The sequence below is a fragment of the Polypterus senegalus genome, chromosome 1, assembly GCF_016835505.1.
Source record: "Polypterus senegalus isolate Bchr_013 chromosome 1, ASM1683550v1, whole genome shotgun sequence".
NCBI lineage: Eukaryota > Metazoa > Chordata > Cladistia > Polypteriformes > Polypteridae > Polypterus > Polypterus senegalus.
The window spans coordinates 197723478-197867656 of NC_053154.1; the positions used below are offsets into that span (position 1 = coordinate 197723478).

A 144179-nucleotide genomic window follows, 5' to 3' on the forward strand; every position below is an offset into this window, starting at 1 on the left:
GATGGTTGTCACAATAGAAGTAGGTGGTGAAATTCTGATTTTTTTCTTGAACATCACTAGAGAGTTTCTGGGTTTTGTTTTGCTTAACAGTATTACTGTCTAAATTCTAACTTTTTATATTTTATATTAAAAATAGTAAAATATTATGAAGAGAATTAAGCAGTACATGCTCAAATATTTGAGGCCAACTGACAATCGCCACTATATGAGTTTGTTGAATGTCCCATTCCAAACCCACGTACAGTACATTAATATTAGGCTGGCCCCTGTTTTGTGGCTGTAACAGTCTCCACTGTTCTGGCAAGATGTTCCACAAGAGTTCAGAGTCTATCTATGGAAATTTGTGCTCATTTACCTAAAAAAATAATTTGTGAGGTCAGGAACTGATGCAAGATAAGACAACCTGGCTGGTAATCACTGTTCCAATTCATCTCAAAAGTGATCAATGGGATTAAGGTTGGGGTTCCATGCAGGACATTTAAGTTCTTTCACATCAAATTTTTCAAACCATGTCTTTATGGAACATGCTTTGTCATGCTGGTACAGAAAAGGAGCTTCCCCAAGCTGTTACCACAAAGTTGGAGGTGCACACAGTTATCTAAATCTGGACCTAAGGGGCCTAGACCAAACCCTGAAAAACAGACCTAGACTATTATTTCTCCCCCACCAAAATGTACAGTAGGCACCTGGCATCTGCCTATCCCAGGATCATTCATCAGGCAGCCAGAAATATTGGAATATGATTCATCACTCCAGAGAACAAGTTTCCACTCCTCTAGAGTCCAATGGCAGAATGGTTACACTACTTCAGTGAACATTTGGCATTGTACATAGATATCTCAGGCTTGTGTGAAGCCTCTAAGCCATGGAAACACATTTTATGAAAGGCCTGACACATAGCTCTTGTGCTGATGTTGCTTCCAAACATTTGGAAATCTGTTGTGAGTTATGCAACATAGGATTGGTGGTGTTTACTAGTTATGTACTTCAACACCTGGTGACCCCACTCTGTAAAATTGTTTGGTCCAGTACTCACGGCTGAGCTGTTGTTGCTCCTAGACACTTACATGTGACCAGGGCAGATCTAGCAAAGTTGAAAGTACGTTCTGACCTTGTTGCAAAGGTGGCATCCTATGACTTTGCTATGTTCAAAGTCAGAGCTCTTCAGTACGACCTATTCTACTGTCAATGTTTGTCATGTGGGAGTACATGGCTACTGCTTGATTTAAAGCACCTGGTAACAGTAAGTGCGCCTGAAAGACCTGAATTCAATCATTTTGTATAGAGTGTATTGTGCATGAAGAATTCACTTGGTTGTTTTTTTCATTCATTTGTAGTTCGTCTGATGAATTATTAATTCTGTACCATTTACAACCAGCTCCAAATAATTTAAGAATGTAAACAGTCTTTAATTTTTCAGTAATGTACTTTTAAGGTTCAACTCACTGTCTGGCTACACTTATTTATGCTTTTACTGCCAAGCATGTCCCTTTGTGTGTACATACCGACACATGTTGAGACTCTCAGTGGCACTTTGGATGAAAGACAATTGAAATAGTGTGGCCAGTAAGAGGAGCTGTGCAGCAGATCCCAAGACCCAAGAATATACAATAAAGTCAAATTACAGTATGAAAATATTAATTTATTATAAAAATAAATAACCAAAAGAAAATTTATTTAGGAGATATAATGATAAATGATAAAACAGCAAATGAATGAACTCTCATATAGCTTGAAACCTAATGTGTTGTGGGGTTCCCAGAATTTGCATTCAGCTAACTCCTTACACCTACATCTTATTCTTCTTCTGCTTCTCTTCTGCCCAGCAGCTGAAACTTTGTCACCCACCCGACTCCAATTTCTGTACTGTTGGTTTGAAGGAGTTTTTAAGATCCAACCTGGAACTACTTCAAGGGCAGGCCCATAAACATGTTCTGGGAGCAAGAATGGCTTAGCAATTCCTTAGGCTTGCCTGCTAAAGCTCCCTCCTATCAGCTCCAGGTATCCCCACAACCCTAGAACCCAACCTTCTCTGAAATACACAAACTATACTGTACATGCATATCCACAATGGGGATAAGCGAGCCACTTACTGGCTTAGGAGACTGTTGGTCTATATGCTGTGGTACCCACTGTAAATACCCACTTATGTGTTAGGATTGGTTAATGCCTGGACTTTTCTATTAAATTGGGGCACAGCCCCCTTATCAGTGATCATATATCAATGACACCAACTACCAGGGCCATTAATGGCCTGATTACTGCCCTGTGGTTTAGTGGTACCATTATAATTACAGTTTCTGCTGGGCCCCGTTTTACCAAAGCAGCAATAGATTCCTTGATGAAAAGTTCCTTCTAGACTTCTTTTTCCACAGGTTTCTGTTCTAATACCATACAATGCACATTTTGTTGCTTTGGTCTTTTGGTTAAACAGTGTGAAACAGTGCCATGTACCAAACCAACAAAGAAAAGATAAATAAATGCATAAAAGTAATTCACAACAAAATCTGGCTTCCCAAACATTTTACTGTCTTTATTAAAATATTTTCTGATAATGTCATATAAAAACTCAGTTAAAAAATAAGAACAAAATAGCACTGAATCGACTCAACATAATTTCATTAACACTGATAAAGGAATTCTAATCTGCAACACATAAAATTGCACTTGCACTGTCTCTTTCCAAACCAAAGCCTTAATTCAGACAAGTAAATTATTATTTAGAAACAGATGTCATAAAACAGCGACTCATGCTGAAGACTTTCATGATTTATAAAATAGCAACAATCAAAAAGGATTATTAAAAAATAATTAAAAATTCATAACCACGGGGGCATGAACATGACATTAATTAAGCAACTAAAACCACAAAAATGTTACATGAGAAGTAACGTAAACATCTCATTTTAGTTGATCCCTGCTTGTGGTGCGCTCTGCGTGGAGCCTGCACACTTTCCCCATATTTTACGAGTGCATGATCACTAGGGCCTCTGGCTACCTCCCACACCCCAACCACATGCACTTAGATTACTTGACACCTCAAAGAAAGCTCTGCAATGGCACCCTGCCTAGTTTTTGCATCTGCCAAAAGATGATTTGGGCTCTCTGCATCTCAGAGTTTGATTAAAAATTAATTGGATGTTTTAACACTGAACATGTTTTTCTTCATATTCGAAATCAGTTGAAACTGTAATTTTCATAGATTTTTACTGTATCTTGATCCTTTCTCAGTCTCATATGAGCAACAGCAACATCTTGACTCAAGTCTGCAAAGATAAAATGAGAAGAAATTCACTTTCCTCTCCTTAGCCATGAATAACTCACAAATCACTGTCTCACTACTGTGTGATACTCTGTTTCATCTCAGAATTCCAATTCTGCATGGTCACTCATTTCATGGAGTGATGAATTATGAGATTTCAACATTCATCACCATAATGGGTGGATACTGCTCACGTAAGCATGAGACCACCATCGCTTTACTTTTCTAGTGTCTGAGTCTTCATAAACCCTGCTGGTTTCTGTACCAGAGTTCATGATCAATTTTCACGATTAAAAGGCATTGTGGGCATTGGACATGGGAGCAGGTACTCCTTCAATAATTTCTGTCCTTGGGACAAATTCCTCAGTATACAACACAGAATACAATTCATGGGTACAAGTGAATGGTCTGTTTAAAACAAAATCCAGTTGTATAATTATATCAGCCCCCAGGCGACTTTGTCAATGACAGAAAAAAGGCAGGTGATGGGTATCTGCCCAGAAGAGACCATGTTAGCACATCTATGAAATAAGCATTCATTTTGCAGCAGAACAGAGCAAGTAAGAGGTACCTATTACTTTAGTCCAGCAGTCAGTAGAAGGTTAAAAAATACAATGCGTAAATTTGTCTGCAGACAAACAGAAATAAAACTGCACCACTCAAAGCATATTTTAGTTTCAAGAAAAATAAGAAATGTTAAATTAAAAACACAATGAAAAAACACTGAGAAGAATGGTGCAGGTTTGCAGCAGTTCCCACCTGTAACTCGGAGACACTCCTTTTTGTGCAGGTTAGTCCAGGCCTTGAACTTACAGGACTTGCTGCAGTAGAAGACCTCTCGGCAGCGGGTGCAGGGCAGTAGGTACACACCCACTGAACGACCACACTGGTAACAATATTTAAAAAGAGGCTTCCTGTAGAGAGACCACATCATGCAATCAGACAGCAAAACCACTGTAACTTTTAGCCAAATTGACCTACAGTATGCCAACTTGGGATTGGCTTCAGGTCCAAGCAATTTAAACCTGTAAAGCTGTAGGCATGAAAGGCAACTTCGATTAACTCTTAAAAGCATGTGAGGTACATAGACTGAAAATGATTTTTTAAAAAGGACATGTCAAATAGCACATACTCATCAGCAATTTTCCACTTTAAAGCTTAGGCACAATTGTAGCTTAAAACAAAACTAAACAGAAACATGAGATGAGACCATCCATGAGTAAAGGATAAAATGCAGAGCCTACACAGCAGAACACAGCATATGCTGGGATATAAACAAGAATGAAAGCCCAAGTCCTGTTTATTACAGAAAAATAAGTGAGAATTCTACCTCAAAAGTGGCTTCCATATAATGAGGGATGAAGGCTAGAGAAATAGCATTGGGAGGAGGGAGAGGCCCTGATGTTGTGCTAATCCTCTTGATATTTTCATCTGTTTTTGCATATATTTTTATAACAAAAATCAGCAAACTCAAAATCCCCAAAGGGTTCCATCACCTACCCAATGCTTTCCACAACATGAGATGTATGTTAGGAAATCGAAACCACACTCTTCTATATATCTATAAAAACACCTGACACCCTTTCAAGAAGAGTACAAAAGCAGTCTTTCTTCTTCTATCTATCACTGTCTAGCTTCTGTAATGATATCACAATTCCAATTGAAAACCTGGCAGCTAAGACACAAAAAGAAAAAAAAAGCATCAAGCAGTAAGTACAGTGATTATCTAACTGTTACATAGTTACCAAATGAACTAGCTTCCTAGGATTTTACTTTACCTGTAAGAGAAAGTGTAGCAATGGGCAGCAAGACTGGAAACGGACAAAATCCGCTGTATAATACGACACATTTGAAGTTGCAGTTAGATGGTAGGAGCTCACTAGCTCATTTAAGCAAAAAGGAGTTTCCTTATAGCTCGGCTGGGTAAAATGATGCTTTCTGACTGCAAGGCTCTACGTTTATGACCAGCTTCTCTGTGTTGAAATGGAGAGAGCCAAGGACCCTGACAAAATTCTAGCCAGCTACAGGATGCAAGGCTTTCTCACCTAATGTGGTGGCACATGACTTGGCAGTTTAAGGGCAAACTGTCTACCAATGTGGATAAACTGAATCAATGGGTGAGAGAATATTTTGGGGGTGATAAGACATGTTGAAGTAAAGGTACCTGTGAACAAAATTCTCTGAAAGCAACATAATGGGCGAGGAATCAAGAAGGACTGAGTATGGATAATGCCAACCAGTAACCCAAAAAACAAAAAGATTAAGTAACCCTATGGCTAGAAAAGGTATCAACAATCTTGTTTTTCCAGGGTCCAGTAGGCTTCTCTTTGGGCTTAAAGCTGAGGAGTGTCCTAAGACGTTATGACTGTGAAAATTACACCTAGGTGGGATTTACAAGGGTGTGCCTTGCTAAACCAGCCTAGGACACCTTAGAGCTAAGATTAACTTGCAACTAAGAAAGGAAGCCAAAGGGCATTAGAGAGACTGTTTTAGAAGTACTGACAATGTGGGACAGTGACAGAGCCATCTCAACTGAGTGATTGGCTAACATGTTTAGTCAGGCCCAATGGGTCTATTTGTTCTTTGTGTATTTTGATAGATTCAAATCCATTTTAAGATCATGGGCTGCCAAACCCTATACCAGAAGAATCAGGCAGTGCACCTGAACTAACTATTGAAGGGACACCAGTCCACCACAGGGGCCCATTCACATCAATTCACACACACACTCTCAAACTGGGACAATTTACGTAACACACACCTCTTTAGGAGGAGGATGGGGAATAAACTTACCTTATAACAACACGCGGTTTACTAGGAGTTTTACTTTCACCACCTTTGAGGCTTATAGACCCAGCATCTTTCACACTCTGCGCATCACTGAGTTTCTCTGACAGCACACTTTTTAAAAGAGAAGAGAATTTATTTTGGGGTTGCTAATCAGCAGGAACAAAGCACATTCTCCCCCCGATTCCTCGCTAATCCACTGAAGCTGCAAATACACAAACTACATAATTAGAATTGCTGCACAACCTGACAGTTTACCAGCAACCATAACATACAGGACTCTTAATTATAAAATAATAAAAATGATTTAAAATTCTTAAGTAAAATAGCAACAAAGATGCCAATATGAAACATAGTAAAATTACAGGTTAATTAAAACCAATCCAAAAATCTTATTCAAGTAAATGGCTATTCAGGGGATTTTTTTCTAGGATTAAGCACTGCGTTGAAAAGAATGGCAACAGATCTTAAGGCAAACTTCTACATAAGATTCCAATAAAGTAAAAAAGTTTGTGCCACTTTTCCACTACAGTTCAGTTCTTGTTTTATTTACATTACTTTTTTAATGAAGGTAACAGAAGACAGCTCACCTAGTTAATAGTTATAATAGGGAACCTATGTTGACCTGAGTACCTATCCAGTGAGGCTACTGTATATTAACTGCACAGACACAGACTGCTTTCAACAGTAAATGACAGAGCAGAAGTTAGAAGCACTATTGCTCTTATCACTGTTCTTAAATGCTGCCTCTGAATTGGCTTTGTTTTATGCTATGTTCTGTGCAAAACTGTGCTACTGTACTATAGTTTAGGCTGACGATGGTGTTCAACACAACTTGGAAAATTCAGTCCACATCAAGAAAGTATTGGGAATGAAAGAAGAAGTCAGGAGAATCTGGCATAAAGCATAAAACATTGCAAAGAAAAGCTGAAATCCAGCAAAAAAAAATTTTCATTCCTGCAATGTTCTGCACATATTCAGTGTGGGCAAATATAGGAATATCCTTCACTTAATACTGACACTTTTATTCCGCAAATAACACTTGCCTTTAATGCTGTTACAGCGCCTTGATGTAATTGACAGTCGATTATTTACATTTGTTGGGGGGTGCAGCATATGTCGACGCATCGCATTTTTACCATCTTTCAAGAAATCAACATGGCAGGGCCTCGTTCAATTGGAGGTCCTTCTTGTAAAAGACCGCAGACTTCTAAAGTACTTTAAGTTAAATCCAATTAATACTGTGTTCTGTACATACTGTAAATGTGAAATGGTGTATTATTGTAGCACAACAGGTATGCAGGAGCATCTGGGAAGGAAGCATTCCAGAGTTTTCTATGAAGACACCGCCAAGACAGTTTCATAAGTTCTAATTACTTTTGTTAGTTCTGATAGGTAAATTGCTACATTTGACTGTATAGTCCAGGGGTCTTCAATCACAGTCCTGGAGGGGCGCAGTGGCTGCAGGTTTTTGTTCTAACCCGGTTGCTTAATTAGAAAGCAATCCTTGCCAATAATTTAATTGCATGGCTTGTTAGTGCTTTAACTCTGTAAAGTCAGGTAATTCTCATATCCTAGGTTTTTTTCCTCTTACTAATTATATCATCCAAATGATTTGAAGGCTGAAATGGAGGAGTAATTCTCAGTCCTTCACTTTTTTCTCTTCATTTTCCTTCCAAGTATTTAATTAAACCCAATAGTAAATGATAAATACACACAGGTGTAAATGGTAACAAGCTAAATGGAGAACTGCTGGTCTCTTTTGTGATTTGCTTGTTATTGCTAATTAGGCACAATTACAACTAAGAATACAGCTGCTTAAGACTAAAATAAGCAATAAGGGTTCAAAATCTTAACGAGCGAGACAACTAAAGTGAAGCAGAAGTGTTACTTGAGCAATAAGTGCTTCTTATTAAGCAAATGGGTTGGAGCAAAAACCTGCAGCCACTGCGGCCTTCCAGGACCGTAATTGAGGACCCCTGGTATAGTCGATTATTTTCCTGAGCGCTACCTCTGAGTAACAAGACTCTTTTTTCAGAGGAAGCTTATAATTAGTGAAAAAAAAGATATGATTTAAAAGTAATGTACGGTGCGACAGAAATAGCATATAATAAGCAAGATAACATTTTGTTAGCCAGTGATTATTGTGAGGTTTATGATACATTACTTTACTTCCACTTTATGTTAGATATTTTTTTGCCCAAGTTTTTGTTACATAATCAGAAGTGTTACTTGAAATGATAAGTTTTGTTCAACTGTTACTTAAACTGATCTTTGTACTAATGTTGAACTGCTAAACAGATTATATGTTTATGTGTAATTGAAATCTGATTCAAACAAACTCCACTACTTGATCTTGCGGTTTTGCATTTATGTTGTACTGCTAAGCAGAAATATCTGATTCAAACTGCACTACTTTTGTTATCAAACATTTATTTGTAATCTTAAATTATTTTGAATTTGAGAGATTTTGAGTTTGCATTCCCTTTTGCACTTTATTACACAATACACTGTTGATATTCTAATGATAAAAGTTTTTCATGTTTACATTTTGCCACTTGTTAGATTTTTAACATGGTCATCCAAAATTATTATTGTTGACTGACAACTTTGTTATATGTTCTGCCCCTTTATTCTTAAAAGGACACATATTTGCATAATGGTTACAGTTCCTGTTGTGAACATAACACACAAAAGTGGCCCAAGGCATACATTTTACAAGAATTCATTGGTTCCTAAAGACGCAGTGAGAAAATGCAGAAACAGACAAATAATGGTATGATTAGAAACTTTCTTTAACTACAAAGATTATGGGTCAGCTAGTATCGACATACATATTGTAAAGGATGGCCGGCCATTTATCCCGGCCAATACCCCCAAGCCGCCAGGTGGAGCCCTCCTTGCAGCGTGGAGGTCCCCAGAAGACCTGGATGCCGTGGGGGCCACAGGAGGGAGCTGCAGGGAGGACCGAGGGCTTCTTCGTGCCCTGTGACCCGGAGGTTCGTCACAGGAAGAGCGACGGACTTCCGGGTTGAAGAAAAGGACTATTTACCCTGACCCGGAAGGAATAAGGACTTGTAGACTGTTGGGCAGAAACACTTCCGGGTCAGGAGATATAAAAGGACTGTGGGAGCTCCCAGACGGTGAGTTGAGCTGGGTGGAAGGGTGGCAACGCGTCTGGGAGCTGGAGGATTGGTTTATTGTATTATTGTGATTTATTATATGAGTATTGTGGTAGAGAGTTTGCTTTGTGCACTGTGGAAGAGAAATAAAGTCAACATTTGGACTTTTACCTGGTGTCTGGAGTCGTGGACAGGGGTTCAAGGGAGCGAGAGCGCCCCCTATCGTTCACAATATATTGAATGTGTTGCTGATCTTCATCTACTTTCTGATCCACAGGACAACCCAGACTGTACTGGTGTGAAAAACCACACATCTGTTTGCTTTTGTTTCATGGCACGAGTTGTAATATTAGAAGATTAAAACTTATTAAGCCCAGTTTCTTACATGTACGTTTTGCTGTATGTTATTGTTGTGGAGGTTAAGAGGCTGAGCTCTTTCCTCAAGAGGTAACTGAGAGTGAAAAATCCCAACAGAGAAGCTACAGTAAATACAGTCATACCTGGTTGAAGTCTAAAAGTACTAGACTATAGTCCTGTGCACAAGTGCATTGCAACTGTGATCTGTGTATCCCCTAAAGGTTTCTAAGAGCAATAATAGGCAGCGACATAGGTGTAACAAATAACTGTAGTCAAAAGGAAAAGAATTTGTGCATTAAATAAAAGGGAATTAATGTTTTAAGAAAAGATATCTCAATAAGACTTTCCACAATAATACAGGTAGCCTAATAATCAGTCTAGGTTACTAATTTCTCACTCTGTTCAACCATATTTCATCACTTCCACATCAGATAATATAGTGTTGTCCAAACTTAATTCAGCTGCATAATTTATTCCTCAATTTAATCTTGCTTCAGGGTTTGCTGCCACAATTTTCCTACCTGTTGATAACCTCATTTTGCTTGTCATCAACATCTATTTTGCTTGTGGATTCTTCTTCTCCTTCAGCCTTAGTACTCATACTTTTAGATATTAAATCTTTTAAGACAGTTCCTGTTTTTGTATAAACAAAATGAGCAGATGGATTCAAATCTGCAGGCAACAAAAAATGGGTGTTTAAATATATGGAAGAACCAGTGTAAATAAGTATGATATCATACAGCATATTTCAAGAGCAAACAGACAGTTGTGAAAGATTTAACACACTTGACTTGACAATCATCTGAAAACCTGCTCTTACACAAAACCTCTAACATGACTTTTTTCAGCCCACATAAAACTAGGATTTGGTGTTTAACTTCATACCTTTTTATACTAAATCAGAATGACACTTTTGATAAAAGATGAGACATTATTGCACTCCAAATGACTCATAACATGCTTCAAAAAATACATGGAAGCTACAAATGTAGATGAAATATTAGACTTAAAAATAAGCACTTACTAACTAATTATCCTCATAAAGGTACCACCAGAAATTGATGCTTGAGTCAATGGAAAATAATCTAGACAATAACTGAAAATAAAAGTCCACTTGTGTCTCTCAGTCACATGATCTCTTGCGTGTGCACACATACTGCCTTTTATATCATTATTTTTGGTCAACCAACATCACTAAGCAGGTTGAATTCAGGGTTATCACTACCCTTCTTCACAGATATCAATCTTTTTGTATATATCAAGGGTGTGTATCTATTCAAGCATACCAAGATCACAGAAAGGGGTTCTGGAAAAGACCAGAGAGGTCACATACTGTGTTCATTTGCTTCTTTTACAATTCTAATGACCCTGACATGGAAGAAGCATGACCGCATATGTCTCTGCCATTCCCCTCTGATCACTGCTATTCCCACAGCGGGCTTCCTTTAAAAGGATCTTTGGAGCTGTTTAATGACCAGAAAAAAAAGACAACCCCTTGGCACCCCATCCTAGGGCTAAAGTTAACACTAACATGACCTTGCTTACCTATTGTTTCTCAGTTCATCACACTACCATCATCTTGGGGCTTCAACCATTCTCAACATCTCCATTGTTATAACATACCGAATTTAACATCAATAAAGACAAAGAAAGGACTGACTTTAACCCTTTAGTAGTGGTTACAGGCAAGACAGCATTTATTAAATTGATGTAGTCCCTGAAGTAGTCACAGCTCTAGCAGGGTATTTATGCTGATGCCATGCCATATCAACGATGACCCAAAACAAATCTTAGTCCAGCTCCTTTATGCTCCACTCTCACCACATATTTTGTCTGCTTTGATAACATTTATGTCACTATTGAAGTAGAAACATACACCTCAGTTTTATACTCATCAGAAGTTATTAGCATAAAAGACTTTTAATTGAAAAGGAATTGTTGGAGGGCAGATGCTCAAAGGACAAACTTCAAACACACAGTTCACAAAAGTTGCAAAAACATGGTAAGCTTAAAACATTAATAATCCTTGAAACATTTTATTTACAACTAAATAACCAACAGAAAAGATTGAACAGACAGCACCCAGAAGAGATTGCTTATCTGAAGACTTACAGTGAATGCCTTGTTCAAAGTCTCTCACTATCCTCTCCTTCTCCTTCTGTATTACAGCATCCCGTAAAAGATCAGCCATCAGTTGAAGCTGCTCTTTGCGGGAATTGAACAATTCTCGCTCAGCTGGGTTCAAAGCATGGTATGACGTTTGAGCAATCCTGGCATCCTATGGGGTGGAGAAAGGAAGTAATAGTTTATGTAAGGCAAAAAACAAAAATGATCTTTTTCACCTATGCCATTTTTTAGGAGTTGCAAAATAATAATAATACTATTAAAATAATGTGGCATTAGTTTTGTATTTATGTCCCAAATGTGTTTTTTAAGGGAACCCATTTGGGCCAATCTTAGATTAACTTTAATATGCTAAGCAAGTAAAAAAAATGTTAAACAGTCTATGATAAAGCTTTGATTCTTTCACAGCATCTTAGGTATTGACAAGCTACAAATGGCAGTACCAGCCATTTAACAAGGCATACTGTATGCTGGAACTAATACAACAACTGGCACTGTCATAACTCAGACACAAATGGGTTGCCAGACCACTATGAAAACAAGGGTTTATTTTATAGAGAAAAATAGCTTGCTTATATCCCTAAATCAGCTATCGATTTCTCTTAAATATATCTTTCTTTCTTTCTTTCTTTCTTTCTACACCTGTTTGTTCACAAAGGGAAATAGTTCATCTATCTTGCTCATATAATTTTGCATTTTTCCATGCCAATACTGACATATTCTTTAAAATTAAAATTTCATCTAAAAGATTTTTTGTTGTTTCTTTTATTCCTTGCATAGGAAGAAAAAAATACCTGGAAAAATGAGTAGAATCCATAATCCACTGCTGTTCCTATCATTGGTGGCACTCTGTCACCTAAGGTGATAGGCATCAGTATGTTCGCACCAGCCTCTATCAGCCTTTTTAACTTTAAAATAATAATAATAATTAGCAGTAAGCTAGGGATATATTTTTCATTTACTGAACCAGTGTAACAAGAACAGTTAGTAACATTTATACTTAATTCCCATTTGTCATATGAACAAAACAACTAAATAATGCTGTGGGAAGATCCAGTTGTCACAACACAATAACCCTTGTGTCACTCCAACGTGAAACTCTGTTCTCATGTTACTGTACATACACATGAGTATAATATAACAAAGTAGAACAGTGCATAATACTGCTAATACCATTACTTATGACAATCAGAGAGTAACTGGCTCGGTCTAAATTCAAATGCAAAATCTGCATTCATGCTTTTTTATAAAGAAAAAAACGGTTTACTAAAGAATATCTCTGTCACAGGATTATAAAGAATTTCTGTAAAAATAATAACAAAACAATATATGTCAAATTACCATAACAATAATGGCAAAGTCGTATTCTGTTAACAGAAAAAAATGTTTATTTACCAATGTCATTTTTTCTTGTGGCTTCCGATTATTTCCATAGTTGATGTTGCAGACAGCACACAGTGAGCTTCCTACTCGATCACCCAAGGGAAGGTTGGGATCTGCTCCTGCAGACAATAACTCCTCTACTGCCTGCAGAGGACATAAAATCACTTTTTACCACGGGCATTTCCACATTAAAATGAATTTCTTTTGTTGATATTATGTTATTAGTCTTATAAAAGATCAATTGTATAGACTGCATACCAAGTACAGTATGTATGATGGTAAAACAGGCACTGAGTTTGGATTCCATTTAACATTAGGAGGAACTTGGGGGACAAAAAACACATTATTGGGCAATTTCTGTAAACAGGCTTTAAGGTTAGGAACTTAACAAGCGTCTTAATAAGGAACTTGGGATGGGTCAGGATTTTCTGATCCTTCTGAGACTGACAGCAGTTGTTAGCATAAAAAAGAGGGGAGTGCATGCTCCCTGGAAATGTGTTCTTATAGATGTGATACCAGAACCAATATATCCCTCTGCAGCAACCATTAAGAATGGTAAAATCTAAGAAATGTGGTAAACATTTAGAAGAAACAATCAAAGCATGTGAACATTCAGAGAATTCTTAATTTAATTTCAAATTACATCAGCTCAAAATTTGCATGTTTATTTTCATCATATGTTTGTGTACACCTGTGGCCAAAAGTTTTGAGAATGACACAAATATTCATTTTCACAAAAGTTGGCTGCTTCAGTGTTTTTAGATCTTCTTGTCAGATGTTTCTATGGTATACTGAAGTATAACTATAAGCATTTCATAAGTTTCAAAGGCTTTTATTGACAATTACATTACATCTATGCAAAGAGTCAATATCTGTTTTACATATATATATATACATATATATACATATATATATACATATATATATATATATATATATATATATATATATATATACATACATATATATATATATATATACATATATATATATATATTGTGAACGCTGGCCCCGCACAGACAGACGGACGACATATTTTTCACCACACACTGTTTATTATACACTATATACAAGTTATGAAGTCACGTGCACTCACGAATCCCCAGTGCCTTCAGCACCGAATCCCCCAAAAGTCCAGGGCCCACAGTCACTGTGCCTTTCCTCTGGCCGCCTCCTGTCCTCTCTCCAGCTCCGTCTTCTGCCTCCCGACTTCCACCATTAACTGGAGGGAGGCGGCCCCTTAAATAATGCCCCGGATGAGCCCCAGGTGTTTCCGGCCTCTTCTCCTTAGCCACGCCCCAGCATGGCGGAAGTCGGCTGCTTTCCTGGCGGCTCTCCGGGCGCCACACAAAGTCTTCCCCGGCACTTCCTGGTGTGGCGGAAGTGCCGGGCTCCCGGGATAATTAGGCACCGGGGCGCCGCCTGGCGGTGGCCACGGGTCCCTACAGGGCTGGGCTTCCAAGCCCTGTACCCGAGGCCCCTGCCTAACCAGGACGGACGCCCACTCAGTCTGGAGGAGGTACACGCCCTCCTCCGGTCTTCAAGCGCCCCGGCCGGGCTCCATCCCGCCAAAGACCACACAGGGAAACTGGCATCGGGCGCCGCCTGGCAGTGACCACGGGTCCCTACAGGGCTGGGCTTCCAAGCCCTGTACCCGTGGTCCCCGATATAACCAGGACGGACGCCCCCTCGCGGTCTGGAGGAGGCACAAGCCCTCCTCTCCTCCTCCTGGGCGTCCCAGCCGGGTTCCAGCCCCGGCCGGGGACCACAATATATATATATAGACATATATATATATATACATACATATATATATATATATATACTGTATATATATATTGACCCTTCAAGAACTCTTCAGGCATAAATAAAGAATGGTACCAAAACATCCTACGAAAACAATTTTCCCAAACAACAGTTTGGTGACGAACAATGCCTTTTCTAGCATGATGGAGCATCGTGCCATAAGGCAAAAGTGATAACTAAGTGGCTCGAGGAACAAAATATTAAAATTTTGGGTCCATGGCCAGGAAACTCCCCAGACCTTAATCCTATTGAGAACTTGTGGTCAATCCTCAACAGGTGGGTGGACAAACAAAAACCCACAAGAAGGGGCTGCCATCAGTCAGAATTTGGCCCAGTTGTTGATTGACAGCATGCCAGGGCGAATTGCAGAGGTCTTGAAAAAGAAGGGCCAACACTTCAAATATTGACTCTTTGCATAAACTTAATGTAATTGTCAATAAATGCCTTTGAAACTTAGGAAATGCTTGTAATTATACTTCAGTATACCATAGAAACATCTGACGAAAAGATCTAAAAACACTGACGTAGCAAACTTTTGTGAAAATGAATATTTGTGTCATTCTCAAAACCTTTGGCCACAACTGTATTATACTTCAGCAATGAAAAGCTCTGTAAGTTACTTCATGTTTCAGGCTTATGTAGCTGATTGATGTTTATACATGGTGGGGTCTCAATGTGCAACATGCATTCTTCTGTTTGTTATTAGGATGTCTTTGTCTTTTTTCCCCCATTCTTGCCCTCACTTGTTCAGTGGCAGAAGGCAGCAGCACAGAAAGCACTAAGGAGCAGATTCTGCTGCTTTCTATTTGTTAAAAAATGAATAAAGTAAAAAAGAATCTAAATGATGATTTAGGGTAACCTTTATTTAACTAGGTAGAACCTATTTACACAACACAGAGTACACCAGTTTTTAGTTTACAAACATGGGCGCTCATTTTCCATTACAACAAATGCTAAGAAATATTTGACCTGTGTATGAGTGAGCTATACTTAAATATTTATCATTCTATGGCTAATCCATAAGGTGACAAAAATCTTTAAATGCAAGATCTACATATTTATAACAAAAATGAAAACATTTTGCATAAAAAGTAATTAAACAGCAAGAAAAGTACTCATAGACTCCTATAGTCTATTCCAGAAAGCAGGATTAGTGTGAAATCCAGTTAAAGCAACTCAATATTCACAGAAATTGGGCTAATTACATTCCAGAAAACCTGGATTTAGTCAAATCTGCATTTCACAAACAGATTAAGCCAGAATTATGTGACTGCTGTAGTTAAACCCCTACTCAAAAATAATCTCGACCCCTCATCTTTTGAAAATGTTTGACCCATTTCTAACCTGCCTTTCTTAAGTAAAATTTTAGAGAAGGCAGTCATTATGCAGTTAAATGTCCACCTCAATAAACATGCTATTCTTGATAAATTTCAGTCGGGTTTTAGAACAAATCACAGCACAGAAACTGCACTCGTTAAAGTAGTAAATGACTTGCGGGTAAATTCAGTCAGAGGCCATTTATCTGTTCTCATCCTCTTAGATCTGAGTGCCGCATTTGACACCATTGATCACAATAGTCTTAGAAATCGCCTTAGTCAATGGATGGGCCTCTCTGGCAGTGTCTTAAATTGGTTTGAATCCTACCTGGCAGGTAGAAAATTCTTTGTTAGTTGTGGTAATTATAACTCAAAGACACTCTATATGGTGTTCCACAAGGCTCTATCCTGGGTCCGCTGCTCTTCTCAATCTACATGCTTCCGTTAGGTCAGATTATCTCGGGGCACAACGTGAGCTACCACAGCTATGCTGATGACACACAGCTGTATTTATCAATTGCATCTGATGACCCAAACTCTTGTTATTTCACTAACACAATGTCTTACTTGTGATTCTAATTGGATGAATAGTAATTTTCTCAAGCTAAATAAGGAGAAAACAGAAATTTTAGTGATTGGCAATAATGGAGACAATGGGATTATTAGAAATAAACTTGCATTAGGATTAAAAGTCAAGACGGAGGTAAAGAATTTAGGGGTAACTGTTGACTGTAACCTGAATTTTAAATCACATATTAATCAGATCACTAGGACAGCATTTTTTCACTTAAGAAACATAGCAAAAGTGAGACCTCTTATATCATTTAAAGATGCTGAGAAATTAGTTCACGCTTTTGTTTTCAGTCGACTAGATTACTGTAACGCACTCCTCTCAGGACTACCCAAAAAAGACATAAATCATTTGCAACGAGTGCAAAATGCAGCTGCTAGAATCCTAACTAGGAAAAGAAAATCCGAGCACATTTCTCCAGTTTTAATGTCACTACACTGGTCACCTGTGTCATTCAGAATTGATTTTAAAATACTGCTTATGGTTTACAAAGCCTTAAATAATCTCGCTCCATCTTATATATTGGAGTGTCTGACACCTTATATTCCAAATCGTAACCTTAGATCCTCAAATGAGTGTCTCCTTAGAATTCCAAGAGCAAAACTTAAAAGAAGCAGTGAGGCAGCCTTCTGCTGTTATGCATCTCAAATCTGGAATACCCTGCCAATAGGAATTTGCCAGGCTAATACAGTGGAGGACTTTAAAAAACTGCTAAAACACATTACTTTAACAATGCTTTCTGATAACTTCACCTTCATTTAATCTTGATACTCTGTATATTCAATTCATTATAATAACTAATCATGATGGCTCTAAAATCCATACTAACCCCTACTCTCTCTTCTGTTTCTTTTCCCGGTTTTCTGTGGTGGCAATCAAAGCACCGTGATGTTCCTACATTGATGGACTAAAAGCCAGAAGTCTACATGATCATCATCATCATCAAGTCCTTCCATAAGAACCCTAAATACAAAGAGGACTGTTTCATTTATGTTAGGTAGAATGCCTAGAGGGGGCCGGGTGGTCTCATGGTCTGGAACCTCTGCCATCTGGAGTTTTTTTTTTGTTTTTTCTGTCCTCCCTGGACATTGGACCTTACTCTTATTCTATGTTAATTAGTGTTGTCTTATTCTAATTCTTACTTTGTCTTTTATTTCTCTTTTCTTCATCATGTAAAGCACTTTGAGCTACATTATTTGTATGAAGACGTGCTATATAAATAAATGTTGCTGTTGTTGTTGTTAGCTGTGAGGCCAAAGATGTAGATAACTCATTAATCGACTCTGTCAAATCTTTCTTTCTGGAACAGAAAGTACAAATTCAGTTACTGGAGCAACCAATGCCTTGAAAACTATTATGAAGGATTAACAATTTGCAGTCTCAAAAATTAAGGAGCTGATACCACCTATACTTATTTAAGAACCAAAAAAAGCTGACGCAATGTTGAAAAAGTTGTTCTGCTTTCTGAATGAACAATCAACACAGAAGTACAACTCTTTCGCCAAATTTTGCTCAAACAAATGTATTTAGATCCTGATGAAACAGAGAAGCGTTTGCATGTTTGTTACTCTTTCACATGTTAAGACTTTTTATATTTTTTTTGCAAACGGTACCTTTCCTCACAACATTGAAGATGCCACATGTACCAGCAAAGCAATCACAAAACTGTACCTAACTCTGAAGGAGTGAATGCACACCACACTGACTGAAATAAATACCTACCATCAAAGAGCAATTCTACAGAATCAAAGAAAGGGCAAATTGATTTAAACAATGGCAACATTTTATGAGCAATAATAACTGGTAGACACGCTGGTGGAACAAACTGCACTCCTTCACCCCTTCTCGTATTCCACAAATACCTATATGCTTATTAAAACAGGTTTGATTTGGGTTACTGTAAAAGAATAAGGCATTGATATGACTTGTGTACCATACTGTAGTTCATTTGGCTGATGGCTTTTACTTATGTAGGTACCTTGTTGTGTGACAACCTGACAAATCATTACTCTACTAGATTTCATCCCTTGAAAATTGTTTTGGATAAAAGCCTCTGCTAAACAAATAACTATACAGTATTACAGGATCTCACAATGCAGTTGGCTGTGTGGATAGAATACACAACTTTATCAAAGCATTCAGAGTGAATGAAGGAGACAACTGTGTTGTTCTATTTTAAAGAGTACAAATAACAGAATCAGGGTAAAACTGTCAATGAGGTCTTTATTTATTGCATGTTTATTTTATGCATTGACATTATCATTTTTAATTTACAAGCTCTATATAAAAATCACTACTGCAACCTACACCAAACACACATTAACTGACTAACTAGGTTACCCATGTAACTCAGTTGCTATACACACTTTGCTGCTTGGCTGTTTGAAGACTAAATATTCTGATATCATTACTTCAGTATGATCAGGACATCTTTACACAGCATCAAAGTGTATGTACAAACAGAAGCACAAGCATGTATATTATATACTGTATACAAATATCAATGTATGCTCTTCTCCATTTTTAAGTTAATATGAGATGCCATGCACATAATTAGAAATGCTGAGGCCAAATATGTAGGGTGTCAAGTTTGAGCATGGTTAGCCACCATTCAAAAAGTGGGTGCTGTTCCAAGTCTTCCTTTGCCAGTCAGTCATTTTCCAACCTGCTATATCCTAACACATGGTCATGGGGGTCTGCTGGAGCCAATCCCAGCCAACACAGGGCGCAAGGCAGGAAACAAACCCCAGGCAGGGCGCCAGCCCACCACAAGGTGCACACACATACACCAAGCACACACTAGGAACAATTTAGGATAGCCAATGCACCCAACATGCATGTCTTTGGACTGTGAGAGGAAACACCCGGAGAAAACCCACGCAGACACGGGGAGAACATGCAAACTCCATGCAGGGAGGACCCGGGAAGCAAACTGCAAGGCAGCAGCGCTACCCACTGCGCCACCGTGCCACATGTGTTTACTCAACAATACAAAATCTTTCTCAGAGTTTTTATTTTATGAAACCACTCACAAAGAAATTTTTTGCTTACCAAATGATTGCCAGTGGAAATAGCCAGCGAGAGTGCGGAATGTCCACTCCACAGCAAACTGTGATCAGCCTTATATTTTAGCAGCACACGAACTACATCTCTAGTATTCTGAAATAAATGAAGAACATTGTATACCATCTCAAAGTAGATAATGCTAGGGCCTATTATGACTGCAAAAACACAGATGTGACACTTGTGAACTACAAATATGAATATAGGCAAAAACTAAAATGCATATAGCAAGGGTTGTGTAAATGCTACAGAAGCTATATATATATATATATATATATATATATATATATATATATATATATATATATATATATATATATATATATATATTCATACATACATACACACAAACAAACATTTACACATATCCACGTTTAATGTCTATTGTTTCCTGCATAAAGTACATCTACCTGTCAAATTGATCAAAAATGGAACGACAGCAAAATAAGATAAATGGTAGTCTACAGCTGCTTATTTCTGAAAAAGTACAAGTTTTACTTACTCTGTAATTAATGGCTTGTTGACAAACAACATGTAGAGGTGTCCGGCCCCCTTCCACTGGTTTTTTATCAGGCAGGCTATAGAATTCTTGGGGTGGTCCTAATGAGCTACGGGGCTTTGTGCTGAATCCTGAAGGTGGTTCTTTGCTGAAGTTCTGATAGGGCATAAAATGATGGATTTAAACATGACATGTGGATAGTCATTGTACAAGTTATATGTACCAGTCAGATTGTGTATATTCTTTTTGTGTTTCAGTAAATTTCAAGTAAAAGCAGGGCCTGGTTTTGAAAATCTATGCATTCAGTTAGTTATAAAATATATTATCATGCCCTGAAAGCTTAAATAATATTTGAAATTCAAAGTAAAGTGAATTAATTTAGGTAAATCAAAAAGAATGAAGAAGCCGGTTTGAACTGTAATGAGGGTGAGTGTGTGCAAATCATGCCTTATTAAAAGAAAAAGTTTGGCCATCCATCTATCCACTTTCAATCTCACTTTCAATTAATTCAAGGAAAGGGGGGACCAGAGTCCATCCTGAAAATATCTAGTACATGTCAAGAAACTACACTGAATGGTACTGTATGAAGCAATACTGGTAAGTCTTAATGAAGACTCAACAATAAATAAAACATTTCAAAGAATCTTCCTTTCAATGATATTAGGGAATGGTGGCAGAGGGACTTTTTAATTAGCATCTCAGAAATGGAATGGGATTCAGCCATCCATAGAATATACTGTAGTTCTATATGTGATAGTCACTCCATAATTCAACTAGAAATCAATCACATTCGTCAAATTTAAAATTGTCTAAAATGTATCCATAGCAAGACCTAACTTGTGAGCATTGTCATATAGCTTCAGCATTACTAGGCCATATGTTTTGTGAAGGCAGTAAATTATCATAATTGTGGACAACATACTTCACAGAAAGCCTTGGTGTCACAAACATTCATAATCCACAAATGGTGATATTTGGTGTACTTGCAGAATGGAATTAAAATACAATGGAATAAATCAATTGTAAAATCCTATTCCACAATACTAACACATAGATGTATTTTGCCAAACTTGAAGGATCCTAACCCACCTTCAATAACTCAGTGGGTAAGCAATGTTCTGTATTATCTCAAATTAAAAAAAAAATCAAATTTATTTTAACAGGATATGTTCAAAACTTTACAAAAATGGAATGAATGTGTTATTTATGATTTAATAAGCATTCTATGCTGATAATGGACTCTCCTGTGGTATTAATTGCTCTATTAAATTTTTAAAATTAGATTTTTTTTTTTGCTCATGTCTTACTTGAGCTTTTTCTCTTTAGAGGGGGTGGAATATCACCTTGCAGGCTCCCATCAACCACCTTGCGAAGCTGCAAATAAAATGTCTCCCTCACTCACCATGGTTGGAGCATACACTGAGACAACAGACAAGGCACCTAGAAAGTGCCTTGATCTGAGTCTCATAATACGCTCGTTGAAAGGAGTCACATCGGACACATTTGAAAGGAGCCGATCCACCACGGCAACATCTACTCCATGAGTTTAGCAGCCGTCAGAGCGACCAGACCAATAAAAGGTGTACCCACCAACAGAGATCTGGAAAGTCCCTGGTCTGTGCTTCTCAGAGAGTGCCACCACTGAAAAGCGGAGTTTGCACAACTCTTCCGACAGCAGAGGAAGATTATCATCATGCCGGAGAGACAAGACGTACCACGTGCCTACCCAGATGGGCCAAATCAAATTGGTACCCGAGCTTTGCAGTGCAGCAGGCAACACCAAAGCAGCACACCAGTTCCAATTCCCAACAGGCCCAACCCATTTGGCTCTACGGCAGCTTTGACTCTTCCATAATGTGTCTGTCTATGGAGAGAGTGTCAACCTTTTTGAGAGGTTTACTTACCTCAGCCACGACATTCATGTCTCTGGTGACTCTTACTATGAGGTCAGCAGACGAACTGGGAGAGCATGAAGTCGCTGGAAAGAAGTGTGTGGTGTTCCTTATATCTTTTCAAAAGGACAAAGGTCCAAGTCTTTACAGTCCTGGTGCTTCCTCTTTTGCTATATGTTTTTGATACATGGATGCTATCCAGTGTCCTGAGACGAAGACTGGACTCCTTTGGTACTGTGTCTCATTACAGAATACTTGGGTACTGCTGATTTGACTTTGTGTTCATTGAGCAGTTGAGTCCTGAATGAGGCACATTACCTGCATTGTGAGGGAGCATCAGTTACGGCACTACGGCCATGTGGCGTGATTCCCCGAGGGTGATCCGGCTCACAGGATCCTTATTGTTGAGGACCTGAGTGGCTGGACCAGGCCAAGGAAACCAGCGTAACACCTGGCTGCCGCAGATGGATGGTCATTTCCAGAGGGTGGGGCTGGAACGTGTGTCTGCCTGGGGGATTGCCAACCAGGATCCTGAGTTGTTTCATAGTGTGGTGGATGCAGTAACACGCTGTGCCAGTGCATGCTCCCCTACCTGACCTGACCTGGAGGTTGAATCTTGTTGTTTTTCGTTTGTATTTTTATTTTTCATTGTTTTCTCTGGATTAATTATGAAGTGAATTGTTATATTTGTTATGTTATTATTATTTGATGGAGAAGTAGGCTGTTATAGTTTTCCTCTCCTCTAAATAAATAAAGAAAGAAAGAAAAATAGTGCTTATACTGCAGTCACATGTTATGGGATAAATGGAGAAATAATAGTTTACTAATAGGAAGCTTCATGTTATTGTCTTTTCAACTAGTAGCTCCCAGTGGCATAATTCAGTGATGATTTTATTACTCAAATAAGCTGAGTTGTGTTGCAAGACTGTTTATCTCATTCAAAGATACAAACATGAAAACAATAATGATCATTTCAGTCAGAAAAATCAATTGTGTGGAGCAAAATGATGCATTCAAAATACAATTAGTTTATTTTCATGAATAAATGCAGCTAATCTTTAATTGCTATTATTCTTGAAGAAAATTTGATTGGAAAACTCCACTTTTGTTGAGGAATCTTGAATACAGAGCATGTATGAATTTTTAACATTTTAAAATTTCGCTTTAAAAAGAATTGGTAAAGAAGAAATAAATTATGTAAGCATCTCTCTAGAAGCATACAATGAACAAATAAAGTACTCAGTATTTACAGAACATTACACTAAAAACTTCACAGCTGCATCATGTACATCTTATATGATTCCGAATTTATCTAGATCTACCATCTGTCACGGTCCTGAGCGATCAAAAAAAAGATTTTAACTATAATTAATCATAAACCAACACCTGACAAAAATCAGTATTATTTTTACACAATTGAATAAAAGCTACTGAGGCACCACTTACTTATTTAGGCTACTTTTTTAACTCCATGATTTTGTAAAGTGCTGTTAAAAAGTATATAGTTAATGTAGTATACTAACAAGTAATTGCATTTCATAATATATGTTATTTTCTGTTACAAAGCTATTTAATAAACAAAAATGTGATATTGTAATTGACTCTTTGAAGTAACTACTATAATGCTCCAGCTATTAAATAAGTCAAATAAGCAGCTGAATGAAAAGTTTATCTCTGAATGAGTTTGCCCTATGATGGGCTGGCTCCTGCTCTGTGCCCAATGTTAGCGAGATAGAACCCATGAAATCATGTAAGTGAATAAATGGATTTGAAAAAAGAATAAAGAATCATTTTGTTCAGGGGAAGATTTGCATACTTTCCCCTGGTAATAAACATACCAAAATCAGATTCTACTGGGGAATTATATGTTTGTTAGTTTTAAAGGGGCAATCTGAGAGAACGGTGATAATATTTTTTTCACCTATATTGAGCATCTACTATTACAAAAAAGATCATAGTGACCAAGTAAAGCCTAACTGCTAAATCTTTTTGAAATTTTACCAATAAAATATTTTCACCAAAACAGTCATTTTACATTTTAATATATTTGAATTTCCCAGGATGCCCACCTCAGGATTTAATAGAAAATAGAACATAAACTAATCTTCCAATGCATAGTTAGATTGTGTAACAAGATGAACATATATCACAACATAATATTCTCAAGCACACTTAGTCCAGCTCATGATCCTGAGAACACTGAGGCTATCACAACACAAGGCAGAACTAGCCCTGGATGGGACACCATCACATGACCCACTCACATACAGCCAACTTACTGTTGCCAGTTCGTCTTGTGATTTCTAAATCCAGGGTTTGCTTAAAAGTTAACAAAGCAAAAGGGTCATCTGCCAGACAAAATTCAAGCAACATGATCGTAGGTCTGATACTGAGGAATTCCAAAGGTTTCTGACCTCATCAGGCTCATGTAAGTCTTCTGAATCCAGTGCCATTACATCTGGATCGGCAGCAGCTTGCAGCAGCAGCTCTGTGATCTCAACTGCCTCCGTCCCTGGTAATGATGCCGCAATATGTAGAGAATTCAGGCCTTTAAGCTGCAAAACATGCAGGAAAAAAAGTGAAATAAAATGAAGCTATCCTACATCGTGTACTGTAACTATCAGGTTGCTGTTCCTCATGACTGAAATGTGCTAACAGACTCAAGTTGGGTGCTAGTCCAAAGCTAGAAAGGCAAATGACAGGAGCAGCATTGTTGTGGAGATTAACATTTAATATTTTGATAATTATTAGTAGCATCCTTCTTTAAGTAGGTCCCTGTGATTTCCTTCCCCAAAAACTTTAAAATATTAGTTTTTAATGATGGAATTACTGGCCACCAGTGACAGACAGGGCTAGTTTTATTACTTAATGACTTGCATTTCCTTTCTTTCTGTGTTTGAAAAATGCTGACAAGAAACAAAATTGGACTTGGAGGCAATATGTTAGTTATTTATAATAAACTAGCCATGTGCGCCCAACTACGTTGCAAGTGTTAAAGTTGTCTGTGAAGGGCTCCCTATTTAAACGCGGCTGCCAGTTGTGAACTGGGCCCTTCATCGCACAGCATTATGATTTTTTATAAGGGAAACAAAATTACAAAAGAAAACCCTTGGACATTGATTCGATAGGAACGGCCTACTCAGAATCACTGTCCGAATAGTAATTATGTGGTGGTGTAGGAGCATTTCTGTAGGAGCTTTTGTCCGTTCACAGTCCCTCTCGTTTTTAGGACACTGTCGTTTCCTCTCACAATATCTTCTCAACTTTTCTCCAATCTTGCAGGTTTCTTTGTGGCAATCCAAAAAGTAAGGCAATATACATGGAGCAATGGTTATTAAAGGGGGACACATAGGTATCCAGGCTCTTTAAAGCATAAATAGGGATCACTTCACTGACATGTGAGCAAGCCACGGTACAACTGTGAGACACGCAGCACTCGCCGGCTACAACGTAACAATAATAATTTCCGGAACGTGCTGTTATGTTGTCATTCATTTTACCCACTGTCTTTCTTTCATTCATATGTTACGTAGGCACGCACCTTTTATCTTCGGCAATCTCATTCTCTAACCAGGCCTCAGGAGCTAACCAGCGTAACACTGTCTACCACCCCTTTCGTTATTCCGGCACATTGTTGACATCTGTGAGTAACAACAACGTACTAAACTGGAAGGTGGTCTACGCATGCATGGAATTTGTGGACAAACAAAGATCAAGATCTAAATGAAGATCTCTTTAGTTAATTTAAAGCACAACAATTTGTTTAGTTTGAATGTCTGTGTTTTAAGGTGTGACTGGAGTACTACAGTCTTCAGTAGTATAAGCCTGGAGGAGATTCTTAATGTAATGCCTATGTTTTAGCTGTCTCTCTACTGCCATCTAGTGCTTCTTCTTCTAAATCATTCGCGGACAAACAAAGATCAAGATCCAAATGAAGATTATATATAGAGATGCCGTGGAAGAAATCATTCTGGGGGCACATCAGCAGCATCATGTCCTTAAGTTTTCTACTCCTTTTTGTTAATCTCTTCCTCATATATATATATATATATATATATATATATATATAAGCATTCAATTCATTCTAGGTTTGGGGACAGTTCAAGAGTGCTACCTAACTTCCACAAGTCTGTTTTAAATAAAATTAATGATCTCAAAGTAAAACTAATCTACACATTGAATCAGAGCCTTGGTTTAATTAAACTGGCAAGGTTGCCAGCTAGGAGGATTCATTCTAATTACTGTATATAATTTAAAGGGTTTAAAGCAGAAATCCAAATTTTTCATAACTCTATCCTTGGGGAGAAACTGCTGACCTTTAACCATAAACGTGCACCCATCTTGGGTGTATAAAACCAGTGATGTTTTATTTTCTCTTTGATGGAAAACAGGAGTGGTCTGGTGTTCTACACTAAACATTTTATTGTTAAAAAGGGCTACAATTTTCCAAGATTGATAGTCATAAAATTTTGTTTAGTTACTTTCTCAAAAACAATCCTTTAAAATTGGTAGGGATTTATATTTTTTTCCAGTTGGTTCCATTTCCTGCAAGGCCAAAACACCACAATGGTGTTCCGACTCCAGATGAAACACTGATCATATGAGGCTGTGCATGAGGCAGTGGACATGATCTGTTGTTACTCCACAATACAATATTTACATTTTTATGTATTTTGCAGCCATTTGAGCACCCCATAAATCAAAGTAAATGGTTGTAGGCTGGACAGAAGTAGAAAATGCAGAAAATGGATTTATATCCATAAATCGAACTGGCCTTGTATTTCTCATAAACCTACAAAGCCCAAAAATGGGAGAGCTTGGAATAATGTTATACATATATATATATATATATATATATATATATATATATATATATATATATATATATATATATATATATAGTTCCTCTCTATGACATAAAGACCTGTATGTCCACCAACTTCCATACAGTTATATTCTATACAGTTGTTTTGCTACTTATGCAGGGCCACATTTGTGCTTATTAATAGCACAGGTAACATGCCTGTTTTTCATGTCTTTCAGGGGTTCTTTTCTATAACCAACAAAAAAGAATAAACACACAATTTTTGCTAATTGCTTGATCTTTTAAATTCCACCCAAATATCCTTCAGTGTGACAAATAACTTTGGAATATAAGTGAGTTCCTGGAAGTGTTACTAGCATGCACTTTATAACTGCATATAGGACTTTCATCTTATAATGGAAGTGAACCAAATATACTAACAAGTGTAAATGGGTACAGGCTTGAGGCAGGATTCTGACAGCTTAGTAAATCTTGATGGTTCAAGAGTTCCTTCTATCTCTAGTCTGTGGGTCTAAGGGAACTTAAGTAGTAACAGTCAACTTGTGTCAGATTTTAGGGGTTCTATTTCTCTTTAACTGAGACACCTGAAAACAAAGGAGAGGTAGGCAGCCTACTGACAGTTTCCATCATCACAAAATAGGATTTAATATTTTTACTTAAATCTCTGGTCATGAGATCACTGAGCCATCACTGCAGCCACATGTAAAGTCAGAATACACTGCAGTAGAAGGTGAAACTGCTGCCTGCTTACAAATAGGCAATAATGCTACCAGACAGGAATTAAGTTACCTCCTTTGAAAGAGTTAGATCTGTCCTGGCACCACATTCCAGAAGATGCCGAACTGCTTTGCTGTCACCCGCTTTGACTGCAATGAAAAGCGCTGGCACTGGCACCACTGAAATATTGGGATCGGCTCCCCTGCTCAGTAACAGCTTGATTGTTGATTGCAAGCCCCTGTGTTTATAATATAGCATATAATTTAGGAAACACAAAAATACATTTATTTTTAAATTTGTAAATCTTTACAATTCTTTTTTTGTAGAAAGTCTCATCCCAAAAATATTAAAACTTAATTTGCACTTCAAAATTTTACAAAAGAAAACCTTGCCTTTTGGGTTTTCCTGAAAATATCTAGACCTCAGACCAAAAAAAAAAAATAACACACGTTCTGGCATCTCTACATTATTTACTCACCCATATTCTCAATCTGCTTATTCCAATACAGGACTGCAGGGAGACAGAGTCCATTCCAGCTATACCATACAACAAGTGGAAACAAATCCTGTATGAGGATAATCTCAATTATATGAATGCTGGGCCAAGTCAGAGTTATCAATCAATCTAAGTCGCACATCATTTGGATGCAGGAGATAAATAGGGAACTAGAATAAAACGCATGCAGGCATGGGGACAATGTGTAAACTCCACATCAACAGGTTCTTGGTTGTGGTTTTATGCACAGGACTTTGCATTAACAGGTATGCTATGGCGTTATTTCAGTGCCACTATTCTGAGCACACGTAAAAAAATATTGAGCGCACGTAAAAAATTGCAAGTGCAAGTGTTGCATTTTGAAGAGAAATTTATTTTGAGCGTACAAAAGCTGAATTTGAGTGAACAAAATTCATTGCTGCGTGCAAAAAATGTATTTCAGTGTTTGCGCTTATCCATATACACACACACAATAGCACCCCCTCTCGCTCAGTTTTTTCATTTGCGCTTGCTCGCAATGTGTTGCTTGCGCCACAACATTCTCTGCTGCGGCGCCAACTCTCTGTACACCGTTATAAGTGTGCCACAAAACCAACCAATCACAGACTTGGTTTCAAAAATTCTGATTGGCTCTTACGGTCTCCAATCAGCTTGCTAGCTGCTGCATTCCGGAAACAGTCCGAAATGTAGCTAAATCCAGCTAAACTCAATTAAACCCCAATTTGCGGATAATATCTTTAATTATTTTATTTTAAAATAAAATAAATAAAATAAAAGCGCAAGCAACACATTGCGAGCAAGCGCAAATGAAAAAACTGAGCGAGAGGGGGTGCTATTGTGTGTGTGTATATGGATAAGCGCAAACACTGAAATACATTTTTTGCACGCAGCAATGAATTTTGTTCACTCAAATTCAGCTTTTGTACGCTCAAAATAAATTTCTCCTCAAAATGCAACACTTGCACTTGCAATATTTTTTTACGTGCGCTCAGAATAGTGGCACTGAAATAACGCCATAGTATGCCACCATGCCTTCACATCATGCCTTCACATCATCATTTCAATTCAATTCAGATTATTCTCACAGTGCACAATTATTTATATTAGCCTAAGTATAACAGTATGTAGCTAAATCATGCAGAATGCAATCATACCCTCAGACAGGTGACACGGAATTGAATTAATCAAAAATAAGAGCCTCAGGAGAGGACTATGCAGTGGAGTCAGAAAGTATTTAGACCTCTTCATTTTCTGCCCACTTTATTGCATTATAGATTTCATTTTTCATGAATACATTTTAAATTTTTGTTCATCAATATACATTCAATAACCCATTCCAAAAAAACTGAAAACATGCTTTCAGAAACTTTTGCAAATTAAAACAAAATCAAAAACTGCAATCTCTCATTCATATAAATATTCAGACCCTTAATTCAGTACTTTGTAGAAGCCCCTTTGGCAGAAATTACAGCTTCAAGACGTCTTGGGTAAGTATCTACAAGCTTTACACACCTGGATTTTGGCAATTTATCCCAATTTTACTGGCAGATCCTCTCAAGCTGTTTTAGAGTGTATGGGAAGTGTCTGTAAACTGCCATCTTCAGGTCTTTCCACAGATGTTCTATGGTGTTTATGTCTGGGCATTTCTTGGGCTACTCAAGCACATTAAAAGACTTGACTTGGCAGTACGTATTGGGTCTTTGTTTTTTGGAAATGTGATTTGTTGCATCAGTCTCAAAACATGTGCACTCACAAGCAGGTTTTCTTTAAGGACCTCTCTGTATTTGGTTACATTCATCCTTCCCTCAACTCTGCCCAGTTTCTTTGTCCCTGCCACTGAGAAGCATCCCATTGCATGATACTGACACCACCATGCTTCATTGAAGGGATGGTATTAGACAAGTGATGAGCAGTACCTGGCCTTCTCCAGACACACTGCTTGCATTTCTGACTTCATTTTTTGTTTTATCGGACAACATAATCTTTTCTTTATGCTCCCAAAGTCCTTTAAATGCCATTTGGCAAACTCCAAGCAAAGGTTAACCACTCTAACCATAAATGCCTGATTGATGGACTGCTGTTGAGAGGGCCGTCCTTTCAACAGGTTCTCCTGTCTAAGCAGAGGACTTCCAAATCTTTGTTAAAGTGACTGCTGGGTTCTTAGTCACGTCCATGACCAAGGCCCTTCTTGCCTGGTTACTTAGTTTGGCAAAAAGGCAATTCTTGGAAGAGTCCTGGTGGTCCCAATTTTTTTTTCCATTTGACGTTTACTGAGGCCACTGCACTCCTAGGAAAATTTTAAGCTTTCATTTTTTAAAAGAAAATTTTTTTTGCCCTTACCCTGATCTATGCTTATCACCACTATGCTTATCACCACAATTTTATCACAGAGATCTACAGAGAGGTCCTGATCCTTGGACTTCATAGCTTGGTTTTTATCTTGACATGCACTGTGAAAGGTGGAACCTTATATATTGTACATAGGTCTGTGCCTTGCTAAGCTATGTCTGATCAATTAGGTGGACTTCAGTCAAGTTCTAGACACACAAGGATAATTGAAGCTAACAGGATGAACCTCACCACAATCTAAATGTGCCACAGAAAGTGGTCTGAATACTTACATAAATGAAAGGTTTTAATTTTTTTATTTATAATAAATTTTCAAACCTTTCAGAAAACATATTTTCACTTTGGCATTATGGGGTATTGAATGTAGATTGACTGGCAAAACTGGCAAATGTACTCTTTTAAAATTAAATCTACAACACAAAGTGTGCAAAAATTGAAGGGTTGTGAATATTTTCTGAGTCTATTATATAAGGTCAAGTTAAACATGCTTGAGTTAAAATTTCAAAATACATATCTCACCAAGCACTTTAAATTTGCAAAGTTTGAAAGAAAAGCCTTAAAACCTACTGAAATACAACTAAGCACAGCCATATGCAACCTCTTTCACATTGATTTACGTAGTAGCAAATTTCGAGCAATTTCCAAAAACAAAAAGAAAAGTGCACATAGGCATCACTGAATTAGAAGACAATAAACTTGAACTTTAAATGGATGTTGCACAAGTGTCTCCTTCAGATGAAACAGAGTGTTCTATTTTCACAAACACTTAAACTGTATTAATACACACTTCATATCTATGTGCTATTTTGTATTTCAATGCCTTTGTGATTCAAATGCATTTTGCGAAAATGTAAGTATTTGTCTGGAAAATAACAGGAATAGAATAAATGGAGCCCTAAATTACTGATGCTCACCTATTTTCTTTTAGACAAAAATAAAACCAGTCAATGATCACAGACATTTTCAAAAATTCTAACAATTCCAGTCTGTTTGCCTGGAGTTGTGATCACAATTAATTCCTCATATGTGTAACCCTGTAAGTATCATGTGCGAAATAAGCTACAGTCAACATCTCAAATTCTTTTTCCAGCTTATCACAAGACTTGATCAGGTGTAGAAACCATTTTTAACATAAATCCTCTTATTATGCATGTACAGATACAGACACAGATTTTCTAATAATTAATAATGGATTTTAAAATACCTACTCTGAATTTTTGGATGCCAATTTCTGAATATTGTCTAAAGACTCTCTGTATGACTTCACAAATTTTTTGTGGGAAAAAGGTTGGGCTTGGAGTGTCTGCTCAGAGCCATCAAAGGTAAAGCTCAGTAAACTTTCAGCAGAATTAAAAGCATCATCTAAAGCCTGGTCCTGTTTCCCTTGAGCATCAGTTTTCTTGTCTTTTTTTTTGATCCCCTCTGTGACAGACAGGCTTGGTTCGAAAGTAACACCACTAACAGATTTCAAACTTTCCTTCTCCATGGACACTTCTTCTTGTATATCACTTTCATTTAACCATTCGTCATCCTTTATTTCAGTGTTCATTTCAGTGTTCCCAGATATATTCTGTGATTGTATTGTCTAAAATAAGAAAATACAATAAGCTGCACTTATTATAAAACTACATCCAGTACAGGCAGAATATTCACATTTGACAACGCTCAGCGTTAGAAAGAAATTGTCTTTTAAAAAAATAAAAAATTGTTTGTGGTCAATTTTGCACTACCTCTTAGGATTCAAAAGGTAAGGTAGAAACCAGAATCCAAAATAAAATGACAGGTAAATAATATTTTGCTCTATATGTGCATTTCATCATTTTGCACACATGAATACTCTATATTTTCTACATTTATATATTTAAATGTGGATCAGGCATGCAATTATATTTACATATAGATATTACAAAAGCATGTACTATAATAAATGACGACACATAATTTTAAACTGTACAAGACAAGGCCATTCAAGATAAACATCCACTCAGGGACAGTCTGTAGAAAAACAACAGATAAAGCTAATTATCTGGTATCATAGTCTATTGATCTTTAGCTAGAACTTAGATTTTTTTTCTGAAAAAGTTCCTGAGTAAAAGATAAGAAGGGAATAAAAATGAACAAATTGTTAATAAAAAAATGAACACACTGTAACTGCCATTGATTGGAGAAACATTTGAATACTAGTTGACACCCACCATAGCATACAGCGGTGTAATAATAGGAATGGTAAATGGTGAGAAAGGAATTCAGAAATCAAGAAGAAAGAAATACTTCTTGAAAGATGTAGTTGTGAATATGTGTTTTGCTGGAGACGACAGATAATGAGTTGAAAGATCTAATCTCGGAAAGAGCTTGAATTTCAGCTTCACCACCATAAACTGTAGATGTTGCCATGTATTGATAGTACTCGTGACTTGCTGTGATAACTCGACTTGCATTGGAAAGAATAATCTCCAAATCTGTCCCAATGTGATGCAACGAAATGTACTGTCCTATGTCATAGTGAGAGTGCATTGCCTTCGTTAACCGTTTGTGTCAAGAAATAACCCACTGATAGGAACAGGCAGTTGCCGGATCCCGGAATACAGATGACGTTGTACAAAAACCCGTCGACAGAGAAGATACTGTTGTTCATTTTATAACAAAGGCTTAGGAAACAACCGTCGCAGTATAACAAAAATAGCAAGGAGCGAAACCAATGGCAATGGTCAAAAGAGTACCTTACTGTAGCAGGCTACGGAAAAGACTCCCAGGTGCAGACATGGCTGTAATGAAAGGTCATGTGGTCAGGCTAGATATCGGGCGGTGACGTGACACCAATGGGGTCATGAGAGAGGAGCGGGGAACACGGTAGTCCGAAGGAGGAATAGGACTCGAGAAAAGTGGCGTGGGGGTGTATGGGGAAGGGATTGGAAGAGGACGAATAGGAATCGAGAAATGTCGTGTGGGCTGCGTGTGGGCGGGACCAGATTTGAAGAGGAAGCAGGACGAACCAGAAGAGAAATATATATAAGAGATTATAAAAATAAGCAGCTACCAAACTCTGCTGCTGTTGTTGTTATAATTAAGTTTTGATTGCCATCTATTAAAATTATCTATTCAGTCAAACTTTGGATGTCTTTTCTCTAAACAATTACGTGAATTGTTACCTGGAAACAGCTAAATGCCAAATATATACAAGAAACCCATAACTTCTCTGCTGCAGGCCAGAGATTCTTGTACTGATAATGAAGTCCCTTGTTGTTTTCCAACAAGGAGTATAAGCTCAACACAAAGCAAAGGTAATAATCATCAAAAAACAAAATGATCATTCAACTATGTAAGAAAGAAATACTGGCCTTAATCATGCATTATCAAAAATAATTGTCTGCTGTTGTTTTTGTTTAATATAGCAGTTAACCTTTGGCAAGCAAAACATGAGAAAAGAGGCAAAAAAGAAGGAAAATGAAAAATACAAATAACAAAAATAAGAATTAAAAAAAAAGAAAATTCAGACCATTCTGAAAATTGCAACAGTACCCCAAAATGCATTATTTCTTTCAAACTCATGAGATCTGCTATGTATATATTACAGCTTGCTCCATATTCAGTAATTTAATAAATGGTGTGTAATAAGTGACTGTATAGTTATGCAAATATAACAGTTATATAATTCATACAGTTTAATTGCAACAGCAAATAAAATAGCCTTCGTATTTCTAGAATCTCCTCTGTATCAGAACACTAGTAAGTTATATAATCAAACATTACAGCTATGGTAGATTAAGTTACAGAGTAGCAACATGGCCTGACAGGTCAGTCTGAATAGGTTCTCTTTATAGAGTGCATTACCAATCATATTGATTTAAGTAAAATACTTGCTAGTGTCAGGTGCACCGTGATTAACACAACAGCTAGAGTTTGCATGTGGTCCCCATTTCTGTGTTGGTTTTCCTCGGGATACTCAGGTTTTTCTAGCAAATCCCAAACAGCTGCACATTTAGTGGAATGGGAACTGTAAACTTGCCCAGTATGAACGATTGTGGGTTTGATTGTGGGTTCGTGTGTAAGTGTACTCTTTGATGGGCTGGCGTCACAACAAGGGTTTATTCTTTTCTTTCTCCAAGTGCAGCCAGGATGGGTACTGGTTTCCTGTATTCCAATCTTTTTGAAATGACACAGTAACTATGCACAGAATAATCAAAAAACTTTGAGTCTGACCTACTGAACAGCAGTAAAACCAATCAAGTTTTATTTTTCAATACAATCTTAAATAATACTAATATGCATTATAAAGTTCAAAAAGTTCTTCTATGTCATTCAGATTTTTCTTGTTTGTGTGGCTAACTGTCAGTTATTAACTTGACATTTTCATCATTGATACGAGACATCCCTTGCAAAAAAACTTGTATACTCCTATTTGTTTATGCCCAAGTAATTAAGGCTGCAGCCAAGTCTGTGTCAGAAAATTATATTTTTTATGACCCGCTTTTTTATAAAAGAATCTACTTTTATATATGTATCAGTTAAACACTTGATAGAAGGTTACAAGGTACCTTGCCCTGTAATGGTGTCAGTTTCCTGTTTTGGGTTGAAATAATAACTCAAGAATGAATTGTCATTGCTACAAAAGGAACCACCTATTTTTATTTGCCAGTATATACAGTAAGGAGCAACCTACCTCTCCAAGTCAGAAGTCAAGTGTGACCTCTGCTTGCCTTCCTCTCCACAGTGCTATGGGGGATATTTGGGACTTTTGCTTAAGACAAGGAAAAATAATAAATAAATATTAAAAGGTCCACTATGAAACCTTGCGATCACAATTTCATAAAGGAGCCTTTACAACCCTAGAAGTGTGATTGGGGACATTGCCGTAAACCAGACTCATCTTTCCTGGCCAGTTTTTCCTTTCTGAATGCCACAAAAACAAAGGAATTAATGAATATGGACAACACCCCCAACATAAAAATTGTGTGCATTTCTGATGGCAATAGCTTGGGCCCTAGATTTCCTTGGTGTTGGAGTTTCTCCACTCTTTCTTAGTTTTGATTGTTGTTTGGACTCTGGATGATTGTGTTATAGCCAAGTTTAATCCCCAGTTATGAAATGCTTCTTAAAATTTCTCTACGTCCGAACTCATTAGCTTGAGAGTCTCCTTGGAATATTAGATGACATTTCACTACAGGAGTCAACATTCTGGGCACCCAATGTGCATATACTTCTCTCATGTTTAATTGTTAATGAATAATAAATTAAACTAATTCATAACTAATCTCTTCACTCTTCTTCAATGATCAATTGCAATTCATTCCACAAACATTCCCCTATGTCATTGAAGTCAAAGGCCACCCAGAACTTGAATTGACTTCAAGAGACATTCTGCCACAAAGGAATTCTGAATTCCACCTCTGGACTGGGTGGTTCTGATATATGTTGATTAGGTGAGAATGAATATCTGATAGTATATTTTTCTCTAACAAGAGAAAATCAATTATAATACAATAATTGATTCTGCATAATTGATTCTGCATTTTGGCATCAATGCTGACTTGGTCCTAAAAAAATAGACAATATAAATCACAAATGCTGGAATCTTGCAGTTCACATATTTTATTTGGCCAATTGCACCTTCAGCACATTAGAAAACCATATTAGGTTTTTAGTATCATGCTTGACCACTTCAAGTATTAACATCATCACTACAGATGCATAAAGCTTGCTCCTCTATGCTATTGTTCTATTGAACACTATTCTTTAAAAGTAACATATGCAAAATATCACTTTATGGGTCTCAACAAACTGGCGTACTAAGAGGTATTGTTTCCATTACTTTGTATACCATTCAAAAATCGCACAACTGACAGGTCACAATAATCTCAAGTTGATTTTGTATCCCCTGCACCCTGAGTCCACACTTTGTTTAAAAGAAATAATAACCCTTAGTAAATATTGGGTTTTATCTCCAATGTAAATAGCAGTATGCTCCCATCAGTTATACAAAAAAACTTTGCTGCACCCTGTCACAAACGGGCTGCCAATACATTTACTTGTGTTCTAGTGTCCACACATAGTCCTCATGTACAGCTGTTACCACCCCCTGGTTGTTACTGCTTATATTCACTGGCACACAGGGAACTCTACACATATTAGCATAGGTTATTTGTTGTATATACAGTATCTTCCGTATAATAGAACACTAAGGTCTGTGTATCCAATTCCTGTTTTAAACCGATTGGTCAGTATGCCTTTGATGACATGACAAAAGAGGAAGTGTAAATGTGAAATGCATAGGGAGAAATAAAAGATGTATGAGATCAAATCTAAAACCAGACAGGAGGTAAGAAAGGTGCCTCTAAAGTAATGACAGAGTCTGAGAAGCAGGCTTTATGGGAACACGATTGAGAGATGGAGAATAAGATAAACAGAAGCAAAATCTCTACCTTGTCCTCCTCAGTAATTTCTTCTGTCCTTTCTTCTTGGAAAGATTGTGGTGGATAATAAAGCACATTACATGCAGCAAAGGCAGACAATCCCTCATTGTTCATTTTGTTGACATCTGCTCCACTATCCAGTAGAAGGTTAATGACATCATGATGGCAACCAACCTAAGTAAAGGTTAAAATGAACACTAAGAACAACAAATTAAGAACATATAGCTCTTTATGTAACAGCCACTCTGGTAGTATGGTGACAGATTTTCATATTGATCAGCAGTTTTTGTATCTGAATTAGCCAACAGACACCATTTGCCCCTTGATTCAGTGGTAAACACTATCACAGATGGTTTATTCGTTAATTTGTTTTCATCAAACTGCATTAAAAAGCGATCTGCTAATATGTGAAACAACAAGAATGGCTTAATAAATGAGGGCCTATCAAGTGGAATCAAACAATGTGTACTATCAATAGAAAATAAAATCCTACTGTAAAATGAGAAACAATTAATAAATGAGATAATATCAATAATCAATGTTTTATTTATTAATAATGAGACTAAAAGTCTTATTTTTTTAATGGAATCACCATTGTTTATCACTACATATTTAAAGCTAAATGGTCTTATTCCTAAATGAGTAGATTCTCAAGTTGACTACATTACATATAAGGCAGTAGAAAATTTCATTTTCCACTACAATATAAATTAATTTACAAGAACCTTTTCTATAGGCTTGCTGAAAGTATTAAATAAAATGAAGGCCAAGGGACTGATTTTGGTCTAGGTTACAAATTATAATTATCATACATAAACTCTAATAAACATACAGCTTATCACTTACGGATGCTCCAATTAAAGCAGTGTGTCCATTAACATCTGACACATCAGGGTGAGCAAGACCACTACTCAGAATTTTATAGACATTTTGAGAGTTCCCGGAAGAAGACTCCAGAATCAGCTTCTCAGAATTCAGCTCTATTGGACCTTTTGGACCAAACGGGTCCCTGTTACCATTTAGAATTGGAACAATATCCCAGTTTAACTTTTCCTGTTCACACCTGCCAGGATGAGAAAAGCACAGAAACACCATGAAGAATCAAAACACTATGAACAAACCAAGAATAACCATTTCATCACGCAGCACAGGTCTTCCCAATTTAAAAACATACATTTGTTGCATGCTCAACAAAAAAATTCACCAAAACGCTGTCAAAAATAAATCCAATCTGGGGTCTGAAAGATTTACTCAGAAATGTTCCAGTATAATTCCTAATGGCAAGATCAATACCATTCAACAAAATTCAGTTGTGAAGGGGTTGCACTGCATCTGAAACAACAACAATGACTAGGTAATATAACCTGTCGTAATCAATTAATGTCGGAACAGTAGCACAACAAATGCTGTCTCAGACTGAGGATTACAGCGCATACTATAAAAGATACCATGCATTGCAAGAGTGTTAGTCTTCTGGAGGAACTTTTCTTTGCTGTAAATTTCCAAATTAGAGACCAATTCTAAATAGTAATTAAACATTTAATTTACAGTAACTTAAGTGTGCTCATTATTCAGACATGAGACATTTTATATAAATAAAATGCTAATGTCTGTCCATCTGTATTGAGATTTCATGCAAATTAATAGGGCTAGAACCTTAAAAAAAATTTAGATAGCAGCAACCTGTTGGGTACTTTACTAGTGAACAGAAACATTTATTGTAATTAAAACTTTTATTGTAAATTAAACAGATCTTGTAAACTCATCTTTTAATAAGTTGCCACCACATCAAATATTTTGAATTTCCATGTCGATTAATACCAATATCAAGTTTCTAACCCCTGTAGTTCAAGAGTAATTGCATGACAGACATTAGCATTTTATATATAAAGAACAGATTAAATTAATATTTCATTTATTATTTTGTATTTGTATTTTATGTATTGTTACATTTTCAATAAAACAATTTTTAACTCATTTTAACTTATTTTGAGACTTTTCTAATTTCTAATATTTTGGAGTTTTCTGAACATCCTCAGAATGGAGCAGATCGTCACTTTTCAATCTTTAAATAAAGCCGTCAATTTTTTTTCCAAAGTCTAATTTAGGAAAACTGGTTGACATATTCTCAGCCACTACAGCACTCAATGAACTAAGTTTGACAGTCGCGGTCAATGGCATCCTGGACCCCGGGATCATGTGCTTCCTTCATTTATTTTCAAAAATGTATTTACAGTAGTTTCATTTTGATGTGACTGATCGCTTGGCTAGCAAGGGGAGTGTAGGATTATATGAGCTATTTTAATGAATAAGGCATATAGGAAATGAACAATAGTGACCACCTAAAATAAAAAGAAACTACTCTGGCAAATCAACAGACCCTCTACATTTCAGTTAAGGTATACAGAGGCCACAAAAAAGGGCATCCCAGCAAATGCAGTCCAGGAAAAGATTCTGCAAGACCCCAAAGCAAAAGAGCTATTATACAGCATTAGCAAGCTGCCAGTCAGCTTCCTCAAAGCTGTTAACAGGCAGTAGGGAGAACATAAAGAATCCTCTGTTATACTGTCAAAGAGCTATAATTAGTGTTTTACCTTTTGCCCATGTCTCAGTATCCATTATTGCAGGGAATAAAGTACATTGTAGAGCCACACTTGACCCCACAAGCAATTTAGAAGGAACCCAAAAATGCATTGTGAGCAGAACTTGAGTGACCACTGCTACTGATCAGAGTAGAAGTAGTCTTGGACCAGGAGAAGAGTTTGGACAAAAACCTAACTGGTTAAGGAACAGGTGAGCACAGGAGGTGATACAGAAAAGCTCAGAAGTGAAAGACTCTGTGATATTTGGTGAGTTTAGAGGTGCGCAAATTAGTAAAAAAAACCCAATGAATTAAAGAGGCAGAAAATGTTTAGCCAGACACAGAGTATCACCACGACTTTCTTTTAACTTGTAAATGTTGGATATTTGGTGCTTTATTTCCTATACTCATTCCTCCCTTACATGACACTTAAATAAAACCCTCATTTGTGGTTTATTTTGTGGTTATAATCCAAGATAGGAGCAGCACGAAGACTTAACCCTGTTGATATACAGATTACGTTCAGAAACTCCAGCAATCCATGGTTACACAGTGTTTATTTGCTAAATTAGAACAACAAACTGTTTAGATGTAAAATAAACAGTGACTCATACACTACAGATTTTTCTTTGTTGAATTAACAACAACTTCCTAGGATAACTAAAACAAAGCTATCCCTCTCTCAGTATAAGAAGTTGCCATGACAAGAATTGAATGACATACCTGTGTCTGTTGATGTGTCTATGCATCACAAGTAGCAGGTGGCAAGTGCTGGCAGATGACATTTGTATGAAAGGTCCTTTCCCAAAACCCAGACAGTTCTCTTCCCCAAAAAACTTCTGAATTAGTTCATTTTTGACAGACTGTGTCATAGGCAGGTGATCGGGGTCAATGGAGTATCTTTGAATTTCAGGTGGCAGCACAAAATGATCATCTATTAGCAGCTCCTTGAAAGCATAGAAGAAAGGATCACTGTCTGACTCAGTACTCTTTTGGATGTCAACGTCTGTCACCTCTGGTTCACAGGCAAAGTCAACTGTTTTGATGTTCTGCCTGTTGTCAACACTGGTGCGATACTCAGGGATATCAGACACCTTGAAAGCTCCAGCACTACTGCTGCAAAGCTTTACCAAGAGGTTGCGGTGCCAAAGGCCTACATCCTGCCGGCCATCGACATAAGTCATAATTCCAGGACCAAACCGTTCATCACTTTTATATAGCCCCTGTCAAGAAACATTAAATAGAATTACAGCCACAAAATAACACTATTACACATGTACACAGTAAATGGGAAGCAAGCATTGTGTTCCACTAAATGCATCTTGTTAAAGCTACGAGCTGGCTAGGTTTTATCTATTTATTCAACATACAAACACACAACTACTTGACCAACATTTTCTACAACACACTTATTTATTTTCTTGATGGCACAAGTCCCAAACTCTCTCATCTACCATGTAAAATGCATTTCCTAATGTCTTTTATCACCACAATCTCATGTCTCAATGGGAAGCATACTTTTATATGTAAATCACCATGTATACCATGTCCTTTCAGGGAACATACGTTTTAAACCATGGCTAAATCTAAAATACAATCACCTCCACTGAAAAATATCCTTATTGACATCCTTTTCAACCCAAATCCAATGCTCAATAATCCCTGTCTGGGCATGTACTAATATTAACAGAAACGTATTTGCCCAAAATTTACTGAAACTCCATAAAATAGTGTATTTTGTGTGAACCATTATTTCACAGCACAAGTCCCACTACTTCAAAACGTTCCATGAAAAGTAAATTTTCATTGAAATATACGGCATATACAGTATATATATATATATATATATATATATATATATATATATATATATATATATATATATATATATATATATATGGAGCGCAAGAAAGATACCCTTCACTTCCTTACAACAGTGTATAGTTTAAGACAGAATTTACTTTTTGAAATCATACCATTGAAAAAAAAATTATTTTACATAAATAGCATGTCAGTTAACTCTTAATTATGCCATTAATTATGTTTTAATTGATAATAAATATAATTACATGAAAAATAGTTCCATCCTCATATTCCAAAATCCCATATCCTTCTTTGCGGTTTAGGAAGAACTTCCCTGTGAAGTGAGAGCCTCCAGGCCATTGATAAACTCCATGTCCATGTCGATGATCTTTATAAAATTCACCTTTATATATCTGACAGAAAACAAATTAAGTTTAATATTGCTTCTGATTTTCTAAATATTGCTCCTTCTTGCTTATTATAATAGACACAATTTGCTTTAAAATGTAAATAATTTTTATTTTACACATAAAAAATAATATTTATATGATGATATTCATAATTTATAGATTCTGTTCCATATCAGAAAACTCTTTACACAGCACTTAACACTGAGGCAGATGGAATAAAACACTGACAGTACTGCTTTTAAGTTATCAAACAATGCAAAGAAAAACATAAATTTTTCATTTTTTATATAATGAGCATGTGTATTATATTTGAATCAGTGCAGCATGCATTACTTATCTGTTAACAACAGAAAAAACATTTTTTTCATTTACTTAATGAATCGGGCTACTGTATTCACAATGAAGGATAACGGGAGCCTGTATCTATCCACTGAAACACAGGGTTAATATTGTTTGTTTCTCTGACTTCTGGTTGGCAGTGGGTTATTACTTACCTCCCCGTTGGGCCAGGTAAATACGCCAAACCCATGTTTCATGTCATTCTGGAACTGCCCCTTGTATGTGGACCCATCAGCCCATTCCTGTACTCCCATCCCATGCTTCTTCATGTCCACCAGATCTCCAGAGTAACTGTGATCCACCCGCATGTTTACCTGTCAATGCAGGTTGTGCAAGGGCAAGTGAAGAAGATGGTAATTAAAATGTAACAAAAATTAAATACTGAATCCAAAATGCGTCAAAATGGTCTAAGTTTAACTTGTATTAGTGAAATACAGTCAGTAAACATCTCAAATTGATGCCCTTCATTAGTTATCTCAATCCATTATGCTGTCATCGCCTGAAAACAGTCACAAATGATGGTGATGCCTCAGATAACTTTCTGTGACTTGATACTAACATTTCTATGGCCAAACTATTCTTGCGCACTATGCCCGGAATAATCGCCAACACTGTACCTATTTCACTTCCACATTGATAAAATCTACTGCAAGATAATTAATGAACAACATTCTCTAAAAGGGTGCATACTCGTGTATGTATGCATAAATATTCTGTTCATAATTTCGCGGAAAAATCAAAGCCCTTCAATTACAAGCGAAAGTACAGAAGATCACTTACAACCTCTCACAGTTGTATAGTTTACCGAATGACAAAGAAGGCGGAATGTGCACCTGCTATCCCATTTTCGGGGGTTACTACCAAGTTTACGGTATGATTCATCGCTTCTAGAATTCTGATTTCCGCATCGTCGGAAACTTTTTTCCCCCCGTACCTGCTCCGAGTGAGTCGCTGGATCCGGAGAAATTCCACACGCAACTATGAGGTTTGTTCTTATCATCAGTCTACCATACACTTTTTAATTGTGTACAGTATTATTACATATGATTTGTCTGATAGAAAGATTTGGGATCCATCTGTTACGAGCGTAGGGCGCTCCGAAACGGCCGTGGCGTTGCAATTATCAGTTACATTAAAATCTATAAAACAAAACAAGTTTCAGAAGTTCCGGGCAAACCCAGAAGAAGTCTAACATATTTGTAGTGATTCCGTTTTTCAAACGAAGGACCATACTCGGAAAGTGCTGAAGGTGTGGCTGGAGTGAAACAAATCGCAGACCGTACCACTGTGAGATCTGAGGGGTGCCCATTACAATCTCGACAAATCACATTGCTCTTCTCGACAAATTACATTGCTTTTTTCTAACTTAATATAAACATCTATATTTTTTTAATAAAACCGTTATTATTTGAAAGACTAAATAATGACACTGTACTTCTAAATTTACTTTCTATAATCTAAGTCGCTCCTAATCCTCCTTAACCCTCTATTTCAGGGCGTTGTTTCATCGGCCACGGCGTCCAACTTGCTGTCATGGTAACCTGAAGCCTATGGACACTGAATGTTCGGAACTTTTAAGGAATTTTGATAAATCTTTGTTGTACACGTTTAATTATTCCATCCATCCATCCGTAGTCCCAGCCGTCCCAGCAATCATCGTGAGCGAGGCAGGAACATACCCTGGACGGTCGGGGCGGCAGCTCATAGCTGGGTGAATACGAACACACTCTTAACCCAAGGGTCAATTTAATATCACAAATCCCACACCCTGTATGCCTTTGTAAGGAAACTGAGCATGCCGAGTAGATAGATAGATAGATAGATAGATAGATAGATAGATAGATAGATAGATACTTTATTAATCCCAAGGGGAAATTCACATACAAGTATGCAAACTCAAGGGACATGTAACCCCTTTGCTGTGAGGTACCATGCTCCCACATGTTTAATATGTGCCTTAATGCATTTCATAATGAAAACGATATACCATACCATACCATATTTATTTGTTGAGCGCTTAAAAACACAGCATTACAACTGACCAAAGCGCTGTACAGTTACAACAAGCAGGACTAAAAGCAAAATATTAAAAATAAACATTAAGAGAGAATTAAAACAGAGATACTAAAAACAGGTCAAGGGACCAAATAAAATAGAGAAAATAGCAAAAGACAAGTGGAAAATGAAACAGGTTAAGAATTAAAAGCCAATGTGAAGAAGTGCGTTTTTAGGCGAGATTTGAATGTGGCGACTGAAGCGGCTTGCCTAACCACTAAGGGCAGGGAGTTCCAGAGCCTGGGTGCACAGACGGAGAAAGCCCTTTCACCACGAGCTTTAAAACGTGCCTTGGGAACGGTTAGGAGCAGCTGATCTGTGGATCTAAGAACACGAGGGGGATTGTGACAATGGAGCAAGACACTCAAATAGGCGGGGGCTAGACCGTTTAATGCCTTATAGGTTAGGATATCAAATATTTATCTTAGTATTCTAAATATTCAGAGAGCCATAATATCATGTATTCTGTGTGGCGATCGCTGCCTGCGTCACATTTAGTGCAAAATTAAGACAGTTTAAGAAGCACGTAGCGATTAACAACTTGGTCGGGGAACAATTAATACGAACAATTTAATGTACTAGTATTAGTTATGACGTGCTTTGAGAAACACTAGTAAATGAAACATTGATTTTAAGATGATGTTTACAGCGTTATGCTTTAATGACAAAATAAACTACGAGATTAAAATAGAAATTTAGAGATTAAGGTCGACATTTCGTCTTTAATCGTGATATAAACGACGAGATTAAAGTGGAATTTTCGAAAATAAAGTGGACATTTTGACTTTAATCCCGATATGGCCTTTTTCTTCACTATTTCCCTTTTTTATTCTCCGTGGCCCTAATATGCTTCCGTACATCATTATTTATTAATACAGAAAAAAAAGAATTGATCCAGCCCGCACGAGTCCCACGTCACTCAGCATCTTTGGTTTGCATTTCCGTTCAATAGCAACCTCAATCCGTTTAGCGGCCACTGAAGTGCGCATGTGCACGATGCGGCCATTTTGCCGTACGTCACCGTGCTTGGACAGTTAAACCTGACATATCCGCCATATTGACGTACGGCTGATAAGTTTATCTCACTTCTTTTTATTCTTAAAAGTTATTGAATTTCGAATGTCAGTCATTTGGCAATATGGTAATATCATGTGCCGCTGTAAACTGTACCAATAGGCAAGGAAAAGTCGACAAAGCGTCAGTTTCATTCCATAGGTAAGTGAGTCAGTAGCCTCTCAATCTGTGTTTGATCTTCTGTTTAGGTCCAGCCAAAGATTTTTGTTGACAGCATCGCGAAAAAAGGACCTCTGTAACACTGGCTGGTATCAGCGAAACGTGGCAAAGTCCAGCCATGCTATTATGTACATGCGTGGCAAAATTAATCATTTTAATCCAATATCCATGTGCCTAACTTGTTTATTTAACTCATTGGCAGCACTGCTGTAATTATTAACGACGGAAAAAAAATGACAGGGTTATCAATAGAACACTGGTTATATCGATTCGTTTCATCTTCCCCACTTTGTGTCTGACAGGTGATTTACGATTTTGAGTAGTGAAATGCTGCCTCCCATCGACTCATATGAATAACGTCTTCGATGCAGATTCTTTCGAGCCTGGAATTTAAAGGTTAAAGTCAATTATGATACCTTTTGCCATAAAATGTTAAGTTTAGAAAGCGAGTCAGCTAAAGAGACACTCTTGGTCCGTGGGGATCGCAGTTTATGTTTTTGCTATTTATTGAACCGTTTTTAATTCGACGATTTGTTCATTTTAATAATTGCCAGTTTAACATTATCAAAAATATGTATTTCCCCATTTTATCCATTGCGTGTGTGTGTTTCTTTCTTCATCCTCATTATAAATTATGTATTAATTCAGTATGTCTCATGTTAAATTTGTCTAATCTGTTTTAGAAACCGTAAAATATACACATACAGGAATTTTTTGATATGTCAAAATAAGATCAAAATCAAGCCTTCTAATTAAATGTTCTTTAATCTTGTTTTGTTTATTATAAATAATAGAAGATTATGACGCTTGTTTCAAGCGGGGACTGCTTTGATGAGGAAAGGAGTAAAATGAAGTAAGGAGAATGGAATAGGAAGGGTGATTGGGACGTTGATTGCTGGAGCAGATTTGGTTTTGTTTGGATAGAGACAGCAGGGATTTAAATTGCAATGTCAGACAAAAAACAAAATAGAGAAACTCACCAAAAGGTAACTCAGTTGTGTTTTTCTTTGACTCAACAGGTTACTGTTATCTTTTCATAATAGCAGATATAGTCTTTTAAGTGGAAAAAAAAGTGTGTGACTCCTACCAGTTTTGCAGGGCCAAGTATAGCAGCTAGTAGATGAGAATACTTCTTAATCAGGTGGGTCTGCTACTTGCAATGCTTACTACTGGGGATCTAAGCATCTGCAGTCATAATGGATGGTGAACTCTCTAGAGACATCCAGTTTTTGCCATGACTTTCTAAAAAGTAGATACAGCAGCTAGCCAGATGTAGCAGGTGAACAAGTGCTCAGCCATTACAGTATTTTGTCAGAAGATACGGGTTTTCTTCAGGAACATACATAGTTTTATTTGTAAATATGAATATAATACTTAAATATGATGTATAAATATGTTCATGCAATAAATACATGTTACTGTAACCACTTAGAAAGTACTGTATATAGGTTTATTGTTTTTTGTATTATGATCCATCCATTCATCTTTCTAAATGCTTACACAGGGCATTGTCACAGAGCATTGCCAAACTTTATTACCCTCAAACTTAAAATTTAGTACAAAACTACTGTTAGTATTATATGCCTTCTATGAACAGTACAGGTGAAAAGTTTTAGAACATCTGTTTTTGTTCAGATTTATCTGTTGAAATGCAATGAATGACCTAAAATGGTGAAAAGGTAAGTAGTAAACTACCAGAGGTTTAAATTTAAAAATTAGGTTACCAAAAACTGAAAAAAGCAAATGTCCAAATATTAAAAATGGCTCTTCTTCAGGGAACAACTAATAGGTTACAACCTGCAGATATAAAGTAAATTATGCCTTGCCAGTTGAAGCAAATAATTTGCATAGGTGTCCCAATTTCTGTTGATTAATTAAAAACGGACTGTCTGTCTTAAAGGAAAATTGGAGCAGACTGTGTTACTAAACCCTCTGAAGTACAACTACAACTCACAGCACAACAGCTTCGAGAACAACTTCAACCACAGCCTTAACTAGTGTCTTTTTAAAATGAACACCATCCCAAACATTTTGCAAGTGTACACACTTCATATAAGGCAGTTTAAAAAATTGATGGATGGATCGGTAGATGGATGTGTTATTTTTCCCCAAGCACATAGTGTACAGTCTGCTGTCATTTGTAAATTGATATGGTGTGTGTGATGGTGTGTGTATGTCCCCCAGTGGACTAATATGTTTTCTGGAGTGAGAAATTTACTTGTGCTTGTTGCTTTCTTTAGTCATAACTACAAAATTGTGACTTTAGAAAATAGAACAATTATGTTGTATTAAAATCATTAACTGTTTAATTTATAATATAAGACTTATGGCAGTGTGGTGTAGTGGTTAAAGCTTTGGACTTCAAGTTCTGAGGTTATGGGTTAAAATCCCGCTACTCACACCGTGTGACCCTGAGCAAGTCACTTGACCTGTCTGTGCTCCAATTGGTAAACCAAAATTAATGTAACCAATTGCATCATAAATGTTGTAAGTCACCTTGAATAAAGGTGTCAACCAAATATGTAAATGTAAATGATTTTTTTATTGCATCAAAATGTATTTTGCCAGCTTTTGTAGAAAACAACAAGCTCTGTGGTTTAAAATATAAGTTACGTTCAAAATGTATGTTTTAAGGTGTATAAATAAATATCAAAGTCTTCAGTCCACATTTTTAAAAATACATTCCTCATAGGTTTCCCATGAAAAATGCTGAGCGACTGACCAAATGGAAAGAGGCTGTAAGAAGGGAGAGCTGGACACCCAACAAGTACTCTTTCCTTTGCAGCAATCATTTCACGCCTGACTGTTTTGAATCCAGACATGATGACCAACATCGCCAGCTCAAGGCTACTGCTGTGCCAACTATATTTGATTTTTCTGAGAAGATCAGAAGCTCTAATCCTATGGTACGCAGGAAAGTGGTTAGTAAGAGATTAAGCCTGTCAAACGATGAGTCATCTTCAGAAGAGTCCACAAGGATTCTAGACCAAAAAGAAGTAAATAAATGGACATCTTCAAATTCAGATTCTATCCTTGATCTGAGTATTCACCCAGCAAACCATCTGCAAGAAGGAGAGTGGACAAGGGAGGTGGATGGGGACATTTTCACACCTTCTTCTTGTAGTTTAATTGGAGCTTTGCACTCTTATAGCTACACTTCAAGACTACAGCGGAAGCGGTCAGGTCCCCAGACTAAAATTACTACTGTCAGGTCTGAGCCAGAAATCTTGGTTACACCTACTAGTGCAACTGAGACAAAGACGATCAGTGTTTATATTCCAGATTTAGTCCACAGACGACTATTAAGTAAAAAGAAGGCTGCAAACAGGACTTACTCCCACATGTTTTGCTACTCGCACAAAGTCCCATCCTTCCAAGCAGAAAGGTTAATTAGTCCTCAGAGACGAATGAAAAGGAGGCGGCTACAGAGTGTGGCCCATCACATGCTGCTCAAGCTAAGAAAAATGAAGGAGCAACAGAAAAGAGGAAAAAGTAGCTTGACTCTTCATTCATCAACATATGGTCAGTGACAATGGGATGTGTTAAACATCGTATACTTATTACTAATGTAATTTGTTTTAGTTGTGCCATTTTAGTTTCTTTTACACAAAAGTGAAGAATTTTAGTCCATATTTTTTTGCAGAACTGTTACAGTTTAGAAACATTTGTAATTTTGAGGTGTGAGCTGCATGCATCCTTTTACCATTATCATGTTGCTTTACACCAGACATAAAGAAACCTATGCTGTTCACTTTGTTTAATCTGCCCACAACACATCCTTCTAGTTGGACTGGAGATCATCCAGGTGACTTGACAAATGTGTGATGCTATTTTTGTTTAGTAGTGGTTTTTGTTTTGCTACTTTCTAGTTAAGCCTTTTTTCCCAATGACTTTCTATTTGTGCAGTCCTGAACACTGAACTTTGCTGGGGCCTTTTTTCTCTACCTAATAAATCTGAAACAGAAGGAAAAAATATGTTATTTTGCTGCTTAGTGTGGCTCAGCATTTATCTGACAAAGTCTTCACATAATTTAAAAGTAAACTATTTTCTTGCAGATAATTTTGTGCTTCGGTATTGAATGAAATACTGTGGTTTTCTTACCTTTTTGAGCTTGCTTGTGTGGGCCTTTCCACAGTGTTATAGTGGGTATGAAGTATTTATTTGGTTAAATGTTTAGATGGTTGGGATTTCTCTTTATAGTTTCATTCCTGTAGATAGTGTACTGTTGAAACATACTTGCCTTTGTGTAGTTTTTTGCATTACTGTATATTTTACCAAGTGAATTTGTTTATTTTTGTGTGCGTTGTTCTAGTACATGCAGGGTTGTCTGAGAGAAACAGGCACTAACTTCAGTAAACAGAGAGATCAATCATGCAATCTTCTGGTGCCAAAAAAAATTATAGCCTGCCTAATGATCTAATAAGTGCCATCTGTTAGATACTTTGCTTAACACTTAGGCACAATTTAAGCTAGCCTTCCCAACATTAGTCTAACACTGGTACATTTTTATCATCACACGGTATCCATACATAACTTCCGTAAATGAACTGTGCAACAATCAAAAGAAATTGCTGCAGACTTAAAATATCAGTCTAGAAAAGGTTACACAGCAAATGTTCAAGGGCTTGATCAGCTTACACCTTTAAGCACACTCTTCAAATGAATAAAGATTGTGACCATAGTCAGTCTACCAGGAGTAAGTCATTTATATTTTTTATGAAGTTGCATAAATTAAAGAAGAAATCTTTCTCCTCCTGTCTAAAGTCAGTTACTGTACATACAGGGAGCCACTAGGCAAATCTGTGATTGATAGGTTGAGTATTATGGTAGAACCAAATTCTTACTGTTAATGTGAGCTTTTGCCTTATGTTTTCCAAAATATACTTGGATGATTCTTCTAGAAAGTAGTCTATGGCCAATCAAAAAATTAAAAGTTTTAATTAACATGAGCCTCCATAAAAGTTAGGAGAAAAGCATGCACTTTATTTCATAGTAAGGAGGGCATGTCCTAGATCACTTAGACCTTAAACTTTTCATTGAAATATAGTCCCCTTAATCAGTTCTATGAAGCCATGTCACATTATAAAGTTGTGGATAGCCGGATGTTATCCCGGCAGCACCAGACACAAAGAACTTGCCAGGCTTAGTTGGAAAAAATGTTCATAGGAGGGTAAGGCACACTTACTGTACATTCAACCTATGCACCTTTATTCTAGGACACTAGAGTCTGTGATTAACCTAATTTGGAGTCTTTGGAATTTTGAAGAAAAACATTACCCACAGGGAGAAGGTGTCAAGTCCATACTTACAGTGAATGGGCAAGGAATCAGAACTAAGTAAGGCAATGAGGAGGTCATACTAGTTCCCAGGGTTTTTTTTTTTTTTCTTCTTCTTTTTCTTCTTTCTAAAATGAATATGCTGGTAAAGATCCTATAGAAATATTCTTTCTGCTGAGAGTGAGGGCTTATCTTTGCAGCATCAGACACAGGACAAGAAGCAGACCCCCAAATTACAATATATTCTGGTGTTCATACTTGTGCCTGTTTCCTAGTTGCCAATTAATCTAAAGTGCACATTCTTTGGACTGAGGGGAGAAAACTATCATCCAGAGGCAAACCACCACATGTGAGAGGTGTAGACTCGAGATGACATCCAAACTTGGTACTTGAACTTAGAACACAGGATCTGTGAAGCCGCAGTGCTAATTACTGCATTACCAGTTCATAAAGAAAAGGGCTACTGTAATTTGATGTAATTCCATTGTACCCTTACCTTTTGGTAATGTGGCCGTGTTAATGTCAAAATATTGTGGTGTAATATGCCAAAACCTTGTATATACAGTACCTGGACAGGGTGCCATCACAGGGTGAATATACAACAACAAATGTAGCAACACCAGATCATCTAACCTGTACATCTTTGGACTGTGGAAGGAGACCCACACAAGCATGGGGAGAACTTGCAAAACTCTGCGTTGGGAGCACTTGTGACACAAATCCTGACCTCCATTCTGCGAGGCAGCCGCACTACCACTGCACCCTCATGCAGTATACAGTACGCAATTCTGTGTTCACTTAATGAAACCAGTTATCAATCAAATTTTATGTGTTTTGTAAATTATTAGATACATTATTAGATATATCCAAAATACGTTTGGAGTTTATTACCACTGCGTATAAACAAAAAAAATGCTACTTGATTTCACACGATACAGAATTTCAAAATACTTATTATTTGCACCTATGCCTTTCGAATATTAAAACTAGAAACAAAAAGTGTTATTTCGAGTCATATCTTTTACTTGATCTTGTTATATTGCGTCCTTGTCACCGACAGTAAGAAGGCACGGCATTAATCAAGACTGACGCATCTGACAGAAAGTATGTAAGGAAAATGAACATAACTACAAATCCCAGCATGCGTCAGGTGTAAAACAGGAAGACCAGGTTCGAAGATTTAATCTTCGATATTTCGGGAGACGACAAAAAAACAGACTATCGACATGTCTGCAGCGGTGAAAGAGAACGGTACGTTAGCCGTGTGTAGTGGTGCTCACCTGAGCGTTAGATTTTTCTTCCCAATTCTTAAGTGTCTGAGCTTACAGCTAATGCTGTCATTTTTTTCTTTTCTTTACGAAAACCTCTCGAAATTGCTGAGTCACGTGAAGGCGTTACCTTGCTAGAGTGCAGTGTTTAGTAGTATTACTGGTAAATGTAACTCCGGGAACAATTGAGTTTGCCTCATTTGCAAGAGTTTTGATTAAAGTTGGATTTTACATTATGCAAAAAACTTTGACGGTTTGTCCCTGATTAAAAGAAAGCACACTCCAGCGTGTGTCCAGTGACTATTACCAGAAACTACACCTTTTACTTGGCAGTTATTGTGTTGACAAAACATTAGTAGCATGACCAGTACATGGAAACAACAAAGTCCGCTCCGAGACAAAGCTGTACCTGACAGACCGCTTATAGTGAGAAAGATCTCAAGCCACTGTCCCAGCAGATATAAACACAATGGTTTGCTAGGCAAATATTCTAATTTATCCCAGTAAAATTTTCAATTACAGTACTATGTTTTATTTAAACAAGATTTTATAGTCTGCCAAGTCTTTCTTGTGCTATTTTTTTTTTGTTAGTGTTTTAAAAAAACAGTACATCCAGAAAGTAAAATTTAGACCCCTTTTACTTTCAGCACACTTTATTGTGTTGTAAATTTAATTTTAAATGGATAAATTGGCAATTTTTTGTCCATCAATTTACTCTTAATAGCCAATAAAGACAAAGTGAAAACATGTTTATAAACTTATTAAAATGAAAAATTGAAATTTCACATTCATATTAGCTTTGTGCACAATGGCGTTAATAACTGAAATGGAACAGCACTCTATCAGGCCTTTATGGGTAGGGTAGCTAGACGGAAGCCACTCTTGAGTAAAATGAATTTAAAGGACAGGATTTTCTGGTCTGATTAGATAAAAATGTAAGTTTTTGGACAGAACTCCAAGCACTATGTCTGGTGAAGACAAGGAAGTGCACATCCTCTGCCCAATACTATTTTTGCGTTGAAATATGGTGGTGTATCTCTGCAGCAGAGATAGGGAGACAGGTCAGAATTAAAAGAAGGATGAATGCAAAAAAATACAGTGAGGTCCTCAGAGAGCACACAACATCAGACCTTTTAACACTACAATAATCTGAAGCATACAACCAAGACAACCCTGGAGTGGCTTTGGGACAAGTCTGACTGCTTTTAAGTGACCCAGAAAAGATGAAACTTAAATTCCATAGCACATATCTGGGGAGACCCGAAGATGGCAGTTTACAAATGCTTCCCCTCTAATCTAATGGAGCTTGAGAAGATTTGCCAGGAAGACTGGGATAACCTGCCCAAGTCCAGGTGTGCAAACCTTGTAGAGACTTACCCAAGAAGACTCAAAGTTGTAAGTGAAACCACAGGGTCTTCTACAAAGTATTGAATTGTGTTTGAATACCTGCATGACTGAGAGACTCCAGTTTTTTTTTTAATATTAATAAATTTGCATACCTTTCTGAAAACGTTTTCACTTTGTCATTATGAGTTAGACTGTTGTAGAAAAACAGCAAATTTATCCATTTAAAATTAAATCTATAACACAACAAATACTGTTTCAATTGATTGTATCTGCATTCTGATTTAGTTTAGCAGGTTTTATCTCCTCTTATTACATTAATTTAAAATGAACTAAGCTTCTTAATATCGTACGTAAAATATTGAAAAGTACAGAAGATGCATCGTTCTCTCTGTTTAAACGCTGCCTCCATGTACGTAACTGTTTGAATCTCTTCTACAGTAATGTTGGCTCAATTTCCGTTTCAGCTGTCCCATTACATCCTTCAGTAAAACCTCTAGAATGGATGCTGGGGTCCTGGCAGTCAGATGAACCAGGTCATGGCTCCTTTCCCACAATTCAGCCCTTCCGTTATACAGAGTCCTTACACATCTCTCATGTTGGGCAGCCAATGCTTAACTTTTTGTGAGTATATTCTGAAATTTCATGCTTTCCCTAAGTACATTTTATTTATTCATTTTTATTTATTTTTTTAACAAATTGGGATAATTTGTTGGTCAGACTGAGAATAATAGGACTGCAAAGAAGCTTCAGAAATACATAAGTTGTCTGTATTCTTTCACTAGACAGTTTTTTAAATAAATTAATTAAGCTACTTCAATAATAGAATGAATTAAGTTCTGTTATTAAACATGCCAAGCTTAAATGTAGTGCATTTCCTTTACATCTTCATAGCTGATGTAAGGTACCTGTTGTAAGTAAAATTGTAACACAGACTAGAGATGTGAAATCTACTAATCAATGTGACTACTGTACTTATCTTTTAAATATTAGTAAGGTATCTTTGGTGTATTGGGGCACTTCAATAGGACTGACTGTTCAGTCAGAAAGTCTAATGTGGACATTCTAGACACTATCTAAACAGTGTATGTTGTCTACAGACACCTGGAAACTGTCACAGAAGCCTTGACTGTTATCATTATTGAAAAATATTGACTTAACCTGAACCTGTTTCATTATCACTGCTGTTCTACTATCCCCATCAGGTTATATCAAATTTGAAGAACTCGCGGTATACAGTATATCAATAATGCATTTAATTCTGTAATTCTCTAGTTATATGCACAATGTAAAATTTGCCCTATTAAATGACCTCTGTCTGAATGGCAAATCAGCTTTTATTGTGGACTTTGTTGTGAGGTGTAATATTTATTTTCTGTGCCTGACAGAAACTTGGCATCTATCTAATGACCATTTTGAACTGAATATGGCTGTTCCATCCCACTACTGTTATCTGGAAAAGCCACTTCTTACCGGTCGTGGGGTTTGTGTTGCCATTATATATTCTTCTAAGTTTAGGATCAAGAAAGTTTCTGCTCACAGTGAGCACTTGGCTCTATTGATTTCCAGCTAAGGCCTCTGCCGATGTTACTTGTTTATTGTTCTCCAAAATCTGTTTTGTTTGTAAAACTCACCGATTTGCTCATCTCGCTCTTCTTGGTATCCTGCTGTGCTACTGCTTGGTGGTTTTAATATACTTGTGGACTCTGGTAATTCTTTTTTATATGTGTGATTTTCTTCATTTTCTTTAGTGCTTCGATCTTAATCAGCATGTAAACTGTCCTACACATGCTAAAGACGACACACTCAACCTTGTGTGTACCTTTGATATTACTCCTGCTTATTTATATGGTATTGATTTGCAGGTGCCCTCCATAACGTTTGGGACAAAGACACATTTTTCCATGATTTACCTATCTGATCCACAGTTTAAAATTACAAATCAAACTATTCAGACATGATTAAAGTAGACATTGCAGACTTATTTAAGGGTACTTGCATACATTACAGTCACACCATGTAGAAATGACAACACTTTTCGATATGGTCCCTCCATTTCAGGGCACCATAATGTTGGGGACAATTTGTGTCACAGGTGTATGTGATTTATTCTGGTTTGTCTTATTGCTTCATTGCTTGGTTGCTCATGTAACTGTCTACAAGGAATATGTTGCCCTCTAAAAACAAGCACTACAGAGGGTGTATTTTATATTCTGCGTGGTCAGTACAATGCCAGAATGTTTTTTCTACTGTTAATAGGCTCGCTAATTCTCCTTTAACCGCCTCATTGATCTGATTTATTCAGAGTTTCAAAATGGTTCAATTGTTCTGTCAAAATTTTGCCCATCTTCTACCTTAATTGAAAACTGCTTATCTGGTCTCCCTTTGTTGGACAATTTTGCGGTGCATAAGCATATCATGACCGCTAGGCCCACTGCCTGTATCTTGAATCCCATACCTTCTTCTTCTTTGGTTAAGGCTGCTTTGCCTTTCTTCCTTCTATGTATTGCCATTATTATTAACACATCTGTTTCTACTGTACTGGTTTCTTCCAGTTTTAAGATGGCTGTTATTACACTAGTCCTTAAGAAACCATGACCTGGCACAGAAAACTTTAAAAACTATCATCCTAGTTCCAATCTTCCATTCTTTAGTCAACATGCTGTTGTGGGTCATTTGAAAGATCATCTTGTCTCCAACGAACTGTTTGAGTAACTTTAGTGCCAACCACAGTACAGAGACTGCACTTGTCAGCGTGATCAATGGTTGCAGCAGATGGTAGTCTTTAAGAGTAGTCCCCTACTCTTTATTATTTATATGATCCCTCATGATGCCAATATTAAACAACGTCTGTGGTTTCTCTGTCATGCTAATGGCACACAGGTTTACTGTATTTACATATGAAAACATTACCTCCTGCTGCATTGGTTATCTCTTTGGCTGATATAAAACACAGGCTGTCTGAAAAGTTATTCAGACTAAATTGTGAAAAAAACTGAGGCTTTAATTATTTCATCAATAGGTACTTAAAAAAAATGGACAATTTTATTACAGGTGAAAAATTGTGGTGTTATTTTTGATTCCACACTCTACTTTGAACTACATATTAATATTACCAAAGCAGGGTTTTTTCCATCTTCAGCAAATCTCCAGGCGGCATCCTTTTTTTAGATAATGCAGTGGAGACCCTTATCCAGACTTTTGACACCTAACACCTAACTTGATTATTGCAATGTAGTGTTGTGTGGCATCTCTGCGTGGAGCCTAAACAGACTACCGTATTTCCAGAATTCAGTGGCAAGGGTTGTTACACTATTAAAACTTTGGAGTATTGCTTACAAGTATTGTCAAATCCATACAGCACAGCACCTGTGTTACCACACTTGATGTTTGGTAGGGTCTGCTGTCATTTTGTGGATCTTTTCCAGGCCATTTTCAGGCCTCTTCTGCTTTGGGACATTCTATACATGTTAGAGAAAGCCGTGGATAAACAAAATATGACACTACAAACTGGAGGCATATTTATTTGCTACATACATTATATTACAGTGAATGATTTGGAGCTGACAGTTATTTCCATTTCACATTTAAACCTTACCTTACAAGCAGCTTACATACATTGCAGCAAAAACAGGAACAGAATTGTAGTAATAGAGTTTTAGTGTAAACACTCAAAACCAACAATAATAATAATCATACCACAAAAGATTATAGATTGAGGGGCATTTTGCATCAAAGCATATCAAAATGTAAATATCTGCTGAATGCCGCAAATTCATTGCTAACTGCATGAGGGTGCAGAAATGAAATGAAGGCTATATACTGTAGGATGCTATACGAGTAAGCTGAAAAAAAACTAAAGTTTAGCCCTGTGTCTCACTTGGATTTTAGATGCAAGCTAAAAACCAAAAAATGAATCCTCTTGTATTATTAGGGAGAAAAAAACACTCTTTGACTGTTCTGCTTTGAACAACATCTAGTGAGGAAATCTTGTCACCCATCCTGGGGAGGTACAAACACAGGTTCATTAGTTTTACCATTTTCTTATTGGGCCTAATGCTGGTCTGGTTAAGTTGTGTTTTGCCATTCATTACAAAGCAGAAAAAGGGGTTTTGGCTAAATACTGTACATTTATTTTAACATTAAAATGCTGAGAACACTTTATTTTCATTTACACTGTAGCCAGTTCTTCTATCCATCCCACATGTAGCATTCATCTTAGGTAAACATACCCCTTATTTATTGTCCTTAAATGTAATGCATACAAGAAGAGTTTTGTAACAACTTACACGAGTGTCTGCAAATGTCTGTTAGTGTCTGCTTAAACAAAGTGAGTTGCTAATGAAGTCATTTAATTCTGCTGAGATAAATTATCAAGTAGTCATGAAAGGGTCCTGAACAGTTGTTGTCATCAAGGTCATTTGCTAAAATGGTATCACATTCATTCTGACTATCATACAAAGGAATTCAGATCATGCTTTTGTATAATCTTATTGAATTTTCCATTTGCCTACCCTGTTGTGGTATAGTGGCAGCAGGCTAAATAGGCCAGGCCAGGCTAGGTTTCTATATTCTAAGCAACAATCTCCAGTTGCCTCTTGTGAGTTCTTAGAACATCTGAAAGTCGAGTGTGAGCCCTTGGGGGTCCTTCCCGTTTTCCCATTCTCAAACCATGGATATACCAGAGAAAAATGATGTTGGCTAATATGCGCTTTTCATGACAGTGGGAATGCTAGGCATAGCCAATAACAAAAGCTGCTTAAGGAAAATTTTAAAAGTAAGTTTATTCCCAGAAGGCCAGGGACCTACTTGATTAAAAAACATGAAAAACAAAAAAGGAAAAAAGGAAGGTACACAAATGTTCCCCAGACAGAACCGTCACATAAAATTATCCAGCAGAAGAACAACTGTTTTAAATGCACCCCTACAGTCATATAGCAGCCCTACAAATGAAAATGCAGCATACAAAAGTCAAAGGAGGGGTGAAAGCTGAGCACAAGGGCCATGGCTGGCATCAGCATCCAGAGTTCTTTGAACAACTCATGAGTGCCCTGAAGAGACATTTTTATTAGATGCCCAAAGTGCATCATGCACCTCCTCAGTTTACAAACTAGATTCCAAAAAAGTTGGGACACTAAACAAATTGTGAATAAAAACTGAATGCAATGATGTGGAGATGGCAAATGTCAATATTTTATTTGTAATAGAACGTAGATGACAGATCAAACGTTTAATCCAAGTAAATGTATCATTTTAAAGGAAAAATATGTTGATTCAAAATTTCACGGTGTCAACAAATCCCAAAAAAGTTGGGACAAGTAGCAATAAGAGGCTGGAAAAAGTAAATTTGAGCATAACGAAGAGCTGGAAGACCAATAAACACTAATTAGGTCAACTGGCAACATGATTGGGTATAAAAAGAGCTTCTCAGAGTGGCAGTGTCTCTCAGAAGCCAAGATGGGTAGAGGATCATCAATTCCCACAATGTTGCGCAGAAAGCTAGTGGAGCAATATCAGAAAGGTGTTACCCAGCGAAAAACTGCAAAGACTTTGCATCTATCATCATCAGCTGTGCATAACATCATCCGAAGATTCAGAGAATCTGGAACAATCTCTGTGCGTAAGGGTCAAGGCCGTAAAACCATACTGGATGCCCGTGATCTCCGGGCCCTTAAACGACACTGCACCACAAACAGGAATGCTACTGTAAAGGAAATCACAGAATGGGCTCAGGAATACTTCCAGAAACCATTGTCAGTGAACACAATCCACCGTGCCATCCGCCGTTGCCAGCTGAAACTCTACAGTGCAAAGAAGAAGCCATTTCTAAGCAAGATCCACAAGCTCAGGCGTTGTCACTGGGCCAGGGATCATTTAAAATGGAGTGTGGCAAAATGGAAGACTGTTCTGTGGTCAGGCGAGTCACGATTCAAGTTCTTTTGGAGATCTGGGACGCCATGTCATCCGGACCAAAGAGGACAAGGACAGCCCAAGTTGTTATCAACGCTCAGTTCAGAAGCCTGCATCTCTGATGGTATGGGGTTGCATGAGTGCGTGTGGCATGGGCAGCTTGCATGTCTGGAAAGGCACCATCAATGCAGAAAAATATATTCAGGTTCTAGAACGACATACTGTATGCTCCCATCCAGACGTCATCTCTTTCAGGGAAGACCCTGCATTTTTCAACAAGATAATGCCAGACCACATTCTGCATCAATCACAACATCATGGCTGCGTAGGAGAAGGATCCGGGTACTGAAATGGCCAGTCTGCAGTCCAGATCTTTCACCTATAGAGAACATTTGGCGCATCATAAAGAGGAAGGTGCGACAAAGAAGGCCCAAGACGATTGAACAGTTAGAGGCCTGTATTAGACAAGAATGGGAGAGCATTCCTATTTCTAAACTTGAGAAACTGGTCTCCTCGGTCCCCAGACGTCTGTTGAGTGTTGTAAGAAGAAGGGGAGATGCCACACAGTGGTGAAAATGGCCTTGTACCAACTTTTTTGGGATTTGTTGACACCATGAAATTCTGAATCAACATATTTTTCCCTTAAAATGATACATTTTCTCAGTTTAAACTTTTGTTCCGTGATTTATGTTCTATTCTGAATAAAATATTAGAAGTTGGCACCTCCACATCATTGCATTCAGTTTTTATTCACGATTTGTATAGTGTCCCAACTTTTTTGGAATCTGGTTTGTAAAATCATGGCACCTCAATTCAAAAAGTCATCAAGATTATTAATGTTCTGTGCAGGTTACTAAGTGTATAGACTTCATTTCAAACACTTGCATCTTTAATCTCATTCTTTCCAAAACTGCCAACAGTTAAAGGCCATAGATTTTTTGATTTAATATACTGTAATAATCCCCCAGGGGAAGTTGTCTTTTTGCAGAACCAGATGGTGATAATTCCAGTTCAAATAGAGTTTTCAATTAGAGGTTCATTTGTGACTAGGGTCACATTTCACCACTTCCATCTGATGCAACAAATGCCAATACTGAATTTAATCAATGGTCAGTCTCACACTCTTTCTTATCCTCTCAACCAGCAGAAGACCCCAAAGTATTTAAGATCATTCAAGGTACTTAAGCTGGAAGACTTTGGAGCAAGAGATAATGACTTTAATTCTGAGTACACCAGAGGGTGCCTATGAGCACATTTAGGTGAGATTCAAGGATGAACATCAAATGCAAATAGCAGAAGTGTAAACACCATGGCTTGAAGCACTCTTGGCAGACTTGAACTAACCACACAATTTTGGATGTAAGCTGGGCTGTGGAATTAAAGGGACTGAATAATACATAACAACAAATTCATATTGTTGTAGTCTGCAAAACATTATGAGGTCCATTGCAATGAGCGTTTTTCATTGCTATATAATACATATAGACGGGATAGGTAAACTACCTCAATTCTTGTAATATCAATGGAGGGATACAGATTTCTTGCAGTATTTTTGGCCATGACAAAATCAACATTCTTCCTGAATGCAAGGTTAAACAATTTGACAAATCTTAAATCTCAGATTCCCTCCAAGTACATAATTACATAATGAATTTGGAGGAGTACCAAATTAAGCCTAAGTGAAAGACTATTTTGTGCTCAATTTTGCCTTTCAGATTCACTTCCTTTAATGCTGAGACAAAGAAGCCACTGCATAGAGAATGTGGGTTTATACGAATGGAGCCCAAGAGCAATAAGGTGGCATTCATTATTGCTCATAACCTAGGTAACGGCATGCCTTTGAAGAAACTAACATCTTGCTTGCTATGTGCTGGTCATAAAACTTATTTCCCATTGAATTATGAATTTATTATTAATTTGTTTCAGATATCATACTGAATATACAGATTTGAATATGTGTATTTGGGTGAATTCTTGCATCTTGTGGATCATGTGACAATGTCTGTATTGTATGTAAATGTTCCAGCCAATTGGTGTCTTTGATTTTAAAAAAGTTTGGCCCAGTAGAAAACAGTATCCTTACCATTTACTTTGTTTATTTTTCTCCCATACATACTTGCCTTTATCTTTACATACTACCATGTTGCTAAATATTAAAACAGCTAAAGCAGTGGCATTCATGATGTCTTTCTTGTGTTTTCAATGTTTCAAGGCTTAGTTGAAATTGAGGAAGGCAATCTGAATGGCCGAGAATTAAAACTACAGTCTACAGCTCTGTCTCGTATATCATTTGCAAAGCAGCCATACGTTCAAGAGGTACTGTATGTGGTCAGCTGATATACTTCTTAAGTAAATGCAGATCATTTAAATTATGGTAAACATTTTTTTTTTATTCAGATAACAAGAACTTTCAGACTTATGGAAGATGGTCGATTGGAGCAGGAGCTATTCATGGCGACAGACAACCAGCCTCTCAATCAGCACTTGCACATCTACTACAAGAAGCTTCAAATACAGCAAGATTCTTCTTCATAGGCCAGTTGTTTATCAGTGATGGACATTAATGGATTTTGCTCTGTATAATTAGGTATATCAGCACATTGTAATGAAAATAAATATTATTTTTCACCTGAATTCTTATGTAGAAATAAACATTCTATAAAATACTGTACACCAGAGCTTTTCATTTCTGTTTACAATAACAGCAACATCCATCCATTTTCTAACTCAGTCACAGAGTTGTGAGGTGCCACTGCCTATCCGAGCAACATCTGGCAAAACATTGTTAACCAGTTTACAGTATGACAGGGCACACTTGCCAAAAACCAACACTGACTCGTGCTGGCTCAGTTTAGCTTGTGGTAACTGGAAGGAAATAACCATCCAGATATGGAGCCATGATTCTCACCCAACACCCCAGAGCTGTGAGAGTGCACCAGTAACCACTGTGTGATCATACAGTAAGTATACTGTTAGAAAGATAATTGGTTCAGCACCTTGACATTTGGCACTAGTTTGACTTTATGTAGTTCCCAGGTTTTGCCACAGAGTGTCACAAACGTGCCAGCATACAAAGGGCATTTTTACATTTCTTTTTCTGAACTTGTTTTTCTCATTATAATTCCAGGGTTATAAAGGGAATTTTGTTTGTCTCTGGAATTATGCATTTCTAAATGCTTGGCGCAAAATTATATTAATATGGGAGAGGTAGAATTTGTACTGGGTAATATCTATTTCGTTGTTAGCATCAAATATAACAAATTGGCAATTTTTAAAAATTAAATAATAAAATTGCATCAATGTATAAAAAAATTTGAATTAAATTATTTCTCTATAACTGTTTAATTAAATGCTACCAAATGTATCTATTAAGCAGAAATTGACAGCATATGTATAAAAGAAGTAAAACAAACATAAATGTATGGTTTCTTTGGCAATATGTAAACTCATTTTTCTGAGCTAAACAAAACCGTGTGAATTATAAGGTAGATGTTATGTTGTACTGTGTTTTGGTCATTACTGGAAGCTTGCCTGATGAAGGAGCCTTAGCTGCCTCGAAAAGCTTGCATTTGTAATCTATTTAGTTAGCCAGTAAAAGGTGTCATTTCACCCTACGTTCTCCTGGAAGCTTCTGTGAAACTTCATGCACTAAGTGCAAAGCTTAACTTAGTGGCATTTTGAGTGCACTAAAGTAAAAAAGGACTGGTCAAATGTCTCAGTGCAATCAATAATTGCTTTTAAAGGTTAGAATAATCCCAAACAACATTTGAAGGTTTCCTGGAGTCATCAAGAGCTTTTTGAACAGTCTGAATGTCTTCAGCTATTAATGTTTTCCTTTTATGATCCCAGTGACAGATCAGAGCTTCTCAGTCTGCATTTGTTCCAAAAGCCTCTGGCTGATGAATTTTCCTTCCACACAGGAAAGCACTGCTTCTTTAGTGCTGGGATTCAGCGTTCTCGGAGGAGGTAGAGCACCAGTGCCTTCACAAAGTGCCCACAGGTATATACCGTGGACACTAACCAGTGGGACTGGAAACTGGGGTCGTTGTTGACTACGCATTGCTTGATATCTGCCTGGAAAGAAAAGACATTGCTTACTATTTGCTAATTTGGCTATAATTAAATAATTATCCACAGTCAAAACAACATAGTGGAATGAATATAAATAAAAACAAACAGCAAGGGCACTTTAGAACTGTTTTTCTCCAGGGCTTGGAAACTTCTTTGCAGGAGGATCTTGTTTGCCTGCATTCCTGTTGAGCCCATAATTAAGTGATTCTTGTCAATAACTGAAGAGATTTGCAAACACCTTTTATCACTAGCTTACCAACATGGCTTGTAAAACGGTTCACTGTCACTTAAACATTAAATACCTTTGGCTAGTTAATTTGTGTGAAATAACATTCTTTAAAGCCTTTACTGTTTCAGGTATAATACGTTTAGAATTTTGTTTGATTTTTCCACTTTCTTTAATGTGGAAAAATTGCTTACTGTTTCCTGTTTTAAACATTTCAACATTTGTACTCCATATTTACCGAAAATTACTACATTCAGCTGGATCACCTTTACCACCTTTTTTGAAAAAGTGGCTCGTGTCCTCATGTGACTTTCTCTTTTTCAGGACTATTGAGGTTCTGTTCCCTAAGCTTGTCAGAGTAAAAGGTAATCTTCAGAATGCTTTGGTTGTTCTTTTCTACACAGCTTCTAATGCTACTATGTCCACGGTGTGACCAGAATTGCCCTCAGCTATCTATAATGGGCACCATTCTCACAGTATTGAGTTTGAAGTAACATCCCTTCATTTATATTGCATTATCTTAACAATGAAACCTAATAGGAAGGTAAATCAAAAAGCAAAGGTAATTTGAAAAAGCTGACACAACATAACACATTCATGACAGATTACTGGTAGTTCAAACACACACAGCACTTTACTTTGACATTTATCTAGTTAAAGCTGAGGTCAAATGAACGTGGATGCTCTGCTGTGGGATTGCACCATTGTTGAACAATGCTATGAAATGAGATTTCTTTGGTCAGAGGGAGTGAAACTTGCTGAAATTCACAGAAGAATGTTGGTTCAGTATAAGGGGTGAAGACAGCATGACTCAAAGAAAAGTTTATGAATGTTTCTAGAAAGATTTCAATCAGGAAGATCAAATGTACCCAATGAAGCTTGATCTGGTCGAACCATCAATAACTTGAACACAAGCCTACACTGATATGGCAAATGCCTTCATCAGAGAAGACCAACGGATTAAGTCGTTTATTGTTGCTACACAATTTGGATATCAGCTATGGACCTTCACATGCAAGATGATTTGGGGTACCCTAAAGGTTGTGCAAGATGGGTAGCCAAACAGCTTACTGATCTGCACAAGCAAACAAACTTTGATGAATCTCAGCCGGTTTCACTCCCTCTGCCCAAAGAAATCTCATTATAGTGTGAGCAATCCTGCAGTGAAGCATCCATGTTCATTTGATGCTGGCTTCAACTAGACTACTTGCAGAGAAGTGCACTGTGTGTTTGATTTACCCATAAACCACCAGGAATATGATGTGCTGAGTCAGCTTCTACCCATTGCGGTTACTTTTTGATTTACCTGGCTACTTCTGCACATTACCTTTAGTATGTGCATGATATGTCAACATAAATCCCTAAATCCATTTGAATTTGTATCTTGCACATCAGCATTAACTATCTTGTATTTCTAAAAAATTATCCATTTATCTGCATGAAGTAGTTTACAGTTCCATCCATCCATCGATTTTTGACCCACTTCATTCTAAGCAGGGACATGGGGAAGCTGGAGCCTATCCCAGCAAGAGGGTGCCAGTCAACGCATACATAAACACACACACACTAGTGACAATTTTAGTTTGCACTTGTGTACCCTAAAATGTATTTTCTGTGTATTGACACAGTTATGAAAAGTTTGAGTTATTTTTGCTGATTCTTCAGTATTTGCTGATCTTGTATTTAATTTTGGTTCCATCTAAATACATAAAAAGTGTAATCTGAGTGTGTGACATTATGTAAATTGCAAAAGATAATCATGGCATGATCTCAGTGCAACTGCAATCTACAATAATTTGATACTTTGTTGTATTCAACTGTATCCTTGGATTGTTGTCATCAGAAATGAGTAACTTTTAGTGTAACTCCTAAGAAGAGACTTCATATACTAGGATAATCCTTTCATCCATTTTTTTAATCATTTTAATCCAATTTATATACATGCACCAATTTTGTTTTTGTATCCCAAATGCAATATTGGTTGGAAATTTTTTATGTGTACATTTTCGTGTCAGACTTTCTTCTTCAATGACTAGATACAGGCTGGTATAATCCGTTCCTTTTTACTCTAATCCCACAGTCTTCTTACCCTCTTTCCTCATATATCAGTTCCTTCCCAATACACATACTAGTCGTGTCTCAAGTTATTTTAAAGTTTGAGGAGTGACCCCTTGAGACAATCATATGAGACCAGAAATGCCCCCTAAGGCTTAAGTTTGTTTTGCTCCCAAAAATCAGCATGTACACAATTTAAAGTGGGCTGATATAGTAAGGAATTTTATTAGCAACATATGCTAACAGGAAATTGGGCTTGGAACACAATACCTAACAAAGAACTGCACCATGTTTAGTCCCATTAGACTGTCCAAGGCTTTAAGGAACTCAATTCATTTATAAGTCCCAAAGCATACAACCCAGAGGGGTAGCCGCCAATGTCTGTGTTCATGGTAACCATGAGTTTTGAGGAGAATTTAGCTGTTAAGATACAGGAGTAGGACTTTGTTTAAAATGACTAAGTTGTGTTTGAAGAGAACATTTTTTATACAGGAAATTTGCAGTTTCTCTGATAACATTTTTGAGACTAACTAAAAGAAGCACATGCTTCCTGAATTGAAAATTGAACTATGATGTTGTACAAGTAGGCTGCCTGCTTGGCATATGTATATGCATGTAATAGGATTTGGGATTTTTTTTTTCTTTTATGAAAATATAAAGCCAGTGTGTAATTGCAGGAAGTTTAGAAGTAGAATGATTACTCAAAAAGTAAGATAGAACTGTCAAGGTATTAATGACCTGTGTTTGTTTTGCCTAATTTTTTGCAATGAAACCTACACTCGCCTCTGGAGCAGTGTTCAATTTTTTATGGATAATAAGTAAGCACTAAAGCTACTGAGGCAGACAGCAAGGGTGGTCATTGAGAAAATCTAGCCCCCAAGTGCATAAGCCCGACAACAGCTTTATCTAATACAGCATCAGGGGAGCAGGAGTCTATTTCTGTATCAAAAGGCAACAAACAGGAAACAACCATTGACCAAGCCACTAGATCCCAGGGCAAACACATACCCACTCTTGCTGACATCATGCCAGTTTAATCTAGCCAATTAACATCAATGTCTTTGAACAGGGGGAGGAAACCACAATCCCTGGGGAAACCAAATGGGAGAGCACACAAATTTTACTCTGAAACCAGTGCTAGGCTTTTGTAGAATGGAGTAAACTCAAAAAATTATACATATTATTTAGAAAACTGTACTTTGTTTTATGAGCTGTATATTTAAGTAATAACTTGAAGTTGTAAAAGGTAAATAGTATGGTAGAGGATTTTTGGCATATTAAAACAACTGAAATGTAATCATTTTAAGTTCTACCTTAGCACAACTTGCCTCTTCTATACTGTACATTCTGTCCCTGCAACAGCTAGACTTTTCCATGCATGTGTTTTTTTACCTTCCAGCAGGTCATATCTACATTAGCAGACAAGCTGAAAATACCTATAAAGATAAATCTAAATGTGCTTTTAATTAGTTGCTTTATATATTCTAAGTTTTAGTTATGACCGAATCTACAGGCAGATTGGATTACACAACAGTGGATAATCAGTTTCCATCCCATTCATATGTAAGAGTTAAGGCCATGTCATAGTAGATTAATTTTCCAGTAAAATTTCAGTCACAGCTTTCATTTTCTTAACAAATCAGAGGCATTCAGCAGCACACTCAGTTGAAGATCGGTCACCTAGTCTGACATACCCAGTGACTCACTGCAGCTAGTCCACTACTTGCCCCAACAAAATCATTTTGGTTTTTATTTTATCTTCGGTTGTAGGGGCACGCTCCTTGTGCATGAGAGCTGTCAACTAATGAATGTTCATAATGTTAATCCTTTATACACTTGTTCTGTCAGTTAGTATGCCACTGGCTGTGAGAAATACAACTGTGTTGGAAAGTCACCATGCAGTTATGTAATTTGACTTGCTAAGGAATTTTCAGCCATTTAAATTGATTGAAAATATGGTTCAGCGACAAGACAGTTAGCATTTCTTAGTAGCGTAATGTGACATTGACTTTGTTGGCAACAAAGGGCAACAATGCCAGTAAAATGCAGGGAAATTAGTAATCTAACAGGCTTTTTTAAGACATCTCCGACATGCTAATTTGATTGTGTACTTGACATCCCAGATTGTCTAAAGACTGTAGTAGATAAACCCCTTCTTAAGAAAAACAATCTAAATTCCTCTGTAGTTGACAAATTTAGACCTATTTCAATCCTACAAAGTTTACACATAAACTTCAGCAATCATATGACGATTTTAAAAAAACATTTTTTTATGATAAGTTTAGAACAAGTTGTGTTACAGAAGCTGCTGCAGTGATTAAAGTAGTAAATAACTTGCGAGTTAATGCAGACACAGACCACATATCTGTTTTTGTTTTCCTACACCTGAGCGCAGCATTTGACCCCAGCATTCCTACAAATCACCTTAGGCACTTTGTAGGTTTCTCTAGCAGTGTCTTAAATTGGTTTCAGTCTTATTTAACAAGTAGAAAATTCTTTACTAGCTGTGGTAATTGTAGTGGATGGATCCAAGATATTTGATAAGGTGTACTCAAGGATCTATTCTGGGCCCACTATTATTTTCAATCTACATGCCTCCATTAGGTCAGATTATATTGAAACACAAGGTGAGCTACCACAGTTATGCAAATGACATGCAGCTTTACCTATCCATAGCACCTGATGAACCTGACGCTCCAGGCTTTCTAATTCAAAGTCTGTTTTGAATTTCTTAATGGATGAATAGAACTTTCCCTAAGCTAAATAAGGAAAAAAAAAACAGAAATCTTAGTTGTTGGCAACAATGGAAATTGCGAAGGTCTTTGAAATAAACTTGATCCCTTAGCATTAAAATGATTTATGTGTATTCATGGACTATGATCTGAACTTTAAAACACATATTAACCTGATTACTAGAATGGCATTTTTCCATTTAAGTTCACACAACCAAAGTTAGACCTCTTACAACAGAAGAAAAATATAAAAGAGAATCTGAGCACATCTCACCATTTTAGCATTGCTACATTGGTTACCCATGTCTTTTAGAATTGATTTTAAAATACCACTAACAGTGTATGAAGCCTTAAATAATCTTGATCTATCATATATCTGGAGTGCCTCACCCAATACAGTCTGAGTACAGGCAGTGCCAGGGTTATGTAAGAGATAGGGACTGTAGGTTTGTACTTAAGTTGAATTTGTATCTAAGTCAGAACAGGTACATTATTTTAATAAATGATAGTGTTGACTGACTGTAACCAAGTGCTCTGCCAATGAATGATTGAGTTTCACCTCTCTCTGATCTTTTTTTTTATTATTTCTACTTTATTTTCAATGGTGATGGTTTTTCTCTTCTTTACTATATCACCAGCACTTGCATCAGATTTGAGTTTCAGAGACATTCATGAAGGGTGAAGACAAAAGGTTAAGATGAGCTCTTCTGCACAGCACTGTACACACTATCACAGCAGGAAGGCACCCGTTGTCAACACGTCTGATGTACTGACAAGGGACAACTTTCTGCTATGTGCGTAACAGTACAAGCAGGCTTGGTATTGAGAATGAATGGGGCGGCGAGGGGTGGTTCATCACCATCCCACCTCGCAGTCACCTCCACTACAGCATGCTGCCTGCAGCGTCCGCCCACTGAGAACAAACACAGTGTGGCCAAAGGCGGGTAGTGAATCGCCCACCACCGCCCCCATTCAACAGGCAGCCATCCAAGGCACATTACAATGCTACCCCCTGTCGGCCCGTTCACCCTTAATGGCCTCTGTTCAGCCACAGCCGGGTCACCACTTGCAGCATTACCAGCCACCCACTGAGAACGAACGGGGCAGCCGTGTGGGGTGGGCAGGCAGTGAAACCGCTTGCCACCTGGAGCCGCCCAAGGGACACTACACTGCGCAATCAGCAAAATCGCCCCCCTCCAGCCTCCGTCCAGGCACTGCTTGCAGAGTCCCCAGGCCGAAGATGACAGAGCGGCTGTTACTGAGGCGCATGTGTTGCAGCTATGGCCCCATTTCTAAGTCGTAGGTCAGATGTTCGTAACCTGGGGACAACCTGTATTGGCCTTAGATCTTCTGATAGTGATCTGCTTATTATTCCAAGAGCTAAGCATAAAAGAAGTGCTGAGGTGGCCTTTTGCTGATATGCAGCAAAAATCTGGAATACTAATAGAGAAATGCCAACCTAACACTGAGGATCAATGTATAAAAAAATTCCAAAAACCCAGTTTTTTAATATAAGTTTTTTGTAGCTACATTTTAGTTCTACTCCTAATAAACTAGATATGCATAAAATTATATTATTCCTGGATTTGTAGTCTTTACTAATCTCTGCTTTTCTCTGTTTTCTCTTCTGGTGGCGTTTTGGGACCACCACCTGATCAAAGCACTGTGATGCTTGAAAGAAGATGAATACCTAATGGTCAATGAGACTCATTGCATTGAATTCTTTGGGAAGAAGCCTTAAAAAACTTGTTTTAATTTTATACTAAATCATTTATAATATAATAATATATATTAATATATAATTAATATATAAATATATATATACATTTTATACAATTTTTTAATTATTTTTTTTTGTAACTCTTTGACAACCTATAAAACTCTTTCAACTACAGTACATTATATGTATAAAAATTTGCTATAGAAATAAATGCTGTTATTGTTACAATAGACATGATGAACTAAATTAACCTTTACTTTCTATTTTATGTACTGTACACCGAATAAACATATGTATTGGAATTGGAGTGTGATGTCATGTGACTTACTTTTAACACCAGTTGTAATAATGAACATCTAATAGATAAAGGGTGGAGGTCTTGCTTTGTCTGACATTTTCTTGCACCATATTGTGGCTACCAGCTCCATATCATCTCACTCACTGTTTAATTTGTACACTTTCTTCATGCCAGCGTAGGTATCTATCTCCCATCCCAAAAATTTGCATGTTATATTAGCAACTCTAAAATGACCCACCTTGGACTGTTTCCTGCCTTGTACATCTTACCGCCCAAACAAGCACTAGCCGCTATTACCCTAAACTTCATAAACTGGGTACACGTGCAAAGATGGATGTATGTATTGCTATGACTATATCTGTAAAATGTCTTCGTCTTCATAAAAAATTATTGCAAAAAAAAAAAAGTTACAAGCTCCTTACCCAGCCTCCACGCTTCTTCAGCCATGGGCAAAGTGTCTTTCTCACAAACTCCCCCAGGCAGTCCACAATAGTGTGCACAATAGCTGGCTGACCGTGTCGCACACAGTCCACAGCAAGTCCACCTGCCACAGCATAGAGAGAGACCACTTTTCCCCATGTGATACCTACAATGAGAACATAGGACATGATTATCATAACCAAAACAGATGTACAAAAGCTATATATTTGTCCATCCATTCTTCAACTACTTTGTCCAATTCAAGGTCACTGAAGTTTATTCTAGTAGTGCTAGGTACATTTCTAGCAAGCAGTATTTCATGCATGCTCTTACTCATAATGTACAAGTTTAGAAAACATAAAAGAAATAAATAAGTTATTAAAAATCTAAGGACTTTCTAATTCTTATTGCAAATGAGAAAAACAAAACACAACCATACACCTTGACATTTTTGAAATCCATCACTTGTAAAGTTTGATTTTCACCTCACATACACACTGTATATACAGTATACACACATATTAGCTCTTCTTGAATTTTGTAAAAAAACACTAGTTAAGCCAAATTTGAAACATCCTATTTAAGTAAATTTGGACTGAAAACGGGACAGCTAAATTAGAGATGTCTAGTTGTAATTCCTGGCAAAAAGGATGTATCCTTCTCTGATAGATAACGTTAGCACAGACTTCAACAAGGAAAACTTTGTGTAGATCTACTGCACATTTATGACAAGTTTAGAGCTCACAGTGAATCTAACAAAATTATTTCAGGTCGTAACATGTAATATTTCTTTTTACTAAAAGGAAATTTTAATTCTTGGACAATGGAGCTAACAAAATTCTTGGAAAATGGGCCTGAATGGACACCCCCCCCCCACCACCACCACCACCAACTGAACAACAGCAAACAATATTAAAACATCAAATAAAAAATATAAAATTACTTGTGTTACATAATCCACATGTCAGGTATGCAAATATGCTTATAATCTTCCAATTTCATGTATATTTGCAGAAATATCTACTATATAATAAATGACAAGGTCTCTGTGTGTCCGGTTCCGGTTCCTTCAAGCAATCTGATTTGTCAGTTTGGCTTCCAAAAAGGAATTGCCAGTATGAGAACACAAGGAGGATTAAAGGTGTTGGATGGACACTGAAAGTTTTCTTTAAAGATGGGGAGTATAAAAGCAGATAGGAGGCAAGCAAGCTGACTTGAAATGACACAGTCAGATAAACAGATTTTATGGAAATGCACTCGACAGAGGGACTGCAGACATATCAAGAAAAAGTGCTGAAGGTACATGTAGGACAAGAGGTATCGATAAAGTTTTTACATTTATTCTACTAGCTGACTTCAATAGCTAATGTGGCTAGTTGTTGTAAAGCCATTCTGTACGTTCAAATGAGATTGAGACTCTGAGTTGAAGGCCCACCTCCCCCCTCATGCTTTGGTCAGGAGCCATGCTTACTCTTTGACTACTCTTTGGCAGAAGGTCAATTCACGGTGCAGTTTCACAAAGTACTATTGAATAAACTCAAAGAACCACAATTCTGGCTTACCACTATGAGTATAAAGGCAACTTAGCTCCTGAATAAGCAAGCTGGTGAAATGAACTGAAAGATACTCTGTGTGCTCTAAACTCTCTTGTATTCTTATGGATTTTACTCACAAGTCTATTAGATGAATTGCTATGAGATTATGTCTTAAAATAATTCATATAGAATATAACAAAACTAAGCAACTCTAACTAGAGTGAGGAGTTTCAAATAAAAGTATGCGGATGGAAAATACAATTTTTTTTATTTAATTATAATAGAAGATACCTTCCTAACAATATGAAACCACAGTTCCACACTTCAACTAATTGAAAAGGTAAATGCCTGAACTTTGCTAAGTATCAGACATTTTCACAGGATTCTTGCAACGTTTTTGTCACAGTCTTACAAACATTTCCTTTAAAGTCTTACAAACATTTCACACTTATGTATAAGAGAAGCATAGAGTCCATACTGTACACCTATTTGTGTATAACAAGTATTCATAAAACTTGTGTGGAAAACTTATTATGTCTCCGTACATTTCTAGTCAGATGTAGTACACATAACAGTAAATATGAAGTTGATATCTCAAGTAGGGTGGTGCAGTGGTAATGCTTGCTTGTTCTCCCCGTGTCTGCGTGGGTTTCCTCCGGTTACTCCAGTTTCCTCCCACAGTCCAAAGACATGCAGGTTAGGTGCATTGGCGATCCTAAATTGTCCCTAGTGTGTGTATGCCCCGTGACCCTGTCTTAGGATATAGCAGGTTGGATAATGGATGGATATCTCAAGTTATAATACCTATTCAGATTCTTGGCCTTACCTTTCCTTTGCCCTTCTGACACCTGTTCCAATTTAAGCAAGCATTATCCATCAAGGCCACTATGCTCCGTCAAGAGCAAACCCAAAGCATAGTCTTACTGTCTCACTGTGCCAAACATTAATTCATTTTAAAGTGGCCTATGGGCATCAAAGGTGAAGTCATAATTAATTGAGACAGTATTTCATGAAATCTTAAAATATAGATTGAAGTTTACTGCACCTTAGCTTGATAAAAAAATATTTAAAATAGATTCAGATTATTCCAATCATGCAGTTATTAGTTTAGTAGTAGCAAAGTATGAGCAGACAGAATCCCGGTACAGTGTGGAAAAAAAGACAGGCAGGGGACTGGTCATCTATGTAAATGAAGAATGCTGTAAAAGTGAGCATATTACAGTTTATAATTCAGACAATGAAATTCTATCTGTCAGAATCTGTCCAGGTTATTTACACAGGGAAAAAAGTTAAATCATCTTTATTAATGTTTATATTCCCTTGTCTGCAAATGGGGACTCAGCACTGAAAAAGATTCACTCTGTTACTAACACTTTTATTGATGAATCATTGTGACCTGCACTTTTAATATGTGGTGACTTCAACCATGTTAGTTTGGAATAAATAATTACATTTGTGAAAATAACAAACTGAATTTGCTCTATTCAAAGATGCCTTTAAATGTAAACTACTGGTATCTTTGGGAAGATCTGACCAAAACTTGATTCATCTTATTTACAGCTATAATAATGCTATTAGACAGCAACCTTTTACCACCAGGATTGCGAGACAGTGGATCCCTGAGGCTGAAATGGCTCTGAATGACTGTTCCAAATGACAAACTGGGAAATGATGTGTGAGTCCCATGGGGATGATATTGAGGGACTAATTAAGTGCATCATAGACTTTATTAACTTTTGCTCAGACACTGTGGCAAAAGACAGTGCCCTCAAAGACTGTGCATTACTTTCCAAACAACAAGCCCAAGATTACTAAAGAGTTAAAAAGTATTTTAAATGTGAAAAAGAGAACATTCAAATCCAGCGACAAAATGGTTATGAAGGAGACACAGCAAGTACTAATGACAAAGTCAACTGAAGGAAAGGAAGCTTACAAAGCTACAATAAAAAAAAAAAAACACCCTTGGAATAACATTAATGATGCCTGAAAAGGACTGAGCATACTTACTGGACTCAAGCAATCCAGGTCTCAGGTGGTAGAAGAGGATGTGGACAAAACTAACAGTCTGAACCAAATATTTAAAAAAATTCCCCCCACAGCCTTCTTCTTTCAATAACTAGTTACCTAACAGCTCCTATCATGTAAACTGGAATGGTCAGTTCAGCCTCAGTTTGGCTGAGAGGAAATAACTGAGGAAGCTAAACATAGGAAAAGTCACATTTATTTTTTCTATCTATCTATTTATTTAAAGAGCATCTGTAAAAAGCTAAATTTCCCTCTGGGGACGAATAAAGTTTAATCTGTCTATCTAATATTGCCAGAACACTTCAATAACATTACACAAGAATGTATAAATGTTATTTACATTTGCCCAATAATATAAAATCTCTTATTTATAGACACCAAAGCAACAATGATGAGCATGTGAGACCATTAACTGATTTTTGATTTAAAATATCTAAAAATATACAATAAAGCACTGTAATCAGTAAAAAGAAAACAACTAATCAAATCAATATTTGATGTGACACCTTTGCCTTTAAAACTGCATTAATACTTAGTTGAGCAGTTTTATTAGAAAATCAGCTGTTGGGTTGTTCCAAGAATCTTGGAGACCCAAGCATCTTGCAGAACTTGTCACAGTTTTTCTGCAGACTTTGGATGTCTCACTTGCTTCTCTCACTCATGGCCTTTTAGTAGCAGCCCTTCCATAAAGACCATTTCTGACAAGACTTCTCTGTAATGAACGGGTGTTCTTGGGTTTCAGTGGTTTCTATAAATTCGAAGCTGATAGCAGTGTCAGTCTTTTTCCAATGTTGAAATGATGTCAGTATGAGGTATCTCTCATCTGCTGTACTCACATTTTGTGAGCGACAACCTTGCTCATTTCTTTTTGCATCTTCAGGAGTGCTTGGATAGCATATCTTGAAACTCTTGTCTGCTGCAAACATTCTGCTTGAGATAGACCTTACTGATGCAGAACGGCCATCTTGTGTCTTGTTTCCATGCTCACCTTTGTTATGAGTAGATGATTTCAAAGTCACCCCCATTTACCACACCAACTCCTTTCAATTTGGTTGTCTTTCATCCAGTTTGAATTGTTCTACATGCACCAACAGCACCCGTTTGCTATCTTTGTTTAATCGGGTACTTACAGGGTATTTACCTACAAAGTAATCAAGTTTTCATCTGAAAAGTGGCCTATTACTTAATGTTACTTTCATTAAGGAAATACTAACATTTCCCTGAAACATTTAATTTTTTGGAAAAGGAAGATTTGGAAATTTGAAATTTGTTCTTTCCTACTGACATACTACTGTAGAAGAAAAAACAAAAACCAAGACAAAACTTAAATAAAAATAGTCTGCCAAAGACTTTTGCACAGTACTGTACATAGATGAAAGTAAAAGTGCAGTTTTGCATAATAACCTGTAATACACAAACACAACCTTTTATAATTTTTACCAAATCACAGCGATAACCTCAACTTGAAAGCCTAACTGTAAGCTACAGGAGACTCCACCAGTACCACCCACTCTTTATTTGATCTTTGATCTGTGCTTTTACATGAATCTTCCTCAGTCCACTAAGCAATCCCAACTCTTCTCTTATATTTAAAGTTGATTTACTGTATGTCCTTTATGCATTCAATTTTATTACATGCATGCTTGGCAAACCAGTTTTCTGCCTGAGGCACCTGCATTTTAAAAAGCTAAATTGTGCGTCACTTCATTAAAAGAGACTTACTAATACAAGAACAAATGCAAAAAAGCTGGTTTATCCTTGGCAAGTACATTTTTGAATTCTTTTGAGTTCAAACGGCATGCCACAGCCTGCTACTGAAAAAAAATGATAAACTTAAATTGAGTTTAAGATTGACAGCATAAAATTGCTCTTAGCTAATTGTAAATCAATAAGCAAAACTGGGGAAACCTGCTCAACAGTCTAGAAAGAATTATTTTCAGTCCAGAGATACTGTAACACTGCCTGATAATCCTTCCATGCACAACCTATGGTTTAGTTTATATGATAAAAATGTAAAATCTCCACATCTTCCAGTTTTCTCCTCTTATGTACTGCTAAACTAATTGTTATAAAATAGCAATGTAATAAAACATTCTCACCTCAGTCCAATTTGGAGTCACAATGGACCCGAGTCTCTCCGGAGGGAATTAGACACAAGGCAGAAACCAGCTCTTGACAGGGAGCCAGTTCTCCACAGGGCCCACTAATATAAATGTCCAGATGATGCCAGCTTAGAAAAGAGAAAAAACTCACACATTCACTCATCATGCAATCCTCATACAGACAATGATTGTGCATGGGATGAGAACCAAAGATGCTAGCTCTGTAAGGTAGCAGCCCGAACCACTGCACCACCCTATTGCTTACTGTACCAGAGTGTTACACAGAATTTGTAATATACTGTATATAATTTTCATAAAACTCAGTTTATACCTATTTCTGTATATAGGTTTTCCAATGTTTGCTATGTTATAATTTATAGTTCTTTCAGTGATCCAGCATTTTACCTTGTTACTCTGAATTGTACTCTTATCTAGTTTATAAACTGCCTTCTGATAATATGGTTAATTAAAAAAAGCTATTTGAAATAATGACTGATAATTAACACAGCAGGTGGCACGGTAGCGCAGTGGTAGCGCTTCTGCCTCACAGTAAGGAGACCTGGGTTCGCTTCCTGGGTCCACCCTGCGTGGTTTACTCCGGGTGCTCCAGTTTCCTCCTACAATGTGTGCTTGGTGTGTGGGTGTGTGTGTACGTGTGTGTGCCCTATGGCCCCGGGGTTTGTTCCTGCCTTGTGCCCTGTGCTGGTTGGCTCCAGTAGGCCCCCATGACACTGTGTTAGGATATCGTGGGTTGGACAATGACTGACTGACTAATTAACAAAGCACCAAAGCAATGACATAATTACCAAATCACCATTGTACCAAGTATCACACACATGCGCTTGGGAGACAACTTCAGGCTCACTGAGTAGTAATTCCAACCCCAGTCAAAGACTGGCACTGTTACCTAATGTCTCTCCTTTTCGTCCATCTGCAGATCTGAAAATCGAAGACATGACAACATCTGTCATCACTTCCTGTTTCCGGTCACCTTACAACCGGCTTAACTACCGTCTTGAGTCAGTCTCTTATTGGAAAAGATGTTTGAAAAGACATCTCCATTGTTGTTAACTTTTTCTTTTTTGTTTTTACACCAACTGTACTGGGATCACCCTATGGTGTCCCAACCCTTTATGCTCTTATTTGTGCTGTTTTATTCACATAAGATATGGCCTTCCCTCTTTTTAGGTAACACAGAAAGCTATAGTGTATGTCACATTTTACCAAAGTTCTACATGCATTTATGTATGTTGCATTTCCATAAATATCTGTGAGGAAAAATGAGACAGTAGCGAGCTATCTAACTAAAATATCGTCTTTAAAACAATATAAATACTAAGAATTCACAAAAAACAAGATTAGCTAGAACTGTTAAAATAAAAAAATGACATGATTTACACAAAGTACAACATATAACAAAATATAAAGGTATATTATTTTTTATTCATTTGCAAAAAATAATCTCTGTTTTAAGCCAGAGTCATTGGGTGTTTAAAACACCCAATGACTCCAGGAACATCACTGATGATATGTTCAGTAGAATCAGTAGATGTATCTTGTATTCAAATTTCTCCCATCTCCTCTGGTAATAACCATATCCTTAATTTTTTACAGCATTTGCTTTCATTCCTCCCTATTTATATACATTTCAAATTATTTGCACTCCTTCAATTACTACTTGATCAGCTTCACCTAGGTAGGATAGTAGCATTAAACTTATTCTTATACAGTATAGTATTACAAAGTTGTGACATACTTTTGGAGGAATTCTAAACCAATCCTCCATGCAGTACATTTCAAGATACTTGATAGCCTTTGATTTTCACTTGCAGTCTGACTTCATTAATTCAGACCACTGATTTTCAATTGATTTCAAATCAAGAGAAGAGGATGATGGAAATTGCAAGACACTGACCTTGTGTTCCTGTAATCACTTAGGTATTGTTTTTGGTGTATGTCTGAGGTCACTGGTCTTGATAAAAGTTATGGTCATATATCAGCCTCTTAGACAGAGGTTACCAGACTCTGGGCTGAAATATTCTGATACTTGGAGTAACCCACTGTCACAATGATTTTAACAAGAACCAAATGATTCAACACCATGTTTCACTGTGGATATTGGGTGCTTTTTCCTTGTCTGTAGTTCTCCTTCGTAGCCAACTATGACGATAGTGTCACAATCAAAACGTCTCATCTCACCACAAGACTTAACTTCAAGTGCAGTTCCAATGATGTCTGGCAATTTGTAGGATGCACTTGGTCAGAGTGTGTAAGCCTTTCAAAGAGTTTGTTCACATGGAGGTGGAACATAACAGCTGACTTTACAAACTTGAAAACCACAAGATTCCGGTAAACTGTGCTTGTCCAAAACTGTGATCCTTGGATTTTTCTTTGCCATCCTCACCTTTATCTTCACTATGAGCCTGATCCATTTAGGTCAACAACTCAGCAGAATTATGTAGCAGACACCACACAGTTTGGTTTTATTTTAAACATTTTTTAACAATGCCAATAATTTTGCTCCAATGCATTATATAGATAGGCTCCAGCAGACCCCCGTGACCCTGTGTTCAGATTCAGCGGGTTGGAAAATGGATGGATGGATGGATTATATTGATATAATATATTACATATAGATAGATACTTTATTATGTGAATTTCCCCTTGGGATTAATAAAGTATCTATCTATCTATCTATCTATCTATCTATCTATTTCAGAAAAATGCTACCTCTATATATAAAAAGCAATTTCTGTTTGCATGTTCTTGTGTGTACAGCCTTTTTATCAAGCCATAGACTTGAAATTTGGCACAAAAATATTTCTCACTGCAAGTCAGGTTTTCAAGAAATAACTTTTGATCATATCCTCTGGGATTCAAAAGAGTAGCATTACATTTAACCTTTTCTTTAATCAAGCATATCCCCTCACTATTTCTGATATGTCCCTAAGCCACCCTAGATGGGGCCATTTCATCTCTGGAGTTTTTTTTATTGCAATTTGTAGTTCCTTGCACCTTTTGCCAGAAGGAAAAAGCAAGAATTTTGCAAACAAAGAAACTATCTGCATTAACAATAGTCATTTAAATGCAATATGTTTGAGGGACGTAAGCTTTGGTATTACAGTAATCCCTCGCTATATCGCGCTTTGACTTTCGTGGTTTCGCTCTATCGCGGATTTTATATAAAAGCATAACTAAATATATAATGCGGATTTTTCGCTGCTTCGTGGGTTCTGCGGACAATGTGTCTTTTTACTTCCTGTACATGCTTCCTCAGTTGGTTTGCCCAGTTGATTTCATACAAGGGACGCTATTGGCGGATGACTGAGAAGCTAACCAATCAGAGCACGCAGTTAAGTTCCTGCTTGCTGAATGCAATGTTATCCAGGAAGTCTCGTCTCGCTCATTCAGCATCAACGTGTTTCGCTGTGTAAAGAGTTGTGCTCTTTTGTGTTTATCTTTGTGCATAGTCAAGCCCTTCATTATGGCTCCAAAACGATCTGCTACTGCTTCAGGGGCGCCAAGCAAACGGAAGATGTTAACGATTGCGAAAAGGTAAACGCTTTGGATTTGTTGAAGGCTACGATTCTTTTATTTAAAAAGTAGGAAAGGAATATAAGATCTACGGCCGCAGTGTCCTTTTAACCAGGGTGCAAAACAAGTTGTAAGTGGATGTAATAAGGCAGTAGTCTGGATGGAATCTGCTTTAGGGATTTGGATTGAAGACTGCCAGAAGCAGTGCTACACAATCGCCTGAAGTGGCTCCTTTAGGGGCTGTAACGCTCTCCTTTGTTGTGCAGTAAAATAAAACTCACTGTTATCGGACAAGTCATCGTGTCATTGTTGGTGAGTAACCATAATTAATTTTCTACTTACAGTACTTAGTACATGTATGTACGTTTAGTGTCACTGTACACACACATTTACTGTATACTGTTTTTGTTGCATTGTACGTATATATTGCTGGTGGCATGTCTATCGTAATGGCTGTAACATGTGATATCGGAGACACTCAATATCTTTAAAATAATATTTAGGTTTTACTGTACATAAACAGTGTGTTTATATACATAATTTTAATGAATCTTACCTAATATCTAAGAGAATACAAAGGGATTATGCTGTATAACTCTGCGGGGAATATTTATAAACAGTGTGGGAGAGTTTATAAGGGCTTAAAATATATAAAAATAACCATAGAAACATATGGTTTCTACTTCGCGGATTTTCACCTATCGCGGGGGGGTCTGCTGTGAAGAAACTTGCATTCTGCTGCTTGTGCTTGCAATCTCATTCTTTCCGTCATTACTTACAGCTCATCACCATAGGAGAAGACAGGGATGTAAATTGACTGGTAAACCAAGAGTTTTGTCTTTACACTGAGCTTCACCACCAGGACCGGTACTGCACCCGCAGAACAGATGCCACCATTCCAATCAGCATGCAGTTATCACATTCCCTTCTACCATCACTTGTGAACAAGATCGCAAGATATTTTAACTACTACACTAAGGGGCAGTCCCCCCCTCACCTGAAGATATCAGTATATTCTTTTCTGAGTGAGAACGATGACATGAGATTTGGAGGTCCTCATCCCTGCCACTTCATATTCAGCAGGGAATTGCTCAAGTGCAAGCTAAAGGTCACTGTTAGAAAATACTAAGCAGACAACATCATCTGCCTAAAGCAACAATGTTACCCTCAGCCTCCCTCACATCCTTGGCTGCGTCTTGATATCCTTCCCATGAAAATCACAAACAGGACAGGAGACAAGACACAACCTTTTATGAAGTCCAACACACATAGTAAACGAATTTGACTTAATGGCAAGCATTCCAACAGTTCATACAGGGAACGAATAGCATGTAAGAGTGGCCATGTTCTCCCATATTCCTGTAGCCACCCCCACAACAAATGTTTTGGACATGGTCATATACTTTTGACAAATCTACAAATCACATGTAGATTGGGCTATCATACCCCATGCACCCTCCATCAACTGCACTGGAGAGAAGAGCTGGCCTACAGTTTCACAGCCATTACAAAATCCATATTGTTTTTCCTTTATCTTAGGCTCAATCATTGAATGACATCTTCCCTCTAGAACCCTGGGATAGGCCTTAACTAGGAGGCTGATGAGTGTGATCCCTTTGTAGTTGGACCACACTGTCTGGTCACCTTTCATAATTATGGGGGACACCAAACAAATGTGCTAGTACAACAGTATTTTACCCCACTTCCATGCACATTGAATAGAATCATTAACAACTCTAACCCAACAATATCTAGTGCTTTCAACATCTCAAGTTGGATCTTATCCACCCAAGACGCATTACCACAAACAGGGTGGGGCCTTCCTCATTCCCTCGCCAACCTCTGTTCGAGTTAGTCTATGTCTCATAATGTGTTCCAGTGCACCTTTCCTCTGCTTAGCTAGCGATACTTGTTTGTTCAACAGACATTATCATCTACAGATTGTTAAGGGGTAACATTTCATGTTTTTAAGAGAGAGATCAGAGCTACGTGTGTTTTACAGGGTAGCTGCTGATTGCCAGAGATATCACGGGCATGTGCTTTTCTCCCTACACAGGGAACGCTTTCCCATCAGAGCTGAACACAATCAGATGGAGTGCCAACGTCTATTGATTTTTAAAGTTTGTCCTGTTTCATTAAGTCAATGTATGCGTGTATGTATATGTATGTATGTTCCAGCATCACTTCCAAACGGCTGGAGTGATTTTCATGACACTTGGTACACATGTTTCTCATTGGTCAACTTAAAATACTGTAGGGTGAAATCAACCCTAACCCACCCCCTTCTGGGTAGGGTGGGGTGTGATCTTGCGGTCATGCATGCATGTTATCATGCAGTTGACATACTTTATGTTTGAGCACCACCGTACCCCTGTTGCTTTTGAAATTAAATAGAGTTGTCTGGTTCCGAGCGTCAACTAGATGATAACATACATACAAGACCACAAGACAAACACATTAATGAGTCTTCATTGTTTGCTTGTGTTTGTGATTAGTGTTTGTGTTTTTTTTAAATAATATTTTTCTCAAACAATTAAAAAAAAAAAAACTTTATTTTCCTCCTGAGCAACGCCGGATGTTTCAGCTAGATGTACATAAATGTTGCTTTGTTATCTACTTTACTGTTTCCTTACTGTTTGCAAACTATTATTCATAGAATTTATACTCCTGGATGAGTATTATGCAGCAGTAACTAAATTGAATTGAGCGGAAAACATGCAGATCTATCTATCTATATGCAAACAAAGCAGTATAATGTCAGAATTATTGGCTACTGACACAGAAATGGTAAGAATTGCAAGTTTATAAATAACAAACGCTTAAAATACTGTAGTCCACAAAAACAAAAAGGAAATATTAAATTAAACATGTATTCATATCTTAATAAACAAAGTTATAATAATTTTATATAATGTTTAATTTCAATGCGTAGTATGTATTATATATTTGTTTTTTGTAAAGGTTGAGTGTACATACGTAAAATGTAACATGTTTTTGCCAAAATAAAAGAGCAACTTGTAGCAATGTCTGGTTTTCCTGATGTATTTGGAGCAATTTTCTGAACTCCTATTAAAATAAGGCAACATAGTAAAAATGAGGCTGCTTTTATTAATCATAAAAAGTGTCATATACCTCGAAGAGGCAGTATATGTTCCCTCCAAGCGGCATGGTGTCAAGCATCTCTTTTGAACTGCCATTAACAACAACAATAACATTTATTTATATAGCACATTTTCATACAAATGATTAAGGTGTTATCGTGTCACTTCATGGGATACAAAGCTTATCAAATATATTTTATTGCTTATCAGTGCCCAGTGCTTCACTGGGGTTTCCAAACCCCTTGGAGAGCTCCATGCTTTGCAAGCTACCCTTCCCTCCAGATCTTCAATTGTGTATCTAAGCTTCATGGGGGACACATTTACAAGATGCTAAAGATTTATAAAAGTTTTTTGGCATATGCATTTTCATATTTCTTGGCATAACCATATTTTCAAGCATAAATCCAAGCAAAGTTTTACAAAAGAGGCCCCTAATGTGGAATTTTCCACATGTGATGACATGCTGGCGGTCAAAAAGGATTTTGATGCATTTCAGATTTTGCAATTTCAGATTAGGGACCCTTAAATTGTATATTGTAAAATTGGATTGTCACTGATACAAAAGAAAATATATGTCCCAGTAAAATTCACACCTTTATGCAGCTGAATGGATGGTAAGTATCTTGGTAAGGAGTCCATCTCTCAGACTGCCACATATAGCATCATACAACCAGAAATATGCAGTAAATGTTAATATAAAACACAGTAGAAGAAAATATTTTAATTCCAACTGCCAACAAGAGCAAACATTTAAAGTTTCAAGTGATGTATAACATGCCTGTATGTTTTTAGTGAATGCAATTTAAACATAAAATTGATTTCTAGTTGACATGTAAAGAAATGCAAATCAATCCTTTATAAATATACAGTATGTATTTAACAGTTAGTAAACCCCAGAATAAATAATGTGTTCATTAAAACTGTGCATTAAAACCATGTATTGCCTCTCAGTCAAGTTATGATATTCGGCAATGTGTATATTTTGTAATATCACAAGTACGACCAACAGCTACAGCCCATTTCGTAAGTAGTGCAGTGTGAACCCAAACTCAGAAACTCATTAGAAATATTTCCTTCTTTCCATTCAAATATGTGTGCTTTGAGGTGCACAGATTACTTGAATTTGATTTTTAAATGCCTGTTCATAGGTCTTCACATAATTGTACACCTTTCTCATTTCCATGTACATTGCTGTTTAGTAGTTCATTATTTAAAGCCTATAACTTGTAGTACTGTGTCACATCTGTGATTGAAGACACTACACAATTGGCCATAACTTTTACTTTCAAGCTATTCTTCATATAAACCAACCTTTTTTTATTAAAGCCAAATTTATTTTCATGTAGGACTTAGTAAGTGAGCCCTGTATTAAGGTGATTTAAACTACATGTACACTGCAACAAATTTTACATAGACCATGGGTCCTCAATCCCAGTCCTGGAGAGCCGCAGTGGCTGCAGGTTTTTGTTCTGACCTGGTTGCTTAATTAGAAAGCAATTCTTGCCAATAAAGCACTAACAAGCTATGAAATTAAATTAACTCTGCTATGTCAGGTCATTCTCATATCCTAGATTTTCTTTCCCTTTCTATCATGCAAATGATTTGAAGGATAAAATGGATGAGTAATTCTCAGTCCTTCACTTTTTTCTCTTCATTTTTCTTCCAAGTATTTAATTAAACCCAATAGTGCAGATAAATACACACAGGTGTAAATGTAAATAAGCTAAATTGAGAAATGCTGCTCTCTCTTGTCATTTGCATGTTATTGATAATAAGGAGCAATTAAAATAGCTGTTTAAGACAAAATTAAGCAATAAGGGCTCAAAATCACTAAAGTGAAGCAGAAGTGTTAGTTTAGCAATAAGTGCTTTTTATTAAGCAACTGGGTTGGAGCAAAAACCTACAGCCACTGCAGCTCTCCAGGACCGTGATTGAGGACCCCTGACATAGACTTATCTTGCTCAGGTTCACACAGCAAATCAGAAATGTCATTTGAACTCATTGCCTTATAGATTTAACCCCATTTCCTTCTTTTCCATATAGGCTTATGAACATGTGATACACATATGCCCATAATTATTATTATGTACACATAACAATGGAGAGTTCAGAAGAATAAAATTAAAGGGAAAATGACCAGCATATAGAACAAAATGAAGAAATAGGCCGAAATCGATGTCTAAAGAACAAGCATTGATTGGTATGAAAACCACATGAGAAGAACAGCAAATCAAATGACAAAATCCAGAAAGCAAAAACAACCAAAAGCTATTAACAATGCCAAAAAACAGGCAAAAGAGTCCTATCACTAAAGTCTCCTCACAAGTGTCTTTTAACTTAAAAGAATGCAAAAATATGGTAGGAATCCAAAAGCTAGAATCTGCATCACCATGTTAAACAGGCTGAAGGCGATGTCACAATATATCAAAATGTGACACTTGACTGACAACAGGCATAGTATCCACAAACATTTTTATGTTTTATGTTCACAACATCATTCTGTTTTTTAGTTTGCTTCCATGTTATATCATCAATTAACATATGTTTCAATCAGGTATGGCACTACGGTCACATAATCTCCATGTGCAGCTCATTACAATGTCATCATCAAGCAGCTATTTATTGTGACAGCTCACAGACTTCATCATCCAACCTATTAAATACTCTCTGTATTTTATTAAACACTAAACTTATCACCTTTTCAAAATTTTTGCAATCATGTTTTTACTAAGGGTTTTGTCTAATATTTACAAATTAAATATTTCATGATAGAGAAAAAGAGGAAACCAAATGCAAAAACAATGTAACTTTATATTTACTGTAATGGTTTGCTAACAAACATCCAAAACAAGAACAAAAAAAGTGAAAGGCAGGCATCAGGATATGACTAAAAAACAAGAATGAAAGTTTCAAGCTGCCACATCTGAGAGACTAATGAAAATGAAGAAATCAGGAGATGACTTCACTAGAAAAGGCAGAAAACAGAATGAATGGAAATGATCAGGAAAGGAAATATTAAAAAAGCCAGAAAGTCGAAACTAAGAGTGAAAACTATCTTTTATCAAATCAAAATCATAGGTCAAGAACTGAAATAAGAAGCACAAGTAAAATCAAAAGTCAGGAACTAGAAAATCTAAATAACACTACTGCACACATTCACAAAGGGTTTTGTTCAGTTTATCTACAAACATGGACAGAGATGGATCCATGGTGCTGGTATTTCAAGCATCATGCTAATGATGTCATATTGCATAACTTCTGGAATAAACTCCCTAGCAACCCAACGTTGCATCCAGGCAATGGCAATGTTAAGGGAAAAGGGATTTTTATTATTCAAATAAAAATAAGAAGGACATAAATTAGGAGAAAAAAAAAACATAGCAAAATAAAGATGAGAAAAATTTATAACACAGGTAAATCATACCAGAAAGCAAACAAAACTGATAATTGATTCATAAATCTAAATCCTAAAACAGTCCAACGTCCATAAACTAAACTAAAAGATCAAAAGAGAAAGTGAAATCTGAAGCTAAAATAACCAGATGGTTAGCCAAACAAACACTGGCAAAAACAAATGCCCCAGTACAAGCTCTGATAGAATTTCCACAGCTGCTGCATCCTGAGGCCCCTCCCTCTGAAGTTCACATAAAGAAAATTACATACATAAAACAAAGAACTAATAAATGCATAACAATACAAATCAATACTCACTGAAGAATAAGATGCATATAAAAAGAAAAAAATCATATCAATTAAAACAGAATACATCATGGATAATAAAATACGTTGTGAAATAATCATTCCTATAATTATTATATATTCTTATAATATTATAAATATTCTTATAATATATAATATATATATAACTAGCAAAATAGCCGCGCTTCGCAGCGGAGAAATACTGCATTAAAATTATTATTAAGAAGAAAATTAAAACTTTTTAAACTGAGGGAAAATATGCCAATAATTATTTGTTAAGGATCTCTTTGTATACCAAGTAGGTCATTTCGGCCCTCCGGTTGTAACATGACCAAGCTGTGCGCTGAGCTTACTCTTGAGCATGTAACTTACAGTTGGCCATGTGAACAGTAATCTTGTCTCAAATCTCACAACTTGGATTGCTGCTGTCATAATCGGTTTGAGTTTCATGGTTTGTTTCAATTACGACAGTATTTGTAGGACTTGTGTTGAAGAGACATTCGGCATCTGTCAAGCGTTGTAAGCATACAACCAGTTACATCGATAAAATCACATCCAGCTTTTGAGAGTTTAAACATTCATAAACATCAAAGTGTCCACTACTGAAATCGTCACCTGTCAATCTAAGATGTTTAAGAGGCATTGGCGGTTTCGAAAGGTGTAAAATATTTGGCCATTTTGGTACACTTGAAAGCGACAACCGAACAATTCAGCGGCAGCCATCAACTCACATGCAGAACCATAGGTGAAGGGCTTCAGCATTTCACTCTTATAGTGCTCCTGTGTAGTATAATTATCTCCTGTACCGTCATCAGTCCACACCTTGAACCTGTCCCAGTCATTCAATACATAAGACACAATGTTCCTCCGGATATCAAGAGTGAGCCTGATATGGCCGTGCAATATGTAACAAAGGTAGGTGCCATCTCCGGGCATGGAAACCACTCAGTAAGTGACAGTTCTTTGATCGATAGTGATCATCTCGATAGACATGGTAATGTGGGTTGGAACGATAAAGGAAATGGGTACCTGAGCAATGTAAAATAAGTCTAAAATACCTACACAATAACTATAATTGTAATAAACAATAAAACAGTGGAGAATTCGTGGATTAAACAAAAAGGCTGTAGTTATCAGTAGGGAGACGTGAATCCCGTGGCGAAGCAAGGAAGGGAATGTAGAGACCAGAGCGATGGACAGCCTTATATAGGCAGGCAGCCAACAACGTGGGAGGCGTTGGGATGGGGGACCCAATGCCACCTCACATGATGACCGAGGTGCAGGCTATGGACATATATATGTACGTAAGTAGGATTCAGTTAGCATTGGGAACCCGTGTACCAAATTTCTTGAAGATGGGCCCATAAGTAACTAAGACTGTTGAAAAGTTCAATATGGCGGCCGACAGTGGCATCATACCACCGAAACAAGTATGTACATTGGTTTCGGTTAGTTCAGGGAAGCCGCCTACCAAATTTCGAGAAGATGGGGCCATAAATAAGAAAGTTCAACATGGCGGACGTTGTTGACCGTTATGACCATTACGCGTAGAATTTCGAAATGAAACCTGCTTAACTTTTGTAAGTAAGCTGTAAGGAATTGCCCTGCCAAATTTCAGCCTTCTACCTAGTTGGAGACTTAGTGATGAGTCAGTGAGTCAGTCAGTCAGTCAGTGAGAGCTTTGCCTTTTATTATTATAGACTAGCAGAATACCAGCGCTTCGCAGGAGAAGTAGTGTGTTAAAGAAGGTACAAAAAAGAAAAGGAAAATTTTTTAAAATAACGTAACATGATTGTTAATGTAATTGTTTTGTCATTGATATGAGTGTTGTTCTCATGTCTATCTATATATATATATTGTGGTAGATTGCCGGCATTTCACTCCGGCCCTCAACCCCAGGCCGCCAGGAGGAGCTCTCCAGACAACATGATCATGCCCCGAGTTCCAGCAGGGCATCATGGACTATGTAGTGTTTGTACACAGCCCTGCTGGATACCTTGGGGGCCACCAGGCGTCGCTGTAGGGGCTCGTAGGCTCTTATGTGCCCTATAACCCGGGAGTGCGTCACGGTCACGTGACAGGAAGAAACGACGTGCTCCCGGGTTGAAGAAAAGGACTATTTACCCTTACCCGGAAGGAATAAGGACTTTTGGACTGTTGGGCAGGAACACCTCCGGGTCAGGGAATATAAAAGGACTGTGGGAGCTCCCAGACGATGAGCTGAGTTGGGAGGCAGGGTGGCTAAGCGTCTGGGAGTGGAGGATTGGTGGATTGGTTTATTAATTATTATTATTGTTTATTGAGAATTGTGGAGAGGAGCGTGCTTTTATTATTATAATAAATATCATCATTGGATTTTACCTGGTGTCTGACGTATAGTCTGAGGGTACAAGGGTGTGAGAAGCATTTTATTCTATTACAATTGGCGTAGCTTCGGCACGATTCTCTGGCCGGCAGCTTGGCAGAGGACCTGTATTTAAAAAATTTTATTGTGGACAGAATACCCCAGGAAGACAACGTCATGACACACACAGGAAAAATCACCACTAACCCTATTTTCAAGTCCGTAATGGGGAAGAAGAAGACAAAGCAGAGCGCCAGCCACAGCGGAGGTCTAAAGCTCGGCATTGCCTACGCTCAAGATGAGCCATGGAGCAGCTACGAGCCTTAGAAGATCGTTGGGGACTTGGGAGCAGCGGCTGAAGCGCCTTTAAGAAAGCTGGATGAATACTTACGGCGATTTGGTCGGGAGTCTCCCCTCATGATTGATTTGGCGGTACAGGTGAGTTTTACCGGTACCGTACAGAATAAGGGGACACAGAGTGACACGGGACCGCGGTTAATTAGTAGCGGGTGCCAAGTCACTACTAGCCCTACAAGTGAATGTGGGGTGATGACAGAAGGGGCGGTGGAAGCACCGATCGTACCAGAGCAGCTGAAAAGTGCTGTCTCTTGGAGCGATGCGGTGCTGAAGACGCCGCCTCTGGTTTCTTTAAAGTCAACGGGCATGCAAACAGCAAAGAGGCTCTCTTTCTCTAATAGAGAGACTCAAGCTGTGCGCCGACCCCAGAGTAAGCAGGAGAGCCCCGAAATATACCGTGGAGAGCCCCGAAATATACCGTGGGTCTCCTAACAAAGTGGAAAAAAGGGCGGAGAGCAGAGAGGCGGCCAGAAAACCCTCCTTAGCGGGGGAAAGGGTGGAGCGGACAGAATTCCCGAGATGTTTCAGGTCTCGGGAAGAAAGACAACCAGGAGGACGTCGGCGGTGCTACAACTGTCGGCAACCAGGACACGTGTGGCGTGATTGTTCCCGGAGGACAGGGGAGCGGAGGGATAGAAGATACACCGTTCCCCCAAGGTTCGCCGGGAGGTACAAACAATACGGCCAAGGTCCGGATGACGCGTCCTCCTGGAGGGGGACGTCCCTCGCGGGGATCGACGCTCCGCCCCAGTTGTCGTCGCTAAGGTGGGGGAACTGTGGTAGATTGCCGGCATTTCACTCCAGCCCTCAACCCCAGGCCGCCAGGAGGAGCTCTCCAGACAACATGATCATGCCCCGAGTTCCAGCAGGGCATCATGGACTATGTAGTTTTTGTACACAGCCCTGCTGAATACTTTGGGGGCCACCAGGCATCGCTGTAGGGGGGCTCGTAGGCTCTTATGTGCCCTATAACCCGGGAGTGCGTCACGGTCACGTGACAGGAAGAAACGCGTGCTCTCGGGTTGAAGAAAAGGACTATTTACCCTGACCCGGAAGGAATAAGGACTTGTGGACTGTTGGGCAGGAACACCTCCGGGTCAGAGAATATAAAAGGACTGTGGGAGCTCCCACACAATGAGCTGAGTTGGGAGGCAGGGTGGCTAAGCGTCTGGGAGTGGAGGATTGGTGGATTGGTTTATTAATTATTATTATTGTTTATTGAGAATTGTGGAGAGGAGCGTGCTTTGTGCACTTTATTATTATAATAAATATCATCATTGGATTTTACCTGGTGTCTGACGTATAGTCTGAGGGTACAAGGGTGCGAGAAGCATCTTATTCTATTACAATATATATATATATATATATATATATATATATATATATACTCGAGCTTGGCAGCGGAGAAGTAGTGTGTTAAAGAAGGAAAGAGAAAGAAACATTTTGAAAATAACGTAACATGATTGTCAATGTAATTGTTTTGTCACTGTTATAAGTGTCGCTGTGATATATATATATAGCAAAATACCCGCGCTCGCAGCGATGTCATGTGTTAAAGAAGTTATGAAAAAGAAAAGGAAACATTTTAAAAATAATGTAACATGATTGTCAAAGTAATTGTTTTGTGTATTTGGCGGCAGCGTCACGAAGTTGTTTTCGGTAGCTGCATCAGAAAATGTACCACGACGTCTGACACACCTCCTTTTTACTGTTTTCTCACAGCTTGGATTGCTGCTGTCATATATATACACACACACACACACACACACACACACACACACACACACACATACATATATTCATATCTACATATCTATATATACATATCTACATATACACATATATATATATACATACCTATCTACATCATATATACACACACATACATACATACACACACACAAATTATATATATGTGTGTATGTATGTATGTATGTGTGTGTGTGTGTGTGTGTATATATATATATATATATACACATACATACATATATATACACATATATATACTTGTGTGTATGTTTGTATGTGTCTATATGTGTGTGTATAGCTTTGGTCACTGAGTGCAAGGGAAAAATAATAAAATATAGTCTATAAGTTATTAAACAGTAAAACATTAACGTTTTAAGAAGTACAGGTACATTAAGCACTACTGGAGTAGTTGCAGGTACACTACATTTTAAAGACTGTGTAACACAACAGGTAAGTAACTAACAGCAGCTAAAATATATACAGTATGGATCATCTCTCGGTAGTAGATCCCTTTTGAAAGGCGCTACACGACGGCTGTGGTATAGAAATTACATTTTCTATGTGAACGTTCAAATTTCTGCCTCTGGTAATGTGCCTTACCGGCATTTAAAGAAAATTAGTTTTGTGTCCTCTGCAGTGTTAAGAGAGAAAGGCTTTGGTTTGGGATAAAAGGAAAAAAGGTGTAAAGAAAGGAAAGTTGCCTTTTGCTTTTATATAGTATAGAGAGATGTGTTCGCTGACGTTATGATCGCCTTTTGGAGACAGTCGCGGTGGGTCTTGTGTAGACTGGTGAGACGTCCCGCCATTAATCGGCTGTGATGGCACTGTCAGTCCTCCACTCCTGTGCGTGTCTTCATAATCCGAGGTAAGGACCTCATAATCGTATACCTGCAAAAGAACGTGTGAATCACCTTAATATTATTTTGCCGTGGTGTAGAAAAGGGGTCCCATGTTTGCACTTGTCTGGGCTATAGCGCAGGGGGAGGATGAAAAAAATTAAAAGTGCTCACTTTGACTTAAGGCAGAAGCGCAGTCAGCGTCTCAAAGGCCGGCACAGCTATGCACGCGCGCTGGCTGCTCGACTTTTGCAGGGCAGGAGACCACAGTTTTGCAGACACGTTCATGATATCAAAAGTCTCAGTGCTCTTTGGAGGTCATTCATATATTATATGATATATATATATATATATATATATATCAAAATACCCGCTACAGCGGAGAAGTAGTGTGTTAAAGAAGTAATGAAAAAGAAAAGGAAACATTAAGTCACCCTCGCTTTGCTCTTACTTTATTTACCGTTCATTTAATCATGGCTAATGGCGGAAAAATTATAAAATGGAAGGAGGATGGCTTTACCAAAACAATTATTGATGGCGAATCGATTATTCATAAAGCTTGAATTGGTGATCTGTTTTTCTGTGTTAACCTCATATTTTTTCATACTTCTTCTCAAATTAAGGTGGTGCGAGGGTAAAATGAATCGGGATGCGCTGATCAATGTAATAATCGGTGTACCAGGAAATCATGCATTGACAAAAGCTACCCTTTGCTTGTAATGCAAAGTGTGATTAAATGCATTATTTTTAACGCGTTATGGAGCACATGCATCGAAGCTTCTCAGCTGTGCTTGTGCTAAGAAAAGGAAAGATTTTAAAAATAACGTAACACGATTGTCAATGTAACCTTTTGTAAGTAGTGCCTGGAGGATTCAGTGTGGAGAAAGTCTAGAGACAGCGTGTGTATTAACTTGTTGATTTTTCTGTGAGTATTTGGTGGCAGTCTGACGAAGTTGCTTCGGAAGACGGCGTTAGCCGCGGAGCTCAATGGGAGGGGTGATGATGACGTGACTCCCCACCGCCTTAACTGTCAATCCCCCACAAACACAGTCTCTCTGAATTTGCATAAGCACACCCCTTCACCTACAATTTTAACTTAAGTTACAAAGTGATCAAAACTCGTTTATATCCTGCGTCCTCTCATTAAACTTGTATCCCGCATTACCTGTGGGCATGTGAAACGCCAGCAGTAGCCTGTCTATGAACTTAATTTAAAGTTTAGGTTTACACCTTGCTTTCTTTCCGAGGTAGCAGCACTCATGAATATGGTAGTATATGTCACTCGCTCGCTTCTTATTGTTTCGCTGCCTTCTCAATTATATAATGCATGTTTTCTTAAGCGCTTTTTGGAGGTCTTCCTGGTTTTCTACGCACTGCGTTGACAGTCAGTTCACGTGATTACGTGGGAGGCGTGATGATGTCACACGAAACTCCGCCCCCCACGTCATTCCAGCTCAACTCCATTACAGTTAATGGAGAAAAATACCTTCCAGTTATGACCATTAGGCGTAGAATTTCGAAATAAAACCTGCCCAACTTTTGTAAGTAAGCTGTAAGGAATGAGCCTGCCAGATTTCAGCCTTCTACCTACACGGGAAGTTGGAGAATTAGTGATGAGTCAGTGAGTGAGTGAGTGAGTGAGTGAGTGAGTGAGTGAGTGAGTGAGTGAGTGAGGGCTTTGCCTTTTATTAGTATAGATTTACATAAAAAATATTTGTATAATTATTCTTATAATTATGATTATTGGAATAATCATTCTTATTTTTATCTGGTGGTGGAATGGGGAAATACAGCAGAGTATACAGAGGAAGAGGTTGGCAAAAAAGAAGTGGGTAGTCAGAGAGATGCAGAAAGTAAACAGGTGTACAAGGAGATAAGGCATAAGGTGAAGAGGGAGGTGCGAAGGCTAAAGAAAAGGTGTATGATGAGTTGTATAAGAGGTTGGACACTAAGAAGGGAGAAAATGACCTGTACCGATTGGCTAAACAGGAGGACCGAGCTGGGAAAGATGTACAGCAGGTTAGGGTGATGAAGGATGAAGATGGAAATATACTCACAAGCGAGGAGAGCGTGTTGAGCAAATGGAAAGAGTACTTTGAGAGGCTGATGAATGAAGAGAATGAGAGAGAGAGAAGATTGGATGATGTGGAGATAGTGAATCAGGAAGTACATCATATTAGCAAGGTGGAATGAAGGACAAGGGGATGAAGAATGAGAAGGCTGTTGGTCAAGTTGACATACCTATGAAAGAATGGAGGTGTTTAGGAGAGATTGCGGAGGAGTTTTTAACCAGATTGTTTAATGCAATCTTGGGAAGTGAGGGGATGTCTGCGGAATGGAGAAGATGGTACTGGTACCAGGTTTTAAGAATAAGGGGAATGTAGTGACTACAGAGGAATAAAAATGATAAGCCATACATGAAGTTATGGGAAAGAGTAGTGGAAGCTAGGTTAAGAAGGAAGGTGATGATTAACGAGCATCATTATAATTTCATACCAGGAAAAAGCAGTACAGATGCAATGTTTGCTCTGAGGGTGTTGATGGAAAAGTATAGAGAAGGACAGAAAGAGTTGCATTGTGCCTTTGTGGACTAAGAGAAAGCATATGATGGAGTGCCTAGAGAGAAGTTGTGGTACTGTATGAGGAAATCGGGAATGGCAGAGAAGTATGTAAGAGAAGTACAGGATATGTATGAGGGAAGTGTTACAGTGGTGAGGTCTGCGGTAGGAGTGACAGATGCATTCAAGGTAGAGGTGGGATTACATCAGGGATCAGCTCTGGGCCCTTATTTGTAATGGTGATGAATAGGTTGATAGACGAGATTAGACATGTGGATTTGTTGGTGGATGACATTGTGATCTGTAACGAGAGTAGGGAGCAAGTCAAGAAGACCCTGGAGAGGTGGAGATATTTTGTAGAGAGGAGAGGAATGAAGATCAGTGGGAAAAGACAGAATAAATGTGTGTGTATGAGAGGGAGGTTAGAGGAATAGTGAGGATGCAGGGAGTAGAGTTGCCACAGGTGGATGAGTTTAAATACCTGGGATCAACTGTACAGAGTAATGGGGAGTATGGAAGAGAGGTGAAGAAGAGAGTGCAGGCAGGGCAGAGTGGGTGTAGAACAGTGTCAGGAGTGACTTAAGACAAACAGGTACCAGCAAGAGTGAAAGGGAAAGTCTACAAGACAGTAATGAGACCAGCGATGTTATATGGGTTGGAGATGGTGGCACTGACACAAAAATAGGAGACAGTCCTGGAGGTGTCAGAGTTAAATATGTTAAGATTTGCATTGGGTGTAACAAGGATGGACAGGATTAGAAATGAGTACATTAGAGGATCAGCTCAGTTTGGACGGTTGGGAGACAAAGTCAAAGAGGCAAGATTGCATTGGTTTGGACATGTGTAGAAGAGAGATGCTGGGTACATTGGGAGAAGGATGTTAAGAATGGAGCAGCCAGGTAAGAGGAAAAGAGGAAATCCTAACAGGAGGTTTATGGATGTGGTGAGAGAGGACATGCAGTTGGTGGGTGTAATGGAGCAAGATGCAGAGGACAGGAACATATAGAAAAAGATGATCTGCTGTGGCAATCCCTAACAGGGGCAGTCGAAAGAAGAAAACGATTAGCATTTTTATCTATTTCAATTTTTTTTTTTTTTTTTGACATCTTGTAAAGTACTTTGAGTTATATCCTGTGTATAAAAATGTGCTGTAGAAGAAAACTTTTGCTGTTGTTGTTGCTGTCTGCTAAAAAGTGCATTTATTGCATTCTTTCTAAAATATGCAGTGTTTTAATAATCAAGTGGTTCAATAATTTTCTCATGCCATCAGCATTAATATAACTCCATTTAATATACTGTATAAAATAAATATATAATACAAACATATATTGTACACATAAACAATAATAAATTAATATTTCTTCTATGTTAGCTTTTAAGCGTACTTTTTATTTTTTAGGTTGTGCATTGTGCAGTGCTTTCTCAGAGTTACATGTTTCAGAAGAATGATATATTCATCATTTCAGCCTCCACTACCTAGAAATACTTTCACAAGATTCTAGCTTAATATGCACTTTATTTTTCATAATATGAATCAATCATGCTTTCGGGTCATTTTAAATTACTGAAATGTACCTTTAAAGAAATGAATAATAAAAAATAAACAGGGTAACAGATCCAATGACCTTGACACAATGACTAATTTGAAAAGGCCGCTTGTTGTCTGTTCACATTTCCTGAACTTCACCTCCCAAACTTATCAACAGCATTTAATCTAAATATATACTTAAAATCACACATATATTTCCATTTTTCTTCTTGATCTGTTTATTTTGTGGTTAGGTTTTGTTTTTCTTTGAGGAGAGCTGTTAGCAGGGTCCAAACAAAGTATAAGTCTGTAGCTTATGTAGTGTGTTTCAGAAGAATGTTTAAGTAATTTTTTTCTGACTGGTTTATACATTTTATACAAGACTCTGAGGTAAAAAGCAAACTGTGTAGCCACCATCCATAACTACTTAATCCCTTAAACACAGTTCAAAACAAATTTATTGAAAAATTTACTTGAAATACTTGCTCAGTCCATACTTTCTTCTTGGATTTTATTACATGTTTTGAAGAAATTAGATTTAGATCTGAATGTTCCTAAAGATTATAGGGACATTTCAAATGAATCGTTACTTTGTAAAACTACAAATAAAACTGTAATCTTGCAAATCTCATTTTATCTCAATAAATGCAAAGTCTGAAACATTTCAGTCAGCCTTTCACCTAAGACACTGCCAAGAAAATGCCTTACCATTTGCTGTAAATAACATTCTACTAATATGTTCTGCTGCAGAAAATGCTACGGTCATTGTTTTTTCATAAATAAGTAGTGTTTTATACTATTACCTGTAGCATTCTACTACTCAGTTTTGAGAATTTCAGACATTGTTCTTAGTTAGTTAACGTCATATGTATCATATCATTTTAATATGCTGACTGATGTCAATGTTCCCTCGTTATCTGCCATTAGATATGGAATGCCATAAGATTAAGTGTTAGTAAATTATTTTTATGTGTTACTTTAAAAAAATATGTTATTCATTTTAAATCATTTACTGGTGACATCCCTCAGTATTTCTTAATAAAACCAAATGACACTTCTCCATCTATGTCATTAATTATTTGCTTTTGCAATGTCATACAAAATATGAGTGAAAATTACTTATTCTGAAATTAGTCTAAATCAAACACATAGCAGAAAAATACAGGTACCGATTTAAGTTTAATTTGACCAACCAAAGTCCAACCAAACTGTAAGTATTAACTTATGTACTGATTATAAGACATCATATGAACTTTTGTTATAAATACTACAAAACTAAGGCATTTTTGTAATGTAAAAATCATTCATTTATATCAAACAAAACTGACTATTACCCAGCTTAAGTTGTGATTTTGAAACAGCTTGTGTGCCTCAAAGTTTTTCTAGCTATGTTAATAGAACCTGTACGCTCCTGATAAGGTTACTCATAGTTACAAGGTCTAAAGATGGAGCCAGAGAATCCAAAAAAAAAAACCATGAGCTGACTTGTATGATTGTTCTAAATAAGCCTAAAAGAACCTACTACACTTTATTTTGTCTTTTTTCTTGTTGTCTTAAACATTACATTGTGATATGTTTAATGTTAATGTTAATGGGCACTTTCTTGCTACTATAGCTACTACATTTCACTGCAGTCGCCCCATCTTATGATATAACAGATGATGGCCTACTTAGGAGCAAAGAATTAGAATGGCTCTGTTTGTACTTTTCTTGAAAAATCCGAAAAAGCCCCTCTTCAAAAGTAATTAGAAACAAACACTGTTTTGTTTTCAAATTACATATTTTCCAAAATGCATTTTAGGCTACAATTTTAGCCGCTACCTTTTCATACAAGTTTGCTCAAGCATCTTTTCCAAGACTATGGATTGTGTTTATTTATTTATTATTTTTATTCTGCCTGCCAAGAAACAATACACTTTCTACTTGCACTTTTTTTAAATTTAAGAGCACTTAAACTGGTCACAAACATTTATGAAGAGTACTGGCTCTGGAAGTAAATTTCTCACTTGAAGGGTGTTTCTCTTATATTCTGGAGTTCACTCATTGAAGTGGCCTTGGGAAGGTGTGGGAATATTTAAAATGCTTATACTTGATGCATAAGAAGTCAGTTGCAGTGGTTTGACTCTGTAGTTAGAATATCCAAGTGGTTACTAGTTATGACCCACTTGGAGAAGACACAGGACTGGCTAGTAGGACTGTATCTTTTAACTAGCTTGGGAGCTCCTGGGAACTCCCCCAGAGGGAGTGAAGATGGTTGCTTGGCCTCTTCAACTCAGCCTCTTCCTACCACCATCTTCACCAGGAAAAGTGGAAGGAATACAATAGTGAAAGAATTGACAATTGTAATGGTTTACTGCAGACTGTTTAAAGTGATCAAGTATTATTGTACAGCTTGTCAAAAGCATAACAGCAAAGATCACAACTATAACTATAAAGTACAATATGTCATGTCTTTTTTGATTGTCTTTCTCTTATTGGTGTCCTGCAGTGGGTACCTATCTGAATCTTGGATAGGGACCTTAGAAGGGATGATCACCAACAACAGACACTAAGTCAGTCTTCTGTAGTGTTCTGCTAAAATTATCGATTTATGTCAGTACATTAGTGTAATCTGGAATACTCAGGGACAACTAAATGACTATATATACCCTGCATTTTTTATTTCTCATTTTATTGCCAGCTAGCCATAATTTAATATATTCAAAATGTTCAACTTTAGTATTGATATGCGCTTGATTTAAGATTCTCAATATGGCACAGTGGTTTGTGCTGTCATCTCACAGCTCTAGAGCCTTGGATTGGAAGCTAATCGTTTGTTGATTCTACCAATATCTATATAAACTTTCTTCCAGATACAAAGACTTTTCTTCTGCATCAACAAAGATGGACATGTTAAGTAAACTGGTCATTATATATTGTCCCAGTGTGACTGAGGTTGTGTGTATGTATGGCCTGAAATAAACTGGGTCCCTATCAAAGTCTGCATTGTATACTACTCTAACAAGCATCCAACAATGGATGGATGGATAGATGGATGGATGGATGGATGGATGGATGGATGGATCTGGGCTTTTAAGTGCGCTATATGGGAATTATAATTGAATCTTCGACATTTTATTAAATAAGAATTAGAATAGCTGGACATTATATAAAAACCCATATTGCTTCTAGAATGCCCAATCACCTTCCCAACACTGACATAGAAATTAAGTCATTTAGGAGTCACTACATGTTAATTAGAATTAAACACAAAAGAACAAAACTATTCTAATTCTAAAAATAACTATAAAAGCAGTTATTTAAAGATGCTAAAAAGTACTTGCAGATGAACAAAGGGTATTGATCTATGTCTTACCTGTTGCAAACATCTCTCCTGCTACAGCAAGAAATGCATCCGAAACAACATTCTCCAAGGTTGCATTAATGTTGAGCTGACGAGCTACATTGCGGTAGACATTTGGCCGAAGATATTCCAGCTCATCACCTTTGGCACATAAACAAGAGAATTATATATGTAAAGTGATTTCAGTTCCAATGACATATACAACAATAATTTTTAGGAGGCTGTTTTCCATTCCTGGCCTAATTATACAATTATGTCTGTTGACTCTAATGTTAAGTGAAGTAAATAAATTTACCCTACATAAATTTTACCTTAATTCTGTCCCAGATTGCAGTCGCAAATCTCCAAATGCAAATGAACTTTTCTCAATAGTGCAGCACTATACCACAGATATCAAATTAGCTACAGAAGTTTGCTTGAAAAAAAAAAATTATCTTACTGCCATACAAAAGCAATGGCATTAATAATAGGTGTATTAATTTTCATAATTATTATTTTGAAAAATAAAAAATGTTTGGTTTTCTTGATGTTTCCCATAATACATCAAGTTAAAAATTTTGAATCACATTCTAGGTCAGTTATCTCAGTTAGTCATTTTCTCTAAGGTATAACATGATGGATACTTTTTTCAGCAGTACTGCTGGTTGAAATATATCATAAACAATGAAAGGGTCATCACCACACCTCACAGAATACTGCAATCAGGCATCAAAGTACTTCCCAAAAACTCTTCTTCAGACATAATGGTATATTTGTTAAACATAAATTTCAAATGTGGGCTTATTATACCATTAGATTATCTACCACTGGTGGTCACTCTGTGCTTTATGTACTTTGCCATCATTTATTTGGCTTGTTACTCTTCAGTATGAATTATTTGTTAGCTACAAAACATACTACAGTAGAAGGCAATTTCTTTTTAGACCTATTTGCATAGGTTCTATAGTAGTGGCCAAAAGTTTTGAGAATGATACAAATATTGTTTTCACAAACTTTACTGCTTCAGTGTTTTAGATCTTTTCATCAGCTGTTTCTATGGTATACTGAAGTATAATTACAAGCATTTCCTAAGTTTCAAAGGCTTCTATTGACAATCACATTAAGTTTATGCAAAGAGTCAATTTTTGCAGTGTTGGCCCTTCTTTTTCAAGACCTCTGCAATTCGCCCTGACATGCTGTCAATCAACAACTGACTAATGGCAGCCCATTCTTGCATAATCAATGCTTGGAGTTTTTCAGAATTTGTGGGTTTTTGTTTGTCCACCCGCCTCTTAAGGATTAGCCATAAGTTCTCAATGGGATTAATGTCTGGGGAGTTTTCTGAGCATGGACCCAAAATTTCGATGTTCTGTTCCCCAAAGCACTTAGTTATCACTTTTGCCTAATGGTAGTGTTTCTCAACCTTTAAGTATTTGCGACCCGAGTTTTCATAACAGTTTTAATCGCACCTCCCTAACGTTTTTTTGACAGGAGCCCACTAATACCAATTTGTTCTTTTTTAATTAACGATATATCATAGATGCATATTTGATTATCCCCGTGACCCTGTAGTTAGGATATAGCAGGTTGGATGATGGATGGATGGATGGGTATTTTATTATACCTACTTAACTTTTATCGACATTTATCTAACTCTAGTATATTTTTCTAGTATCAGAATGTAGTTTAAGTTAATTTGTTTTGGTTTCAATAGATGCATTTTTCATATTTGATTCTTGCTTTCTTTTTTTCACATCTTCGCGTCCCCCTTTTTGTTACTTCGCGCCCCCCTAGGGGGGCCCGCCCCACAGTTTGAGAAACACTGCCTTATGGCATGGTGCTCCATCATGCTGGAAAATGCATTGTTAATCACCAAGCTGTTCTTGGATGGTTGGCAGAAGTTGCTCTCGAAGGATGTTTTGGTACCATTCTTTATTCATGGCTGTGTTCTTAGGCAAAATTATGAGTGAGCCCACTCCCTTGGCTGAGAAGCCACCCCACATGTGAATGATCTCAGGATGCTTTACTGTTGGCATGACACAGGACTGATAGTAGCGCTCATTTTTTCCTCTCCAGACAATTTTTTTCCAGATGCTCTGTAACAATCGGAAAGGGGATTCATCAGAGAAAAGGTACAGGGTTTGGACTGCTGAGAACTGGGGTAAAGTCATTTTCTCTTTGAGAACAATTGTAAAGTTCGCCCTAGCTTTGAGTTGAAAATATCCTGACTCTCTATCATTTTATTTCTGGATTTTTTTTTTCCAACTTCATACTTTCTGAAATATATGCTGTTAGAACTGGCACCAATACTTTTAATAAGCAATCCTATCTATAATTTGAATGGGAGCGGTGATTCAATGTCCACATAGTTTTCTTGTGCAGCTGAGCCTTCTTTCCCTGAAAATTACCTTCACCTATTTGGGGATGGGTCAGGTGGGAGGGGGTTGACCACTGTGGGTTAGGTGTTCTTATAAGTATTGATGTTTCCATAGCTGTGTTTGGTTTCCACTAATTTGTAATTTGTATATTTATTTAATAAAAATCTGAAAACAAAAAAAGGAATGCCATAGTCCAGCTGTCCAGCAAGTACCTGCTGTATTATGGCCAATAACAGGCCCCAAACCATTTAAGATCCCAGGCCTGAAGCATGGGTAAGCACATACATTAAATCACACATGTACTGTATACAGAAGAAAAAAGTGAAAAACATTTTGGACAGTGACAGGCCTTGACTCATTCAGAACCCTGTGACAGAGACAAACAAGTTAAAAATAATTTAAAGTTTTTAAAAGGTTTTTTAAAGGAGATAGAATGTTCTTTGGTGAAACAACTAATTTTAAAGCTACTTGAACACCTTATGTTTATCAAATGCATCATGCCACAATTACTACACTCTCAGAAGAGTTAGAAATGACTTTATGGACAACTCTGGTGTTTGCCTTAACACTTGATGAGTCAACAGAAATTAGCAACAGCAAGTTATTCATTAAACTAGTATCTGTTTGTACCGATGGAGCTACTTTAGCAATAGGTGCCACCAAGTCATTGTTCAAAAGAATTAATGGGAATGCATTCCATAACTTACTGAAATGCAAGTTGTTCTAGTAATGTGGCCTGATATGTACAATAAGTAAAATTCCAGTTAAAGGCAATTTTGTTTTTTCAGCAACTTTACTATAAGAAGCAATAAGCTTTGTGCATTAAAGAAACATCTGGTAAAACCAGCACTTAAGTTTATGCATCCACAGTGAGGTGGCTTTCAATTTAGAGGAAAATTATAGTTGTATGTCAATCACTAAAAGTCCTGAGAAAATTACTGGAATACATGGATACCACCAACTTAAAGCTAAAGCTCTTCAGACAGTTCAGCTTTGTGGCACATAGTGTGAACATTTTCTACATATGAGAAATGCATATATGCATAAAACACAACATCACAAAAAATCACTTCTGCTCTCCAATACTGCATACATAAAAGAAACAGATTAGGTTAATTTTCTCTTACAATAACACTCAATGATTTCAACATTAAATTTAGCCTTGCTTTTACTAAACAACTGTAGTGATCTGTACTGTGGTTTCTTCAATTGAGCTACTACACTGGAAATCATAAAGTCATTTATTTTTAAAAGCCAAACTAAAATAAAAAGGACAGAGAGCAAGCTTATTAAACTGGATTGCTGACAACTTTCTCATATGCCCCCGGATCCATTCCCCAAGCCTTTTAAATGAAGGAAACATTTTTTGCCCATATTTGTATATTTAAAGGAATAACTGGGATTCCTGCCATTTTTTTTCCTTTTAAGTTTTACTGCAACTTGAAAACTCCAGTGCAGCATGTTTTAATTTAATATGTGTTAACAACCTAAAGCAGAAAGGCAATACTTGAGATATGCTTATTCTGTAATACTGGATAGAAGAATAATAATGTTGTAAAATGAATGTTATTACTTTGTATTCTTTGTTATGCTTTTATCCCTTTAATTGGAAAAGTTATTGTTTGTAACATATAATGTAATACCATTGATTGTATGAAATCAGTGATTGTGTTCCTAGACCAGTTATAATACTTCTTCCCAGGAGAAAGAAATACTGGTAGGATGAAAGGAGTTACAAAATTTATTATAAATATTCTGATATACAGCTGTAGTACAGTCACATACGGTTCAAAAATAAATGTTCTGAACCATTTTGTGTTATAAAAACAACCTTATAGGTCAAGTACTTTTGGAATCTTGGCCAGCTTTGAAACTGAATTTGCCATTCACTATTTTTTTTCTCTATAGTAATGTGGGGTGGGTAAGAAAATTCAAATAAAGGATGCACTATTGCTTTAGACTTGATCATTATTAGAAGCAAAGCTGCTTTCAATGCAACTTCTTCATTGCAGTTTAAGATAAGAAAAAATCAATCTGAGCATTCATTAAATCAATAATGATCCATCTGCCGCAGCCAGCCTGGTCCAGTCACTCGGGTGCCCAACAATGAGGATCTCACGAGCTGGATCACCCTCGAGCATACGCGCCACATGGATGCAGTGCCGTAACTGATGCTCCCTTACAATGCAGGTAATGTGCCTTATTCGGGACTCTATGAGCAACCGCTCATTCAACACAAAGTCAAACCAACAGTACCCAAGAATTTTCCGGAGAAACACAGTACCAAAGGAGTCCAGCCTTCATCTCAGGTCACTGGATAGCGTCCATGTCTCGCAACCATATACTGTAGCAAGACAGGAAACACCAGGACTCTAAAGACTTGGACCTTCATCCATTTGTATAGATATCGGGAGCGCCACATACCCCTTTCCAGCGAACTCATGACCCCCTATGCCCTTCCAATCCATCTACTGACTTCACAGAAAGGGTCACCAGAGACATGAATGTCTCTGTGACAATATAAGCATTAATTAGAAATCTTAACATTATTAATTTCTGCAGCAATCATTTGATTTACCTGGCCCTAACTATTCAAACCAAGCAACATTATTATATAACATCTATTTCAATTACTGAACACATTATACAGTACTCTACATAGTTTCTTTCACAAGCCACACAAAAGCATTGAATCAAATTCTTTAATAAAATAATTTACAATTGAACTTCCTGCTTGACCAGATGCTACTAAATTAACATTTTAAGTCTGTGAGTCTTACAAAATAATCAACATACAACAACATTATAATAAACCAAATCTTTTACTTAGTATTTGCAGCACTTATTAAAAAAAAATATTATGAACCTTGGTGATATTGTGGTTAAGAAATGTATTACAAATTATACAAAAGTTTTATTTCAGGCCCATGAAAGCAGCCAAAAAAGCACCACATAAAAAGAAAGAAGCTGTATTTATACAAATTGGAAAATCTTGGTATTGAGAAAGTCAGGTGTAAATGAATGGTTAAAATCTGCAACAGTTCTAGTATATTCTGAACCAGAAACATGAGTCAAGATGGTAATCCCCACAGTTTCTAGGCTAAAGAAGGCCTTCATCAAGGATACTATATGTTCTAAGTCTGCTATTAAAAACAGTAGTGGGATAGTCACAAGTAAGGAATGCAATGAGAGCTCTTATATGTCATTATCTAGATATACTGAAATGAAAATCTAATATAGAAAGCAAAATGGAAGCACAAAAGAACAAAGTAATGGATTTTAGTGAAAGAACAGGTATGAATGAGGAAGGAGCATTGCCATCTAGAATAAACATTAACTATGTTGAAAGGAGGTTGATATACAGGTAATGCACTAGTAGCTATAAGAGGGCTTTCTGTTTTTTGTTACAGTGCTAGGTAATTACAAACGTCTTACTGGAATTTTCAGGTAAGGAAGACAGTAGCTCTGGGTTAAGTTAACACACGCAGGTAAAACTTTGCTAAGACCTTTGGTGTGCAAATTCTGTAATAGAGTTACTGTATTATAATTAACAATAGATATAGATTATTAAAATACATATGAGGACTTGCAAACTATAGACACTAGCTCTCCTTCCTATCACTAGTTTTGTTATTTTTAATCATTTATGTTTTTAAGCATATTTCCATTGTCACAGATTAGCAGAATCATTATGGAATACAGTTCTATGAGACAGAGAACACTGTGGCGTCTCTGTGTGTCAGGCACAGGCCTTTGTATATTTTTGCCTGTTAAGCTGGTAAACCTTTAAAAGGGTTTCACCACAGAGTCCTAAAAGGAAGAGGTTTCTTACACTTTTAATATGATACAGCACTCTTAAGCATTCCACTTCCTCTGTGTTTTGGCAGAAGTCCTAACAAGGCCAATTAGCAAAAGCATAGGCTACCAAGTTGTAAACCAAAAGGAATGTCCCATTAATTTAGATGTCTTCCTTTTGCTGAAACTTCTTCCATCAGGGCTAGACCTATCCCATGGACACCTTTGGAGTCTGCACCTCCTTCTGTGTTTATCTTTTCGATATCTATATTTACACTTGGTACTTAAAGTCTGGCCTCTATCTCACATACTCAGTACAAACAAAGTTGTGCATAAGGCCTACAAACTACCCACACAACTCATTTACAGATTCACTATTGCCAAGTGTAAACAACATGTATAAGCATGTGTTACTCAATATGCAATACAGCACCATGATAAGTGAGCATAACATTCTAACCCCAGACTTCTTTCTTAATTGAAAAATCTCAGAACACATTTGTAATTACTGTACAAGTAGCAAAAGAAACCGAACAAATACCTCAAACACTGAAATATCTTTCTGTGATTATTTTTGTTTAAGAAAAAAGTAATACAGTACTTGTAATCACAATTTAGCAAGCAATTAAATCACACTCTTATTTTATGGGTTGAATGAGCAAATCCTTTATTTTAAGGTTTATGACTGAAATTGAGAGTGGTGTATTTAAAGTTTTTAGTGCACTCCAAAGGCTGTTCTACTCTGTGTTTCTTTTGCTGTACTGAGCTTCCAGGTGTCATTCCCACACTGTTAGGCAACACTGCACCCCCACCCTCCAAAACATTATGCCCACCCTGAAATTTCATTTCAAAAACTTTGTAAAACACTGTTGCCCCACCAAAGTTTTATGCACTTGTATGTACTTACATTTATACTGTACTTTAATGTCCTTTATTGGTCTGTGACAAATACTTGTAAAACAATTCATGTTGGGTTAAAAGTTTAGAATATTTGTTGTCATAATAGTTATAGACAGACAATATACCTTAGTGAATATGAAGTTGACAAGATCCTGAAATTTGTAATTACAGTACATCTGTGGTTTAAGGGGTGACCCTAAACCTGAGCCAGTAACATTATTTATTAGAGCTATAATAGAGGCATATATGTATAATTATCCATCCAACCCGCTATATCCTAACTACAGGGTCATGGGGGTCTGCTGGAGCCAGTCCCAGCAAACATAGGGCGCAAGGCAGGAAACAAACCCCGGGCAGGGCGCCAGCCCACCACAGGGTGGCGCACACACACACACCCACTAGGGTAATTTAGGATCGCCAATGCACCTAACCTGCATGTCTTTGGACAGTGGGAGGAAACCAGAGCACCTGGAGGAAACCCACGCAGACATGGGGAGAACATGCAAACTCCACACTGGGAGGACCCAGGAAGCGAACCCAGGTCTCCTAACTGCAAGGCAGCAGCGCTACCCACTGTGCCACCTATGTATAATTATCTTTAAGAAAAACAGAGATATACTCTAAACAAATAAACACTGATTATTGAATACTGGCCTCACTGTGCTCACCCCCTACAATGATTTACAGTAATCTTGTACATTTTTCTAAATTCATTATTATCTGACTACTCAATAATTTTGCAGTAGATTCAATTCAGAGAAGGCTGGCTGCTTCTACATCCTGTGTCATACTGATAATGTAAGTTCACTCAAATTGACTGATCATACCTAAAATTCCCTTTCTACACTTTATTGTTTTTGGTGTACATAGGCATGAAACCCTTTCTTCACACATAATCTTTCCCTTCTCATTATCTTTACTTCTTACCAGAGTATATCCAGTCCACATCCACATTGTGAAGTTCACCACCAAGTCATGTTTCACCTTTTTCTATATCCTCAAATTGACTGCTTTTCTCCACACAAATTATTACATATACATGCATCCTTTCTGTCAACTCTGTACTTTTCTTTCCTTACTTCAGCAAACTCCTCATATTCCACTGATCATTTATTTCCTTTACTTCATTATATTCTTTTATTGGCTGTGCCTTACTCCTGTACACTATACGACTTCACAGTGTAATCATTTAGCTTTTTAAACTGCTGAGCTTCATTTTGTTAAATACATACATTTATTTATGAGCTAAGAATCCTACCTGCAATTTATCAAAATTGAAGGTTGAAGCACATTTTATACTATAACAGACAAAGATTTAAAAGCAATAAAGGATTTTATCCCTTCTTTTCTTTTGAGAATCTTTCTACAGTACCTGTACTTGATACTATTATTACCCAAAGTTCCTGGTTCTGAAGACAGAAAAGGTTAATAACAGGTTTGTATTTCCTTCTAATTGTGCCCTGAAAAAATGTCATCCAAATTAATCAGCAATGTTGAAAAAAAAATCAAATGATGGATTTACCAGCATGGCATACTCATGCTGATTTTGTGACTGTAGCTGGTTTATGAAGTCCATAGTTGAATGTTTATGTAGGTGGCTGGGCTTGCCACAAAGTGACCTTTTGTGCACAAATGAATATTGTGAAGAAGTATATGATTACTTGACATACATAATTTCTACCATACAAAATTAAAGAATTCTACATTCTGACTGAATGGCATGGAACTCGAGACATGGGTCTAATAAACATTAGCAACACAATGAATTGTGTGAATTAAATTCATGATTAATACAGCCTCAAATGGCCTTCCATATCCAGCAAACCTCTTCTGCTGGGGTAAGACTGATAACATTTTTTGCTCCCTGTGCCTCCATGAGGAAATGATGGGGCACATCCTCAACTTTTGCCAAAAGGTCTATGGGGACAAAACTACACTTGGCACCTCTTAACTGATAAATAGGCTTTTGCTTTCATAAGAGAAAAGGGACAAGCCATTCTTAAGAAACCATCAGACTGGCCACTGAAGTCTGACCTAGAAAGACAGCTTTAGTTTCCATATACTTCACTGGGACCACACACGTCAGACATTGTGTTGAGCTCTAAGACATCAAAAAAGGGCTAACAATCTCCTAAGATGAAAGAATGAGGCTGGTCAGAAAAAGGAAAAGGGCTATATACAGTATATAATAAGTACATACAAGAGTTGTGGACGCAGTGTGTACTATTTGAGTTGGGATGCAAAAGTTCATGGGTCTGTCTGTTATGTTGCCTGCATGAATTTTAACTCTCCTGAAAAGGACAAAAATGACACTCACAACATTTACATTACATTCTTCTTTAATAAATCTATATTAATAGCTATTTACCAAATTATATAAAAGTAAAACAATGACTTATTTAATGTTTATGCCAAAATACTAAAAAAAAAAATCATATTTAAGGAATTTCATTTGATCTGAAAAAAAATTAAAACTTAATTAACTGGACTGGAACTGAATGTGCACATCATGTTGACACTCATGTAGCAATACACTGCAAGTTAAAACTGTCCTTTTATCTTTCCCACCACATACTATTTTTAGAAGTAAAACCTAAATGTGGGTCTCTTCTTGACAGGACAGCAGTAACCTTATCTAAACAGTTCATCAGTTCTACTTGCAGAAGTTGGGAAGATGTTGAAAACCCATGCAAACTTATTACTTTTGTTTTTATGAAATTCAATTCAGCAAATGAGTGGCATTTTGTTCATGTACAATATGTGTACAAACAGAAATGTATCTGTTTTGATATAATGATAATTCTCTTATTGTGTCATTAATAAAAGCAAAAGCTGGTCCTTTTTGACATGTAGTCGCATTATGACACTAAAGATATTTTAATGCATCAAACTGTTTTACTGTTATACCTCTTTAAAAACTTCACTTTAAAAAGCCTAATTCACAACTCCTCACCTACATTAAAAATACAAACCATACAACTATCTATGTTTCTTGCAGTCCTTATGTGCCATATTGAAATCTAGGAATTAACAATATGGGACTTCCACTGTGGGGTTCTTTTTGAAAATGAATCAAGAATTTATAAACTAAACATCAGCTTATATATTTAATAATATTTAATAATATGCTGTCTTGAAGAATATAAGTGGAGACCCAGCAGGGATTGTAGCTGGCATGACACTAGGATGCCAGGGTGGCAGATACACTGGCAATGTTACCATTGCAAATGAAAAGAGACCACCATTATGCTCTAAAACTGTGGATGGAGTGCCAATGCCAATCCAAGACCAGGGCATTGGTGGATGACAAGAACCATGCCAGCAGTCTCAATGCTACTTACTAGGTGACAAGCAGGAGAACTATTCTCCAATATGTCCCATTCTGCACTGTGTTATGATGGATAGGCACTTGGCTATGGTCTAGCTCTTTAATATATAGTTGAGAGTCCTGAACTGTATGAACACATCAGGGGCCTAATGTATAAACAGTGCATATGCACAAAAATGTTGCGTAAGAACGTTTCCACGTTCAAATCGCAATGTATAAAACCTACACTTGGCATAAAGCCACGCACATTTCCACAGTATCTCATACCCTGGTGTACACAAGTTCTCCGCTCGGTTTTGCAGACTGGCGGCACCCAGCGTCAGAGCAGTGCTACTGTTCCTGTGTGGTTACCATTTCTTTTTCAGATCCAAATCCTGACATGGCTTTATAAATACACTGAAATTAACCGCATATTGTTTAGTAGTTTAATGCATCTGCTTGTAATTAACCAGTAACAATATAATGGTCCACAGAATGGTCAAACTATTCTAAATACAATAGCTGCTTTACCGTTGTTACTCTCACTGCACCTTCTTCTTCTTCTTCTTCTTCTTTCAGCTGCTCCCGTTAGGGGTTGCCACAGCGGATCATCTTTTTCTATATTACTCTCACTGCACCACTCAGAATATTTATATCACTGTATCTGAGTGGAGAATCAAAGATCTACAGAAACTGAGAAAGAGAATTATCGGTATACAGCATCAAGCACACACTGCCTCAGCCATGCTGTCTATTGAACTGCTCTCACACGGCAAATGTTTCAAAGTTTTTCCTGTACGGACCTCGCGGGTCAGAAACAGTTTCATCCCAAAAACTATAAACGTACTCAATCAGTCCATCAAGTGCTCCTTGTAGAACTGTTTGCACTTATAAGTACAATTACCTCACTGTAAACTTGCACTACAGTTATAATATTGCATAACCTGAGCCACTTTATTAAGCATGTATTTACATATAATGACGATATCATTTTTAAGATGAAATGCAGCAAAATATGTTTATTATATCATACAGATAAAACTTTAACTTCATTTAAATAATATATATTTTTAATAATTAAACATGCCAGGACATGGTGCCGCAGCGCTAGCGAGGAGCTTGCGCTCCGTTCACGGATTGTTCCTGCCTTGTGCTGTATTCTTACTTGTGCTGGCGCAACACTGAAAGGATAGATAGATAGAATAATTAAACACATACTACAAAGATATTTTAAAGTTCCTTAAAAGATTTGAAGAATTGGCGTTCTAAGCTTACAGATGGCTCAACATCAATTACAGAACTGATTGTGTGGCAATTGGGTATTTGGAGAAAGAAAAGTAAAGACAGGAATTTGGGGTTAGTACATTTGAAAGAGACAGTACAGTGATCCCTCGCTATATCACGCTTCGACTTTCGCGGCTTCACTCTATCGCGGTTTTTTTCTCATACACACTTACGTCACTACGCATGCGCTTTCTGAGAACTTTTATCTAAGCCCTACGATGGCTCCTAAACGTGCTGCTTTTTCTAAGCCTTCTGACAATAAAACTAAGCGCTGGAGGAAGATGCTTACTATCCAGGAGAAGGTGAAACTCTTGGATATGATTAAAGATGGCAATACCCTACAAAAGCCTCCTCACGCATATGAAAAGACAGTGCCAGCAACAGCCTATCAAGATGTTCTTCAGCCGTGCACCCAGACACCCACTGCCTACTCCTAGTACTTCTTCACTGAAGACAGCAACGCACCTGCTGAAGACACTGCACCACCTCTGAAGACTCTCCTACTGAGGTCATGCCTTCGTAGGTTAGTAGTTGTGTGCAATTAAATGTACAGTACAATAATCTACTATATAAAAGCGTTCGGGATTGTCCTTCCGTCCCGTGAGTGCAAAGCGTAGCGGTATTCCGCTTATTACAGACTTCGAAGAAACACGGTGTGAGCAGAGTTCTGGTGCTGTCATCGTTCCTTTGCTTTTGTGCGCAATGCGCTGGACAAATAGACAAAATTATGTCTCTGGAAATAATTAATGTTGATGGAGTACAAATGCCTCACCCCGTAGTAAATATCAGGGGAGATGGTGTTTGATTATTCTCATCTATAGCTTATTTAGTGCATGAAACTCCGTCTTTAGCGGTACAGATTCGGGCTGACATTGTACGACTTTGGACAGGCACTTGAGGGGATAAAAAAAACTTAGGTTTTCGGGAGATGTTATGAATGGGCACTTTGATGTTCTCATTCCCTACACTTACATGCCTGATGTACACATGGAGCGCACAAAAATTGAGGATAAAAGTCGGTCGCCTTAAAAGGCGAGTGCGCCTAGTAATATGATATTTGTAACGTCTAATATGTCTTATTTTCTCTTATTTTGTCTAATATATTGGGTAATACGAGTGTAATGGTGACTAAAAGGTGTTATTTCATGTCTAGATGGCTCTAATAATGTTAAAAAATGTATTTAGAAGGTCGTAAACAGGTTTTCTATACTCTTAACTGCTAAAATATTCGATTTATAAATAAAGAATCCTACTTCGCGAAAATTCATTTATCACGGTACACGGTTCAAAGTACTGCTACAATAAAGTATTTCATCGAAGGTTGTGCATGGCGCAGCAAGCATCTTGCATGAGACATGAACAATCACTGGGCCGCCATGTTCCCATGTTTAATAACATGATTTAAGTCCTATTATCATGAAAATGATACCACATATACATCTCAGTATTTTAATTATTCAGAGAGCTGTAATATCATGAATGTAATGGATTCTGTGTCCTGTCGGAGGAAGAGAAAGCCCGGAAGCACGTAGTGATTCACACACATAGAGTACATAGAAGATCAAATACAAAACAAAGCATTTAACGTGCTACTTTACTTATGATGGGATTTAAGAAACTAGTAAATTAAATGATTTTAAGATGAAGTTTATGATGTTCTACTTTAATGACAAAATAAACTACGTGATTAAAGTGGAAATTTCAAGATTAAAGTTGACATTTCGTGCTTTTTTTCCCACTGTGTGCCCATTTTTTTTGTCTGTACCTTAATAAGCTTTTCGTATGACACTCAGACTGTGGGCTACGACTCGCCTTTTTGATATCTGCCAACTTCTTTTTTATTTCAGGCACTGTGCGACTTTGTGAACTTGAGCTTTTGAGTTTCTCCAACACTCTGTCACTTAATCAACTTCCTTTTGTTGATTATATCACTGTTTAAACCAACAAATAGTACATTTTTCTTTGCCTCTGCTAGGTATTCTTTGAATTTCTTCTATTTTTCCTCCGTGCTTTTCCCATTATTTTTTCACAGAAGGCTGAGCTTAAGGGCTATTTATATTGATTTGCATATTCAAAGAGGCGTAATTCTGGGAGGAGTTGGGGTGGGACAGCAGGCGCGTGCACGTGCGTTATTTTTCACGCTGACTGGGATTTATGTAGCGGAAGAATGTGGAAGTTTGCATACGCACAGATTTATGCATCTGGAATTTTTTGTGCGTATGCACATTTCCGCTTTTGTCCGTATGCACATTTCCGCTTTTGTCCATACACCATGTTATAGTGTGAATTATTCGCACGGCGTTATACATGAGGCCCGAGGTCACTAAAGGTACCTCTGACAGAATAACCCCAAAGGGTTCCCTAACCCCTTCTTGATCTCCAAAGTCGCAGCAGGAGCAAACCCCAGAAATACTGCTAGTCCTGGGCTTAAAATACCTACTGGAATTAGTACTTAGAGCTAGATGTTATGCAACAGATGGGAGGATGAAAGGCCAGAGAGCTAGGAGAAAAGCTGGGAAGAGTAACCAAAAGGATATATAACTCCGTGAATAAGTATAATAGGCACCTTACTTGATGGCAAGGGTTAAGCCCTAAATAGACCAGAGCAGAATGAATTTGTTTGTTATTATTGAATTTCATCTTCTAAACCGTGTATCCTTCTGCTTATTCCTTATTTTTCAAATAAAAAACCCTTTCTTTTACATCTTACACATTCTTTTGGCCTCTTTAGCATCAATTGGGTTTGGGCCAGCTCAGAAGTACAACCTAAAGGCCATAATACCAATTATAAGATGCTGCTTCATTTCACTATCTACACTAAAAAGGATCACTAAAGATGTGAGAAATAATTAAGTCATTTTAAAAAATAACATTTCTTTAGAAAAAATACATCTGCATGTTTTTGCAATCTGTTTAGTCCTACACAGTGTCAAAGAGATACAGTTTTATATAAATCCATTATCAGCTGCTAGACTAAAATCCATTCTGGACAGAATACCAGACCAGCTGCAGTCAAACTGATAAACATTCATCCTGAAGCAAGATGCCACGTAGCACTTAATGTAGATGCCACTATACATCTTCGGAATATGAAAGGGAACTGTAGTAATCTGAGAAGACTTACAAAACAGGAATAACAGAGAAATTAAACACAACATAAACCATGCCTGATCTGTTTTCAAACCTTCTATGAAGCATTCCCAGAAAAATACAAACTAATAAAAACTATCCATCCATCCATTATCCAACCCGCTATATCCTAACTACAGGGTCACGGGGGTCTGCTGGAGCTAATCCCAGCCAACACAGGGCGCAAGGCAGGAAACAAACCCCAGGCAGGGCACCAGCCCACCGCAGTAATAAAAACTAGTACATTTCAATCAAAACTGACAGGCAAAACAAAATAAAATAAAGATTACATTTCTCTGGTATTAAATTGATGAACCTGCCTTCAGGAACAATTTACTTCTGCCTCTAGCACAGAAACTTCTTTTGGTGTTTGACTGGCACACCATGACTGGAAGAGCTAACTTTGTCAAACAATTTCTTGTGCAGTAACCTCTTGTGCAGTGGCTGCAGGTTTTCATTCTAACCCTTTTCCTAATTACTGACCAGTTTTTACTGCTAATCAAATTATTTTCCCCTTCATTTTAATAGCCCTGTTTGTAAGGATTCAGTGTTCTGAATTGATTACTTTCTTCATTAAATGACAGTCAAACAGAAATGAGACATGGAACAAGCCAACAAATGACCAGCTAAATCGGGGCTTCAAACTCGAACCAATTTCACTCCAATCACTTTCTTAATGAGAAGTCGATTCTTTCTCTTAAATAAACTCATTATTTAATTCCATGGCTTGTTGCTACTCTCATTCTGCCACAGCACACATTTCCAAATTTGCTGATTTTCTGTTTTTTCTAAGAACACTGTCCAAATGTTTTGGTGACCTTAGAGATCAACTTTACTGAGACCTTCACCTTTCTTTATTTTCAGATATTGTGTGATTGGCACAGGTGAGCTGGTCATGTGGCGGCTTGTTTTGTGTCTCATTATTATTTGGCTGCTAATTAAGGAAAAAGAAACAATAAAAGGGTCTGAGTCAAATGAATTAAAATTAAGGCAAAAGGCAATAACTGGTCACTAATTAAAAAGATGGTTGGAATGAAAACCTGCAGCCACTGCAGCCCTCCAGGCCTTGAGTTCGACACCCATGTCCTTGAACATCTCATTAACCCCAAGTGAACTAGTTAAGCACCACCACTTTTTTTAGTATTAACTGGCAACTTGCTCTAATCATTATTTTTTATATACTCTATTAATCTCCAAGGAAAAATCTTTATGGATGGAAATTCTGGGAACCTAAATTTCTGTCTGTCTAAATCAACAATGAATTTTGAAAAATGAGTTGTTAAGTTTAGGCATATTTTAAATTTCAATTTTCTAATTTTTTTAAATATCCACCTTAACAAAACAGTGTCTATGTGCCTGTCCATGTGTCTGTCCGGTTGCTATGTCTTTGTCACTACAAAAGATGTACATCACAAATATTTTTAGTAATAAAATGCATTGCGTTTGTGATTCCAATAGAGGGCCCATCATAAAAATTAGCACTGCTTTTACGAATCTTATACCAAATGGTATATGCATTGCATGGTGCACTGCAAACTTTTAACGCTGAGGTCCACATTGATTACTTACTTCAGCTCATCTTCAGCTTAGATGGGTAGCAGAGCTACTTCACAAAATAAAAACTCTGGTTCAGCTGTTCTGATACTCATTTCTAGCGACCCCATGTGGCTGCTGGTGTTTCTTCAAACAGCTTCTGTTTTAATTAGACTCCTAGCCTATTTAGGTGAACTGTCATTTACAATTTTCTAAATTCTGGAGTCAGTGCATAAATTCCAAGATAAAGCTTAGTATTCTTTTATTAGAATGTACCAAACATTTACAGTAAGATACAATAAGATATTTTTTTAATTTATTGTTAAGACTGTCATCATCATATTGATTTTCATTCTGCTTTTCCTGGCGTTTTAGTTATTTAATACATTATTTATATAAATAAGCATGCAAGTGGATTTGACATTTGGAGTAGAAGCAGCCTTTTAGTCTTCAATGTCAATGTCAACATCAATGTTGTTTACTCAAGTATCTGTTCTGCTCATTGTTAATTATCATTATGAGGATATAATTAAGGAAACAAACCATACAGAAAGAAGGAAAGTAATAGGGAAACAACAAAAGAGAGTTTAAAGCTATAACAAAAATACTAATATTTATAAATCCCTTAATACTTAAAAATCACACTGTGCACTTTTCTGAATGCAGAATAAGAGAAGATAAAAAGACCAGCTAACCAGGTAAATAAATGAGATCAAAAAGAGGGAAAACGGCTCATTGATTGTGAAAATGGTTTGAGCAAAAATATGAAGGCACGTGGGATCCCCAGCAATGACTTGAAAATCACTGCTCTTGTTTTTCCAATTATATGACATAGAACTAGCTACTTTAATGTCTTATTTCCGGGCTTTTCAAATAAAGTAAATGGTTTCAAAACTTGGACCAATCACTGTGAATCAGTATGAACATGCCCTGCAATGGACAGGTATCCCATTAAGGCTGAATCCAACCTTCTACCATAATCACTGAGGTTTTAGCACACTTTAAAACTAGAATTGAATAAATTAATTTGTAAAATGGATGAAAGGATGAACATACTTTTATATTTTGGAGAAAATAACCCTGGATGGGTCACCGACTCATTGCAGGGAGCACATGCACAGATATTCAAATTAATTTATCTAGAGTCAGTTTATTGTTGGAAATTAACTGAAGGATCCCATATGTAAAAATACAGAAAAGTCTATTATTTAGAAATTCATAGAGACAATGTGTCATACCTTTGGTCCATTTATATTTTAAAACCAACTGACAGGATGCCATAGCTGAGACACCTTAAACTATCACTTAAATAGTTATGCCCACAGGAAATGCAATTTGTGTTGATTAAAAGCTCTTCTATGACTCTTCCTGTTATAACAGCATCTAAAAGGCAAAGGCACGCAAGTGTGGCCTAAACACAAACATTAAATTACAGGGCTGCAGGTTCAAATCTCATTCCTGATGCATGAAGTGAGTAACTCAGTTAACACACCTTTGCTTCAAATGTAGGAATATGTATTTCTTTCTGGTTTATTGCACAAATAAAGTAATTAAGGGTGGTGCATACTTTGAAACCCACTGCTTAGAGATTATCTGAAATGTACTTTTGCGAAACAGGTCAATGCAAAGGGCAGATATAAATCATAACACAGCCACATCAGATGGGTTTAAGAAAAACTGGGTATATGTTTTTTCATTGTGGTATGAAACACTAAAATCTAAACTTGCAGAAAAATGTATAACAATTAATGCACAGACAGACACAAGAAATGATTAGTAAGTAAAGTTTGCTCCAGTGGTAGAAAGAACAGGAAGTACAGAATTACAAGATGTCGCTGTTGCTGTGCTAAATCAATACTTTCTCATTTGGAAAAACATTTAGAAAACAAATCTGGACAGTTTGATAGGAATAATTTCAGTATTCTTCCTTATACCTGACTTAGAATGTACTCTGCTCTCAATATTAAAGTATTTTGAAAAACATACCTGAGAAGTGAGTTTGTCTCCAGCATCAAACATATCAACATATCAAAAGAGATATTAACTGCAAGATTTGAGGTATTCTTAAAATAGTTACTAAATTAGTAGACTTTTTAGTGTCATGTATAATAGTAACATTTTCTCAGAGGCTGTAGTATATGTTTTTTGACTATTTAGTCATTTGTGATGGTCTGACAGGTTCAAATGTATGCAGTTACATATGCAAAAGCTTTACAATTGCATCATTCTGTGTTCAATTTCATTACAGAATTAGGGTTAAATGTTCCAGTATAGCATAAAGGTACCATGCAGTACACCTGACATTAAAGTATTTCAAGTTTCTATAACAATGAAAACACTACTCAGTCTCCTAGACTTGTCTTAGCTAATGTCTGAATATCAGCTGTTCTGTATGATTTGATTTAAGACTGCAAATTTCAGTCTGAACCCTGATGTATTATGTGTGTCAGAAATATCTTTAGCTGTTGATACCATATATAGGGATAGGTATTTCTGGCAGGTTTGTTTGTTTTTTTTACCTAGATCAGCATATTTGAATAGTGCTTACCATACAGGGAACTAAATGAAACAAAGATTAGACTGGAGACATTTTATAACATTATTTAACACAAAACATTTGGTATCAATCACAATATGTAGGGCAAAAAGCATCAAAGGAAAACACTCAATTCTTAGAGACAGAGGACCAGAAATCGTTTTAAAAGTCAACTGATCAGATCTGCAGAAAAACTTAAATGTATTCAAACAGATATTACCACCTGAACTGCACATTTTTGCTAAAACAGTAAATATGCGAATCCAGTATGCTTACTCACATAGCCACAAAAGAACTGAGGAGACCTCCCTGAGCGACCCTCCAGACAGCCCGTGTTCTGACTTGGACCAGCCAAGTCCTGCTTTGTTAAGCCTGGAGTTTATATAGTCTTGGCACAATGCCTTTGATTGGGAAATAAGTTCCTTGTCAACCGGTGACCGTTCAAATGCCTCCATCATCTCTGCTGCAAAAACTGAAGATCTTCGAAGCATCTCCATTCTGATGAAGACTTACACTTTTGTAAATAATAAGCAGTGGCGTTGTCACTAAGATGTCCTTATGTCCTTATCACAACAGTGATCCTTCCAAAAGATGTAGATTTAAGAAGATCAAATCAAATTAATCCCTCAGACTTCAGCTGACAGTGAGATTTTGCTGGATGTGAAAGTGCCTTAACCTGAATAATGTAAAAGAAGGACAAACACCATACTCTTTACAGAATTCACAGATACTGTACATTAGTTGAACTAAAAATCATAACATCAACGACGTACCGTATTATGAGCCACCTAAGACTGTACTGATTTTTTATTTACAAAAAATACAGTAAATTACTGTTGCATGGCAGTCCCATATCATCCCCCAAATCTGAAATGAAAACCAAGCCACTAGTTAAGTATATACAAGCGCACAGCCCACAAAAATTTATCCGCCCCCATATCGTCATTTCGCACACCATTTTAATTTTAGTGCATGTCTTCAGTTTAGCCATTAATGTCACGCGAGATATTCAGTCTGCTGCTAGGTCGTAAGTGAGCTGCCGGAGTTCCACATACTTAAGGGACGGGCTGAGACGGGCGCAAGGACGAGCCCTATCCAGGTTTCAGAATCAATAATATTGACAATTAATTGTACAGCGCGTATACTTTAGAGCAAAATAACAATTTCCCTGCGAGTTCAATGTTAAAGCGTGTCACTTCTTCAAGATGCTCAGACACCGCGAGCCCCATGCGCCGAAAAAAATGGTGTGTGCATTTAAACCTCGCCAATTTGTAAACAGATTTCACTCGTGGCACAGTCTCTCACAATAAAAGCGCAACCAAAAGATGCAAGTCCTAGGCTTTTGCAATGCACGCCGTGGCGTTCGGTCGCGTGGGCGGTGCACTCTTTTTGGTGTGGTAAAGAAAACAAACTCCAATCTAGTTACTGTAACTGCTGTTAAAATAATTTGTGGTAAAATTAATGCGTCTGTACCTCTCCAGCTCCCCTAAAACGGCGGAGGGCACGGCTTCTGACCGCGCTGACGAACTACAGTCGTGCGCTTGAACTTGCGCTGTTTCCCGCTTACCCTTTGGGTGCTCACGCGCGTGCACGACACGCACTGCACACTCGCTGCCAAGGAGGATCCTCGCGCGCCGATAGACACGTCCCAATTGCCACAGCACTGGAATCAGAGAGAGTTCGTTCACATAAGGTTTTCCCTTCTAAGGAGAATGATTTAATAGGGTGGGCGGGGTGAGGAAAGCCCGTAAGTCTTCGATAGCTCCACCTCTGCATGTTATCAACCATCAAGGCGGCGGTGGGTTAGGCATCTCCACACTGTAAAATGCCCTTGGGTGAACGTTTTGGCCAAATCTCTTTCGCTATTCAGGCTTCAATGACTGCCTTCTCCTGCCGTATTTATTTCCGTTTCAAACCATTGTTTCATTGTTGGCGACTCGGTTTGCCTCAACTGTTTGTAGAACGAAATCTACATGAAGGTGTTTCACATAGCACATTTAGTACTAGAGTGTTGTACCGTGTTAGCCATTATGAATGTAGTGAAAAGTCAAGCAAAATGACACCTTACATTTAAGATTTCTCACTTAAAGGTTTTCCAATGCTGTCTCTATCCTGGTGTCTATTTAAGCACAGGGAACTCCAGTTTCTGTATTGCATCTTGCCTGAAGAAGGGGCCTAGTTGCCTCGAACGCTTGCATATTGTAATCTTTTAGTTAGCCAATAAAAGGTGTCATTTTGCTTGACTTTTCACTACATAGCACCTTTAAAAGGCAACACTTTCAAGTCTATTTATAAAGTAATAAAGCAATTAAGAGCAAGATCGGAAGGAAGTGGCATTGTTTTTAGACAGTAAAGTATACAGAGGGCTAATACAAAATAGGCAAGTACAAGATGAACAGTATTTTATATACTGTAGCTCAGTTATTTAGTTGACACTATGGTGCTTTACATATGCACAGTTGCTCTACAGTTGTTTACATACGTTTTACTGAATTGGAGTATAGGTAAATTAATTGACTTCTTCAGGATTACAGGAAGGAACGTTTCATTTTGTCATAAGTTCATTATTAGTATTTCAGACCAGTCATTAACAAGACATTTTACAATGTAGAGAACAACATGTAGAACACCTAACAGAATTATAATCACCAAGCTTGATTCCGGGCTGCAAATGTCACGTTTGGATAGTAACCCTTTTGTTCAGGTTTGTGACAGTCACTTAGGAGGATGGGAAATATTCATTAGATACAATGTGGAGAGTCATGTGTGTTAGATTAGTGTCATACTCTGGGCTATTTTTTCTGAAAATAATTCTTGTTCCTCACAGCCGCATTTTGAAAAAAAACTGGATACAGAAACATGAGTGGAGAGTCCAACACTAGAAAGACAGTCTGAAAATAACTTACTGGATGTGCAAAATAAATTAACAGTAAAAGCCAAAAAGATCAGCAGTGAAGTTAGCATTAGATCAGTATTTATTGAAAAGTCCCTAATGTAAACATTATAACTATCAAAGTTGCACAGATGAACGTAAAAATAAGTGTTCAGTGCAGAAACCTTAAAAGGTTAAAGTGCATAAAGCAGGAATTTGCAATAGCAAAAACAGTACATTCTCAGATGTTTAGTGAGTTTATATAGAGCACGAGTGATTGAAGATATTGACTTTTAAGTCTTTGTAAGTTAGTAGAAAAGTTTTGAAGCTGATTAAATATTGAACAGGAAACAATTGTGGTCAAGCCATGGGAGGTGCTGATTTGTTGATTGTGTTAGACCTGAGTCATTACTCTGGCAACATGAACTTGAGAGTGTTGAAATCTGCTAGACAAAGCTGGACTTTGACAATGTTTCATAACTGATATATCAATACATTGACTGCAGCAAATATGTGCATTGTATCACCCATGCAGGCTGCTGTTAAGCGTGACTCCAAAGCTGGTGACATATTGCATGATTCAAGATTATTTAAGAATATGTATAATCAAAGGCAATCAATATTCAATGTACAAGGTCCATTTTGACTAGCTTACTTCACCTTTGTGAGTATCATTCTCAGGCAGAAACCTCCTTGTCCTCCAGACTGTGTATAATACATTCAACTTTACCCCTGTACTCATCAAAAGCACAATCAAAACTGTTTTACCAGTTTTTATATCCCCAGTTAATACTATGCTATTGCACCTATGTCTTCTGTGTTTGATGACAGGGGTATTCAGCTAGTCTCATTTTTGCCACCAGATTGTTGATTTCTACCAAAAGTGTATTTCACTTAACCAGGTAATCAAATGCAATGTCCTACATGTCAGTAGTAAAGATAAAATCATTCAGACTGTCACTCATGGTAATTTTTAATGTGGAGTGGAGTGTGGAGTTGGAGAAGCTATTTGCTTATTTTTGTAAAGGTGGGTGGGACAAATACTAATCATACTCATTTACACATGGATAAGTCAATCAGAGTGAGTAACAAAATTAAATATGTGTGAAAAAAACAAACATAGTTGGGTTACTAAGTCTATTGTAGCGTATGTGTTTTTGGTCTTCAGTGTGAAGTGGCGGTGACACATCCTTTTGCTCATTTTATAAACTTCCTAAAATCCTTCAAATAAAGTTCTAATTTTTGAAAAAAAAGCTTTAATAGATTCATTGCCTGGGTATATGAGTATAGTGAGTTAAGGTAATAAGGCAAATATGTGTTTTTTAAATGTTGACCTTTTTTATTATTGCTGTCTGAAATGCACGTCTGTCATCCTTTGTCTACACTAGCTCTCTTATAACTATCAATTTCTCTGCTCTCATGAGATGACAATTTGTTCTTTTTGTGTATGAATGGATTCCATATTTGGCATTATGTCTAGCTGAGCTGTAACAATGAACACTACTTATCTGTATTATCTTTTTGAGTGTGATTTCATGAATACATGTTTAATATAAAACTAGTAATCTAGATAGCTTTTTGGATATTTGAATCCTTGGACCATGAACAGCATCTGCAGTAGGGGGAGCCGGAGTGGGGATTGGGCTTCATCAGCATTGCTGCAGGTCTCCGTATTACTATTTGGTAATGTTTTAAAAAGGATTCAAATTTGATTCATTCAATGCTGATTTAAAATTTGTACAATTCTAAATGCTGTATTAACATAAAGGCCTAAAATTATAACTGCCTAATTATAAAATGGTATCGAATAAATGTCTGTTACCATGAAACAGTAAAAGTTAATAATGTTATCCTTAGTTGCTCACTTTCTACCATATTCTGAACAGAGAATCAGTATTCAATAAAAAAAATCTCATTTCACTGTGGTTTTTCCCTATAACATTTAGTAATGATTTACAGGCATACAATTGAATTGGTTTTTCAAAAATATAAGATTTTGCTTTGATGAAAAATGTGTTTTAGTAATTTTTTAGTATTTTAATGAAATTCCTATCTATCCATTTGTCCAAGACCTAGAAGGACGCCATAATTCTTGTCTGGTGGTCCAAACTTCTATTGTTGGTTATGTGTAACATCCATCCATCAATCTATCTATTTTTCTAAACCAGCTTATAATATCACATCAACAATATACAACATAGTGGCAACTGAAACAGCTGAGTTTTCTTTAAGATACAGTTTCATGAAATAGATGCTTAACCTCCTTTTGTATGTAATTTCACAAGCTCAAAACACACTAAAAATGGTGATCTGGAGATTTTAAAGGTTTTTATTCGATTGAAATAAATGAAAAAATGCTTCTTAACAGTTTGGGAACACCATAGAAATCCTTTGGAACCATATATTTCTCAGAAATGGGTGTACATGAAAAAAATATGTGTTTTGGAAACTCAACATGACTAAATAAAACCCACAGTAGGACAAAATTAGGTACTCTTAGACAAAGGTAATCTAGATAGACAGTAAAACTGTTATCTAAATTAATTCAGGACAAAATGCTGTTCCTGAGGTCTTAGATAAATAACTTCCTGCTTTGGCCTGTTCAAAACTTTTTTGCACACTGATAATGGTGTCCTCTCACCAGTTCCAGCACTCTCTTGTTGTCTGATAGGAATTGTAGTCGGCATTGATTTTTTGATTTCCCCCCTCCATTATAGCCCCTCTCCCCAGTACAACACATGGCTTATATTTTAAGTTCAACAACTTTAACATCAACATAACATACAAAATTTTTTGAAAATATGATCAGCTGTTTTTGTGTAAATGGCAAACAAACAGGCAAATAGTTTATAATTTGATATACTTCAACTATTATTTTTGCATCATCCTTTCAGTTAGTCTTAGGCTTTCTTCAGTCACAATAGGACCACAAAAGGGTCTGGAAAGCACAAGTCTTCTCTTCAGTGCTGTCAGTTCACATACTATACAGCAGAATATCAAATTAGTACAATTTATTGAAAAGGAACAACAACATTTATTTGTATAGCACATTTTCATGCACAGATTGTAGCTCAAAGTGTTTATGTTAAAGAAATAGTAACAAGAAAAGAAAATTTAATTAGATAAGAATAATAAGGAGTACGTAACAAAAATAAATCAATATGAGCTTACAAAACATGGCTATATAATTTTGTAGAAAAGTAGCGTCCTTATGTATAGTATCATATTGTACATCTCTAAAGATGAGTTCAATTATATGATGAGATGGCTGGGAGGACAGAAAAAAACAAACAAAAAAATTTCAGGAGTTTCAAGTCCAAATGACTGCCAAATCCACAATGAGCATTCTACCTAAGATAAATGTTCTTAAATCATTCCTCATTGTTTCCAATCTTTTTTCCAGGACCACTTTAAATATGAGACTAGACAACAGAAAACTTTTATTCATATTATACATCCACTGACCCCTGACCCATTGCCAATACAGTTTAATCTTTATTTTCAGATGAGAAAAAATAAAGATGGTAGTACATGTGCCTCCTCACTATTACAGTATTTCCATATAAATACTTTTACTAACCGTGTAATTGTGAAAAGGTCACAAATTATCTCTTACCACCCATTGAATACATATCCAGTAAAAAGTCTTTGTACTGCATGTTTAAGTGTCGAGCAAATACTAAAATGACGGAAAATATGAAAATAAAATGAACCATTGTTTGCTTAGTAAATACTTACAACTAAAGAACAAACTGTATTATTAAAGTGGTCATGACATCTAAATGCCAGCATGCATTGCAACATACTAATGTTTGATTATGAAATGATTTTTTCATATACAGTATTGCTTGAAACAGCTGTTCTTATCATTTTGCTTTATCAGAAAGATAAGGCAACCTTTATCCTTGTGGTTTACAGATTTGCTAATTTGGAGCTTAAGTGGGTAGAGGGAGAAATGGAAGACAAAGCTTTTAATGAAAGAACAGAATAGTTCCCATATGCTGACATGCTTTGACATTTACTTGATATTCATCACCATTCTGCATTTTTACAGGCTATCATTTAGTTAGGCCTCAAGGTGAATTCATAATTGTTCTAATGTAATCTCTCCTTGAGTTAAGAAACTTCAATTGGAGTAAGCAGTTGATTATGTGGCAAACTATGGTTTAATATAAAAATTCGAATTTCATTAGAAAAGGTTTCACTTTAACAAAGTACATTATGTACAAGTCTTTATTGCCATGTTGACCTCTTTTAAGTTGACCTCAAAATGTATGTTTTCTCCATATATTCATCTATGCAGCATCAACAGCCTGCTTTTTCAATACATGGCTACAGACAGAACCTCATGCAAAGTGAGAATTAAACCTGGAAATCACAGCTGTATGTTAGTAAAAACACATGGATTTAACCACAAAGGAAGAACTTACATTGCTAGTGAATCTGACATCCACATATTTCGATGAGGGGAAAAAAATCATATATGCAGAGAAATCCAGTGAAAGAATGTGCACTATACATAGACCCCTTGGAACTTCATTTATTGTGCCATTCTAACACCAAGAAAAGTGTTATGATATTAATTGATAAAAAAGGCAATGCAGTATAAAATTTGTTTTAAAAATATGACATATATTCTGAATGATAATGACTATTGTCAGATATTGGAATTTCAGATATTATTAGAGAGAAATGTAATTTTTAAGTTAGATGATGATTAAAGCAAATTTGTGTCATGTACAGTGATAACTAAAATGTGACTCCTGACAACAAAATGTTTAGACCTGAGAATATTAATACAAAATAACAAATAAATCAGTATAAGAAGAAGAAGGCTGGCTTCAGATTTGTGGATAAAGCAGTATATTTGCTGCTGCTTACTATTTCTAGCGTGGTAGCAGTATAAAACACCCACCTTCAAGAGAGCAAAATCATTTCAATCAAGATGGTCATTAACCAGTTCTGCTGCCTAGCCACTGCAAAGAAAAACAAATAAATGACATATACCAGGCTGCAGAGCCATGAAAGACGTTTAGTTAATTTTTATCTAGACATTATAAGGTAAGTATTAATAAATATTTGTTTCTACTGTTTGAAGCTGATGAGATCATAACAGTTACTTAAATTATCATTAAGTCTTTTGCATGTATTACATTAATTTACTTATTGAATGAGTTAACATGACTTTAATCTTTCATTCTATCTACTTGTTTTGGTCTCTGGATTGACCTTTTTACTACAGTACATTGACTTACCATAACCATTGTCAGAATACTTAGCCTAGTCAAAGGGCTTAGTAGAAAACATGTATTCTAAACCAAATGTGTGACCCTAGCAAGTGTACCAGTTTTAGAGGTACAGTACATAAGTGTTTGTACTACGAAAATGCAAAATGAGATGGTATTCTTTAGGAAAAAGCATTTGATAGAACAGGTTATTTATATGACTCCATCCTTTGACTAAAAGCTTTATTAATGTAAGGTCATTATTGCCAAGAATGCTTCTATTGTGCATATAACCAGTATTATCTTTAGTTCAACAAATACACATGTATACAATGAATTTGTTCTGGTGTGTTTACTCTAAAGACAGTACATACTTGAATTTCTTAACAAATTGCATATCATTTAAAAGATACATCACAAGTTCAAACATTAGCATTCAGTGCAAAATTCAAGGGCAATACAGTATAGACAGGAGAGATTTATGTTCATTATTTTTAATAATTGTCAAGTACATGAGGCAATAGAAAGGAAGTTCAATAAGGAGGGCCTGCTCAGTAATGGAACAACTCTAGGAAAAAAGTAATTTGTATCGTTAATGTTGTGCCAAACCTGAGAGTGACTAAAGATACTAGAATGTTCTTGATCACGGTTTTATAAAACTGGACTAACATTTCTTGGATGGCATTAAAATTTTTTCAGTTGCTAAATTGAATTCATTCAATGCTGTATTTTCTTTCATCATCATTCATTCAGTCATTTTTCATCACTTATCCAAGACCAGGTCGTGGGGGCAACAGTCTTAGCAGTGAGACTTATATGTCCCTTTCCCTTTGTATCATCAGCACATTTTAGTAATTTGACTAATACTTCACTTGAGTTGCAGACTCTGACATACAGAGAGAATAACAAAAGGAATAGTACACAGCTCTGCGGAGAATGTGTGCTTATAATGTGAGAGAATGAGAGGTGAGGGCCCTTCCATACATATTACTTTCTGCTTGTCAAGAAGTTTAACATCACTAACAAACTGAGGGAATACATTTCTGATACTAGTGCATTAAAATCTAGCTCAAATCTACAAAGAATCCTTGTATATGTATCAGGACATTACTGTAAATATTTTGCAGGGTGTAGTAGAGGCTCATATTGACAATATTTTTTACTGATCACCTGGCTTCCTAGGTAAAATGAAGATGCTCTAGCAGTTTATCTGTAATAGATTTCAGAGAAGTGAGGATCAAAGTGTTTTCATGAATGTAGATGCATGTTTAGCAGGTCTGTAACTTTTAAGTACAGTTATCTTTCTTGGAGACAGGAAGAAGAGTGGATAATTAAAAATGGACAAGAACCCTGCACAAAACCATTGATTGATTAACCACCAGCACAGTAATTCAGAGTAGCAAGGGAAGACTTCAGCAGGACTAGCTGCTTTTCTGTTCTGTTTCTTGAACAGTCTACAGATATTCTGCTCCTTGATCATAGTTGGTGGTCGAGGTGAGTAAAGCAATAGTAAAGATCTGGTTGTGCTTAGGTTGACAAGGGAGGAGTAATGGGGGCAGAAGTGTGATCATAGTCTGGATGATTAGGGATTTGAACTGGGTTCACTGGACATCTTGCAGTGTAAACTGCCATTACTAAAAGTTCTTTGTCTATCAAATCTTTATTAAATCTCATTCATCTCATGAAGGAGTGACAGGTCACTGGTTGCACAAGAAGATTACATTGGAAGAGGAAGAATATGTTAGACAGTGCTAAGATCTGTAGTATCTGTCAGGTTTCTGTTAATGGTGGTTTTACATATGTACATATAATCTTGCTAAGTTGCCTGCTCCCTCTCTCTCATACCCCCTTCAACTAAGATATATAATATATATACAATATATAATACAGTATATATTGTCACAGGTTAGTACTGGGGGAACAACCTAAAGACTCTGTGAATGTAATTTATCACCAATACATGAGGGGACACTGTCTAATAATGTTTTCTCTTCTCCTTCCCCTTCTGCAGAAAAGAAAAATGGCACTTCTCCCCCTCTAACATCACTTCTAAGGTCAGACCACCTAGACCCGCCCTTCCACCCAGAATCCAACATAAGAGGAAGCAACACCATCATGAGCAGATTGTCTGAATTTAATGAAGTTTCCATCTTGCACTTTAACATACAGGTGCCGGTCATAAAATTAGAATATCATGACAAAGTTGATTTATTTCAGTAATTCCATTCAAAAAGTGAAACTTGTATATTAGATTCATTCATTACACACAGACTGATGTATTTCAAATGTTTATTTCTTTTAAATTTGATGATTATAACTGACAACTAATGAAAGTCCCAAATTCAGTATCTTGGAAAATTCGAATATTGTGAAAAGGTTCAATATTGAAGACACCTGGTGCCACAATCAGCTAATTAACTCAAAACACCTGTAAAAGCCTTTAAATGGTCTCTCAGTCTAGTTCTGTAGGCTACACAATCATCGGGAAGACTGCTGACTTGACAGTTGTCCAAAAGACGACCATTGACACCTTGCACAAGGAGGGCAAGACACAAAAGGTGTGTCCAAGCACATTAATAGAGAGGTGAAGGGAAGGACAAGATGTGGTAGAAAAAAGTGTACAAGCAATAGGGATAACCGCACCCTGGAGAGGATTGTGAAACAAAACCCATTCAAAACTGTGGGGGAGATTCACAAAGAGTGGACTGCAGCTGGAGTCAGTGCTTCAAGAACCACCACGCACAGACATATGCAAGACATGGGTTTCAGCTGTCGCATTCCTTGCGTCAAGCCACTCTTGAACAAGAGACAGCGTCAGAAGCGTCTCGCCTGGGCTAAAGACAAAACTGGTGCTGAGTGGTCCAAAGTTATTTTCTCTGATGAAAGTAAATTTTGCATTTCTTTTGGAAATCAAGGTCCCAGAGTCTGGAGGAAGAGAGGAGAGGCACAGAATCCACATTGCTTGAGGTCCAGTGTAAAGTTTCCACAGTCAGTGATGGTTTGGGGTGCCATGTCATCTGCTGGTGTTGGTCCATTGTGTTTTCTGAGGTCCAAGGTCAACGCAGCCCTCTACCAGGAAGTTTTAGAGCACTTCATGCTTCCTGCTGCTGACGAACTTTATGGAGATGCAGATTTCATTTTCCAACAGGACCTGGCACCTGTACAAAGTGCCAAAACTACCAGTACCTGGTTTAAGGACCATGGTATTCCTGTTCTTGATTGGCCAGCAAACTCGCCTGACCTTAACCCCATAGAAAATCTATGGGGTATTGTGAAGAGGAAGATGCAATACGCCAGACCCAACAATTCAGAAGAGCTGAATGCCACTATCAGAGCAACATGGGCTCTCATAACACCTGAGCAGTGCCACAGACTGATCGACTCCATGCCACGCCGCATTGCTGCAGTAATCCAGGCCAGAGGAGCCCCAACTAAATATTGAGTGCTGTACATGCTCATACTTTTCATGTTCATACCTTTCAGTTGGCCAACATTTCTAAAAATCCTTTTTTGCATTGGTCTTAATTGATATTCTAATTTTCCGAGATACTGAATTTGGGACTTTCATTAGTTGTCAGTTAAAATCATCAAAATTAAAAGAAATAAACATTTGAAATACATCCGTCTGTGTGTAATGAATGAATCTAATATACAAGTTTCACTTTTTGAATGGAATTACTGAAATAAATCAACTTTGTCATGATATTCTAATTTTATGACCGGCACCTGTATGTATTATTTTATGCCTTTTGCATTGCCTCAATATATGGGGTTTGGTTTTGGGTGTCCCAGACCCTTTATTTTGTGCCTTTGTCTCTTTACAGTGGTGTAGTTGGTAGGATTTCTGCAGGAAAATTCAAATCATTCACAAGATGTCATAGAGTTCATGCAGAGGATGATGGTGGAGCAGCAAGCATTAAAACTCCAGATGGGGCAACAACAGACCCAAGCTCACGTGGCTCACCAACAGTATGGGACCATCCCCAGTTACTACTACCATTACACTCTGATGATGATATTGATGTCATCATTGGGACCGTGCAGACTGGGCACACATATTAGCACCTTGCCTATAGGGACTGGAACAGCGTGCCTATTATGATCTCAACGATGAAGTGGCTGATAATTATGAGAAACTCAAGGCCAAAGTGCTGTTGAGATATGGCATCACTCCGGACCAATAGGCTAGGGCTTGTCATGAGTGGACCTTCAACTCAGAAAAACCTGCATGTATTTAAATCTACAAAAACTGAAGCCTTATGGGTCAATGGTTAAAACCCAAGACCAACTCCTCAAAAGACATCACAGAACTGGTCACCTCTGATTTCCTCATACAAGCCCTCCAAGAACATCTTGCCCATCCAGGATGGATGCCCTGATCTCAGCCCTCGAGCGACACCACACTGTTTCTCAAGTTAAAAGTGTGGAAAAACATACGGATCGACACAAATCTCAGCAAGGACAAGTTGCTACATTGGAGCCCTCCCGGTGCGATAATGACCCTAAGATGCATCCAAAGGAAAAGCCGTCCACACCACCTAGCTGTTACAAGTGCAGGGTGCTTGGCCACAATATCCCCACCTGTCCTTTTTTCAGCGAGCCCATGGTCTGCCATTTGCCCATAGGAAAATTATATTGTTGTTTTGTGCACCCTTGGGCTTAAAATGTCAGTGCTTATTAATTCCAGAAGCAACGTCTCTGTTGTAGCTCATTAATACATACTTCCAAGACCAGTCTGACCTCTATCCATGGGGAAACCCGGTGATATTGGTCCACTCAATGTATTATCACATATAAGGGATTTATACAGTACTTGATAAAGATCCAGGTGGTTGTTATACACAGCCCTCCCATCCCTGTAATTCTCAGGCAGGACTGATCAGACAATAATAGCGTAAGTATCTTTTCCACCTCTAAGAAAGCACTGGGCTTTGTCAATGATGGGGAAAATCCATCACAAGTTGCTCTGACACCACAGTTATGCCCAACTGTTGACATAGCCACTTAGTTGGAAAGCAGTGATGATCTGTCATTGACGTCTGATGATGTAAACCAGGCAGAGGATGCTAAGCTGACACGTGATCCACTTATCCAATTACATTTTTAGTATAGGCAGATGCCTGCTTCCTTCAAGTGAGAACAATGGAATGATTATTCCTTGATGTTTACATTAAATGCGATTGTTCTGATAGACTAGAACAATATAGATGACTCAGGGACCTCACTATGTCTTAAAAAATTATTTGTTGTTTGCGGCATCCGAACATGAGGGTGAGGTATGGACACTGTTGTAAGTCCCACGGACTTCCCAGCAACAAGTCTGTGAACTAGCACATGCCCAACGCTTAGGTGCCCACTTAAGTACCGAGAAGATTTTGGAGAGGATTAAACTCCAGTTCTATTGGCCTAGAATCAATGAGGAGATCCATTGCTTTTGCATTTCGTGTCCAGAATGTCAGTTGTAACAGATTCCCCAGCAGAACAGTGCTCCTTTTGTCCTGGTTCCACTCATTGACGTTCCCTTCAAGCAGTTAGGGGTCAAAATTGTTGGACCCCTGGAACTCTCCACTAGAGGCCACAGGTATATTTTAGTCATTGTGGCTTATGCTACCTGATAGCCTGAAGCCACCCCCTTAAGTCAAAGTCAAAAGTCAAAGTGAACTTTATTGTCATCTCAACCATATACAAGTATACAGATAGACAAAATTGTGAAGCTCAGGGTCCACAGTGTAACAACATGACATGCAAATAATAAATAAAAAATAGAATTAAAATTTAAATGTAAAATTAAAACACAAACAAGACAAGACATTGTGCAAAGACAAGACAAAGAAGTAGCAGCAACATTGACGGGTAGTTAGCAATATGAACATTGATGCAATGTATAGTATTTGCAATCTAGATACATAAATATAGTCAATAGATATGTAATATAATAAATAAATAATAAATAACAGATATAGATAATACAGAAATTATCAGTGTATGATAATAGTTGTTTAAGACATGTGTAAACAATGACAGGTCAGAATGTTTAACAACAGAAGGATATCAACAGTGTCAAAATATTTAAAGGTCAGTATGAGATTTTCAGTTCTTTTTTACAGACACACTAGTCTTTGCAGGAAAGTGGCTTGCATGTATAAAAGTTCTGTTTTTAGAGGTGGTTGAGGCAGTGTGGAAGATCCCAGGGGGCAGCATGGTGTTAAGGAGTCTGACAGCTTGGGGGTAAAAACTATCCTGCAGCCTGGCAGATCTGGCTCTGATGCTGCAGTATCTTCTCTTGGATGGCAGAAGTGTGAAAAGTCCATGTGAGGGGTCCTGCACAATGCTGCAGGCTTTGCGGACACTGCATTTGTAAGATATGCCCTGTAATAAAGGGAGAGGCACCCCAATAGATAGATAGATAGATAGATAGATAGATAGATAGATAGATAGATAGATAGATAGATAGATAGATAGATAGATAGATAGATAGATAGATAGATAGATAGATAGATAGATAGATACTTTATTAATTACAAGGGGAAATTCACATAAAATAATGTTCTCTGCTGTCTTCACTATCCTTTGCAGGGGCTTGCAGTCAGATATGTTGCAGTTACCATGCCAGACAGTGATGCAGCTGGTCAGAACACTGTCAATGGTGCCTCTATAGAACATGGTGAGGATGGAAGGAGGAAGACTTGCTCACTTCAGCCACCTCAGGAAGTGTAGTCTCTGCTGGGCTTTCTTGATTACTGATGAGGTGTTATGTGTTATTTGCATCCTGGTTCTCCTAGAAGGCTTTAACAAAGCTTTAGTAAATTTCACAAGGAAAGGGGCCCCTAATTCAGTGGTGTGGGATAAAAAGTCAGAAGTGACTTAAAAGAGGCCCTTAATTCAACACCCATATTAAAAACCCCTGATTTTTTGTTGCCTTTTAATTTGCAGACCAATGCTTCGGACACAGGTTTAGGTGCCATGCTGAGCCAAAGCAACAATGGTGTTGAACACCCATTATGTACCGGAGCTGGAAATTACTAGATCGGGAGACAAGGTATGCGGTTGTGGAGTGGGAAGCCCTTGTGACCAAGTGGGCAATTACATTCTGGGAAGTGAGTTCACTCTTGTAATGTACCACGCTCCTTAACAGTGGAAGGCCCTGCACAGGGAGTCAAACCCTTGTGTCGCCAGGTGGTTTCTTGACCTGCACCTTTTCCAGTTTAAAGTCCAACATTGTCTTGTCTCCATGATTTCATGGCTCAGGTCTGGGCTATATATTTATGTATACAGTGAGAGACAGAAAGACAGAGTGAGATTTTTCACTTACTCTCTCTCTCTCTCTGTGTGTGTATGTATATATATATATACATATATATATATATACATATATATATATATATATATATATATATGTATGTATATATATATATATTGTAATAAGGAGACCAGAGACGGAAAGGTTTGGGGCAGCCTCCCGCTTAATTCGGTTTCCGCTGCAAAAGTCTTTGAGGCATTGTAAGAGTAGGTATATCAACAGAGTCCAAAACAGAACTGCCTGCCTAAGCAAAGGCAGTGAGCTTTATAGCACAGAGGGCGGAAATGATGTCGCCCTCTGGGCCGGAACTGGAAGTGACATCATCCTTGGGGCCGAACCGAAGTGACCTCATTCTTGGGGCCGGAACCGGAAGTGATGTGTCCTTCCTGGAAATGGCGGCTCCTGGTGGGATTTCCCGGGAAGACCTGCAGAGAACTCAGAAAGAGCGCCAGCGCCCCGCCCCGGGCAGATGTATAAACAGTATTGTCTAAGCCCTTCAGCTGCTTCCCATGCACACGCAGGTGACAAGACTCCCCTCAGCCCAGACCCGCCGGGTGGGCGACCTGCACCGAGAGGTCGTGGGCCGGGAGAGGGCATCGGCGTTGGCATGAAGAGACCCCTGTCGATGAACGAGCATATACTTGTACTGCTGCAGGTCAAGAAACCACCTCGTGACCCGTGGATTCGACTCCCTGTGAAGGGCCATCCACTTCAGAGGTGCATGATCCGTCACCAGAGTGAACACACGACCCAAGAGGTAGTACCGCAGCTGAGTCACCGCCCATTTGATCGCCAGAGCCTCTTTCTCCACCGCCGCGTACCTGGTCTCCCTGACCAACAGTTTCCGCTCAGGTACATAACGGGTGTTCAACACCGCCGACGCTTTGGCTCAACACGGCACCCAAGCCTGTGTCCAAGCGTCCGCCTGGAGGATAAAAGGAGAGAGAAGTTAGGGGAGATTAAGATAGGTGCTGAAGTCAGAGCCCTTTTTAAGTCACTGAATGCAGCCCCCGCTTTATCAGACCATACCACCGTATTAGGAGCTCTTTTCTTTGTCAAATCGGTCAAGGGCGCCGCTCTCTCGGAGAAGCGAGGCACAAACCGGCGGTAGTACCCGGCCAAACCGAGAAAGGATTGGACTTGCCGCTTGGTTTTGGACGGGCCAGGCCATTATGGCTTGCAACTTGGAACACTGTGGCCTCACAGTACCCCGGCCCACTAGGTAGCCCAAATATTTGGCTTCTCTCAATCCAAAGAAACATTTCTTGGGGTTGATTCGAGCCCGCCTCCCCAGTGTCCGTAATACTGCTGTGACCTGCTGTATGTGTTCCTTCCAGGTGCTGGAATAGATGACAACGCCATCCAGATAGGCACACAGAACGAGTTATGGGGCCGGAGCACTTTGTCCACCAGACGCTGAAAAGTCGCAGGCGCCCCGTGTAACCCGAATGGAAGGACACGATACTGCCAGTGTCCGCTAGGAGTGCTAAACGCGTTTTTTCCTTCGCGGACTCCGCTAAAGGAACCTGCCAGTACCCCTTTGTCATGTCAAGTGTAGTCAAGAATTTGGCTGGTCCCAGTCTCGAGGAGGTCATCCACGCGAGGCATGGGATAAGCATCAAATCGGAAACTTGGTTGAGCCGACGGAAGTCATTGCAAAACCTCCAACTGCCGTCAGGCTTAGCAATCAAGACGATGGGACTGGACCAGGGACTACTACTTTCCTCGATTACTCCTAGTGCCAGCATTCGCTTGATTTCCAGTTCCACTTCTACTTTCTTTGCCTCCGGGAGTCTGTAGGGTCGCTCACGGATGATCACCCCGGTCAGTCAATATGTCGTGCGCAATCAGAGAGGTCCGACCTGGTTGTTCACTTACCACCTCTGGGACAGAGCGGATAGCTGCTTCGAGCTCTTGTTTCTGTCTGGGGATAGCTGCTCACCGAAATTAAGGGAACTTACTTCAGCGAAGAGAGCAGGGCTGTCCGGAGGAGGGATCGGGATCCCTCTCCTTCCACGGTTTCAGCAGGTTTACATGATACACTCGCTCAGCTGGTCGGCGATTGGGCTGTTTCACCAAATAGTCAACCAATCCCTTCCTCTCCTTAATTTCAGAGGGGCCTAGCCAATGCGAGCAGTTTAGAGTGAGAAGTTGGTACCAATACCATGACGCGATCCCGGTTGGAACTCCCGGAGAGTCGTGCCACGGTCATAAAGGCGGGCCTGTGCTGATTGCCTCCTCTATATGACTTTTAGAATCGGTCTTATTGCATCAAATCTATCGCAATTGGGCGATATACTCCAAAATATTAGTGGAGGGCTGTGCCTCCCCTTCCCAGCCCTCTTTTAAAATATCTAATAAACCCCGGGGTTGTCTTCCGTACAGTAATTCAAATGGAGAGAACCCCGTAGAGGCTTGAGGAACTTCCCGGTATGCAAAGAGGACAAGGGGGAGGAGTTGGTCCCAATTCCTCCCATCCTTGCTGACTACCTTACGTAGCATTTGCTTGAGAGTTTGATTAAATCTCTCCACTAGGTTTGAGGATGATACACCGAGGTTTTTAAATGCTTTATTTTCAGTAACTTGGCAGTCTCCTTGAACGTTTCCAAGGTAAAAGGCGTTCCTTGGTCCGTCAGGACTTCTCTAGGAATGCCTACCCGAAAAGACTCCTACTAGTTCCCGTGCAATATTTTTGTGGTAGCCGAGCGCAACGGAACGGCTTCAGGGAATCGGGTAGCATAATCCACGAGGACAGTATATATTTATATCCTCGGCTGAGGTTCTAGGGTCCTACTATATCAACCCCAATCCTATCAAAGGAACGTCAATAAGGGAAGGGGAACCAGAGGAGCACGGTCCCTCCTAGGAATATGCCGCAGTTGAAACTCCGGACAGGAAATGCAAAATCGGCGAACCTCCTCGTTAATCCCCGACCAGAAAAAACGGAGCTTAATTCGCTCTAATGTCTTATCGGAGCCGAGATGGCCTCCAAGAAGGTGGGAGTGTGCTAACTCGCAAACCTGCCGCCGGTAGGTCCGCGGGATTAGCAACAACTTCCGGACCTTCCCCTCATGTTCAGCGACCCGATACAACAATTCATTATCAATGACAAAGTGAGGTCCCTGTGGCATGGGCAAATGCGCGTTGGCGTTAACGAGAACCACTGCATTCTTTATGTGTTTCAGAGAGTCGTCATTCCACTGTTCTCTCTTGAAAGAAGCCGGTGTTGCTCTAAACTGAACGAACAATTCAGAGAGGGGTCGGTCTGACCTCAAGGGCGGAGATTCCTCCCTCGCTGCCGGGGCGCTTAGTGGATGACGTAGTATTCTGCGACGGTCCGGGAGTGTCTTCGTCATTCTCTTGGCCTACCGCCCCACTCCCTGCCGGCTGATTACACGGTGTGGAAGCAGCTTGAGATGAATCGTTGTCATCTATAACGAGGCCATAAGTTTTTCGGGGAATGCTTTCTATTATGTATTGAAGTGAATTCCACTCTGATATATATATCCTGGAAAATAATCGGTTTATTCTTCTGAACTCTACATATTATCAAAAACTGCGCCAAACATGCATTAATCAACAAGAACATAAAACAAGAGAAACAAACCCTATTGGAATTATTCATGAAACAAACAGCACCATCTACTGGCATGAACTAATACTAGGCAATATATCACATTCCTCCCCCCTAGATAACATAATCCTTTAGATAAGCTGGCTGGCGAGTTATTCTTTTAGGACGCTCAAGTTCAACATCTGACAGGCCCTCATTTGGGGTAACTTCAGTGGGCTCCTGAATCTGATCAGGTGTCATGGAATTATCATCAGCTGATTGTTGGGGCGTAGCTGGCTGTGTGTTATTGCGCTCCTCATGATTTTCCAAGTGGCTCTCAGTCTCCTGAGGCATAGAGTTAATTACTCGCCCTCTAAGTTGGTCGATGTGTCTCATAAATATTCGGCCATCATCTGTCTTAACCTCGTAAGATACTGACCCCATAGCTCTCACTACCATTGCTGGCATCCACCGAGGCCCTGTTGCATAATTTCTTGCAAACACACTATCCCCTGCTTTAAACTGCCTTGTTGGACTGTGTGTAACTTTACAAAACTGCGACTCCTTCTTTCTTTGCAAATCTGACACTAGATCTGGGTGGAGACGATCTAAGCATGTTTTAAGTTTCCTGTTCATCAATAGTTCTGCTGGACTATATCCTGTACTGGAACAAGGAGTTACATGCTGTTGCAGTAGGAACTTTGATAGTCTAAGATGCCAGTCTCCGATCACAATTCTTTTAAGTGCATCTTTAGTAGTTTGCACCATGCGTTCAACTTGGCCGTTTGATGATGGGTGAAATGGAGCTGTCTTGATATGATTTATGAGATTACCAAAGAATGCCTGGAACTCATCCGAAGTAAACTGTGCACCATTATCAGACACAATTGTATCTGGAAGTCCATGTGTGGCAAACAACTTTCTCAATATTTGAATGACCGCAGTTGTTGTTGCAGCAAAAACAGGGCTGACCTCTAACCACTTTGAGAAGGAATCAACAATGAGAAAAAGTTTGTCCTGATAAGGTCCCAAAATCAATGTGCAGTCGAGACCATGGGTTCTTGGTTACCTCCCATGGCTGACTAACAGTTTTGGCTGGAGCATGCCGTGTAGTTTGACATGAAGTACAGCTTGCTACCCAATGTTCTATTTGTACATCCATTTTAGGCCACCACACATAGCTTCTGGCAAGTGCCTTCATATTTACCATACCAGGATGACCTTCATGTAGAGCAGCGAGCACTAAAGTTTGTGCCTTCTGTGGAATTATTACTCTGTTTCCCCAAAGAAGACATCCCCTGTATGAAGACAGCTCATGCTGATGCCTTTCAAATGGCTTGAAGTCCTCCCCTAATTTTTCTTTCGGCCACCCCTTCCACACCCAGTTCAGTACACGGGCTAACACTGGATCCGCTGTCGTCATGCATGCAATATCAGATGCCTGCAAAGGGGGCCTGGAGATAGATTCTAGCATAAGAACTTCCGATACTGGAGGAATTTCAAATTCTGGAGTCCTGAGGGGTAAACGGCTTAATGCATCTGCATTATTAATTTCTTTTCCTGGGCGATACTGAAGTTCATAGTCATATGCATTTAACAGTAATGACCACCTGAGCATACAAGGTGAAATTATTTGTGGCGTAAGCCCATTTCCTTTAAACAGCCCCAATAATGGTTTGTGGTCTGTGATGATTGTAAAACTCCTACCATATAGGTAATCATGAAATTTTTTAACTCCTGCAATGATACCCAGTGCTTCTTTATCAATTTGTGAATAATTTCTTTCTGTATTAGTCATAGTCCTCGAGTAATATGCAATTGGAGCTTCATGACCACCACTTACTGTGTGGCTCAGAACAGCTCCTACTCCATAGGGGGAAGCATCACAGGTGAGATTAAGTGGTTTCTCCAAGTCATAATGCACTAAAATACTGTCTGATGATAGCAACTTTTTTACTTCATTGAAAGCTCTCTCATGGGTGTCGGACCATTTCCAAACGGTATTTTTATCCAACAGTCTGTGAAGTGGCTCTGCCACAGTGGCCTTATCTTTTAGAAATGAATGATAAAAGTTTAGCAGTCCCAGAAATGCTTGCAGCTCCTGTTTATTACTTGGTGTTGGAGCCTCATGGATCGCTTTAACTTTTGTGGTAGTTGGATGAATTCCTTCAGCATCAACTCTGAACCCTAGGAACTCTACACTTGGTACACCAAATACACATTTGTCTTTTTTTAGCCTCAAGCCTACATCTGTAAATCGTTGTAGTACTAAACACAGCTTTTCAGCTAAGGCTTGCACAGTCTCTGCTCCAATTAAAATATCATCAAAATAAGGAACCACTCCCGGAAAGCCTGAAAGGAGGTCATCCATCAATTTCTGAAAAATCCCTGGAGCAATACAAACCCCATACTGCAGGCGAGTAACTCTGAATGCACCTTTGTAAGTAATTATGGTCTGTGCATCTGCAGCTGCATCATCCACTGGCAATTGTTGATATGCTTGTGCCAGGTCTAGTTTTGCAAAAACTCTTCCTTTTGCTAATGTAGTAAGTATCTGATTGATGGATGGAATCTAGTACTGTATGGGTGCTCCTGTAATGCCTTATTAATTGTGGATTTGTAGTCAGCACATATTCGAACCTCACCATTTGGTTTTAATACAGGAACAATAGGAGTGGCCCAAATGGGATGAGTTACTGAAACTAGTGCACCCTGCTTCACTAGACGGTCGATCTCTATTTCTATTTTGGGGCGGAGAGCAAAAGCAACAGGTCTTGGTTTTAAACGTATGGGTGCTACATTGGGGTCCAACTGAAAAAAACTGGTGCACCCTTAAATTTGCCCAAACCCTCTTCAAACACACAACTAAAATCGTTCAGGACTGACTGTATTGGGTCTGGGGCAAGGCTGTGTATTCCTGTTAACTGAATACTTAAGGGATTAAACCACTCTCCACCAAGTAGACTGGCCTTTTGTCCCTTAACAATTATAAGGCGTAAATAACCCCTGTCCTTCCTATAATGTACCTTGACTGAGCAGGCACCCAACACGGTAACATTTTGTTTGTTATAATCAACAAGTTGAATATCACAGGGTACAATAGGAGGAGCATTCCTTGGCCATAATGTGTGGTAGGTCTCCTCTGAGATTAAGGAATACTCACATCCTGAGTCCACTTCCATCCTGCATGGCACTCCTTGTAATGTGACAAGAGTATATGTCTTATGTCTGGTTGTACAATCTCCCACACTGTTGATGATTTCTGCAGAATAGACACTTGTATCACATCCATCTTCAAAACTCTCTGCAGCTGCACTGCCTCTTTGTTCTACTTTGTGAGATGAACTTGCACTTGCTGACTTGCCTTTCACTGGATAAGCCCCCTGGCGACATACTCTCTGTAGATGCCCACGGCGCTTACATTTATGACACACAGCATCTCTGAAACGACAAACGTCACGTCTGTGATTCCCCCCACAACTATTGCAATTTCCTTGAGTGGAGTCCAAAATGTCTGAGTGTAAGAAATAAGACTTTGCTTTTGAGTTTTTATTTTGCAACTGATGGGTGTCTGATGTGCACAATTTAATAGATGATTCCTGTATTTCTTTTGAATAAACTGATGCAGCCTCATATGCAAGTGCTTCTTCCTGAGCTAAGGCAAAGGTTTATTTTAATTTTGCTAAGAGCCGCCTCTGAAGAGCCTCATCTCTGACCCCGCATACAAGTCTGTCTCTCAGCAAGGAATCCAAACTGTTACCAAAATTGCAGTTTTCAGACAGCCTTCGAAGTTCTGCAATGTAAGCTGCAATACTTTCATCTGGTTTTTGATTCCTCCTATTAAAATTAAAACGCTGAACTGTTTCTGAAGGGGTGGGTGCAAAATGATTTTTTAACAATGTTACAATTTCCTGATACGATCTGTCACTGGGTTTAGCAGGGGAGATGAGCGACCTAACAATTTCAAACGTTTTACCTCCAATCACACTCAGCAGCACTGCACGCTTCTGGGCAGCGTCTGTTACTTTGTTAGCTTCTAGAAAAAAGTTCAGTCTCTCTGCATACGAATCCCATGAGGCCGGATTTGAAATGTCAAACTCCTCAACGTGGCCTAATAATGCCATTCCGTATATATATTATTTATTTTTCCGAATTTAAGTTATGATTCCTTTTTTTGCAGTAAGTAGCACGCCGGATTACTCACTGAAATCCCATCCTCGTCGCCACTATTATGTATTGAAGTGAATTCCACTCTGATATATATATCCTGGAAAATAATCGGTTTATTCTTCTGAACTCTACATATTATCAAAAACTGCGCCAAACATGCATTAATCAACAAGAACATAAAAACAAGAGAAACAAACCCTATTGGAATTATTCATGAAACAAACAGCACCATCTACTGGCATGAACTAATACTAGGCAATATATCACACTTTCTAAACTACCGCTGTCACTATTAGACCAGTCTCGCCCGAGGATTACGGGAAACGGAGGATCCGGATGCACCGCTACGGTAAGCTGTCGAAGGGTTCCTCCGAGACATACGTAACACCGGGCGGTATTGTACGTGCGGATATCTCCGTGTATACATTTTAGACTGGTTTTTAACAGGTCCTCTGCCAAATGGACGGCCAGAGAATCCTGCCAGCTACGCCACTATGACAGATGGGGGCGCTATCACTACCTTGAACCCTTGTCTAAGACGCCACAGACCAGGTAAAAGTCCAATAATACGACTTTTTATTAATCAACAGTGCACCAAGCACCCTCCTCTCCACAATACTCATAAATAAATTCACAATACTACAATAATCAATCCTTCACACTCCCAGACGCGTTGCCACCCTTCCACCCAGCTCAGCTCAACACTCTGGTGTTCCATACAGTCTTTTATAGTCCCTGACTCAAAAGTGTTTCCAATCCCCCAGTCCATGTGATCTCCTATCACTTCCGGGTCAGATAAAATGTCCTTTTCTTCACCCCGGAAGCACATCATTCCTTTTGTCCATGTGACTCGGATGTATTTCCAGGGCATAAGGCAAATAATTGCTGTTCCCCCCTGCAGCGCCTCCTAGCGGCCCCCATGGTATACAGCAGGGCTGTGGATAGAAACTGCATTGTCCAGGATTCCGTGCTGGTCTTCGGGGCACCTCCATGCTACAGGGATAGCCCCATCTGGTGGCCTGGGGATTTTGGCCGGGATGACTGGCCAGCCATATACCACTATATATACATACATACATACATACATACATATATGTATATGTATGTATATTGTGATGGATAGCAGGCTTGGGCTGGCCATCCAGGATGGTGCGCAATATATTACCTGTCCAGGATGCCACTAAACTGAATGACAGAAAAGAAAGGCAGGCTGTTCCCTGCTGAACCACTCCACTAAACTGTCAGTTTGAGAATGGTACACTGAGGTTTTTAAGTGGCTATTGTTGAGTAACTTGGCAACTTCCCTAAACATCTCTGAGGTGAAAGGCATTCCCTGGTCCGTGACGACCCTTTTTAGAGGTTCTAAGACAAACAAAAACCCCCACCAGTTCTCCATCCATCCATTTTCCAACCCGCTGAATCTGAACACAGGGTCACGGGGGTCTGCTGGAGCCAATCCCAGCCAACACGGGGCACAAGGCAGGAACCAATCCCGGGCAGGGTGCCAACCCACCGCAGGGCACATACACACACACACCAAGCACACACTAGGGTCAATTTAGGATCGCCAATGCACCTAACCTGCATGTCTTTGGACTGTGGGAGGAAACCGGAGCACCCGGAGGAAACCCACGCAGACACGGGGAGAACATGCAAACTCCATGCAGGGAGGACCCGGGAAGCGAACCCAGGTCTCCTAACCCCACCAGTTCTCAATCTGATATTTTTGGAATTGACTTGTCTCAAGGGAATTGCTTCAGGGTATTGAGCAGCATAATCCACAAGGACCAAATATATTTATTTCCTCTGGTGGAAGGTTCAAGGTGTCCAACTAAATCCAAACTGATGTTTTCAAAGGGTATGTCAATGAAGGGTATGGCAGCAAGAGGAGCACGGTCCTTTTTAGAAATCTACCGCAATTGACACTCTAGGCAGGAGCCTCAAAACTCATCATTAATTCACAGCCAGTAGAATAGGACCTTAAGCTGTTCTAATGTTTTACAGCACCAAATCTGGGACTAGCAACAATGGCCATACCTCTCTTTCATGTTTTGTTACACAATATAAAAGATAATCTTTAATAACAAAATGAGGCTCTGATGGCATGGGCTGAGCAGTAAGCTATCTGTCAACAAGAGTGACTGCCATCTTGGAAAACTTTAAAGAATCATTCCACTGTTCTCTTTTAAAAGAAGCCAGTATTTGCTAAAATTGAAACAGCAATTCTGAAAGTGGATCAGGGCTAACCTCCTTGGCCTCATCAGGCAAAGTGGAAAGGACATCACTCATGTCATATTAGGTGTACATACTCTTGAGCTAGTACATATTGGTGAAAAACAATTAATATATTACTCCAGAATTCAATAATTTCTGTTATCTTATGCCTATTTATTACAATCATACCAGCAAAGGGAATGAAAAAAAAGGTTGGCAAGTGCACAATACCTTCCCTTCCTCTTCCCATTTGCAATTCATAGACTCATCAAGGTATGGGTAGTTGGGAACAATGTGCCCAGCCTGCTTCCATTGTAAGAATCCTCACTTGTAATTGTTACCCATGTTGTTACTGCATTAATAGGAAAAAAGCTCAGGATCATATGTTTCTTAGTTATCCAAGATTATGGATAGAAACCTAAAAGTTTGCAAATGTTTGAATTTTTCAGTATCAGAAATTGCACAACGGTATTTTGACTATATCTTTGTGTGGCAATTTGGCTGTGATGACAGCCTTATGTTTCATCTCCTGCGGCCTCATGTATAAACTGTGCGTACGCACAGTAATGTTG

General features: G+C 37.9%; 3 protein-coding genes and 1 pseudogene across 8 annotated transcripts; 1 reads left to right on the forward strand and 3 right to left on the reverse strand.

Moving 5' to 3' along the window:
• Positions 1-2512: 2512 nt before the first annotated feature.
• ankmy1 (ankyrin repeat and MYND domain containing 1) lies at positions 2513-43346 on the reverse strand. Of its 3 annotated transcripts, XM_039766466.1 has the most exons (18): positions 43047-43346; positions 42268-42426; positions 41630-41776; positions 40284-40783; positions 37826-38042; positions 36989-37153; positions 31778-32154; positions 27797-27962; positions 24597-24737; positions 20294-20446; positions 19780-19887; positions 13048-13179; positions 12447-12560; positions 11641-11806; positions 10050-10200; positions 6056-6163; positions 4022-4176; positions 2513-3266 (listed from the first exon to the last, which is right to left on the reverse strand). In XM_039766466.1, the coding sequence occupies exons 1-18, from the start codon at positions 43110-43112 to the stop codon at positions 3178-3180; spliced, it is 3114 nt and encodes a 1037-aa protein (XP_039622400.1). In that variant the 5' UTR covers positions 43113-43346; the 3' UTR covers positions 2513-3177. The 3 variants fall into 3 exon arrangements, with proteins under 3 accessions (XP_039622400.1, XP_039622410.1, XP_039622414.1); XM_039766476.1 differs by lacking the exon at positions 42268-42426; XM_039766480.1 differs by lacking the exons at positions 27797-27962; positions 31778-32154.
• Positions 43347-45157: 1811 nt separating this feature from the next.
• Positions 45158-61870, forward strand: thap4 (THAP domain containing 4). 2 transcript variants are annotated; one of them, XM_039766494.1, is made up of 6 exons: positions 45158-45382; positions 48093-48922; positions 53757-53913; positions 60915-61024; positions 61412-61515; positions 61597-61870. In XM_039766494.1, the coding sequence occupies exons 1-6, from the start codon at positions 45306-45308 to the stop codon at positions 61732-61734; spliced, it is 1416 nt and encodes a 471-aa protein (XP_039622428.1). In that variant the 5' UTR covers positions 45158-45305; the 3' UTR covers positions 61735-61870. The 2 variants fall into 2 exon arrangements, with proteins under 2 accessions (XP_039622428.1, XP_039622436.1); XM_039766502.1 differs by lacking the exons at positions 45158-45382; positions 48093-48922 and adding an exon at positions 51806-51928.
• LOC120537514 (bcl-2-related ovarian killer protein homolog A-like) lies at positions 61854-119967 on the reverse strand. 3 transcript variants are annotated; one of them, XM_039766515.1, is made up of 5 exons: positions 119841-119967; positions 118554-118949; positions 99445-99573; positions 70724-70887; positions 61854-63273 (listed from the first exon to the last, which is right to left on the reverse strand). In XM_039766515.1, the coding sequence occupies exons 2-5, from the start codon at positions 118768-118770 to the stop codon at positions 63148-63150; spliced, it is 636 nt and encodes a 211-aa protein (XP_039622449.1). In that variant the 5' UTR covers positions 118771-118949; positions 119841-119967; the 3' UTR covers positions 61854-63147. The 3 variants fall into 3 exon arrangements, with proteins under 3 accessions (XP_039622449.1, XP_039622457.1, XP_039622466.1); XM_039766523.1 differs by lacking the exon at positions 119841-119967 and adding an exon at positions 119747-119830; XM_039766532.1 differs by having other exon boundaries at positions 63154-63269.
• A 17391-nt stretch (positions 119968-137358) lies between these two features.
• LOC120540872 lies at positions 137359-141347 on the reverse strand (annotated as a pseudogene).
• Positions 141348-144179: the final 2832 nt, after the last annotated feature.

What these genes read in the sequence shown, in the direction of transcription:
- ankmy1 (XM_039766466.1), bottom strand. Translation starts at nt 43,112, where the DNA reads ATGATAAGAACAAACCTCATAGTTGCGTGTGGAATTTCTCCGGATCCA. An exon ending in AAATTACTGAGGAGGACAAG is followed by an intron (nt 32,155 to 36,988) that starts GTAGAGATTTTG and finishes TTCTTATTTTAG; the next exon opens with ACAATACAATCACAGAATAT. An exon ending in GGAGTGTCTCCGAGTTACAG is followed by an intron (nt 3,267 to 4,021) that starts GTGGGAACTGCT and finishes TTATCTTTGCAG; the next exon opens with ACTTGAGTCAAGATGTTGCT.
- thap4 (XM_039766494.1), top strand. Translation starts at nt 45,306, where the DNA reads ATGGTAATATCATGTGCCGCTGTAAACTGTACCAATAGGCAAGGAAAA. An exon ending in GCGTCAGTTTCATTCCATAG is followed by an intron (nt 45,383 to 48,092) that starts GTAAGTGAGTCA and finishes CATTCCTCATAG; the next exon opens with GTTTCCCATGAAAAATGCTG. An exon ending in CAGCCAATGCTTAACTTTTT is followed by an intron (nt 53,914 to 60,914) that starts GTGAGTATATTC and finishes TTTGCCTTTCAG; the next exon opens with ATTCACTTCCTTTAATGCTG.
- LOC120537514 (XM_039766515.1), bottom strand. Translation starts at nt 118,770, where the DNA reads ATGGAGATGCTTCGAAGATCTTCAGTTTTTGCAGCAGAGATGATGGAG. An exon ending in AGGAGAGATGTTTGCAACAG is followed by an intron (nt 70,888 to 99,444) that starts GTAAGACATAGA and finishes TTCTCATTGTAG; the next exon opens with GTATCACATGGGGAAAAGTG. An exon ending in TGAAGAAGCGTGGAGGCTGG is followed by an intron (nt 63,274 to 70,723) that starts GTAAGGAGCTTG and finishes TTTTCTTTCCAG; the next exon opens with GCAGATATCAAGCAATGCGT.